The 105285-nt window shown below is 44.5% G+C and overlaps 6 protein-coding genes and 1 long non-coding RNA gene across 7 annotated transcripts in view; 4 read left to right on the forward strand and 3 right to left on the reverse strand.

Annotated features, from left to right (window-relative positions):
* LOC311126682 (axin-1-like) overlaps positions 1-216 on the reverse strand; it is a 15353-nt gene extending 15137 nt beyond the window's left edge. Inside the window, exon 1 of the mRNA XM_084200674.1 lies at positions 61-216. The gene's annotated coding sequence lies outside the window, so the exon portion shown is untranslated. The remainder of the gene's footprint in view (positions 1-60) is intronic.
* A 26234-nt stretch (positions 217-26450) lies between these two features.
* Positions 26451-34633, reverse strand: LOC311126673 (THUMP domain-containing protein 1-like). Its single transcript, XM_084200665.1, has 5 exons — positions 34041-34633; positions 33150-33321; positions 32534-32619; positions 32185-32347; positions 26451-27946 (listed from the first exon to the last, which is right to left on the reverse strand). Exons 1-5 carry the CDS (start codon positions 34242-34244, stop codon positions 27639-27641), a joined length of 933 nt encoding a protein of 310 aa, XP_084056791.1. The 5' UTR covers positions 34245-34633; the 3' UTR covers positions 26451-27638.
* A 13424-nt stretch (positions 34634-48057) lies between these two features.
* LOC311126680 lies at positions 48058-49470 on the forward strand. The gene is made up of 2 exons (XR_014613059.1): positions 48058-48100; positions 48196-49470. It is a non-coding gene; the product is annotated as an uncharacterized lncRNA (long non-coding RNA).
* A 1076-nt stretch (positions 49471-50546) lies between these two features.
* On the reverse strand, positions 50547-58197 carry LOC311126668 (uncharacterized protein; the record flags this gene model as incomplete). Its single annotated transcript, XM_084200660.1, has 8 exons — positions 50547-52484; positions 53436-53524; positions 54523-54604; positions 54700-54800; positions 56243-56396; positions 56659-56786; positions 56926-57006; positions 58179-58197. The coding sequence occupies 8 exons, from the start codon at positions 58195-58197 to the stop codon at positions 50547-50549; spliced, it is 2592 nt and encodes an 863-aa protein (XP_084056786.1).
* LOC311126683 (RNA exonuclease 5-like) lies at positions 57641-71867 on the forward strand. Its single transcript, XM_084200675.1, has 18 exons — positions 57641-57730; positions 58192-58530; positions 58741-58867; positions 59056-59176; positions 59324-59431; positions 59593-59681; positions 59907-60022; positions 60151-60289; positions 60648-60742; positions 60988-61090; positions 63879-63979; positions 64090-64198; positions 65671-65784; positions 66647-66784; positions 68965-69060; positions 69469-70096; positions 70419-70710; positions 71166-71867. The coding sequence occupies exons 2-18, from the start codon at positions 58298-58300 to the stop codon at positions 71266-71268; spliced, it is 2712 nt and encodes a 903-aa protein (XP_084056801.1). The 5' UTR covers positions 57641-57730; positions 58192-58297; the 3' UTR covers positions 71269-71867.
* Positions 71868-74748: 2881 nt separating this feature from the next.
* Positions 74749-90025, forward strand: LOC311126669 (uncharacterized protein; the record flags this gene model as incomplete). Its single annotated transcript, XM_084200661.1, has 2 exons — positions 74749-75075; positions 87973-90025. 2 exons carry the CDS (start codon positions 74749-74751, stop codon positions 89977-89979), a joined length of 2334 nt encoding a protein of 777 aa, XP_084056787.1. The 3' UTR covers positions 89980-90025.
* A 6426-nt stretch (positions 90026-96451) lies between these two features.
* LOC311126670 (uncharacterized protein) lies at positions 96452-100351 on the forward strand (the record flags this gene model as incomplete). Its single annotated transcript, XM_084200662.1, has 3 exons — positions 96452-96784; positions 97035-99139; positions 99671-100351. 3 exons carry the CDS (start codon positions 96452-96454, stop codon positions 99777-99779), a joined length of 2547 nt encoding a protein of 848 aa, XP_084056788.1. The 3' UTR covers positions 99780-100351.
* Positions 100352-105285: the final 4934 nt, after the last annotated feature.

Genomic DNA, 105285 nt, shown 5'->3' on the forward strand with positions numbered 1-105285 from the left:
TAGCTAGCTACCTAAACCCCAAAACATCCCGTATTTAGTGGCTTAAAGTATACAACCTACCGTATCTGAAAGCCCGCACCCCGTTTTCCACCGCATCGGGGATAGTGGCGAGAACAGTAGTGTGTGAAACGCGGCATAACTTGGCAGTATTCAATTGTTAAAGAAAACAACCCTTCTGTCTTGCCCTCTCAACTCCCCAATGGCCATGGTGGTCTCCAATACACTCCAAGCAGAGAGAGAATGCGTGTGTGAGTATGTGACGGTCGGTGTGTGCTAATACAGAGTGTATGTTTAACAGCGCCTCGTCCGTTCTGAACGACACACTACACCCGGAACGAGGAGAATGTTGGAATGTCCCGTGGAGCGAATGTTCAGAACATTGCCAATAAAAAAAACAATAAGAAACCAAATATTATGTAGGTATTGAATTGACTCAATTAAGAAAACATGATGGGTAATGGTACAGAATATTGGTTAAACTGTTTGGTTATTCAGGAAAGATTAAGAAGACAAATTATATCTCAATCATGAAAAATAACGTGTCTGTCCTCGTGCAGGAAAGGGCTATAAGGTACTTTTAAGAAATTATCAATTTGGCTACACAATGAATACATTACATTTACGTCATTTAGCAGACGCTCTTATCCAGAGCGACATTGATGACACCCGTTGCATTACATATGAGATAGAATGGCTAGAAAATAACCAAGCAATTACAAACGACTGATCAATAAGCAGAATCAGAATCAATACTTTTCTTGCAATGTGAACAGAATGGCAAAATAATAGAATGATGTAGCCTAACGTGCAGCTTTGAACGATTATAGGGTCCAACGTCCGCTACAAAAAAAAATAAGAAAAAATCCTAAATGACTGCATGCGCTCAGTAAAAAACAGCCAGGTAGACTAACCTAAAGCAAAATTAGCCTATTGTCTTCGATTCAAAAAAATAAAATAAAGAGAATCCCTAAAATTAAATAGACAAAAGAAAACCAGAAACAACAGCCCAAAACACAGACATTATATAAACGAAGAAATCTGTATCTTTCTACCTTCCTGCTGTTGCTGCTCTGGTCGCCTCGCGCAGAACCCATCTCCAGAGTGACTGACAGCAGGACAGCGCGAGAGCATGCTGCCGACAGCCGAGCTGTCAGTCACGCGCCTGTAGTCAGTAAGTCAGGCATCGACCTGTGGAGAGAAGGGAGGGAGAGGAGGGAGAGAGAGGAGGGAGAGAGAGACCGAAAAGGAAGGAGGGAGACTCAATAGTAAAACCAAGTCATTATACTCATAGTTACTATTCCAGTGCAATCAACCATAGACTATGTATTCAAACATATAAATATAATAGAATTCTAGTTAACTATAGCCTATGTATTCAAAATATAGAAATATCATAGAATTCTAGTTATATGTATTCAAATAGGTCTATGTTTGACAAATTCCTATTATAGCAAAAATGTCAATCATTCTCACCTTGAAACAGCTACACCCAAGTATCCTGTATGATCTGCCACTCCTCTCCAGTGGCTGCTGTTCATCCCATTCCCAGACCTGCAGGTGGACCACCAGGCCAGCAGGGGGGGCGCTGCTCTGTCCATACAGGTAACAGAGGAGGGGTTCCACACCTGGCTGCTGCTAGGTCCTCTCTCCATACCGCCCTGGAGAGAGAAAGATAGTTTATTTCACTTTTGTTTACTATCTACTTCACTTGCTTTGGCAATGTTAACATATGTTTCCCATGCCAATAAAGCCCTTACATTGAATTGAATTGAGAGAGAGAGAGAGAGATAGAGAGAGGGGGGTTCAAACAGGTGTCTCTATTGGGGAGGGAGGAGAGAGAAGGGGGGAGAGAGGAGGGAGGGAGAGAGAGGGGGTAGAGAGAGACAGAGAGAGAGGGCGGTCAAGCAGGTAGCTTAACTATTGGGGAAGGAGATCGATAGGGAGAGAGAATTGGGATTGGAATTTCGTATTGGGGAAGGGAGAGAACAGCGGAGAGAGACCGACAGACTCCAACTTCTGTAGTCCAGACTAGAGTCATATCTCTGTCTAGGTAAAGTCTATATAACTCTACTGTAGTCCAGACTAGAGCCATATCTCTGTCTAGGTAAAGTCTATATAACTCTACTGTAGTCCAGACTAGAGCCATATCTCTGTCTGGGTAAAGTATATATAACTCTACTGTAGTCCAGACTAGAGCCATATCTCTGTCTAGGTAAAGTCTATATAACTCTGCTGTAGTCCAGACTAGAGCCATATCTCTGTCTGGGTAAAGTCTATATAACTCTGCTTTAGTCCAGACTAGAGCCATATCTCTGTCTAGGTAAACTCTATATAACTCTGCTGTAGTCCAGACTAGAGCAATATCTCTGTCTAGGTAAAGTCTATATAACTCTACTGTAGTCCAGACTAGAGCAATATCTCTGTCTAGGTAAAGTCTATATAACTCTACTGTAGTCCAGACTAGAGCCATATCTCTGTCTAGGTAAAGTCTATATAACTCTACTGTAGTCCAGACTAGAGCCATATCTCTGTCTAGGTAAAGTCTATATAACTCTACTGTAGTCCAGACTAGAGCCATATCTCTGTCTAGGTAAAGTCTATATAACTCTGCTGTAGTCCAGACTAGAGCCATATCTCTGTCTAGGTAAAGTCTATATAACTCTACTGTAGTCCAGACTAGAGCCATATCTCTGTCTAGGTAAAGTCTATATAACTCTGCTGTAGTCCAGACTAGAGCCATATCTCTGTCTAGGTAAAGTCTATATAACCCTGCTGTAGTCCAGACTAGAGCCATATCTCTGTCTAGGTAAAGTCTATATAACTCTGCTGTAGTCGAGACTAGAGCCATATCTCTGTCTGGGTAAAGTCTATATAACTCTGCTGTAGTCCAGACTAGAGCCATATCTCTGTCTAGGTAAAGTCTATATAACTCTGCAGTAGTTCAGACTAGAGCCATATCTCTGTCTAGGTAAAGTCTATATAACTCTGCTGTAGTCCAGACTAGAGCCATATCTCTGTCTAGGTAAAGTCTATATAACTCTGCTGTAGTCCAGACCAGAGCCATATCACTGTCTAGGTAAACTCTATATAACTCTGCTGTAGTCAAGACTAGAGCCATATCTCTGTCTGGGTAAAGTCTATATAACTCTGCTGTAGTCCAGACTAGAGCCATATCACTGTCTAGGTAAACTCTATATAACTCTGCTGTAGTCCAGACTAGAGCCATATCTCTGTCTGGGTAAAGTCTATATAACTCTGCTGTAGTCCAGACTAGAGCCATATCTCTGTCTGGGTAACGTCTATATAACTCTGCTGTAGTCCAGACTAGAGCCATATCTCTGTCTAGGTAAAGTCTATATAACTCTGCTGTAGTCCAGACTAGAGCCATATCTCTGTCTAGGTAAAGTCTATATAACTCTGCTGTAGTCCAGACTAGAGCCATATCTCTGTCTGGGTAAAGTCTATATAACTCTTCTGTAGTCCAGACTAGAGCCATATCTCTGTCTGGGTAAAGTCTATATAACTCTGCTGTAGTCCAGACTAGAGCCATATCTCTGTCTGGGTAAAGTCTTTATCACTCTGCTGTAGTACAGACTAGAGACATATCTCAGTCTGGGTAAAGTCTATATAACTCTGCTGTAGTCCAGACTAGACCCATATCTCTGTCTAGGTAAAGTCTATATAACTCTGCTGTAGTCCAGACTAGAGCCATATCTCTGTCTAGGTAAAGTCTATATAACTCTGCTGTAGTCCAGACTAGAGCCATATCTCTGTCTGGGTAAAGTCTATATAACTCTGCTGTAGTCCAGACTAGAGCCATATCTCTGTCTAGGTAAAGTCTATATAACTCTGCTGTAGTCGAGACTAGAGCCATATCTCTGTCTGGGTAAAGTCTATATAACTGTGCTGTATTCCAGACAAGAGCCATATTTCTGTCTAGGTAAAGTCTATATAACTCTGCTGTAGTCCAGACTAGAGCCATATCACTGTCTAGGTAAACTCTATATAACTCTGCTGTAGTCCAGACTAGAGCCATATCTCTGTCTGGGTAAAGTCTATATAACTCTGCTGTAGTCCAGACTAGAGCCATATCTCTGTCTGGGTAAAGTCTATATAACTCTGCTGTAGTCCAGACTAGAGCCATATCTCTGTCTGGGTAAAGTCTATATAACTCTGCTGTAGTCCAGACTAGAGCCATATCTCTGTCTAGGTAAAGTCTATATAACTCTGCTGTAGTCCAGACTAGAGCCATATCTCTGTCTGGGTAAAGTCTATATAACTCTGCTGTAGTCCAGACTAGAGCCATATCTCTGTCAGGGTAAAGTCTATATAACTCCACTGTAGTCGAGACTAGAGCCATATCTCTGTCTGGGTAAAGTCTATATAACTCTGCTGTAGTCCAGACTAGAGCCATATCTCTGTCTGGGTAAAGTCTATATATCTCTGCTGTAGTCCAGACTAGAGCCATATCTCTGTCTGGGTAAAGTCTATATATCTCTGCTGTAGTCCAGACTAGAGCCATATCTCTGTCTAGGTAAAGTCTATAACTCTGCTGTAGTCCAGACTAGAGCCATATCTCTGTCTGGGTAAAGTCTATATAACTCTGCTGTAGTCCAGACTAGAGCCATATCTCTGTCTGGGTAAAGTCTATATAACTCTGCTGTAGTCCAGACTAGAGCCATATCTCTGTCTGGGTAAAGTCTATATAACTCTGCTGTAGTCCAGACTAGAGCCATATCTCTGTCTGGGTAAAGTCTATATAACTCTGCTGTAGTCCAGACTAGAGCCATATCTCTGTCTGGGTAAAGTCTATATAACTCTGCTGTAGTCCAGACTAGAGCCATATCTCTGTCTAGGTAAAGTCTATATAGCTCTGCTGTAGTCCAGACTAGAGCCATATCTCTGTCTAGGTAAAGTCTATATAACTCTACTGTAGTCCAGACTAGAGCCATATCTCTGTCTGGGTAAAGTCTATATAACTCTGCTGTAGTCCAGACTAGAGCCATATCTCTGTCTGGGTAAAGTCTATATAACTCTGCTGTAGTCCAGACTAGAGCCATATCTCTGTCTGGGTAAAGTCTATATAACTCTGCTGTAGTCCAGACTAGAGCCATATCTCTGTCTGGGTAAAGTCTATATAACTCTGCTGTAGTCCAGACTAGAGCCATATCTCTGTCTGGGTAAAGTCTATATAACTCTGCTGTAGCTACTGTCTGCCTGTTGGTGTTGTTCATCCTCCAGGGTCTCCTGTTCTGCCCTTCCTCTCAGGGTAGGAGGCTACATGGCGGGCATGTCAAACCTATCACCATCACCACAGATTTAATGTATCGCTATGCGTACACAATACACACACACACACACACTTTGACGCACACACACACACGCACACTCACACTTGCGCACACACACACACACACACACACACACCACAGTGGAGACAGTAGAGTAGCAGGACATAGGGAGTATATGATCAGTCTGACCTTTTTATCATATCTAGTGGGGATGTTGCTACTTATTAATCAGTAATGACCCCAGTGTGTGTGTGTGTGTGTGTGTGTGTGTGTGTGTGTGTGTGTGTGTGTGTGTGTGTGTGTGTGTGTGTGTGTGTGTGTGTGTGTGTGTGTGTGTGTGTGTGTGTGTGTGTGCGTGCATGCGTGTGTGGGTCTGTGTCCTAAGGGAACTTCGGTTCAGCTAAACAAAAGGTCACCTCACTGGGGAGCCAAAGACACAACTGCCCCCCCCCCCCCCCCCCTTCCCCTGCTCCTTAAGCATGTGTATGTGTATGTGTGTATGTGTTTAATCCCCCTCAACCCTCCCACCACCTACTCTGCTCTGCATGTGACCCACCGACACACACACACACACACTCTCTCTCTCTCTGCCATTGTCTTGTGTAATCTTTAGCCAGCTGAATGCTACTATGTAGTCTACAATGTAATAATGTCTATGGCTGGATTGTTTTAGAGCTGCTGCACATGATCAGGTGGACTCCATGATGGTGATTACGTAAGCATGCAGTAAAATACATTATAGAACACACACCAATGATGCAATAACGATCCAATCAGAACCATTCTAATAACCAAGCCAGATAATCATCGCAATGTAGACGCACATATCCCAGACTGTCTGGCACTAGGTGAGTTTGTCTGTGTGTGTGTGTGTGTGTGTGTTTGTCTGTGTGTGTTTGTCTGTGTGTGTGTGTGTGGGTGTTTGTCTGTGTGTGTGTGGAGTAAAGGTGGTATTGTAAAAACTGACTCAAGGACAGTTTCTTGTCATAAAGCCTGGCTCGGTAACCGTGGCGACTTAGGGACATGTGACGTGGACCCATGGAATGCGGTCGCCATGAGAGATGATGCTGAACAATCTATGAGGTATCGTCTCCTCCTCCAATCAAGACTATTGAGATACACCCTTTATCTGTGGGTCCTAGACCAGGGTCCAATCAAGACTATTGTCAAAACAATGTTTAGCTACCCAGGAAAGGGCTAGGAATAGCCCATATTAATATATGTAGCTTTAGAAACGAGGTTCAATCAATCACTTGCTAACATTGGATAACATTCATATACTGGCCATCTGAAACACATTTAGATAATTCCTTTGATGATACAGCAGCAGCAGCAATACAGGGAAATAACAAGGAATGGTGGAGGTGGAGCTGTTTATATTCCGAGACATATTCCTGTAAAGCTTAGAGAGGATAATAATAATAATAATAATAATAATAATAATAAGCCATTTAGCAGACGCTTTTATCCAAAGCGACTTACAGTCATGTGCGCATACATGTTTACGTATGGGTGGTCCCGGGGATCGAACCCACTACCCTGGTGTTACAAGCGCCGTGCTCTACCAGCTGAGCTACAGAGGACCACACCACCTTATTAATCACAGTATCCTCCCTTGCCAGGTAAGGATCTCATGTCAAATGCTGTTGAAGTAATATGGCTACAGGTTCACCTGCCTCATCTAAAGACTTATTTTGGGGTGCTGCTACTTGCCAAGTGCTAGCAGTCAGTATTTGGATAATATGTGTGCAATGCTTGATAGTGTGTGTGTGTGATGTTAACAGAGAGGTCTTCTTTCTGGGTGACCTGAACAATCAACTGGTTAGCAACTATCTGTCCTGTCAAGAGGACGCTTCTAACTGTGACTAATGCCTGTAATATGACCTAGGTTATCGCTCAGCCAACTAGAGTGCATACCTATAGTGTTGGATCTGTGAGCTTCTAACTGTGACTAATGCCTGTAATATGACCCAGGTTATCGCTCAGCCAACTAGAGTGCATACCTATAGTGTTGGATCTGTGAGCTTCTAACTGTGACTAATGCCTGTAATATGACCTAGGTTATCACTCAGCCAACTAGAGTGCATACCTATAGTGTTGGATCTGTGAGCTTCTAACTGTGACTAATGCCTGTAATATGACCTAGGTTATCACTCAGCCAACTAGAGTGCATACCTATAGTGTTGGATCTGTGAGCTTCTAACTGTGACTAATGCCTGTAATATGACCCAGGTTATCGCTCAGCCAACTAGAGTGCATACCTATAGTGTTGGATCTGTGAGCTTCTAACTGTGACTAATGCCTGTAATATGACCCAGGTTATCGCTCAGCCAACTAGAGTGCATTACCTATAGTGTTGGATCTGTGAGCTTCTAACTGTGACTAATGCCTGTAATATGACCCAGGTTATCGCTCAGCCAACTAGAGTGCATACCTATAGTGTTGGATCTGTGAGCTTCTAACTGTGACTAATGCCTGTAATATGACCCAGGTTATCGCTCAGCCAACTAGAGTGCATACCTATAGTGTTGGATCTGTGAGCTTCTAACTGTGACTAATGCCTGTAATATGACCCAGGTTATCGCTCAGCCAACTAGAGTGCATACCTATAGTGTTGGATCTGTGAGCTTCTAACTGTGACTAATGCCTGTAATATGACCCAGGTTATCGCTCAGCCAACTAGAGTGCATACCTATAGTGTTGGATCTGTGAGCTTCTAACTGTGACTAATGCCTGTAATATGACCCAGGTTATCGCTCAGCCAACTAGAGTGCATTACCTATAGTGTTGGATCTGTGAGCTTCTAACTGTGACTAATGCCTGTAATATGACCCAGGTTATCGCTCAGCCAACTAGAGTGCATACCTATAGTGTTGGATCTGTGAGCTTCTAACTGTGACTAATGCCTGTAATATGACCTAGGTTATCACTCAGCCAACTAGAGTGCATACCTATAGTGTTGGATCTGTGAGCTTCTAACTGTGACTAATGCCTGTAATATGACCTAGGTTATCACTCAGCCAACTAGAGTGCATACCTATAGTGTTGGATCTGTGAGCTTCTAACTGTGACTAATGCCTGTAATATGACCCAGGTTATCGCTCAGCCAACTAGAGTGCATACCTATAGTGTTGGATCTGTGAGCTTCTAACTGTGACTAATGCCTGTAATATGACCCAGGTTATCGCTCAGCCAACTAGAGTGCATTACCTATAGTGTTGGATCTGTGAGCTTCTAACTGTGACTAATGCCTGTAATATGACCCAGGTTATCGCTCAGCCAACTAGAGTGCATACCTATAGTGTTGGATCTGTGAGCTTCTAACTGTGACTAATGCCTGTAATATGACCCAGGTTATCGCTCAGCCAACTAGAGTGCATACCTATAGTGTTGGATCTGTGAGCTTCTAACTGTGACTAATGCCTGTAATATGACCCAGGTTATCGCTCAGCCAACTAGAGTGCATACCTATAGTGTTGGATCTGTGAGCTTCTAACTGTGACTAATGCCTGTAATATGACCCAGGTTATCGCTCAGCCAACTAGAGTGCATACCTATAGTGTTGGATCTGTGAGCTTCTAACTGTGACTAATGCCTGTAATATGACCCAGGTTATCGCTCAGCCAACTAGAGTGCATTACCTATAGTGTTGGATCTGTGAGCTTCTAACTGTGACTAATGCCTGTAATATGACCCAGGTTATCGCTCAGCCAACTAGAGTGCATACCTATAGTGTTGGATCTGTGAGCTTCTAACTGTGACTAATGCCTGTAATATGACCCAGGTTATCGCTCAGCCAACTAGAGTGCATACCTATAGTGTTGGATCTGTGAGCTTCTAACTGTGACTAATGCCTGTAATATGACCCAGGTTATCGCTCAGCCAACTAGAGTGCATACCTATAGTGTTGGATCTGTGAGCTTCTAACTGTGACTAATGCCTGTAATATGACCCAGGTTATCGCTCAGCCAACTAGAGTGCATACCTATAGTGTTGGATCTGTGAGCTTCTAACTGTGACTAATGCCTGTAATATGACCCAGGTTATCGCTCAGCCAACTAGAGTGCATACCTATAGTGTTGGATCTGTGAGCTTCTAACTGTGACTAATGCCTGTAATATGACCTAGGTTATCACTCAGCCAACTAGAGTGCATACCTATAGTGTTGGATCTGTGAGCTTCTAACTGTGACTAATGCCTGTAATATGACCCAGGTTATCGCTCAGCCAACTAGAGTGCATTACCTATAGTGTTGGATCTGTGAGCTTCTAACTGTGACTAATGCCTGTAATATGACCCAGGTTATCGCTCAGCCAACTAGAGTGCATACCTATAGTGTTGGATCTGTGAGCTTCTAACTGTGACTAATGCCTGTAATATGACCCAGGTTATCGCTCAGCCAACTAGAGTGCATACCTATAGTGTTGGATCTGTGAGCTTCTAACTGTGACTAATGCCTGTAATATGACCCAGGTTATCGCTCAGCCAACTAGAGTGCATTACCTATAGTGTTGGATCTGTGAGCTTCTAACTGTGACTAATGCCTGTAATATGACCCAGGTTATCGCTCAGCCAACTAGAGTGCATACCTATAGTGTTGGATCTGTGAGCTTCTAACTGTGACTAATGCCTGTAATATGACCCAGGTTATCGCTCAGCCAACTAGAGTGCATACCTATAGTGTTGGATCTGTGAGCTTCTAACTGTGACTAATGCCTGTAATATGACCCAGGTTATCGCTCAGCCAACTAGAGTGCATACCTATAGTGTTGGATCTGTGAGCTTCTAACTGTGACTAATGCCTGTAATATGACCCAGGTTATCGCTCAGCCAACTAGAGTGCATTACCTATAGTGTTGGATCTGTGAGCTTCTAACTGTGACTAATGCCTGTAATATGACCCAGGTTATCGCTCAGCCAACTAGAGTGCATACCTATAGTGTTGGATCTGTGAGCTTCTAACTGTGACTAATGCCTGTAATATGACCCAGGTTATCGCTCAGCCAACTAGAGTGCATACCTATAGTGTTGGATCTGTGAGCTTCTAACTGTGACTAATGCCTGTAATATGACCCAGGTTATCGCTCAGCCAACTAGAGTGCATTACCTATAGTGTTGGATCTGTGAGCTTCTAACTGTGACTAATGCCTGTAATATGACCCAGGTTATCGCTCAGCCAACTAGAGTGCATACCTATAGTGTTGGATCTGTGAGCTTCTAACTGTGACTAATGCCTGTAATATGACCCAGGTTATCGCTCAGCCAACTAGAGTGCATTACCTATAGTGTTGGATCTGTGAGCTTCTAACTGTGACTAATGCCTGTAATATGACCCAGGTTATCGCTCAGCCAACTAGAGTGCATTACCTATAGTGTTGGATCTGTGAGCTTCTAACTGTGACTAATGCCTGTAATATGACCCAGGTTATCGCTCAGCCAACTAGAGTGCATACCTATAGTGTTGGATCTGTGAGCTTCTAACTGTGACTAATGCCTGTAATATGACCCAGGTTATCGCTCAGCCAACTAGAGTGCATTACCTATAGTGTTGGATCTGTGAGCTTCTAACTGTGACTAATGCCTGTAATATGACCCAGGTTATCGCTCAGCCAACTAGAGTGCATACCTATAGTGTTGGATCTGTGAGCTTCTAACTGTGACTAATGCCTGTAATATGACCCAGGTTATCGCTCAGCCAACTAGAGTGCATTACCTATAGTGTTGGATCTGTGAGCTTCTAACTGTGACTAATGCCTGTAATATGACCCAGGTTATCGCTCAGCCAACTAGAGTGCATACCTATAGTGTTGTATCTGTGAGCTTCTAACTGTGACTAATGCCTGTAATATGACCCAGGTTATCGCTCAGCCAACTAGAGTGCATACCTATAGTGTTGGATCTGTGAGCTTCTAACTGTGACTAATGCCTGTAATATGACCCAGGTTATCGCTCAGCCAACTAGAGTGCATTACCTATAGTGTTGGATCTGTGAGCTTCTAACTGTGACTAATGCCTGTAATATGACCCAGGTTATCGCTCAGCCAACTAGAGTGCATACCTATAGTGTTGGATCTGTGAGCTTCTAACTGTGACTAATGCCTGTAATATGACCCAGGTTATCGCTCAGCCAACTAGAGTGCATACCTATAGTGTTGGATCTGTGAGCTTCTAACTGTGACTAATGCCTGTAATATGACCCAGGTTATCGCTCAGCCAACTAGAGTGCATACCTATAGTGTTGGATCTGTGAGCTTCTAACTGTGACTAATGCCTGTAATATGACCTAGGTTATCGCTCAGCCAACTAGAGTGCATACCTATAGTGTTGGATCTGTGAGCTTCTAACTGTGACTAATGCCTGTAATATGACCCAGGTTATCGCTCAGCCAACTAGAGTGCATTACCTATAGTGTTGGATCTGTGAGCTTCTAACTGTGACTAATGCCTGTAATATGACCCAGGTTATCGCTCAACCAACTAGAGTGCATTACCTATAGTGTTGGATCTGTGAGCTTCTAACTGTGACTAATGCCTGTAATATGACCCAGGTTATCGCTCAGCCAACTAGAGTGCATACCTATAGTGTTGGATCTGTGAGCTTCTAACTGTGACTAATGCCTGTAATATGACCCAGGTTATCGCTCAGCCAACTAGAGTGCATACCTATAGTGTTGGATCTGTGAGCTTCTAACTGTGACTAATGCCTGTAATATGACCCAGGTTATCGCTCAGCCAACTAGAGTGCATACCTATAGTGTTGGATCTGTGAGCTTCTAACTGTGACTAATGCCTGTAATATGACCCAGGTTATCGCTCAGCCAACTAGAGTGCATACCTATAGTGTTGGATCTGTGAGCTTCTAACTGTGACTAATGCCTGTAATATGACCCAGGTTATCGCTCAGCCAACTAGAGTGCATACCTATAGTGTTGGATCTGTGAGCTTCTAACTGTGACTAATGCCTGTAATATGACCCAGGTTATCGCTCAGCCAACTAGAGTGCATACCTATAGTGTTGGATCTGTGAGCTTCTAACTGTGACTAATGCCTGTAATATGACCCAGGTTATCGCTCAGCCAACTAGAGTGCATACCTATAGTGTTGGATCTGTGAGCTTCTAACTGTGACTAATGCCTGTAATATGACCCAGGTTATCGCTCAGCCAACTAGAGTGCATACCTATAGTGTTGGATCTGTGAGCTTCTAACTGTGACTAATGCCTGTAATATGACCCAGGTTATCGCTCAGCCAACTAGAGTGCATACCTATAGTGTTGGATCTGTGACATCCACTTGTATTGATCATATATTCACTAATGCTGGAGAGCTTTGCTCCAACGTAATATCAGTTCCCATTGGCTGCAGTGACCATAACATCGTGGCAATAACAAGGAAAGCCAAAGTGCCAAAGGTTGGGCCTAAAGTAATGTAATAAGAGATCATACAATATGTTTTCTCAGGACTCTTTTGTTGAAGATGTAAAACATTTATGTTGGTCTGATGTGTATGAGGAAGTGAATCCAGACGCAGCACTTGGAAGTATTTGTAAAACTATTCATGCCAGTTGTTGACAAGCGCGTCCCTGTTAATAAACTAACTGTGAGAACTGCAAGAGCCCTCTGGTTTTATGATGAATTGAACAAGTTTATGGTTCGAAGACATGACGCAAAAGAGTCCGGCTGCTCAGCTGATTGGTTGACATACTGTCAATTGACACATTTTGTGAATAAACTTAACAAAAAATAAGAAGAAATTATATTACCAAACCAAAATAAATGACATAAAACACAGTGGGAAAATACGTTGAGTACCTTAAATCTCCATCGTTCATTGAAGTTGATGGGTCATTTATAACAAAACCTTTCCATATTGCCAATCATTTCAAATGACTATTTCAAGTGGGAAAACCCAAGTGAAATGACGATATTGAACAGTGAACCATCATATTTTTGAATAAAAGATCTAATAGTGAAAGAGAAGGATTGCTGTTTTGAATTTGGTCAAGTAAATGTGGGAGAGGTGGACAAACTATTGTTATCCATCAGTAATGATGAGCCACCATGTATAGACAACCTTGATGGCAAACTATTGAGAATGGTAGCAGACTGTACTGCCACCCCTTAGTTTCTATATCTTTAACCAAAGCTTAATGGAGTGTGTGTCCCCAGGCGTGAAAGGAAGCAAGAGTAATTCCACTGCCTGAAAATAGGAAAGCACCCTTTTGCTGGCTCTAACTGCCGCACAATCAGTTTGCTGCCTGTTTCCGACCAAACACAATGCTATTTCTCAGAGAACAAGTCAACTACTGACTTTCAGCGTGCATATAGAGAAAGGGGCACTCGACGTGTACTGCACTGGCTTCAGATGACAGATGATTGGTTAAAATAAATAGGGGATAATAGGATGATATTGGAGCTGTATTGTTAGATCTCAGTGCAGCCTTTGATGTTTTTATTGATCATAAATTGTTATTGAAGAATTGATCATAAATTGTTATTGAAGAAACTCACTTGCTTTGGCTTCACATCACCTGCCATCACATGGTTGGAGAGTTATTTATCCAATAGAACCCAGAGAGTGTTCTTCAATGGGAGCTTCTCTAACATGAGATATGTACAGTGCGGCGTCCCTCAGGGCAGTTGCCTTGGGCCGTTACTCTTCTCTATTTTTACAAATGATTTGCTACTGGTCTTACACGAAGCTAGAATGACTATGTATGCGGATGATTCCACACTCTACATGTCAACACCCAAAGCCAGTGAGCTCACTGATATTCTAAATAAGTAGTTATAGTCAGTATCAGAATGGGTGATTAATAATTAACAGGTCTTAAATATATCTAAAACTAAAAGCATTGTATTTGGTTCAAAACATTCTCTAAGACCTAAACCTCAACTGGAGTTGGGCATGAAGGGTGTGACCATTGAGCAAGTTGAGGAAGCTGAACTCCTAGGAGTAACATTGGATGGTCAGTTATCATGGGATGGTCAAGTCATATTGACAAAGTTGTTGTGAAGATGGGGAGGGGTATGTCTGTTTTAAAAAGATGTTCTGCGTTTTTGACACAAAGATCAACTGTACTAGTTGTTCAGGCTCTGGTCTTGTCCCGTCTTGATTACTGTCTGGTAATATGGTCAAGTGCATCAAAGAAAGACCCAGCAAAGCTGCAGCTGGCTCAAAACAGAGCAGCACGCCTTGACCTTAACTGCACATACAGAACTAACAACAACATGCATGCCAGTCTTTCTTGGTTGAGGGTTGACGAGAGATTAACTGCTTCTCTTCTAGTTTTTATGAGAAAAATTACTGTGATGAAAATTCCAAATTGTCTGCATAATTAAATAACATTCAGCTCAGACACCCATACATACCCCACAAGACATGCCACCAGGGGTCTCTTCCCCAAATCCAAAACGAATTCACGGCAACGCACAGTATTATACAGAGCCATGATCGCATGGAACTCCCTTCCATCTCCAATTACTCAAGCAAACAGCAAAATTACCTTTAAAAAAACGGATTAAACAACATCTCATGGAACGGCAGAGACGGTGAGGGGACACACACACAGACACACACATTCTCTTTTAGTTGTATTGTTTGTATTATTTTTAAGTTGTATTGTTTGTATATGGTTGTATTTTACATTGTGTGACTGTCCTTGTCTATCAGTGTATCAGTGTTTTGTTACTTGCCATGTGTTGTGTTTTTTTGTGGACCCCAGGAAGAGTAGCTGCTGCTTCTGCAAATGGTCATGGGGATCCAAATAAACAAATAGACACACCCTTTGTCTGTTTGTCCTAGACTAGGGGTCCAGTCAAGACTATTGAGATACACCCTTTGTCTGTTTGTCCTAGACTAGGGGTCCAGTCAAGACTATTGAGATACACCCTTTGTCTGTTTGTCCTAGACTAGGGGTCCAGTCAAGACTATTGAGATACACCCTTTGTCTGTTTGTCCTAGACTAGGGGTCCAGTCAAGACTATTGAGATACACCCTTTATCTGTTTGTCCTAGACTAGGGTCCAGTCAAGACTATTGAGATACACCCTTTGTCTGTTTGTCCTAGACTAGGGGTCCAGTCAAGACTATTGAGATACACCCTTTGTCTGTTTGTCCTAGACTAGGGGTCCAGTCAAGACTATTGAGATACACCCTTTGTCTGTTTGTCCTAGACTAGGGGTCCAGTCAAGACTATTGAGATACACCCTTTGTCTGTTTGTCCTAGACTAGGGGTCCAGTCAAGACTATTGAGATACACCCTTTGTCAGTGTGTCCTGGTCTAGGGGTCCAGTCAAGACTATTGAGATACACCCTTTGTCAGTGTGTCCTGGTCTAGGGGTCCTTTGTTGCAGCTGCCAGGGCAGATTTAGGCGTCCGCACGGGCCTGACTGAAACAGGCTTACCTCCTCTCACACAAAGAGACATTTAGACGCTGAAAGGATGAGTGAAATCTTCATTATCTACGTCCCAGAGAAAGAGAGAGGAACCTCGGGGCTGGGCCCAAATGGCACTCTATTCACAATACACTGAGTGGACAAATCATTAGGAACGCCTGCTCTTTCCATGACATAGACTGACCAGGTGAATCCAGGTGAAAGCTATGATCCCTTATTGATGTCACCTGTTAAATCCACTTCAGTCAGTGTAGATGAAGGGGAGGAGACAGGTTAAAGAAGGATTTAAGCCTTGAGACAATTGAGACATGGATTGTGTGTGTGTGTGCCATTCAGAGGGGGTGAATGGGCAAGACAGAATATTTAAGTGCCTTTGAACGGGGTACCGGTTTGAGTGTGTCAAGAACTGCCACGCTGCTGGGTTATTCACGCTCAACAGTTTCCCGTGTGTATCAAGAACGGTCCACCGCCAAAAGGACATCCAGACAACTTGCAAGCGTTGGAGTCAACATGGGCCCAGCATCCCTGTGGAACGCTTTCGACACCTTGTGGAGTCCATGCCCCGACGACTTGAGGCTGTTCCTAATGTTTTGTACACTCAGTGTATAGTGCACTATTTTTGACCAGAGCCAATAGGGTAGTAGTGCACTAATGTAGGGAATAAGGGTCCTATTTGGGCCGAAGCCACGGAGGACGGCTGTTTGGAGAGGGTTGGTTCATAGCTAAAACAGCCCACAATGCGTGTCAAGAGACAAGACGCGTCAAACTGAGGAGATGAGCCACTCCTTATTGGTTTATTGTCTTGAGATTGTAGAATACTAGCTATCACCCGTATCCTGTGGGTTCTATGGTACACAGACAACCCTAACAGCCGATGGGAGAAAGGCTCACATCTCTTCTCAGAGCTCCAAACAGGCTCATTACCCAGTAATAACCAGAAAAAGGAAAAAAAAAAAAAAAAGCAAAGAAACCACAACGTCTGAGAGGTGTATAAACCCATTAATTCATCCCCTGTTCTTTTTCAGCCCGGCTTGGGCCCAGAAAGAGGAGTGTCAGTGTGTCTGCCATGGCTTCCTGCTGATGTGTATTGAGACGATGTGACTATAGAGAGACCAAAATGGCCTCCTCCTCCTCCTGCAAGGCTGGATTAGCCACACTGGATTAAAAGATTTACCTCCTGCTGCTTATTCAAATATTGTTTCACGTATTGTCATCAAGAGTCATAGAGACTCAACCTACTGATCCAGTAGAGAGAAAAAAAAGTACCCTACATGAAACGTATTTTAGAAATCGGGAATATTTCCTCTCTACAAGAATCTACAAAGGCGTTGTATTTGATTGGGGAATGAGAATGTGGAATCGGAACGTTGTGGGTTAGTAAGACAATGGTGGAGAGTTCTGAGGCATTCCGCAGCCAAGGAAGAGCGGATGGGATGGAAGGGGATGGAGGGTAGAGATGGAGAGAGCAGGATGGATGGATGGATGGATGGGGAGAAAAACCCCAGCAAGGCCAAGATGGAAATAAATGGTCATGAAAGCGTGTGGTGATCTTTGCTACGAGGTCTTTTTTTCTGGAGGCTCTCCTGGCAGTCAAACCAATTGATGTGGTTCCTTTGATGTTGATAAAGGCCTGGGCTACTGGTGGGTCATGAGGACCGTGATGAAAGGAGCAATAGAAAGAGAAGGGGAAAAAAAACCTGTTATTAGATTAGAAGAAGAAGAACACGACAACAAACGGGTCGGACGACGACGACGGCGCCGCGGTGGGGCGAGACGCGGCGAGATGTTACGGACAACGGGCTTTGTTGTTGAAGGTTCCGTGGCATACGGAAAAGGTGGGAGGGCGGTGGCAGTAATATGATAAATGGTGATTCTTACCGTGGCGATGATGTGGCGGGGGTCGGTGGTGGTCTTGTCGCGGTGTCAGGCCGGTCGTCGTCCCGTTATAACGGTTGTAACGGACACGGTTCCGGTACTCCGCAGGATGGTCCGTTAATCTGGACTCCCGTTGGCGTCCCGAGGTGGAATCTGTCGCCATCTTTGTGTGGTTGTCTTGGTTATCAGCCCTTCTCTCTCTCTCTCGCCTCCTCTCTACCTCATCCCTCCTCTCTCCTCCAATCACTCCACCCCTCCCTCCCTCTCTTGTTTCCGTGTTGTGATGTCATCACGCTGCAGCAATATCGAGGAGCAACGAAGGCCTTCTCCGTTCTGCAGGGGGCCCCGCCGCCAACACACACACCAGACAGACCCTCAGTAGAAAGGACGTCAGACTGATGGAAGACCCCCTGCTGGGCTTGCCTTGTGCTTGATGTTGTATATAACAGCTTCATTCATATCTCTCTCTCTCTCTCTCGCCCCTTCTCTCTTTCACCCCCCCTCTCGTTCTCTCTCTCTCTCGCCCCCTCTCTCTCTCCCTCTGTCCCTCTCTTTCTCTCTCTCTATGTTCAATACCTTCTCAAATCCTGTTAATGCTGCATGGTGCTGTGTGTGTGTGTGTGTGTGTTGGAGAGCCCTTCTGTCTAGATCATCAACCATGGCAGCTGCTTCTCTTTGAAGTCTTCATATATAATCACTATTCATGTTCCTCCTTTGAACATGTTTTTTTAAAATCCCTATTGAGTTCTGCTGACATGTTACCTGTGTGTGTGTGTGTGTGTGTGTGTGTGTGTGTGTGTGTATTTAATCTATATAGTTTGATGTGCTGCTTTAGCGAGGGTAACTTGGAAAGGGGAAAGCAGAAGATGACGCTGCAGAAAGCAGCCATATTGTAACGTTTGTCTGATCCATTCACTGGAAGCAGACATGATGGGACATATCTCAATACTCTGAAGCAGACAGGATGGGACATATCTCAATACTCTGAAGCAGACAGGATGGGACATATCTCAATACTCTGAAGCAGACATGATGGGACATATCTCAATACTCTGAAGCAGACAGGATGGTACATATCTCAATACTCTGAAGCAGACATATCTCAATACTCTGAAGCAGACATGATGGGACATATCTCAATGATCTGAAGCAGCTTCCTCCCCGCTTCTACATCTCTCTATCTCCACAGTCCACAATAGACTAGCCCATGCCTTCCTCTCTCCTCTCCTCCCCTCTCCTCATAGACATTACCATTTGAATATGTCTGCTGCTGTCGAGCCCACCTGTCCTCCAGAGTCCAGTCAGTCATGTGACCTCTGTAGTGATATGGTAATCAGGCATGTAGAACCACCAACAGCAGAATAACAGTGAACTGCTGTCGGGGTCATGTAGTCCAGACCAGGGTGTGTGTGTGCATGTACAGTGGGGAAAAAAAGTATTTAGTCAACCACCAATTGTGCAAGTTCTCCCACTTAAAAAGATGAGAGAGGCCTGTAATTTTCATCATAGGTACACGTCAACTATGACAGACAAATGGAGAGAAAAAAAATCCAGAAAATCACATTGTAGGATTTTTAATGAATTTATTTGCAAATTATGGTGGAAAATAAGTATTTGGTCACCTACAAACAAGCAAGATTTCTGGCTCTCACAGACCTGTAACTTCTTCTTTAAGAGGCTCCTCTGTCCTCCACTCGTTACCTGTATTAATGGCACCTGTTTGAACTTGTTATCAGTATAAAAGACACCTGTCCACAACCTCAAACAGTCACACTCCAAACTCCACTATGGCCAAGACCAAAGAGCTGTCAAAGGACACCAGAAACAAAATTGTAGACTTGCACCAGGCTGGGAAGACTGAATCTGCAATAGGTAAGCAGCTTGGTTTGAAGAAATCAACTGTGGGAGCAATTATTAGGAAATGGAAGAAATACAAGACCACTGATAATCTCCCTCGATCTGGGGCTCCACGCAAGATCTCACCCCGTGGGGTCAAAATGATCACAAGAACGGTGAGCAAAAATCCCAGAACCACACGGGGGGATCTAGTGAATGACCTGCAGAGAGCTGGGACCAAAGTAACAAAGCCTACCATCAGTAACACACTACGCCGCCAGGGACTCAAATCCTGCAGTTCCAGACGTGTCCCCCTGCTTAAGCCAGTACATGTCCAGGCCCGTCTGAAGTTTGCTAGAGTGCATTTGGATGATCCAGAAGAGGATTGGGAGAATGTCATATGGTCAGATGAAACCAAAATATAACTTTTTGGTAAAAACTCAACTCGTCGTGTTTGGAGGACAAAGAATGCTGAGTTGCATCCAAAGAACATTACATTTACATTACATTTTAGTCATTTAGCAGACGCTCTTATCCAGAGCGACTTACAGGAGCAATTAGGGTTAAGTGCCTTGCTCAAGGGCACATTTACGTCATTTAGCAGACGCTCTTATCCAGAGCGACTTACAAATTGGTGCATTCACCCTATAGCCAGTGGGATAACCACTTTACAATTAGTATATATTTTTTTTTTGTGGGGGGGGGGGGGGGGGGGGTAGAAGGATTACTTTATCCTATCCCAGGTGTTCCTTAAAGAGGTGGGGTTTCAAATGTCTCCGGAAGGTGGTGAGTGACTCCGCTGTCCTGGCGTCGTGAGGGAGCTTGTTCCACCATTGGGGTGCCAGAGCAGCGAACAGTTTTGACTGGGCTGAGCGGGAACTATGCTTCCGCAGAGGAAGGGGAGCCAGCAGGCCAGAGGTGGATGAACGCAATGCCCTCGTTTGGGTGTAGGGACTGATCAGAGCCTGAAGGTACGGAGGTGCCGTTCCCCTCACTGCTCCATAGGCAAGCACCATGGTCTTGTAACGGATGCGAGCTTCAACTGGAAGCCAGTGGAGTGTGCGGAGGAGGGGGGTGACGTGAGAGAACTTGGGAAGGTTGAACACCAGACGGGCTGCGGCATTCTGGATGAGTTGTAGGGGTTTAATGGCACAGGCAGGGAGCCCGGCCAACAGCGAGTTGCAGTAATCCAGACGGGAGATGACAAGTGCCTGGATTAGGACCTGTGCCGCTTCCTGTGTAAGGCAGGGTCGTACTCTCCGAATGTTGTAGAGCATGAACCTGCAGGATCGGGTCACCGCCTTGATGTTAGCGGAGAACGACAGGGTGTTGTCCAACATCATACCTACTGTGAAGCATGGGGGTGGAAACATCATGCTTTGGGGCTGTTTTTCTGCAAAGGGACCAGGACGACTGATCCGTGTAAAGGAAAGAATGAATGGGGCCATGTATCGTGAGATTTTGAGTGAAAACCTCCTTCCATCAGCAAGGGCATTGAAGATGAAACGTGGTTGGGTCTTTCAGCATGACAATGATCCCAAACACACCGCCCGGGCAACGAAGGAGTGGCTTCGTAAGAAGCATTTCAAGGTCCTGGAGTGGCCTAGCCAGTCTCCAGATCTCAACCCCATAGAAAATCTTTGGAGGGAGTTGAAAGTCTGTGTTGCCCAGCGACAGCCCCAAAACATCACTGCTCTAGAGGAGATCTGCATGGAGGAATGGGACAAAATACCAGCAACAGTGTGTGAAAACCTTGTGAAGACTTACAGAAAACGTTTGACCTGTGTCATTGCCAACAAAGGGTATATAACAAAGTATTGAGAAACTTTTGTTATTGACCAAATACTTATTTTCCACCATAATTTGCAAATAAATTCATAAAAAATCCTACAATGTGATTTTCTGATTTTTTTCTCCTCATTTTGTCTGTCATAGTTGACGTGTACCTATGATGAAAATTACAGGCGTCTCTCATCTTTTTAAGTGGGAGAACTTGCACAATTGGTGGCTGACTAAATACTAAATACCAAATGGAACCCTATTCCCTATGGGCCCTGGTCGGAAGTAGTGCACTATATATAGGGGGGATAGGGTGCCATTTGAGGCACAACTTCATAATTCTGATGACTTTACATTCCCACAGAAAGCACTGGGGTTCCGAGGGGACCAACGGATGCTCAGAGTCGATACCGGGCCACTGCTGCGTTGCCATGGTTACAGCTAATAGCAGCCATCTGACAGGCTGCTGAGTGGTGATAAGAGTTTCTCATTATAAGACTCGTTCACACAGTGGGCGACTGTACCCCGTACACACACACACACACACACACACACGCTCGCGCACACACAGACACACACACTGGCACACACACTGGCACACACAGACACACACACTGGCACACACACATAGGGAAGGGTGTTAAGAGTCATTATGGGGTAATCTCACCAGTAAATGGATGTAACTACATCTCCCAACAAGGTGTGTATAACAAGTAGGACTTTATATTACCTGTGGTGAGTGATGCAGAGACGAGTTCAGGAAGTGTGTGTGTCATGTGACTGTGGGAAGTGTGTGTGGCATGAGAATCACAAAACAACAGTCTAGAGAATCACACCCTGAAATATCACTTCTTCAGTCTTCCTGTTCAACTCTTACCTCTGTAGCAGTCTAACTCACGCCCTGTTCAACTCTTACCTCTGTAGCAGTCTAACTCAAGTCCTGTTCAACTCTTATCTCTGTAGCAGTCTAACTCAAGTCCTGTTCAACTCTTACCTCTTACCTCTGTAGCAGTCTAACTCACGCCCTGTTCAACTCTTACCTCTGTAGCAGTCTAACTCAAGTCCTGTTCAACTCTTATTTCTGTAGCAGTCTAACTCACATCCTGTTCAACTCTTACCTCTCTAGCAGTCTAACTCAAGTCCTGTTCAACTCTTACCTCTGTAACAGTCTAACTCACGTCCTGTTCAACTCTTACCTCTTACCGTTGTAACAGTCTAACTCACGTCCTGTTCAACTCTTACCTCTGTAACAGTCTAACTCACATCCTGTTCAACTCTTACCTCTTACCTCTGTAGGAATCTAACTCACATCCTGTTCAACTCTTACCTCTGTAGCAGTCTAACTGACTTCCTGTTCAACCCTTACCTCTGTAGCAGTCTCTCACATCCTGTTCAACTCTTACCTCTGTAGCAGCAGTCTGACGTCCTTTAAATGCTGAATTGAATGGCAGAACTCAATAATTAGCTAGCTAACTCTTCAGCAGAGACCAGTGTGATGCATACATGCACAGTACGTGTGTGTGTATGTGTGTGTATACATACATCTGTGTGTGTGTGTGTGTGTCTGGGCCAGATGTCTGGGAGGAGGCCCAGGAGACAGATAAGTTAGCGTCTCACAGTGAAGGTCAGATATGGCTTGCGTCCCAAATGGCACCCCATTCCCTATGTAGTGCACAACTTTTGAGCAGGGCCCATAGGGCACTATATAGGGAATAGGGTTCCATTTGGAACACGGCCTTGGAGCTACGCTAGTGGATGATAATCCCCATGTCCTAAGGGATAACGTGCACAGGAGTGTGTGTGTGTGTAGCAGTGTGTGTGTGTGTGTCGGAGTGTGTGTGTGTTGTAGTAGTGTGTGTGTGTGTTGTAGGAGTGTGTGTGTGTGTGTGTTGTAGGAGTGTGTGTGTGTTTGTGTGTGTGTGTTGTAGGAGTGTGTGTGTGTGTGTTCCATTGTTTCCGGGGCCTGTGACCTTTACACTCAAACGAGAGGGGTTCGGACAATCCTGAGTGACAGGTGTGTGTGTGTGTGTGGCGGGGCTTAGTCTGTGTGTGTGTGTTTGTGTGATTGTGTGTGTGTGGCAGAGCTTAGTGTGTGTTTATGTGTGGCAGGTCTGAGTGGCAGGGGGCTCAGGTCCCACAGAGAAATTAGACAGGGCCAGAGGGCCAATTAAAACAACAGAGGCAGGAAGAGTGTGTGTGTTGGGGTTGTGTGTGTCTGGGTTCTTAGAGACGACCAAGTACAAAATGCATTCATGGATAATATAGTAGGCCTTAACCGCTTTAAATGGCTACAATGTTTATCCACTGTAGCCTGATGCAGGCGAAACATTGAAATGTTACATAATTAAAATATTATTCTAGCAATACTAAATGATTAATTCATTCCCATTAGGTGTAGGTCAGGTTAGACTGACAGGCAGACCGTATTCTGATGACTCATATTCTTTAAATTGGTCATTATAACATTAGATAACTAATGGGCAAAACTTTAACGGCAGTCGTATTTCTATGCTTTAAAACTCACTCCAATCATCCTTTACTCGGGCAGCGTTGAGATTCTCACCTTGTCTAGTAAAATGTCAAACCGGGGCGCTCGAGACGAACCGGTAGCAGATAATTTTCCAACGAGGAGGAACGGAGTGCACCGGCTGTCGGGACTAACGATCGGCGGGGTCGCTAGGAACACTCGCTGCCCAGGTAATTAGATTTAATAAGGGAGATGTGTGTGTCAGAGAGAGAGAGGACAATATGGCATACAAATGAGAGTGAGGGGAGAGAGAGGGGGAGGGAGAGAGAGAGAGGGGGGAGGGAGAGAGGAGGGGGAGGGAGAGAGAGAGAGGGGGGGAGGGAGGGAGAGAGAGAGAGAGGGGGGAGGGAGGGAGAGAGGAGGGGGAGGGAGAGAGAGAGGAGGGGGAGGGAGAGAGAGAGGGGGAAGGGAGAGAGAGAGGGGGGAGGGAGGGAATGGAGAGAGAGAGGGGGGAGGGAGGGAATGGAGAGAGAGAGGGGGGAGGGGGAGAGTGAGAGAGAGAGAGGGGAGGGAGAGAGAGAGAGGGGGGAGGGAGAGAGAGAGGAGGGGGAGGGAGGGAATGGAGAGAGAGAGGGGGGAGGGGGAGAGTGAGAGAGAGGGGAGGGAGAGAGAGGGGGAGGGAGAGAGAGGGGGAGAGAGAGAGGGGGAGGGAGAGAGAGGGGGGAGGGAGAGAGAGAGGGGAGGGAGAAAGAGGGGGGAGAGAGAGAGAGGGGGGAGGGAGAGAGGGAGAGGGGGGAGGGGGAGAGAGGGGGGAGGGAGAGAGAGAGAGAGGAGGGAGGGAGAGAGAGAGAGGGGAGGGAGAGAGAGGGGGAGGGAGAGAGGGGGGAGGGGGAGAGAGAGAGGGGAGGGGGAGAGAGAGAGGGGAGGGAGAGAGATGGGGGAGGGAGAGAGAGAGAGGGGGGGAGAGAGAGGCAGGGAGAGAGAGAGGGGGAGGGAGAGAGAGGTGTTCTAAATTAGCTCTACAAATGAGTGAGCTGTTCCTAAGTGCAGCTCCTCCTAAATGGAAGACATCATTCAATATGAAAAGATTCTGTTCTTTCTGTTCTTTTCAAATGGAAGCCTCCGTCTCCACATTGACAACGTCTCTCCTGTCTGTCTGTCTGTCTGTCTGTCAATATCACTGGCAGTCTATGAGCCAATTAGTACAACCCATTCCCCCTGTCTGTCTGTCATTTCACTCTGCCTACAGATCTATAATGGATGTCAATGAGTTGTTGCTCAAATTACACTCGGGCCAAGTCCCAAATGTTACCCTATTCCCTATCCTATACACCCAGGTCAAAAGTAGTGCACTATATAGGTACCATTTGGGAAGCATTCTAACTTTAGACTCCTGAGATGGTGAGTGTTCAGACCATGGTCAATGCTTCAATGATCCTAACATGCTCATTAAGGAGAGTTATGAAGAGACTAATGGCTGATGTACTGAACACGGCCATCTTCAGTTTTTGCAGTGAATAGTTACTGCAGTCAATAACAGGTATGAAACAGGGAGGGACTACCTGTACTTGATCAATAACACTTGTTTTCCTTTTTCCATTGCAAAATGTTTCGCTACGGTGTGCCCTAATGAATTCCACCCAGGAGTCGGGGCATGGCCAGAGCTACGGACCAGAAGCAGGGTTTTGTTTCAGCCTTACTGTAACACACCTGGTTTGACTAATCAGCTGATACTCACAACCTTGATTAGCTGAACCAGGTGTGTGGTGTAAAATAGGGCTGGAGCAAAAGCCTGTCAGTAGCTCTCTAGGAAGAGGATTTGGTAACCCCCTGTGCTCCTCAATTCACAGTAGCAACATGGAAGACTTGGGCTAGGTTTACAGTGCAATACAGCGCCACCTTGTGTTACAAAGCGGTAATGACACACGTCAAAATGAAATTGGAATCAGTATCTGTAACAAGGTTTCCATCCAAAAAAATTTTCATCTGAGTAAAGTACATGTCGGGATAAAAAAATGTCATGACAGGCCTGATGGAAACAGAATTTGTTTTCGGTAAACTTTCCAAATGTCGACAAAGCAAAATACTCTATAGACATGGTGTGTTATTTTTGTGTCGGTAAAATTAATTACGCGAGGAATGTCAGTGGAAACGCTTTTATCCGCAAATATTGATATAGTAACCATCATATCTAAGTAAACTTGGAGTCACGCGATGACGTATGATCCTCCCACTACGACTCGTTGGGAAAGCATGCAGATTATTAGGCCACAGATGAAATACATTATGAGGAACTTCACAGGGTGGTGAAAGGGCAAGGTGATGAGCTTGATGCTCCTTTCCAATAAATATCAAGGGTCTTATTCTGGTGACATGATCTTCGATGCTTGGTAAAATATATATATATATATATCTTTGACAAATATTAATTTCTCTATTTTGTACATAATAATCTCAGCATGTAGGGTAAACGTGCCAATACCGGAGTGGCCACACTTGCTATATAACGCAACGTTTTTTGTGAGAAACCCATCAGTAGAGTTGAAAATGCGATAGAAACCCATTTCCTCCGTACGTGGGAATTTAACCCTAAAAGGGATTTTATGTGCACAACATCACGCACAGCCTTTTATCTGTAACAAGTCAATTGGATGGAAACACATCTCTCGTTGGAAAATGTGCATATTGTTTTTAATGCAGATTTTACAATATTCGCATGAAAATCTCCCGCCGATTGGATGGAAACCTAGCAACTGAGTTACTTTGAAAACAAAGTGGAAGGTAAACGAGAATTTAAAACACACCAAAAAAAAATAATCACACTTTATTTCAAGGAGCTGTTTTGGGAAGTTACAAAACAAAACAAAAGGTATATTACAGTATACCTCCATTATCGGACTGTATATGGGTCTAAGTCCTGCACCCAGATCAGACTTACATTCCTGGGGCCATATCCATGTCTCAGAGTAGGGGTGCCAATTTAGGATCAGTTTTGTCTTTAAGATTATAACGAATACAATTATATGGACCGGGAGGGGACCTGATCCCTGACCAGTACTCCAACTCTGAGACGGTTCCTGGACTAAGAAGCCCTTTCAATGGAGATTCTCAATGAAAGTGTTTTTTTTAGCCCATGAGTATGCTTCATCTGGGTCCGACAAACTAGCCCTGTAAGAACTGGGTCAACTTACAAGACTCCAGAGAGATTTCATTCATTTACAGAGGAAAACTTCAGTGAACTTTTAATAAATTCCCTGGTTTTACAGAAATCCCGGTTGTAGGATTCCCCGAATAAGCAGGAAATCCGGAACCCTACAACCAGGATTTCTGGAAAACGAGGGAATTTAAAAAAAATTATGACACCTTTTAAGTAAAAAAATACAAATGCATATTTTTTAACATTTAATGAAATTTAAAATGTACCCATCAGCTTTCAGTGAGGGCTGTGTGATGGTAAGGAGAGGAGACCAATGGACTGTCAGTGATGAAGAGGACATATTGGAATTAATACAAAATGGAGGACCAAGGATTTTGTAGTAGTCAGGGATGGGGTCAATACCATTTCAATTCAGAAAGTAACCCAAATTCCAATTCCAAATGTTCCACATTGAAGAGAAATGGAATTTCAGTTTACTTTCTGAATTGACTGGAATTTAAATGGAATTGACCCCAACCCTGGTAGTAGGTAACTATGGAGGTACAAGAAAGAAATAACACACTGGGATTGTCCCAAATGGAACCCTATTCCCTTTATAGTGCACTACTTTTGTCCAGGGCCCACAGGACTCAGGTCAACATTAGTGCACTATATAGGGATTAGGGTGCCATTTGGAACGCAGAATAGGGATAGGACCTGTTCTACAGTAAAGCTACCTAAAACACATTGACTGCATCACCTGCACTGTGCTGCCAGTTGCCTTTTGAGTTGTTTATCAGTTCTATTTCACTTCCTCCCTCATACTCTCCCTCTTCGCCTCTCCCTCCTGTTACAGGGATCTACTTCTCCTCCTCTGCATCCCCCTCTCCTTCCCCGTCCGTTTTTGGGGCATCCTTTCCCTCTTCCTGCTTTCCATCCTTCTCTCCCTGGTTCGACTTGATCTCTTCCTGGTTTGTGGTGACCACTTCCTGTTTCCCGTCCTTAGGCCCCTCCTCCTTGACGACCTCCTGCAGGTTGTACTTCCTGTATAGAGTGTAGTCCCTGACAACGCTGACGCAGCACACACTCTTGATGACCTCGACGATGATGGTGAGCTCAGGGGTGGTCAGGTCAACCTTGTTCTTAGGATTCATCTTCCCCACCAGGCCTGCAGGGGGAGATACATACAGTTGAAGTCAGAAGTTTACATACACCTTAGCCAAATACATTCAAACTCAGTTTTTCACAATTTCTGACATTTAATCCTAGTAAAAATTCCCTGTCTTAGGTCAGTTACGATCACCACTTTATTTTAAGAATGTGAAAATGTCAGAATAATAGTAGAGAATGATTTATTTAGTGGTTGAAAAAACGAGTTTTAATGACTCCAACCTAAGTGTATGTAAACTTCCGACTTCAACTGTATATAAGCTTTGCCAGGTACAGAGTTGATATGAGCTAACGCAGTATACGCACAAGGGTTGTCCCATGGAGACAGGAGAGGTGTGAGATATGAACACACTAGGAACATACAGAGCCAGTTTAAGACTGTTGGAAAAGGCATTCCAGGTGAAGCTGGTTGAGAGAATGCCAAGAGTGTGCAAAGCTGTCATCAAGGCAAAGGGTGGCTATTTGAAGGGTGGTCCTCATGAGAGCCAGTTTCATCATAGCGCTTGATGGTTTTTGCGACTGCACTTTCTAAAGAAACTTTCAAAGTTCTTGAAATGTTTCGTATTGACTGACCTTCATGTCTTGAAGTAATGATGGGCTGTCGTTTCTCTTTGCTTAATTGAGCTGTTCTTGCCATAATATGGACTTGGTATTTTTACCAAATAGGGCTATCTTCTGTATACCCCCCTACCTTGTCACAACACAACTGATTGGCTCAAACACATTAAGAAGGAAAGAAATTAAAGAAATTAACTTTTAGGAAGGCACACCTGTTAATTGAATTCATTCCAGGTGACTACCTCATGAAGCTGGTTGAGAGAATGCCAAGAGTGTGCAAAGCTGTCATCAAGGCAAATGGTGGCTATTTTAAAGAATCTCAAATATAAAATATATTTTGATTTGTTTAACACTTTTTTTGGTTACTACATGATTCCATATGTGTTATTTCATAGTTTTGATGTCTTCACTATTATTCTACAATGTAGAAAATAGTAAAAAATAAAGAAGAACCCTTGAATGAGTAGGTGTTCTAAAACTTTTGACCGGTAGTGTATAGAGCCAGTTTCCTGGACATGATCTCTATTCAGCATGCTTCTCAGTCCAGGCCTAAGCTTAATCTGTGTCTTGGAAACTGGCCACATGAGATATACAGAGATATCTAGGATGGAGGTGGTCTGAGATATACAGAGATATCTAGGATGGAGGTGGTCTGAGATATACAGAGATATCTAGGATGGAGGTGGTCTGAGATATACAGAGATATCTAGGATGGAGGTGGTCTGAGATATACAGAGATATCTAGGATGGAGGTGGTCTGAGATATACAGAGATATCTAGGATGGAGGTGATCGGCCGAAGCAGACACGAGGCTACAAGTCTGTTTCGCTAGTACAAACTGGGATGTTCCAGGATTCATCCCATAGCATTGAGGAGTTTACCACAACAGTCACGGGCTTCATCAACAAACTGGGATATGTTCCAGGATTCATCCCATAGCATTGAGGAGTTTACCACAGCAGTCAAGGGCTTCATCAACAAGTGTTTTTCAGAGTCAGTAGAAAGGCCTCTTTAGTGTCCTAAGTTTTCATAACTGTGACCTTAATTGCCTACCGTCTGTAAGCTGTCAGTGTCTTAAACGACCGTTCCACAGGTGCATGTTCATTAATTGTTTATGGTTCATTGAACAAGCATGGGAAACAGTGTTTAAACCCTTTACAATGAAGATCTGTGAAGTTATTTGGATTTTTACGAATTATCTTTGAAAGACAGGGTCCTGAAAATGGGACGTTTCTTTTTTTGCTGAGTTTATATATATATACACACACTCTACACTCCCACATAAAACCCTCACATGTTCACACCGACACAACACAAACACACGCACAAACTTTTACACTCATCCACACTGCTGCTACTCTGTTCTTTAATTTACTATTATTATTATCTATCCTGATGCCTCCTTTACCCTGCCTTCATGTACATATCTACCTCAAATACCTTATTATTATCTATCCTGATGCCTAGTCACTTTACCCTGCCTTCATGTACATATCTACCTCAAATACCTTATTATTATCTATCCTAATGCCTAGTCACTTTACCCTGCCTTCATGTACATACAGTGGGGAGAACAAGTATTTGATACACTGCCGATTTTGCAGGTTTTCCTACTTACAAAGCATGTAGAGGTCTGTAATTTTTATCATAGGTACACTTCAACTGTGAGAGACGGAATCTAAAACAAAAATCCAGAAAATCACATTGTATGATTTTTAAGTAATTAATTTGCATTTTATTGCATGACATAAGTATTTGATATATCAGAAAAGCAGAACTTAATATTTGGTACAGAAATCCTTTGTTTGCAATTACAGAGATCATACGTTTCCTGTAGGTCTTGACCAGGTTTGCACAGGGATTTTGGCCCACTCCTCCATACAGACCTTCTCCAGATCCTTCAGGTTTCGGGGCTGTCGCTGGGCAATACGGACTTTCAGCTCCCTCCAAAGATTTTCTATTGGGTTCAGGTCTGGAGACTGGCTAGGCCACTCCAGGACCTTGAGATGCTTCTTACGGAGCCACTCCTTAGTTGCCCTGGCTGTGTGTTTCAGGTCGTTGTCATGCTGGAAGACCCAGCCACGACCCATCTTCGATGCTCTTACTGAGGGAAGGAGGTTGTTGGCCAAGATCTCGCGATACATGGCCCCTTCCATCCTCCCCTCAATAAGGTGCAGTCGTCCTGTCCCCTTTGCAGAAAAGCATCCCCAAATAATGATTTTTCCACCTCCATGCTTCACAGTTGGGATGGTGTTCTTGGGGTTGTACTCATCCTTCTTCTTCCTCCAAACACGGCGAGTGGAGTTTAGACAACAAAGCTCTATTTTTGTCTCATCAGACCACATGACCTTCTCCCATTCCTCCTCTGGATCATCCAGATGGTCATTGGCAAACTTCAGACGGGCCTGGACATGCGCTGGCTTGAGCAGGGGGACCTTGCGTGCGCTGCAGGATTTTAATCCATGACGGCGTAGTGTGTTACTAATGGTTTTCTTTGAGACTGTGGTCCCAGCTCTCTTCAGGTCATTGACCAGGTCCTGCCGTGTAGTTCTGGGCTGATCCCTCACCTTCCTCATGATCATTGATGCCCCACGAGGTGAGATCTTGCATGGAGCCCCAGACCGAGGGTGATTGACCGTCATCTTGAACTTCTTCCATTTTCTAATAATTGCGCCAACAGTTGTTGCCTTCTCACCAAGCTGCTTGCCTATTGTCCTGCAGCCCATCCCAGCCTTGTGCAGGTCTACAATTTTATCCCTGATGTCCTTACACAGCTCTCTGGTCTTGGCCATTGTGGAGAGGTTGGAGTCTGTTTGATTGAGTGTGTGGACATGTGTCTTTTATACAGGTAACGAGTTCAAACAGGTGCAGTTAATACAGGTAATGAGTGGAGAACAGGAGGGCTTCTTAAAGAAAAACTAACAGGTCTGTGAGAGCCGGAATTCTTACTGGTTGGTAGGTGATCAAATACTTATGTCATGCAATAAAATGCAAATGAATTACTTAAAAATCATACAATGTGATTTTCTGGATTTTTGTTTTAGATTCCGTCTCTCACAGTTGAAGTGTACCTATGATAAAAATTACAGACCTCTACATGCTTTGTAAGTAGGAAAACCTGCAAAATCTGCAGTGTATCAAATAATTGTTCTCCCCACTGTATATACCTCAAATACCTTATTATAATCTATCCTAATGCCTAGTCACTTTACCCTGCCTTCATGTACACATCTACCTCAAATACATTGTACCTCTGCACATTGATCTGGTACTGTTACTCCCTGTATATAGCTCCACATTGATCTGGTACTGGTACTCCCTGTATATAGCAGCACATTGATCTGGTACTGGTACTCCTTGTATATAGCTCCACATTGATCTGGTACTGGTACTTCCTGTATATAGCTCCACATTGATCTGGTACTGGTACTTCCTGTATATAGCTCCACATTGATCTGGTACTGGTACTTCCTGTATATAGCTCCATTCTTGTGTGTTTTATTTTATTCCTCGTGTTAGTTACTATTTTATTTTGCATCGTTGGGTAAGGTTCGTAAGCGAGCATTTCAATGTCTACACTAGTTGTATTTGGCGCATGTGATAAATACAATGTAATTCTGGTCTCTGAACATTACTGTATCTAGAGACGTGTTTCCCTACTGTGTCCATGTAGCCTACCTGCCAGGGCCTTGATGATGTCATCCCTCTTGTTGTGGGAGCTGTTCCGGGCCTTGAAGGCGATCTGGTAGCTGCCCTGGTTGGGGGCTTTAAACCACGGCTCTAAGAACACACTCAGGTACTTATCCATGTCCTCCTGGAACGCCTTGCATGTTCCACTCACCTAGAACACACAGAGAACCATCAGAACCATACGGAGAACCCCCCCCCCCACACAAAAAAACACACACATTCTAGAAAAAAGAAATGATTCCTGCTAGTCCCGAGTCTCGCCCTTTCTCTTCTGGTTGTACGGTCAGTAAACCTCCGTGCCATTTGACACTCAGCCCATGCCATTACATGTGCTCACCGGCAGCATTCTGAGGATGACTCGTGACTTGTTCTTCTTGGTGAGGTGGAGGTCTGACAGGATGTGATGCACCAGCTTATCAGGGTCTGGAGAGAGAGTGAGAGAGAGTGTGAGAGAAAGCGAGTGAGTGAAAGAGAGCGAGTGAGTGAGAGAGGATGGGGAGTATAAAAGGACACAAGTTCGTTATAAACAAACAGACTATCTTGAGGACTTCTGAATAGGTGTAACTGTCACAATGTTGGCAGTTCTTTATTGAACTAAGGATAAAACTAGCCTGGTCCCAGATCTGTTTATGCTATCATGTCAACTCCTTGTCATGCCAAGGAGTGGCGTGACGGCACAAACAGACTGGTACCCAGGCTAGGATAAAACTAAGGATGATTGAAATTAGCTAAAGAACTATGATAAAAGTGTCTGCTAAATTAGTCTTCTCAGATAAGTCACACTCTTCTCACTCTCCACTCAGTGCCCTGATCAAAAGTAGTGCACTATATAGGGAATAAGGTGCCTTTTAAGACATGCTCCATCTCCGTCTAAGGAGCTGGGATGCTGTCACTGTGTGTGTGTGTGTGGGGGGGGGGGGGGGAGGGGTGCCGTCTGTCAAACTCTTCCTCACCGAGGTTCTTCGTCTTGATGAAGATGACGTTGTTGGCCCCGCTGTCCATGGCCTGGAAGCGCCGCTCCCGTTTCCCTGACGATGCTTTGAGCTGCGTCACCTCCTTCTTCAGAGCTGCCTCCACATCTTCATCATCCTCTTCCTCACTACCGCTCTCCTCAGGTTCCTTAAACTGGGTTGTCAGGAGTTTAGAGACGTTAGTAAACAAAAAGACAGATTTATAACTATTAACAAAGATCACTACCGATGAAGATGTAGAAATAATATATTTACATTTACATTTACATTACATTTTAGTCATTTAGCAGACGCTCTTATCCAGAGCGACTTACAGTTAGTGAGTGCATACATTATATATAATTTTTTAGAATTGTTTTTTTATTTGTATTTTTTTATACTGGCCCCCCGTGGGAATCGAACCCACAACCCTGGCGTTGCAAACGCCATGCTCTACCAACTGAGCTACCTCCCTGCCAGCCATTCCCTCCCCTACCCTGGACGACGCTGAGCCAATTGTGCGCCGCCCCATGGGTCTCCCGGTCGCGGCCGGCTACGACAGAGCCTGGATTCGAACCAGGATCTCTAGTGGCACAGCTAGCACTGCGATGCAGTGCCTTAGACCACTGCGCCACTCGGGAGACACCGGGAGACAATATATACTAACAATACACACTTCTGGATTTCGTAAAGTTGGCTCGGCTCAGTTACTTTAGAAATGACTCCTTCCTCCTAGCTACATTCAGTTGATCCCTGATTTGAATAACATTATTGGACAGGTATCGGTTCCACTCAACGGCTTTTCACCAGTCCATTTTGGCCAGATCAGTGAAGGAATGAAGGGAAGCACCTCTTAACGTGTTCGTACATGGCCTAGCTAAATGTGCTGCTTACATTCTCAGGTCCGTAGAGTTGGTCGGCGTATTCGTTTAGCAGGTTGAATGCTTCCGCCGTGCATTTCCTCTCGTTCATATTACAGGTCATGAGAATACCTTGCATGCCCACCTCGAGCTCCCGGGAACCCTTGTACTTCTTACTCCGGTGTCCGCCGCCATAGTGTTTCTTGCTGCGCTTTCTCAAGTCTTGTGCTTCAGACATATTTGATCATATACAGGACTGCTGGCTAATAGTTTGTTAACTGTTAGAAAAAATACATTTACCTGGATAATGTTCTCTATCTAGCTAGTTTCTTGTTTAGCAGTAGCAAGGATAGCAGAGTTGGCTAGCTAGCTAACATGCAAGCTAGCACAACAAACGACACGAGCCGGGATTGCTTACGTTAGCTACCAAACCTCAATCAGTGATCGTACACGTTGGATGAAATGCTAACAATATATCGATTAATTTGCTGAAATACTAGTAAACTTTTATCGTACTGTTCTCAAGTTGAGTCTGAAGGTTTTCGTGGGCTCATTCGTTCATTCAAACACGCGAGTGTCGCGAAAAACAAGCGTGAGCAACAATAGTGGAATCGGCGTTTTGCCTTCAAAATAAAAGTCCCCCATTGAAACATGCAAACTGATGAAAATATTGGAATCATGCCACAATTAGACTAGAAATGCTAAACAAGGTTGGAATGTTATATAAATTCAACAAAATACAATTTGACAACAAAAATGTAAAATCCGTTGAAATCGCACTGTGGATGTGTAAACTTCAGAATTGCATTGAGGGCATGCTTATCTTGCAGTGTACATCCATACCCATGTATCTTGGGTCCATGAAATTGGCAGCCTACTCAGTGACACACACAGATTACAATTCTGAAGAGTTTACACAAATATTAGCATCGTAGCTCAAGGGGTGCCAATAATTAGGGACGTGACTGAGTCATTGTTTGACACTTTCCTACTATTGTATGGGAAACCTTTATTTTGAAATTTCCCCAATTCGGTGACCCGGATTTGACTTGTTAGTGCTACTAGCTAACAAAACTCGAAATGCAACATCTCAAGAAAAAGGGTAACTAAATTAGTAGCTAACTGTCGTTGCAGTGTGGTAGCATCTGCCGAGAAATGTTCCTAAAGTTTTTCACTCGTTGGCCTCTGTCTCATAGCTAACTAACTAGCCTCTAGCTATTTATTTAAGTTGCCATAAAGTGATAGCTAGGCTAGCGAACTATATAAACTAGCCTGTATTCGGCAGAAAAACGTTTATCTTGTCATTTGCCGTGGTAGCCTAACGTTGTATCAAGAACAGTAGTGATACTTAGAACAGTGAATAAGTATTTTTGCGGGTCAATAGAACACAATTCTCACCAATTGCTTAAGTAAAAGTCTGAAGAATAACTACAACGTCTGAAGAATACAAGAAAAGGTACATAATTTGGTGAATGCACTCTTTTGAAGCTGATATGATGCATTCATATAAATCACATCCACAACCATTATGGATGTGATGGATATAATAACGCTGAAAATGGATACTGACAGCGAAAAGAGAAATCAATTATAGATCATATAACCTTAAGGAAAGTTAGTTTTGCAGAGAAAGTTAGGTGTAGGGCGTTCAAGTCACTGCTGTAGTCTAGAATGTAGAGAAAAACAGGGCAATTCAAGATGATGCTACGAAATTAATGTCAAAACGTCGTTTTCTTTGCCCTATGTCATTAGACATTATATAAATGTATCATTAGATTGTTCTCAACAATATTATAACCTTCATGTACTTGACAGTGTTGATTAAATAAAAACGTTAATTTGCTGTGACCGTTGCTAGTTTAAACGGCACCGCTCTTGCTTGTATCTCTTTCATATTTGGTGTTTCCGCTGGTTGGACCAATCAAAATCAACTTGATACCATCGTCATTTTCACCTTCAGATACTTCGCTTTATTGCCTATAACCGCGGTCAATCTACGTTGAGAGGGGCCATCGCTATGGCGATTTAAAGGGAAAGACACGATACACAATGAAAACAGGAACAGCTCGTCTTCGCGGAGGGTGGATATTGAAATTCAGTCTGTTAGCTTTGTAAATACATAATAATATAATAAATTATATTATTATTATAAATACATATATATTTAGTCCCCATTTTTAGTTTTGTATTCAGCGGATTTCATTTAGAAAAATACCATGTTTTCACTCAGGAACCTGCAGCCGCTAGCTAGCTAGCTTGTCAGTTGACGTTCGAAGTTAGCGCCGTTCTGCCGCGGAGCAGCGTCATAGAGTTCTATTGAGCAGCGACCTCTTTTTCATCGTGCCTGTGATGACATTCCATTCACTCTAAACCTGCTAAATTCTCAGAGTAAATCGTCGGTAACGTTTGAACCATATATGGTAGAGACATGTGGTTTGGACTATTGTTTTTCTGACTGAATTGAATGGACATATTTGTATACACCTTGAATGAAATAATCATTTTATGGGTAAACACCCTATAAGGTGCATGTTTTACAAGAATGTTACATTGCCTGTCCCAGTCACCCTCTACCATTACAAGGCTATAAAAGTCGCAAATAAAACTCAAGACTTCAATTTGATCTATTGCTTCATTAACATGTGAACTTCATAACAAACACTGTGGGGCAGCTCTGTGAGCCTGTTACAAAAGCCACGAAATATGACTGTCTGAAATGCCTGATTTAAGACGTGCAAATTCATGCAATTTCTTACATACACTGGTAAAATACAGTCTACACTCCAACATATAGATCTCAGGGATAATTAGCAACATGGTGTCATTTGGAAATTACTAACTTTATTTCTGTACGCTCGGGTTGACTTCCCCAGGGACTTGGCCACAGACGACGTCTCCTTTTCTGAATTTGGTCCCGTTTGGTCCCGTTCTTCCCCCAGCGCCTCTGCGTCTTTTGGTTCCTCCACTGCGGCTGGGGTCTGCAGCTCTATGGCAGGTTGTTCAGCGGAGAGACGTCATGAACTACGGCTTGGTGGAGGAGTTTGTCACCACCACCTGTTGTGTTGGACATAGTCCCAGATCTGATGAGTTACAGAGAGAAAGTCCAACTCATCATGGGTCTGAGAGCACAGGTGAGAGATGGGGGCTGATGGGAGGAGAGTGTAGAGGAGGGAGGAGACTCAGGAGAACCCCTTGTTTCAACACCGGGGGTGAGGTAACTTCATTAGATGCATGTAGTTGTTTGGTTATAATCTGGGTAATTCTATATGAAATAATTAGCCTGTGAACTAGGCTGTACCACATTGTATTGCTATAGAAATTGGTATAGTCCCATTTAAAAAGTATTCTCCCACTTGCACAGTTTTCATATTTTCTGAAACATGATGCATCCACCACCATGCTTGAAATGGCTCCATAGGAAAAGGCTAATCTCAGCTGCAGTCAATACGCTGGTTTTGTTTGCTGGCGCACCCACCAGTATAATTTGATTGAATTCTTTTTTAAAAATCAAACTTTTAATCCATCAGCTGGTTCTGGAGTTCTGTCGCTCAGAACACCTAGCCGACTCTGATACCATCCAGCCACGCTCAGAACACCTAGCCGACTCTGATACCATCCAGCCACGCTCAGAACACCTAGCCGACTCTGATACCATCCAGCCACGCTCAGAACACCTAGCCGACTCTGATACCATCCAGCCACACCTGAACAGGATGAGGACCTGTATCATCACTCGTAGAGACAACAAGGTGAGTGCCGCTCAGTGACATTGTAACTCTGCTGGTATTATTTGTAGTGGTTGATAGAGATAGAAAGACTGCTCGTCTTTGCATCTGTGCCATGATGGCTTCTGTGACAGCATGGGCAGCGCCATTGAGGGCTATCTCCATTTTAAAGTAGTCCATTTTCTTCTTAGTACAAAGCTAATATTGGTGATTTACCTCCTCCTGCAGTGCTGGAGTCCTGAACCAAATTGTGTGTCAGAGTGCCCACAAGATGGCAGTGATATATGCTTAAGCCATTGACAAACCATAGGCAACCCATTTAGAAGAAGAAGACAACGCTCTGATCATCGGCTGATGGCTCCCAACCCATAGGAATCCCCACCCAGTGGACAACTTTATAATGGTGGAAGCTCTCAATGGTATTTATCCATGATGAAAATGGGTTAGTCCCGTGTAGCTCAGTTGGTAGAGCATGGCGGTTGCAACGCCAGGGTTGTGGGTTCGATTCCCACGGGGGATTAGTATGAAAATGTATGCACTCACTTAACTGTAAGTCGCTCTGGATAAGAGCGTCTGCTAAACGACTGAAATGTTATATCCATCCAGAGCCTTCTTTTTACCTCTATGGTTTTCAAATCATTACAGCAGTCTCAACCCCTCGGGGGAAAAAAGGTTTGTGATAACCAGTGATGTAGTGGTAAAAATAAATAGGTGGGGAAACGCTGATCCCCGTTCAGTGAGTAAGGTAACTACACTTTCAATGCATTTTCCGACAAAAGTTGGGTAAACGCTGGCGCAAAATAAGAAAGGTACGTCAATGGCGTTCACACAGCTTGCGTTGTCACGTGCTCTGGTTAACCAGGCAAGGTGTTATAGATGCTGGCTCTTTTGATTTATTCACTGTGCTATCCTCCATACTTGCTGTAGATTTCTGATCCTGAGGTGGAGGCATCAGAATCCCAACTTCCTGAAGCTGATTCAAACACGGCTGGAAGACCCAGTTGAGAGAGAGAGAGAAGGCTTCTTTCAGGTCAGTGACTAAGTAGCTGCTGGTGACGAGGAGGTGGTGAACAAGAGGAGGATAATAACTCCAAGGGGTTGAATGCTTTGACAAGGTAGTGTTCAATGTTTACATTCAACAGACCTATTCTCTACTTGTTGTTTCTTAGAAGGTTTTTCCGGAGGAATTCGGCCCAAAGGATCACTCCGCACTGCAGACTCTGGGGTGGGAGTTCCTCTCCAGGCTGGAGAAGCTGCTTCCAACACCAACCCTTCAACAGGTACCACCATAACGTCTTACTACCATCATCAAATCAATTCGAATTTTATTTGTCACCTGCGCCGAATACAACAGGTGTAGACCTTACCGTGAAATGCTTACTTACAAGCCCTAAACCAACAATGCAGTTTTAAGAAAATAGAGTTAAGAAAATATTTACTAAATAAACAAAAGTCTTTTTTTTTTAATTACACAATAAAATAACAATACGTTTTGGAGGCAATATTGCCAGCAATGGTTGCTGCAAAACCTTTCCATTGAAAATGAGCAATTTTTTATAATCTGGGAAATCTGGCCAATTTCTAGGAATCCTCCATTCAGAGCGCAGGTATTGGTCATGTGATCAGTCTGACGTTGTAAAATATTTTGGAAAGCATGGCGGAGGTTTTTGAGCTGAAGTGAGAGAAAAACAACTCCCATTTTGGAGTGAAATGTTGACTATTCACGTCTCAAATGTTTCCTCACTACACTATTTGATCATGATACGTTAATACATATATAGTGTTTTCAGTTTGTCATGTTTAACTGACAAAAATGTCCACGCTGGGGCGAATGCTAATCGATTAGGATGCTAATTGAATCCCATGTATAGTCAATGGTACAAACTGGCTCAATTAGCCTGCTAACTAGCCACATAGATTGTTAGCTAGCTATAGCCATTTACATTTAGTTTTAGTGTACACTACCAGTCAAAAGTTTGGACACACCTACTCATTCAAGGGTTTCTTCTTTATTTTTACTATTTTCTACATTGTAGAATAATAGTGAAGAGATCAAACTATGAAATAACACATGGAATTATGTATTAACCAAAAAAGTGTTAAACAAATCAAAATATATTTTATATTTGAGATTCTTCAAAGTAGCCACCCTTTGCCTTGATGACAGCTTTGCACACTCTTGGCAAAAACGTTTAATAGTTTAAAAAGTTGTATATAAGCACACTATTCCAGACCAGTCTACATGTTTTAAAGTTTGAATGGCCTTTCTAGCTTAAACGGTGTAAGAGGAGTAGTGATCCAAATAATAATTACAAGGCAGAAATAAGTTGCACATTATTTAAAGTGTGGCTGCTGAAGCAAGACACATTAATACAACCGTGTTTCTCCAGGACGCTGACAATGTGCCTGAACAGTATAAAACGCATAATGGTATAGAATAAAATGTCTTTATGCATCTATTCATCCAATGAATGGACATTTTGCATATCCTACAATGTAAAAAAAAATAGTAAAAATAAAGAATGAGTAGGTGTGTCCAAACTTTTGACTGGTAGTGTACACTAAAACAAAATGTAAATGGATATAGCTAGCTAACAATCTATAGGGCTAGTTAGCTGGCTAATTGAGCCAGTTTGTACCATTGACTATACATGGGATTCGATTAGCTTGCTAATCGATTAGCATTCGCCCCAGCGTGGACATTTTTGTCAGTTAAATATGACAAACTGAAAACAGTATATATGTGTTAACGTATCATGATCAAATATTGTAGTGAGGAAACATTTGAGACGTGAATAGTCAACATTTCACTCCAAAATGGGAGTAGTTTTTCTCTCACTTCAGCTCAAAAACCTCCGCCATGTTTTCCAAAATATTTTACAACGTCAGGCTGATCACATGACCAATATCTGTGCTCTGATTGGAGGATTCCTAGAAATTGGCCAGATTCCCCAGATTATAAAAAGTTGCTCATTTTCAATGGAAAGGTTTTGCAGCAACCATTGCTGGCAATATTGCCTCCAAAAATTGCTAGTGTATCATCAGCTAAATCTTCTCTGCTATTTAAATTTGAAATCGGAACACAAATAACTTCTACCAATCAAGAGGTACTGCTGTTTTAGTAACTGCATCAACTACATTTCCTCTGACGGCCTCCCGAGTGGCGCAGCGGTCTAAGGTACTGCGCTGCAGTGTTGCGGCGTCACTTCAGCCTGGGTTCGATCCCAGGCTGTGTCACAACCGACCGTGACCGGGAGTCCCATAGGGCGTCGTCCAGGTTAGGGAAGGGTTTGGCCGGGGGGGGGGGGCTTTACTTGGCTCATCGCGCTCTAGCGACTCCTTGTGGCGGGCCGGGCGCCTGCAGGCTGACTTCGGTCGTCAGTTGAACAGTGTTTCCTCCGACACATTGATGCGGCTGGCTTCTGGGTTAAGAGAGCGGGTGTTAAGATGCGCAGCTTGGCGGGTCGTTTTTCGGAGGACACATTACTCGACCTTCGCCTCTCCCGAGCCCGTTGGGGAGTTGCAGCGATGTGACAAGATTGTAATAACGAAATTGGGGAGAAAAAGGGGGTAAAAATTACACACAAAAAATAAAAATACATAACTGAAATGTTTACCACTTTCTCAACAAGTTAGAAAAAAACTTAGAGGGTATGAAATAGTGGTGTACTTCTCTGCCATTCAAGTCTGAAATCAGAACAGAAATATCTACTACCAATCAAGTCTCTCCTCACCCTTTCATCCCTTCATCCATTAGGCAGGCATCTATCCATTTACTTATCCATTCTATTTATTTATCTAGCTTCCAGTCATAACTTTAATAACCTGTCTATCCCCTAGCATATGTCATATAATACTACTGCTACTTTCTTTTGTTCTTTATTTCTGTCTTTCGTTTATCCAATAATATATATTTATTTATTTATAATCTGCTAAAATCTGTCTAACCCTGCATCTTTATTAGGCCATCTTTTCTGACAACATTGAATTATCAAGAGCCAGATGCACCATCAATCATGTTTTTCTCCCTAAATAATAGTTTAACTTTAAAACGTGTAGACTGGTCTGGAATAGTTTGATAACATTTATACTTTTGGAACTATTAAACCTTTTGTCCTTAAAAAAACCTCATCCACTTTAATGGGATTTCTTCAACATTCTAATGTAAATGTCTCATTGTTGAAAACTCCCAGACTTCCAACATTCTATTCACTGTAAACAATGTAACTTTTGCCACTAATCAGCTACTTTCACCACTTTCCCAACAAGTTAGCCAAAAACTTAGAGCGTACAACATCTTAGGGCTGGTTTATACTTGGTCTAACAACGTGTTTGTAGACAATTAGAATTCGACAAGTGTCGTTGGTCAAAACAACATTTAATTTATACTCCAGTGGAATGTCTGTAGACAGTCGCAGCGAAAATTGAACTTTCACCCTGTTTCAGCGTCTTTTGTCATGGTTACCAGAAACGAGAGTGCACACGTTCTAAAAATCTCTGTTAGAATGCCCTGCTTTTATTTCGTCACATTATTTTGATCTTGTTGTAATTTATCTTCCTGTAATAATGAATACAAATTAGCTAAGGTTAAGACGTTGTCAGCTATGCTCTGGTCATTCTTTTAACTGGGTAGTCAGCTAGCTAACAAGCTAGAAACAAGCCAAAACATTGCTTTTAGTTGCCTGGCTTGCTAGATTGACATACAGTGGGGGAAAAAAGTATTTTGTCAGCCACCAATTGTGCAAGTTCTCCCACTTAAAAAGATGAGAGAGGCCTGTAATTTTCATCATAAGTACACGTCAACTATGACAGACAAATTGAGAAAAGAAAATCCAGAAAATCACATTGTAGGATTTTTAATGAATTTATTTGCAAATTATGGTGGAAAATAAGTATTTGGTCACCTACAAACAAGCAATATTTCTGGCTCTCACAGACCTGTAACTTCTTCTTTAAGAGGCTCCTCTGTCCTCCACTCGTTACCTGTATTAATGGCACCTGTTTGAACTTGTTATCAGTATAAAAGACACCTGTCCACAACCTCAAACAGTCACACTCCAAACTCCACTATGGCCAAGACCAAAGAGCTGTCAAAGGACACCAGAAACTAAATTGTAGACCTGCACCAGGCTGGGAAGACTGAATCTGCAATAGGTAAGCTGCTTGGTTTGAAGAAATCAACTGTGGGAGCAATTATTAGGAAATGAAAGACATACAAGACCACTGATAATCTCCCTCGATCTGGGGCTCCACGCAAGATCTCACCCGTGGGGTCAAAATGATCACAAGAACGGTGAGCAAAAATCCCAGAACCACACGGGGGACCTAGTGAATGACCTGCAGAGAGCTGGGACCAAAGTAACAAAGCCTACCATCAGTAACACACTACGCCGCCAGGGACTCAAATCCTGCAGTGCCAGACGTGTCCCCCTGCTTAAGCCAGTACATGTCCAGGCCCGTCTGAAGTTTGCTAGAGTGCATTTGGATGATCCAGAAGAGGATTGGGAGAATGTCATATGATCAGATGAAACCAAAATAGAACTTTTTGGTAAAAACTCAACTCGTCGTGTTTGGAGGACAAAGAATGCTGAGTTGCATCCAAAGAACACCATACCTACTGTGAAGCATGGGGGTGGAAACATCATGCTTTGGGGCTGTTTTTCTGCAAAGGGACCAGGACGACTGATCCGTGTAAAGGAAAGAATGAATGGGGCCATGTATCGTGAGATTTTGAGTGAAAACCTCCCATCAGCAAGGGCATTGAAGATGAAACGTGGCTGGGTCTTTCAGCATGACAATGATCCCAAACACACCGCCCGGGCAACGAAGGAGTGGCTTCGTAAGAAGCATTTCAAGGTCCTGGAGTGGCCTAGCCAGTCTCCAGATCTCAACCCCATAGAAAATCTTTGGAGGGAGTTGAAAGTCTGTGTTGCCCAGCGACAGCCCCAAAACATCACTGCTCTATAGGAGATCTGCATGGAGGAATGGGCCAAAATACCAGCAACAGTGTGTGAAAACCTTGTGAAGACTTACAGAAAACGTTTGACCTGTGTCATTGCCAACAAAGGGTATATAACAAAGTATTGAGAAACTTTTGTTATTGACCAAATACTTATTTTCCACCATAATTTGCAAATCAATTCATTAAAAATCCTACAATGGGATTTTCTGGAATTTTTTTCAAATTTTGTCTGTCATAGTTGACGTGTACCTATGATGAAAATTACAGGCCTCTCTCATCTTTTTAAGTGGGAGAACTTGCACAATTGGTGGCTGACTAAATACTTTTTTCCCCCACTGTAATAAAGATCCAATGCAGCTGTTTTTATCTCAATAATCAAATCATTTCTGGTTAACAAATAAGTACCTTACTGTGATTGTTTTCAATTCAAATGGTCAAAAAGAAACAAATTGCTTCTCAGCAAAGAGCAATTTCTCAAGCTAGAATTTTGCTAGGACTGTCTGGGAGTGGTCTAAGTGGGGAGGGGAAAACTGAAAACTAGCTGTTATTGGCAGAGAAGTTTGGAACTCTTTCTTATTGGTCTATTAACTAACGTACCTTCTGGTGATGTCACCAGGCAGGGCAAAACTCCATCCCACCAAAACAGAGATTTCAGGCGGTCTTTTCAAACAGCTCTAACACTTAAAGGTATTATCATAATTTTCACAATTTCACAGTATTATTCCAACCTCATAGTGTGGAAATATATATAAAACACAGGACAATCACATGAAACCCCATTTACTATATTGCAGATTGCACCTTTAATAAGATACTTTGGTGAAGATAGATATGATGGGGTAGAAGCTCTCAAAAGTTCTGTTTTGCTGTCCTCTTGTTTAGGTTCAGAACCAGAAGCTTTTTATGCACTTATTTTCATTTGTCAAAATGTCCGTTTCTGGTCACATGGTTCTCTTCTTCTCCGCTGTCATTGGGTTAATCTACAGTAGCTTGGTTCCTAGTTCTGCTTTAACTACTAGAGGGTTTTTAAAACTGACCAGACTTACATTAGCCTTGGACATGGTGTGGCCAAAGCCACGTTTCATTCTTCATGAGTAACTGTAACTATAGAAAACCAAAAGAAGGCAAGCTATTCAAACCATGCAGGAGCTTCTCAACTAATCCATATTGCACACTAGAAATGCAACGATTGACCAACGTGCAGACATTTGAAAACAGTTACATTTTCAATTTGGCTAACACAACAAAAATGTTGTCTGCTGGTTGTTCTTGCATGGGGCATGTAGTGTCGGAGAGCCATTGTCTTTACACCACTCAGAGGGGAGTCAATTCCTTTTCAATTCAGTCAATTCATGAAGCCCCTCAATATTTATTGGAAAGGAGCATCAAGATCACTGTGCACTTTCACTACCGTGTGAAGTTCATCATCATTTATTTAATCTAGTCTAATAAACTGCATGCTTTACCGACCAATCGTATTGGTAGGACCACGCAACACGTCATCGCGTGACTCCAAGTTTACTTCGATATGATGGTTATTATATCAATATTTGCGCATAAAAGCAATTCCACCGACATTTCTCGCATAATTCATTTTGCCAACAAAAAAAAGATCCCACCTTGTCTAGAGTATTTTGTTTTGTCAACATTTGGAAAGTTTACGGACACATTTTCTGTTGCCATCAGGCCTGTCCATTTTTTGGTAGCACTTCATTTTAAGGGGTGCTTATTACAGCGTAACTACATGTGTAATTACACTGTAACAAGTATTGTAGTTAACCTCTTAAGGATCAGACCCTTTTTTTAAATGTTCGCCTAAAATGACATACCCAAATCTAACTGCCTGTAGCTCAGGACCTGAAGCAATGATATGCATATATTCTTGATACCACTTTAAAGGAAACACTTTGAAGTTTGTGGAAATTTGAAATTAATGTAGGAGAATAACCCATTAGATCTGGTAAAAGATAACAAAAAAAATGTGTTTTCTATTTATTTATTTTTTCAACATCTTTGAAATGCAAGAGAAAGGCCACAATATAATATTGCAGTTTAGGCGCAATTTAGATTTTGGCCACTAGATGGAAGCAGTGTGCGCGCAAAGTTTCAGATTGATCCAGGGAAGCATTGCAATACTGGACTATTTTGTATCAAGTCTGCCCAAATGTTCCGCATTGGTCAATTGATACATTTTCAAGTACATAACTATAGAGAACATACAAAAATGATATGGTAATACAAAATGTAAGTTTACACACTCCCAGGAATGTCATACATGATGGATCATTAGCTTATACACTAACTTTCACACATCTAGATGGCCGAGTGGGGTGGTTGTGGAGCCAGAGACAGCAAGGGTTCAAACTGTAGAACCCAGTTCCTATATTTGAATATAAAAATGGATTTTATCTCTGGGACCCTCAGGATGACAAATCAGAGCAAGATTACTGAATGTACATTATTTACCTTCAGAGGCGACTATCAAACCGGTTGCCGTGATACGTTTTGTGTTGTTGTGCGCTCTCCTCAAACAATAGCATGGTATTTTTTCACTGTAATAGCTACTGTAAATTGGACAGTGCAGTTAGATTAACAAGAATTTAAGCTTTCTGCCCATATAAGACATGTCTATGTCCTGGAAAGTTTGCTGTTACTTACAACAGTCATGCTAATCACATTAGCGCACATTAGCTCAACCGTCCCGTATACGAGACACCGATCCCGTAGAGGTTAACAGTAACAACCAATAGTTAGTGTAATATCAACATGTACCTGGTGGTAATTGCGGTCTGTAATTACAAAGGTGTAACAACGAATGCTTGTTACAAATGGGTTTCCACTAAATTCACCAACTTTGTTTTTGTTTGTTCTCAGCTGATTCAGTAACAACTGTCACAAAGGTCGTGACCCCTCGTGGACGCTCTTGGTGTCCGAGAGATTTTGTTCAATGGGCTCTAATTACTTACCCATGAAATGTGCACTGTTGAAAATATATATCTCCACTCAATGTTAATGCTAGCACTCGCCACCAAAATAAAGTAACCATCTGGGTTAACTTGGTCATCCCAGATCAGGAAAAACACACTGTTTCAAAGCATAGTACATTTACATTTTAGTCATTTAGCAGACGCTCTTATCCAGAGCGACTTACAGGAGCAATTAGGGTTAAGTGCCTTGCTCAAGGGCACATCGACAGATTTTTCACCTAGTCGGTGACGCTACAGACGTTTTTGTGAGAAGACAGATTTTCGGGATGTCTCATGGTCTGACAAACACCTCTGTAGCTCAGCCACCTTCCACCACAGATGCGGAAGGCCAACATAGGCTGTTGCGGTGGATTGAGACGCAGCCCATGCAGATATCTGTAGCTTAAACTGACAGATTTTTATGGGAATTGTTTTATTATGTAACTTAGATCAGGGTTTTCCAAACTTGGTCCTCATCATCAAGCTTTGATGATTATTTGAATCAGCTGTGTAGTGCTAGGGCAAAAACCAAAACATGCACCTGGGTAGAATTTTGTTTTTGTTTTGAATAAAGATGTGCTAAAGTGCCAAAATTCAGCATTTTGACCCTCCGTGCACCCTCTGTGACTGATTTTAACCCACACGTCTCCAAGTTTTTACCATCATTGTAAAACCCTAGTTATTTTGTTGTTTTGAATTTCTGAAGATTAATATTTATTTAATGTGATTAGTGATTCATTTTAAGGTAAAAAAAAAAAAAAAAAAGGTCCCTTGTGCTAAGGTCAACCCTGTTACGTGAACTGAACTCTCGTCTTAATATGGTGAAACTATTCCTTGAAAAAAAATAATTCAAAATAAGCATTTAACATTATGTAATAGTCAAATCATAGTGTAAAAGCAGGTGAGCTGGTTCTACACTTTTTTGGCATTTTCTGGTGTTTAGTGGTGGAAAACTGAGTGGGTTGAGCATAACACTTCAACCCTGTTACTCATAGATAGACAGGCTAGAAATGTTTTAATTAAAATAAAATAAAAACAGGGAGGGGCTTGCATTCAATTGCCCCTCCCTGTTTAACACAACAAGCTTCCATTACCCCTGTCAGGAGGGGATTTATGGCTGATTTAAGATGAAATCATTAACCCTGTTACTTTATTTGGCACTTATTTTTTTATTTAACCTCTTGAGATGGGAAAACGTGTTTTTTATTAAGTTGAACATGTGCTCTTTATGACTAAATGTTAAAATTAGGTGAAATCTAGTTTTTTCCCCACATCTCAAAAGGCACCGAATTGGTGGAACGACCCTTATGAGTTTATTTCAGAAATGTTTCAGGACCTCTGTGACACGAGATGGCGACACGGACCTAAAATAACTTTCGCATTGCATATAGATGGACTATCGAAGAAGAAGCAACGCGGAGTCCGGAACGGGACAGCTAAGGTAGCATGCATTTACAGGCATCTAAATTTCACATTCCTCTATACCTACCGATTGAATACATTATAAAGTCAGGTTATTGTATTGTTCCCAAACAGATCGTTGAAACATGGTGTTGAAGCGTCTTCTATCCGCTATGCTCAACAAAGCGCAAGTGGTGGAAAAACTGGCCGAGTTGCGACCTATACGACGGGCCGCACAGCTCACCGTTTATGCCTTGATGAAGGCAAAAATTGCCGGAAAAGATGCGACAACCAAACTGCTGAAGTTCAAAACAGTTCGCCAGATACAACATGAGGCGTCGGGACTGCCTAAAAACGTCGGGGAGATGGGGAGAAAAGCCGGAAGACTCCGGGATTCTTTAGTAAAGGATGTGAAAGACGGCATAAGGGACGCTTCGAAACAAGTTAAAGACAAGGACAAATGATGCTGTGTTAAAGAACTGAAACCAAATAGCCTACAATTAGGCCTTAAAATATACTGTCATTCCGGTCTCCTTTAGCTCTCAAAAACGCCATTCTGACTAGTATTCTGCCAGAAGCAGAAACGATGACGTCACGTGCGTATGGTAATAGCGAACCTTCAAAATAAAAGCCCGGAATTTCAAAACATTGCAACTGGGATAATTAATTAAAAAATATATTACAAGATATTACATTATAATCAATGTCCATTTTTGTGATTATAAGTAAATACAAGGAGTACTTTATGGAAACAATTACAAACATGCTTCAAAAACATTTAAGACCACTATCGAAAAATACAATGTCCAGATTGGTATATTCACAATATTGGGCTGTAGAGAAAAAATGATTCTGTGTTGAAGTTAAAGGGGATTGGGATTACTCAATAGGGTCTGTAGAATCTATATATGGTGTTATTTCTTGGGGGACTGGGGTCTAAATACCCAGCAGCACTTTCTACTCCACCCACTTGGTTCCAATGCAGGCCTAGACCATATATCATATACATTTGTCATTTAGCAGTTGCTCTTATCCAGAGAGACTTACAGTAGTGAGTGCATACGTTTCCATAGGCTACATGTGGGAATCGAACCCACAACCCTGGCGTTGCAAGCGCCATGCTCTACCAACTGAGCCACACGTATTAGATTCTACAGACCCTACTAAGTGATTCCAACCGCACTTTTGACTTCGGCACATGGAATATTTTTTTCCCTCTAGAAGCCAATATGTAGTTTCTAGTCCTAATAGTCTATTAAATTGGGACCAATGGAGCAGAAAGGGCTTCTGGGTATTTAGTCCTCAGTCCCCCATGAAGTAACGCCATATATACCAGTGGGGTGCGAAATTATTGACACCCTTGTTAAAGATGAGCAATGATGACTGTATAAAATAAATAATTCAAATACTGAGCTGTATTGTATGCTTAAAACATTTGGGAAATGATATTATGTTATACTAATACAATTGCTCAGGAGAAAGAGATTTTCATTTAACAAGTAATCATTAAAAAAAAAATTTGGACACCCCTAAAGATTCTTATAAAGTAGTCAAAAGTTTAGTATTTGGTCCCATATTCCTAGCGCGCAATGACTACATCAAGCGTGTGACTCTACAAACTTGTTGGGATGCATTTGCAGTTCGTTTTGGTTGTGTTTGAGATGATGTTGTGCCCAATAGAAATGAATGGTAAATAAGTGTCATTTTGGAGTAACAAAAACAAAAAAATCCTAAACACTTTCACATGAATGTGGACGCTACCATGATTACGGATAATCCTGAATGAATTATGAGAGTCAAAGATCATACCCCCAAAACATGGTTACCTCTCACCATTACCAAAAACAGGAGGTTAGCATGTCTTGGGGGTATGATCTTTGACCCACTAACTTTCTCACTCATTATTCACAGTTCATTTTGAAGGAGAACCGCCGATTCCACTATTGTTGCGCATGCAAATGTTGGCGGCTCTAGTACAGGGCGCCAAGAGGGACAATTTGCAATATGTGCAATTCCGTCCTTATGTTAGAACATAAAACATTTATAATTTCCATTTTTGGTCCGACTCCAACTGTTACTATTTACAACAATAGAACCCATGTAATAAAATTCATCACATCTTTAATTGTAACTGCTGACCTAAAAAGTATTTTACATTTCATCATGACATCTCACATTATGAGGATCAATTCTATTTAGAAACCGTATAGGGGATTGGTCAATGAATGCACCAGATTTAGTATGTGGACATAATAAATCATATACTCAAATAACACGCATCATACATATTCATAAAGTACAGTTTCAATATGACACCTTTGTTAGGAGAATCTAGAGGAGAATCTCAATTGTATTTCCTAGATTCCTCGTGTCCGCTCTCCTCGCCACCTCAAAACCCATTGGATGAGAAGTCCAATGGGTCCTGAGGAATGAAGTCCAATGGGAACTGAGGAATGAAGGAAACGCTATTGAGATTCTCCAGCTAACTAATAGCTCGTTCTAGATGATGACAGGGGACGAACAACACTGGAGTTGAGACCAAAACACAGAGCGATGGAGGCGGCAGCGGAGGCTGGTGACTTAGCCTGGAGGAGAGCAGACTCCCACTTAAAGAACTCACATCCCTTCCTGGTCCCCCCGGGGCCGGGTTTACGCACCGCACAGCAGTAGAACGCTCGGCCGTGGTTCGGACCGCCGTTACACACCGTTAGACGCTTGGCTCGCCGCCCGCAGTCGCACAGCGGGGCCGTGATCTTGGTGCTGCGGGTCAGCGGGAACGAGGACCGGTTAACGGACGAGGAGAGGATGGAGAACGATCCACCGACAGAAGGACGAGAGACGGAGGAGGAGAGGCAAGAGGAGGCCTTGTGGATCGTGAAAGATGCGTTTGGCGTCTCTGTGTGCAGCCTTGAACGTGAGGTCGATGGGTTAGGGTTATGGACGACAGGTCTGGGCCTGGCAAAGGAAGGATTGGATGCAGAGCCGTTTGGTGTCTGCGTGTGTGAAGCAGAGAGGTTAGAGTCACTGCTGGTGGTAACTGGTTTGGGTCTAGTGAAGGAAGGATTGGGAAGGGTTGTAGTAGAGGACTTGGATGTGAAGGCGTCAGCAGGGTTTTTTGTTGTGAGCGGTCTTGACCGTGTAGCATGGAGGTTGGAGTTCTGGATGACTGTTCTGGGTTTGGCAAAGGAAGGATGGGATGCTGTTGAGGTATTGGATGTGATATAAATGCTGGATGTAGAAGAGGTATTTGAGGCTCTTGGCTTGTCCTTGTAGATCACAAAGGAGTTGTTTGATGTTGCCTTTTGCAGTCTTGACCGTGTATCTGAGCGGTTGGAATCATGGGTAACAGGTCTGGGTTTGTTAAAGGAGGAACTGCATGAACTATTGGACCCAGAGGAGTTGTAGATCCTTGTCGTCTCCGTTTTTGCAGAACTGGAGGATGTTCTTGATTCGTCCTTGTAGATCACAAAGGACTTTTTTGACGTTTCCGTATTCAGTCTTGACCGCGTATCTGAGAGGTTTGAGCCATGGGTAACCGGTCTGGGTTTGGCAAAAGAAAAACTGGACAAACTATTGGGTGCAGAGGTGTTGTGGGTCCTCGTTGTCTTAGCTTTCAAAGACACCGAGCTACTGGAGGATGTTGTGGTATCGGTGTTGTGTACCAGGCTGGTCAGATGTTGGCAGGGTGTGTTGGTGGTCTTGGAACTAGGCCCACTGTTGGTTGGACCTCCACCAGGATTTGAATGTACTGGGCCCGGACACAGCAAGGTCCTCCCATAGACCGAGGTATCGTCCACCTCAAACCTCTCGTTCTCTGTGTACACGTCAGCAACAGAAGCCTCGTCACCAACCATGACATCCCAGTCCTCCTCCAACGCCACGTCGTCATACGAACTGCACGACTCCGTTTCCACCAAGATGGGCACTTCCTCCTCCATGCTTCCTGTTTCCGGGTCAAGGGTCGGGTCTGGCTGGGGTAGATATGTATTGCAATTCACAGTGGTGGAGACCAGAACGAGGCTGTTGATGTTGTGGTGAGGAGAGGGGATATTGAAAGTCATAGGAGAGGAGACGGACCGTATCGTTCCTATTCGAACTGTTCTGCTGCTACTACCACACATTGGAGTGGTCAGGCCATTTAGAAGGGTCTTTGGTGAAACAATACTCTGATACTGAACAGGTTCAGCGGTTAAGTTGGAATTCACCTCTGTGTTGGGAACCATGTTGTCTGAAGGCTTGGGTCGTGTTTCAACAACGTCTGTGTTGCTAACTGGCTTGCTGTTGGGATGATTTTCCAGATGGCCGCCGATCTCTGTCGTCTTGGAGGGGTTTTTGACAGAGGTGTTGTTATCCCTCTTGTTGCCAGGACAACCATTCCCTGGCGCGTTCCCATTTCCAAACAGGGGTTTGGTTTTCAAAGGCGCCTAAGAGGTAAACAAATAAAATAAATCAATACATTTTTGTTGTTGTATTTTTTTGTATTTGAACCCCTTTTTCGATCTTATCTCATCGCTGCAACTCCCCAACGGGCTCGGGAGGTTGAGACATGAGTCCTCCGAAACATGACCCGCCAAACTGCGCTTCTTAACACCCGCCTGGTTAACCCGGAAGCCAGCCGCACCAATGTGTCGGAGGAAACACTGTTCAACTGATGACCAAGGTCAGCCTGCAGGCGCCCGGCCCGCCACAAGGAGTCGCTAGAGCGCAATGAGCCAAGGAAAGCCCCCCCGGCCGAACCCTGCCCTAACCCGGACAACGCTGGGCCAAACCCTCCCCTAACCCGGACAACGCTGGGCCAAACCCTCCCCTAACACGGACGACCCTGGGCCAAACCCTCCCCTAACCCGGACGACCCTGGGCCAATTGTGCCCTGCCTTATGGGACTCCCGATCACGGCTGGTTGTGATACAGCCTGGGATCGAACCCAAGTCTGTAGTGACGCCTCTAGCACTGCGATGCAGTGCCTTAGACCGCTGCGCCACTCGGGAAGCCCAAGTCAAAACATTTTGGACAAACTTTATTGATAGTCAGTCTAGTAAACAGAGGAGACGAGTCATATTCACTAGAAACCAATTGGAAGAAAACTGACCCGAAACAAGGAGTGACTTCCTGAACTCCAATAAGAAACGAATGTTCATTGCAAAACCTTTTACATTTTCACTAATGAATACGACCCAGGTGTGTATGGAACGGGGGAGAGTCACCTGCATGAGTCTTTACGGGAGGAGGAGTGGGTATTCTGGGGCGTTGACAGAAATCCAAGGGTTCGATGTAGGTCGCCCCTGTGTTAGTCTTTAGGGGCGTAGTACAGTAGGCCGGGGGTCGTCAGCACGGTGGGGTCGTTAGAACTGGGGGTTGGTCAGGAAGCCACTCACCCGCTCCAGACGGCGCGTAATCTTCATCACACAGCCATCCCTCATCATTCTCCAGGCCAGGTGGGCCGTGTTGCGGGCGTCGTCCAGACCTGCAAATAACATTCAACAACTATTTCTGTGCCAAGATTTTCAAAAATGCTGAAGAGAAATATGAATGTTGTTTTATATTAATGTTATTCATTGTAACTGTGTTATGGTCGTCGTCCAGACCTTCAAACAATATTATTTTATTATTCACAGTAACTGACAAGGATGACTGGAGTCTTGTGTGTATGTTTTGATCATAATGTTATTAAATGACTAGTGCTAAGCGATTAGTGCTTTTTGAGGATGGTTCGGTTTCGGTTCGATTATTAAAAAATAATCACGGTTTTCGATTATTTGGGTTGAATGCTGTAACAACACAGAATAAAACTATTAATAAAAGTCCCATGATGGTAGTGACTGCCCATTACTGCTTATCACTTATTAACCATTTATTCACATTACTTTAATAAAATATTCCAGTTGTTGTGTATATTACATTTGTTTTATTTGATGACTCATTTCATTCCAAGTCATCATCTCATCTCTATAGAGCTGCTGTCTGACAAAATCACTATTTTAGTAGTTCTTCAAATTAAATAAGGCAGACTTTTATGACTGCTGAACACCGACTATCAATCACTTAGATCATGTATTTTCAGGTAGAGAAACCTCACGAAGCAACAGCTGTGCTCTTCTGCCTCTTCCGTAGCAGGGCATAAAATAAACACAGACTGGACAAGTAGATGAGCAATGGACTATGGTTATTGTAGTTAATTACCATATTTTATGTGCTAAACTATGTAGATTACTGGCCTGTTGGAAACTACAATTCCCTACTACATTGCACAGTTTAGGCTGGATCCGATTTATTGCATTTGAACTGCAACGTGCGCATTGAGCTCACAGAAGGGAAAAAACGAACTAAATGGAATTCTAATAATTGAACCGACGTTGGTCAATTAGTTGCTTAAAAACAGCAAAATAACCAACATTTCTGTTAATCGCTCAGCACTATAAATGCAATTAGAGATATGCCTTTGGTTTGTGTGTGTGTTTGTACCTGAGTGCTCCCGTCCAGAGAACTGAATCCCCAGATCCTGTAAAGCTCCATTCAGTCCCTTGGGTTTTCTGTTGTAGAACAGCTGAGACAGACACATGAGTTAGACTGGGATACCATTAACACACACACACACACACACCCAACACCAACACACAACACCAACACACCAACACCTACCCTGTACGTAGCTCTCAGGTCTATCCAGCTGTTCAGAACATCAGGTTTGTGGAGCTGCTTCCGTTTACACTCATACAGCAGACACACCCCCAGGTCCCAGTCTGGAACAATAGAACACAGATAATCCATCCATCAGTCATACAGCAGACACACCCCCAGGTCCCAGTCTGGAACAATAGAACACAGATAATCCATCCATCAGTCATACAGCAGACACACCCCCAGGTCCCAGTCTGGAACAATAGAACACAGATAATCCATCCATCAATCATACAGCAGACACACCCCCAGGTCCCAGTCTGGAACAATAGAACACAGATAATCCATCCATCAGTCATACAGCAGACACACCCCCAGGTCCCAGTCTGGAACAATAGAACACAGATAATCCATCCATCAGTCATACAGCAGACACACCCCCAGGTCCCAGTCTGGAACAATAGAACACAGATAATCCATCCATCAGTCATACAGCAGACACACCGCCAGGTCCCAGTCTGGAACAATAGAACACAGATAATCCATCCATCAATCATACAGCAGACACACCCCCAGGTCCCAGTCTGGAACAATAGAACACAGATAATCCATCCATCAATCATACAGCAGACACACCCCCAGGTCCCAGTCTGGAACAATAGAACACAGATAATCCATCCATCAGTCATACAGCAGACACACCCCCAGGTCCCAGTCTGGAACAATAGAACACAGATAATCCATCAGTCATACAGCAGACACACCGCCAGGTCCCAGTCTGGAACAATAGAACACAGATAATCCATCAGTCATACAGCAGACACACCCCCAGGTCCCAGTCTGGAACAATAGAACACAGATAATCCATCCATCAATCATACAGCAGACACACCGCCAGGTCCCAGTCTGGAACAATAGAACACAGATAATCCATCAGTCATACAGCAGACACACCGCCAGGTCCCAGTCTGGAACAATAGAACACAGATAATCCATCCATCAGTCATACAGCAGACACACCCCCAGGTCCCAGTCTGGAACAATAGAACACAGATAATCCATCCATCAGTCATACAGCAGACACACCGCCAGGTCCCAGTCTGGAACAATACAAGACAGAATCAACCAACCAATCCAGTTGAACATGGTTATCCCCATTAAATGTTTGAGACTGTACTAAAGTGTGAACATTTCCTTATTCTATCTCAATTTTAACAAAGAATACACTGGAAAGGCAACAATATTCTACTGTATCTTAGTCCATGCGGCTCTGTCATTGCTCGTCCATATATGTATATATTCTTAAATTCCTTACTAGATTTGTGTGTATTGGGTATATGTTGTGAAATTGTTAGATATTACTACACTGTCGGAGCTAGAAGCACAAGCATTTCGCTACACCCGCAATAACATCTGCTAAACACGTGTATGTGACAAATAAAATGTGATTGTTTTTTTTGGTCAGGTATGAGTACTGGGCCTACAGAGGAAAATAAGAATTTCTAAACGTTTCCTCCTATTTGAAGGTGACCCGGGTAACCTTTCCTATCCTAAGCTACTATACCTGACCAGGTGACGAAGGCACAGGGGCGCCGCTCCACGGCTGGAGCCCTCTGGTCCCTGGGGAAGACCACACCCCTCTGGTGCTCCAGAGTCGACAGCCACCGGGAGAACCGGGACAGACAGATGTGGAGGGGAACCCCGGCCTCCACCTGTTGCTGGAAACAAAATGAATAACAAACATTAGTGTGTGTGAGAAGTGGGACAGATGTGGAGTGGCCTGTAGAAGAGAAACATGGATGTTTTCTAACACTAAAAATACTGTTGTTGTCATGTTTAAACCAGAAGAAAAACACACACACGGATGTTTGCTAATGCTTAAAATATTCTGACTGTACCATCCTGTTGAACTGGCCACAGGGGAGAAGGGCATATATGTCTGCATGGAGAGGGTGCATCTGTGTGTGTGTGTGTGTATACCTGTGTGATTCCAGTGAGCTCGGTGCAGAAGTCAGACAGTATGGGGTGCTCCTGCGGCTGAACGTACGTATGGAACTCTGACTCCACCTCACCTGTAGAGGTGTTCAGGAGAACAGCAGGAAACTCAACTAGATGGGGGAGGGGATTTGGGGAGGGGAGATGGAGAGAGGTAGGAGGGGGAGAGAGGGGACAAAAAAAAGGAGTGATGTTTCAGTATGTAGGTATGATATTACCACAAATATTGTCATCAAAGTACTGTATACTTACTAATCTCCTGCCCATAGCTGTTCCTCGCTCTCCAACATGTGGATTCGAAGTCAATGACAATCAGATATGGGAATATTTGATCTGGAAAGTAGAAAGTCAAAAGTGATGGAAGTTGAATGAGATGCCATTGATTCAAGCAGAAATCAAAAAATGTAGGGCGTTTTAAAAGACTCTTACTAGATGTTAGTAGTTTCTTCTGTCCAGTTGATGACTGGCTGCGTTTCCTCACGAACCCTAGTTGTCTGTTTTGTTATGGAAGACATCATCCCATCAGTTTTGTCACCCCCTGCTACTGTGAATATTAATCTTTGTACTTTCATGTTCATGGAAGCGCTAAAAACTATATTTTCATGAGAATCATGGCAAGTCGGCATTTGAATTACATTGTTTCTCGGCTAGCATGCCTGGCTGTCTGGATATCTTTTAGCTACAAAGCTAGCTAACGTTACTTACTTCGCCAGTTTCTTTGTAGACATGTCGTTTTCTTCAGGCCACGGACACAACTTCGTTACGAATAGTGTACATTAAATGTTAACAATGTAACAACCAAAGTATGACTTCAAATATAAAGTATCAAGTTAAAATATCGCATAAAACTTCATAACAAAGCAGTGTTGGATTCGCGGTTAACTTTTTGAATCCTCGGCTCGTCACATCTGTTACTCTGCTGCGCTCGACTGGTTTGGGCTGAAAGGAAAAATAATCGTTTTCGAGCAGGACGCGATGATCGACCAGCAGCATGGAAACCTTGAAACGTGTGAGGCGAAGCCGGAAAACTTCACGACACAGATTGACCCACTACGAGGTATTGATCTTTATTTGCACTAGTCACACTGTAACTTGTTAGTGGACTTCGGACATGCTACTTTATTTACTTATTGTTCGCGTTATGTATGATTGTTGTGGTTGTGTAAATAAACAAGTCACGATCACTTCAACGTGATGTCGAGATGCAGTAGTGTGTACACATCTGGAGTTCGATCAGTATCAACGACATAACACATAATTAATCAATTAGGAAATAACATTTAACTGAATTTTGTCACAGTTGGGACTGTTGCTAGGATATGATCTAGCTAGCTAGATTTCTCTTCTGAAAACTCCTTTGGGTGATCCAGGGTCTGTTCCATAAAACCAGGATTAATAAATTAGCCAGCTAAACTAACTGTCCTAAATATTCTAATATAACGTAATATTTTCGAGAAATATTGACTTGAAGCTAGGATGGCATAATTGACTCAACAATAATTTACTTTCTTCACTCAGATCCATGTCCAGTTTGAGTCACTACAACTAGCCAACCAACACAGTTCATGAGGACTTGATCTCGGAGCAACAACCTTCCTTCATCAAACCTGGGACTCCCCTAAGCATGGCGTCACCAGTCTGTCTCAAGAGAAAGAGGGAACCTTCCCCAACACCAGAGAGCAGTAAACGAGTGAAAGAGATAGACCGTAACGGAGTTCCAGAGTCTGAGCACCGTTCCCGTCCCCCACGGCTCACGCTGCCGTTTGACCGTCTCCAGGAACCGGTCACGTTGAAAGATCTGACGGAACTGCTTCAGTTTGCTGCTCTGGGGAAAACCGGTGGGCTGAAACAACCCAGGTATGTTAGCTAGCTACTACAACAACAAAAAAAGACATAAAAACGTATCTTAGATCAGAGTCTAGACTCTCAAGGCAACAACACTACTCCATAGGGATGGACATCACGACAGGAACGGAAGCAAACATTCTGCCACAACAATAACATGATAGATAGGTATGTATGTTGATTGATAAGTGCTAACATGTTATTGTCTTGTACCCGTCTCAGTTGGTGTCACCTCCACCACCAGAGAAAGGTATCAGGGGTGAGCGTGGTGGTTCTAGAAGGACTGAGCCAGGCCCACTTCTACAGACACTACCTGTACTTCAAACACCTCCGCACCAAGTACACCTCTGTAAGTCTATGCCCAAATGGCACCCTATTCCCTATATAGTGCACTACTTTTGAACAGAACCGTATAGGTCAAAAGTAGTGCACTATATAGGGAATAGGGTGACATTTGGGACACACCCTGTCAGTCATATTGCATAAGATTCCGCCATTGATATGAATCCTGACTCCATCAATGTCCTCTGACCTCAGAGACACAGTTACACTCCATCGCCTGGCAACGTGATTTCTGGAATATTCAGCAGTGAAGTTGTTGGCAACAGTAGTCCCGCTGGTGCGCTAGGAGACCAGACGAGTGCTCAGCCAGAGGGAGGTGTGTATGAGTAGCCCTGCCTGCCACTTAATATCGGTCACCCTCGGCCCAAGGGGGAATTTCCTCTTGGTCTAATGGTTAAGATGTTGATTTCCGGAGTGGGAGACAGGGTTTCAGATCCCACCCATGACGTGTGTGTGTGTGTAGGTCTGCGGTGGCACCCAGTGATCAGGAAGTTTGGTCAGGAGAGCAGAGGGCTGACTGGATACCTCCTCACCCAGGAGGAGATGATCAAGAAACACTTCCCTGTCCACGGTGAGACACACACACTGGACACACACACACACACACACACACACACACACACACACACACACACACACACACACACACACACACACACACACACACACACACACACACACACACACTCACAGGTCCCACTCTCTCTCTGATGTCTGTCTTGTGTTTTCCAGGTATGCCTGGCAGTGAGGGCTTTGTGTGTACAGACAGTGATGACTGTGTGACTGACAGTAGTCCTCTCTATGGGCTGGACTGTGAGATGGTGAGAACATGTCTGTATCCCAAATGGCACCCTATTCCGGCCCCATAGGGCCCTGGTTAAAAGTAGTGCACTATATAGGGAATAGGGTGCCATTTGGGACACATCCCATATTCATGTCATATCATTCATAGATTTTATTAACAGAAGATGAAACCTCCATTTTGTTCTCTAGTTATTGTTATTTGTTCTCTAGTGTCTAACGTGTGTGTGGTTCGGTGTGTGTAGTGTCTGACAGAGCGGGGCAACGAGCTGACGCGTATCTCTCTAGTAGACAGCAGAGGGAGCTGTGTTCTGGACGAGCTGGTCAAACCTCCCAACCGCATCTTAAACTACCTTACACAGTAAGCTGAGTGTGTGTGTTTACGTGTGTCTCTGAGTGTGTGTGTGTGTGTGTCTCTGTGTGTTTACGTGTGTGTGGTGTGTGTCTGCTTCTCCATATCTGTACATAACATCTCCTCTCCCCTGATAGGTTCTCTGGTATCACCTGTGCAATGTTGCAGCCAATCACCACCACCCTAAGGGAAGTCCAATCAAAGCTCAAGAAGGTGTTGCCGCGGGACGCGGTCCTGGTTGGCCACTCCCTTGACAACGACCTCAGGGCCCTGAATGTGAGTCGCCGTGGTTTACCAATGTAGCCATGACGATAGTGGTTGCAATTGCGGCTAGCAGCAATGCCCGAGGCCTGTTCAGGAGAATATAATAGAAATGTATGGTGTAGAACAGATATGATAGAGAATCATGTCAGCTCTATTCATTTCTATCTTCAACGCTCAGACAGTTTCACTTTCCTGAAGACACACCTGGGTCGTATTCACAAGGAACCAAACGGGCCAAAACGGGGAGGGACCTTGTTTTTTGTTTTCCATTGCAAAACATTTTCGACCCCGTCTCCTCTCAGCTGACCCCTGACCTGTTGTGTTGTCTCCTCCCAGCTGACCCCTGACCTGTTGTGTTGTCTCCTCCCAGCTGATCCACCCCCATGTGATTGACACCTCCCTGTTGTACAGGAGAGAGTTTGGACAGAGGTTTAAACTCAAGGTGCTGGCTGAGACCGTGCTCAAGTGAGTTCACACTCACAACACACACAGACACACACACACACACTGCTGCGCTCTATAATAGGTAGGAATTGCAGCACGCTTGTGTGTATTTCTGCTCTGGAGTGAAGTGTCCCCAGGTACAGATCTAGGATCAGCTTCTTCGCCCCCAATCCTAACCTGAACCATTAAGTGGGGAAAAAGCTAAACTGACCCAAGATCAATGTCTAGGGGCAACTTCACCCTACTCATATGTTTGTGCCCCACAGGAAGCAGATCCAGACAGAGGAGAGGAGGGGTCATGACCCCACAGAGGACGCCCAGGCTGCCCTGGAACTGGCCCAGTACTTCATACACACTGGACCACGACAGGTACACACACTGGACCACCACAGGTACACACACTGGACCACCACAGGTACACACACTGGACCACGACAGGTACACACACTGGACCACGACAGGTACACACACTGGACCACGACAGGTACACACACTGGACCACGACAGGTACACACACTGGACCACGACAGGTACACACACTGGACCACGACAGGTACACACACTGGACCACGACAGGTACACACACTGGACCACCACAGGTACACACACTGGACCACGACAGGTACACACACTGGACCACCACAGGTACACACACTGGACCACGACAGGTACACACACTGGACCACCACAGGTACACACACTGGACCACCACAGGTACACACACTGGACCACCACAGGTACACACACTGGACCACCACAGGTACACACACTGGACCACCACAGGTACACACACTGGACCACCACAGGTACACACAGACTCCCAGGCTGTATAACCAGGCTGTGTAGCCAGACTCCCAGGCTGTATAACCAGACTGTATAACCAGACTCCCAGGCTGTATAACCAGACTCCCAGACTGTATAACCAGACTCCCAGGCTGTATAACCAGGCTGTATAACCAGACTCCCAGGCTGTATAACCAGACTGTATAACCAGACTCCCAGGCTGTATTACCAGGCTGTATAACCAGACTCCCAGGCTGTATAACCAGACTCCCAGGCTGTATAACCAGACTCCCAGGCTGTATAACCAGGCTGTATAACCAGACTCCCAGGCTGTATAACCAGGCTGTATAACCAGACTCCCAGGCTGTATAACCAGACTGTATAACCAGACTCCCAGGCTGTATAACCAGGCTGTATAACCAGACTCCCAGGCTGTATAACCAGACTCCCAGGCTGTATAACCAGACTGTATAACCAGACTCCCAGGCTGTATAACCAGACTCCCCGGCTGTATAACCAGGCTGTATAACCAGACTCCCAGGCTGTATAACCAGACTCCCAGACTGTATAACCAGACTGTATAACCAGACTCCCAGGCTGTATAACCAGACTCCCAGGCTGTATAACCAGACTCCCAGGCTGTATAACCAGACTGTATAACCAGACTCCCAGGCTGTATAACCAGACTCCCAGGCTGTATAACCAGGCTGTATAACCAGACTCCCAGGCTGTATAACCAGACTCCCAGGCTGTATAACCAGGCTGTATAACCAGACTCCCAGGCTGTATAACCAGGCTGTATAACCAGACTCCCAGGCTGTATAACCAGACTCCCAGGCTGTATAACCAGACTCCCAGGCTGTATAACCAGACTCCCAGGCTGTATAACCAGACTGTATAACCAGACTCCCAGGCTGTATAACCAGACTCCCAGGCTGTATAACCAGGCTGTATAACCAGACTCCCAGGCTGTATAACCAGACTCCCAGGCTGTATAACCAGACTGTATAACCAGACTCCCAGGCTGTATAACCAGACTCCCAGGCTGTATAACCAGACTCCCAGGCTGTATAACCAGACTCCCAGGCTGTATAACCAGACTCCCAGGCTGTATAACCAGGCTGTATAACCAGACTCCCAGGCTGTATAACCAGACTCCCAGGCTGTATAACCAGACTGTATAACCAGACTCCCAGGCTGTATAACCAGACTCCCAGGCTGTATAACCAGACTCCCAGGCTGTATAACCAGACTCCCAGGCTGTATAACCAGACTCCCAGGCTGTATAACCAGACTCCCAGGCTGTATAACCAGACTGTATAACCAGACTCCCAGACTGTATAACCAGACTCCCAGGCTGTATAACCAGACTCCCAGGCTGTATAACCAGACTCCCAGGCTGTATAACCAGACTGTATAACCAGACTCCCAGGCTGTATAACCAGACTCCCAGGCTGTATAACCAGGCTGTATAACCAGACTCCCAGGCTGTATAACCAGACTCCCAGGCTGTATAACCAGACTCCCAGGCTGTATAACCAGGCTGTATAACCAGACTCCCAGGCTGTATAACCAGGCTGTATAACCAGACTCCCAGGCTGTATAACCAGACTCCCAGGCTGTATAACCAGACTCCCAGGCTGTATAACCAGACTCCCAGGCTGTATAACCAGACTGTATAACCAGACTCCCAGGCTGTATAACCAGACTCCCAGGCTGTATAACCAGGCTGTATAACCAGACTCCCAGGCTGTATAACCAGACTCCCAGGCTGTATAACCAGACTGTATAACCAGACTCCCAGGCTGTATAACCAGACTCCCAGGCTGTATAACCAGACTCCCAGGCTGTATAACCAGACTCCCAGGCTGTATAACCAGACTCCCAGGCTGTATAACCAGACTCCCAGGCTGTATAACCAGGCTGTATAACCAGACTCCCAGGCTGTATAACCAGACTCCCAGGCTGTATAACCAGACTCCCAGGCTGTATAACCAGGCTGTATAACCAGACTCCCAGGCTGTATAACCAGGCTGTATAACCAGACTCCCAGGCTGTATAACCAGACTCCCAGGCTGTATAACCAGACTGTATAACCAGACTCCCAGGCTGTATAACCAGACTCCCAGGCTGTATAACCAGACTCCCAGGCTGTATAACCAGGCTGTATAACCAGACTCCCAGGCTGTATAACCAGACTCCCAGGCTGTATAACCAGACTGTATAACCAGACTCCCAGGCTGTATAACCAGACTCCCAGGCTGTATAACCAGACTCCCAGGCTGTATAACCAGACTCCCAGGCTGTATAACCAGACTCCCAGGCTGTATAACCAGACTCCCAGGCTGTATAACCAGACTGTGTTCTCTATCAGATAGTGGAGCTGTATTGTGAAGAGCTGTGGGGTGGGAGTCCTGCTATGTACCAGCCTCCTGTCAACAGATCAACATCTACACACAAACACAACAACAACAGGTGTGACCAACAAACCCTTCCTCTCTCTCCCATATCTGGTTCCTCTTGTATTAGCAACACTACTGCGTCTGTATTATCTGCACCGAATCTCCTCTCCCCCTCGCTCTCAGGTTTGCCGAGGCCCTGAAGAGTTCTGGCCAATCAGCCCTGTTTATAGGGAAGCGTGCTGAAATCACCCTGGCTCTATCCAATCAGCAGTGGCACAGCTCAGACAGAGAGGTGAGAAGTGTAATGGGTCACTTGTAGGTTGTGGGTTCGATTCCCATGGGGGACCAGTACGAAAAAGTACTCTACCTCTGTCCTTCCACCCTACTTCCCTCCTAACCTCTAACCCTCCCTCCTTCCCACCCTCCTAACCTCTATCCCTCCCTCTATCCTTCCACCCTACCTCCCTCCTAACCTCTATCCCTCCCTCTATCCTTCCACCCTACCTCCCTCCTAACCTCTATCCCTCCCTCTATCCTTCCACCCTACCTCCCTCCTAACCTCTAACCCTCCCTCTATCCTTCCACCCTACCTCCCTCCTAACCTCTATCCTTCCACTCTACCTCCCTCCTAACCTCTATCCCTCCCTCTATCCTTCCACCCTACCTCCCTCCTAACCTCTATCCCTCCCTCTATCCTTCCACTCTACCTCCTAACCTCTATCCCTCCCTCTATCCTTTCACTCTACCTCCTAACCTCTATCCCTCCCTCTATCCTTTCACTCTACCTCCTAACCTCTATCCCTCCCTCTAGCCTTCCACCCTACCTCCTAACCTCTATCCCTCCCTCTATCCTTTCACTCTACCTCCTAACCTCTATCCTTCCACCCTACCTCCCTCCTAACCTCTATCCCTCCCTCTATCCTTTCACTCTACCTCCTAACCTCTATCCCTCCCTCTATCCTTCCACCCTACCTCCCTCCTAACCTCTATCCCTCCCTCTATCCTTCCACCCTACCTCCCTCCTAACCCTCCCTCTATCCTTTCACTCTACCTCCTAACCTCTATCCCTCCCTCTATCCTTTCACTCTACCTCCCTCCTAACCCTCCCTCTATCCTTCCACTCTACCTCCCTCCTAACCTCTATCCCTCCCTCTATCCTTCCACCCTACCTCCCTCCTAACCTCTATCCCTCCCTCTATCCTTCCACCCTACCTCCCTCCTAACCTCTATCCCTCCCTCTATCCTTCCACCCTACCTCCCTCCTAACCTCTATCCTTTCACTCTACCTCCTAACCTCTATCCCTCCCTCTATCCTTTCACTCTACCTCCTAACCTCTATCCCTCCCTCTATCCTTTCACTCTACCTCCTAACCTCTATCCCTCCCTCTATCCTTTCACTCTACCTCCTAACCTCTATCCCTCCCTCTATCTTTTCACTCTACCTCCTAACCTCTATCCCTCCCTCTATCCTTTCACTCTACCTCCTAACCTCTATCCCTCCCTCTATCCTTTCACTCTACCTCCTAACCTCTATCCCTCCCTCTATCCTTTCACTCTACCTCCTAACCTCTATCCCTCCCTCTATCCTTCCACCCTACCTCCCTCCTAACCTCTATCCCTCCCTCTATCCTCCCACTCTACCTCCCTCCTAACCTCTATCCCTCCCTCTATCCTCCCACTCTACCTCCCTCCTAACCTCTATCCCTCCCTCTATCCTTCCACTCTACCTCCCTCCTAACCTCTATCCCTCCTTCTCTCCTCCAGGTCCTGTCTTCCTTTAAAAGAGGACTAGAGTCTCACTCGTTCAGCGTTGTCCAGTTGTCTTCCTTCTCTGACCATCTGAAGTCTATGATCTCTACTGACCAGCACTACCACACGGTATCTATCTCTCGCTCTCTCATATCTATCACTACCACACGGTATCTCTCTCCCTCTCATATCTATCACTACCACACGGTATCTCTCTCCCTCTCATATCTATCACTACCACACGGTATCTATCTCTCTCTCATATCTATCACTACCACACGGTATCTATCTCTCTCTCATATCTATCACTACCACACGGTATCTATCTCTCTCTCATATCTATCACTACCACACGGTATCTATCTCTCTCTCATATCTATCACTACCACACGGTATCTATCTCTCTCTCATATCTATCACTACCACACGGTATCTCTCTCTCTCATATCTATCACTACCACACGGTATCTCTCTCATATCTATCACTACCACATGGTATGGACATCACTATATATATATTTTGTGTGCAAGTATTTGATGATTAGTGTAAGCACATATGGGCTGGGCACCAAATGGTGTATGTCATTAAAATAATATCAATCAATCGGATAAATAATAATCATATAGTACTACTGAATTAGTACTGCTGACAGATGTAATGACTTTATATTCCAATAGGGGGGGCTAACTGTATACTGAACTAGTACTGCTATCACTGTCAGATGTAATGACTTTATATTCCAATAGGGGGGGCTAACTGTATACTGAACTAGTACTGCTATCACTGTCAGATGTAATGACTTTATATTCCAATAGGGGGGGCTAACTGTATACTGAACTAGTACTGCTATCACTGTCAGATGTAATGACTTTATATTCCAATAGGGGGGGCTAACTGTATACGCGTTGATTTCATATCTGTCTAAATTAACTTCGTGTGTGTCGTGCGTGGTGTGTGTGGTGTGTGTGGCGTGCGTGGTGTGTGTTCCAGATGTCTCAGCGCCTGAGAGAGATGTGTGTGGTGTTCGCAGGGCCGTTGCCTAGCGACTACACAGAGAGGGATGTGAGGAGGCTGTTCAGCAGCTGCGGAACCGTACGAGCTGTCAGGCTGCTGAACGCTACACAGCGGGTACGTGACCTGAAAATAAGATCGCTAGTCCAGGGCCCGTATCCATAAAGCGTCTCACAGTAGTGCTGATCTAGGATCAGGCCCCCCCCCCCCCCCCGTCCATTCATTACAATCTAAAAGGCTAAACTGATCCTAGATCCGCACTCCTACTCCGAGAGGCTTTATGAGTACTGGCCCAGGGATCTCCAATGGGTGCAGGCTTTTGTTCCATACAAATCATATTTTATTTGTCACATGCTTCGTAAACAACAGGTGTAGACTGACAGTGAAACACTTACTTATGGGTCCTTTTACAACAATGCAGAGTTAAATATATATATATATAAAAATGTGTATATATATAGGAAGTGACACAAGGAATAAATACACAGTGAATAACGAATAACATAGCATGGCTATATATAGGGAGTACCAGTACTGAGTCGATGTACAGGGTTACGAGGTAATTGAGGTAGATATGTACATATAGTAGGGGTAAAGTGACTAGGCAACAGGATATATAAAACAGTAGCAGCAGCGTGTGTGAAAAGTGTGTGTGTGTGGCATCAGCATGCGTGTGTGTGTGTGGGCGTATGTAGTGTGTGTGCTAGGGTGTAAGTATGTGTGAGTGTGTAGGTAGAGTTCAGTGTGTAGGTAGAGTTCAGTGTGTAGGTAGAGTTCAGTGTGTGTGCATAGAGTCAGTGCAAGAGAGTTAATGCGGGTAGCAATTTGATTAGCTATTTAGCAGTCTTATGGCTTGGGGGTAGACGCTGTTCAGGGACCTGTTGGTTCCAGACTTGGTGCATCGGTATCGCCTGCTGTGCGGTAGCAGAGAGAACAGTCTATGGCATGTGTGGCCTGGGAGTCTTCCTCTGACACCGCCTGGTGTAAAAGGTCCTGGATGGAAGGGAGCTCGGCCCTATGATGTACTGGGCCCGTACTCACCACCCTCTGTAGTGCCTTGCAGTCGGGTGCCTTGCAGTTGCCGTACCAAGCGGTGATGCAGCCAGTCAAGATGCTCTCGATGGTGCAGCTTTAGAACTTTGAGGATCTGAGGCCAAATCTTTTTTGCCTCCTGAGGGGGAAAGAGGCGCTGTCGTGCCCTCGTCACAACTGTGTGGGTGTGTGTGGACCATGTTAATTCCTTAGTAATGTGGACACAGAGGAACTTGAAGTTCTCGACCTGCTCCACTACAGCCCCGTGGATGGGGGTGTGTTCACCCCTCCGTTTCCTGTAGTTCACGATCAGCTCTTTGGTCTTGCTGACGTTGAGGGCGAGGTTGTTGTCCTGTCACCACACTGCCAGGCCTCTGACCTCCTCCCTATAGGCTGCTTCAGCGTCGTTGGTGATCAGCTCTACCCCTGTCGTGTCGTCAACAAACTTGATGATGGTGTTGGAGTAGAGCGCGGCCACGCAGTCGTGGGTGAACAGGGAGTACAGGGGGGAACTAAGCACACACCCCTGAGGGACCCCTGTGTTGATGGTCAGCGTGGCGGATGTGTTGTTGCCTACCCTCACCGCCTGGAGCCGGCCCGTCAACCTGCTTGAAACAAGTTGGTATTACAGACCGGCTTAGGTTGAAAATGTCAGTGAAGACACTTGGCTGCCGGTCAGCACAGTCAATTTAGCTCGTTTGGTAAGTTTGTGTTGCTGGGTAGCTCGTGGCTGGATTTGGCTTTGTAGTCTGTGATAGTTTTGCAAGCCCTGCCACATCCCTCAAGCATCAGAGTCGGCGTAGTAGGATTCGATCTTAGTCCTGTATTGATGGCTAGTCGGAGCTCGTAGCGCCATTTCTTATAAGCCTCCGGATTAATGTCCCGCTCATTGAAAGCGGCAGCTCTAGCCTTTAGCTCAATGCGGATGTTGCCTGTAATCCATGGTTTCTGGTTGGAGTATGTACGTACGTACGGTCACTGTGGGGACGACGTCGTCGATGCACTTATTAATGAAGCCAGTGACTGATGTGCTAAACTCCTCAATGTTATCATATGAATCCTGGAACAGATTCCAGTCTGTGCTTAGTGAAACAGTAGCTTAGCATCCGCTTCATCGGACCAGCACGAACACCTGATTCCACTCATCAAAGTCTTGATGAGGACCAGAGTTGTCGACCAGTGATCAAAATTACTTTCCTATGAGTATAAGTGCCTCATAAATTCGAGTTTGACCTTTCACCTGTGACCCTGTGATGCCTTTTCAGATGCATGCAGAGGTAGAGTTTGAGCTGCTGGAGGGAGCTGTGCTGGCTGTAGAGATGCTCAACGGAACACTGCTACACAACGGACACATCATCAAGGTCTGGATCGATACCGCTCTCTCTCTCGTTTTCTGTTTATCTGACTCTCTTACTCTGTCTCTCTGTCTATGTTTCTCTCTCGTAACCCCTTCAATATGCATCTCTGTCTGGTTTATCTGACTGTCTCTCTGTCTACGTCTCTCTCTCGTAACCCCTTCAATATGCATCTCTGTCTGGTTTAACTGACTCTTTCTTCGCTTTGTCTCTCTCAATCGCTATCGCTTTCTACCCTGCCTCTCTGTCTGTGTCTCTTTCCCCACTCTCTCTCCCTTTCCTTATATACTCGTTCTAATTTCTCCCTCTTCGACCTCTGACCTTTGCTCCCAGTAATTCACCCTTCTGTCTTGTTGCTCATGCTCTTTCTGAATGTAAATCTAATGTGTGTTATATCTCTCTCCTGCCTGTTAGGTCCAAAGACCTGTAAAGGAGTCCACGCTGGATCTGGACGTCTTTCTGAGTTGCCTGCAGGACGACCCGCTAAATGATAACGTCATCTACGCCGCAGGGCTAAAGGCTAACGCTAAAACAGCACGGCTTGCAGCCAAAGTCAATGGGACTGGGCTAAATGCTGACGCAGCAGCTAAAGTCAATGAGACTTGGCTAAATGCTAACGCAGCAGCTAAATTCAATGGCACTGGGCTAAATGCTAACGTAGCAGCACTCCCAGATAAGGTCAATAGAGCTAGGCTACACGCTAAAGCGAACCATTCAGGGCTCTTAGAGAAAGTCAATGGAACTTTGCTAAATGCTAAAGCTAAGCTAGCAGAAGCGAATGGACCCGGGCTACATGCTAAAGCAAAATTTGCTAAGCTAGCAGAGCTCTCAGCTGAAGTCAATGGAACTCTGCTCAAAGCGAAAGCTATGCTAGCAGAGATAGCAGCCGAAGCCAAGGTTGGAGCGAGGCTACAGGCTAAGACTGCCGGACTCTGTGAAGAGGACCTCCGTGAGGCCTTCGGACGGTACGGAGCGGTCAAGGGCGTAATTCTTCCTGCAAAGCACTCTGGGAAACAGAAACGTAGGAGACATGCTTTCTTAAGTGAGTCAATGCTTCACATGTACCAATATCATTTATTTTTTACATTTTAGTCATTTAGCAGACGCTCTTATCCAGAGCAACTTACAGGAGCAATTAGGGTTAAGTGCCTTGCTCAAGGGCACAGACAGAGCCTTGTCGGCTCGGGGGATTCGAACCAGCAACCTTTTAGTCACTGGCCCAACGCTCTAACCGCTAGGCTACTTGCCGCCCATCATCAATGACCTGTGTGTAATTTTAGCTGTTGAATTTTAGTTGTATGATTTCCAAACACGATATGCAATTTGTTAATAATCATATTAAAGTGTATGTGTATATTTTTCAGAGTATGATAGTCCTGACACAGTGGACGCGGTCCTTAGCTCACCTGTGGAACTCTGGGACAGGAAGGTGAGCACCCGCAGAGCCCTGACTCCGCCCCACCTGTGCTCCTGGGTTACTATGATGACGACGACTGGGTCCGACAGAGAGACGCCGGACGAGTCCTCACAGGAAACTGGAAGAGAGGAACAGGAAGTGGCGTGTGTGATGAGGAAGTTGGACCGGCGCGTGGGGAAGCTGTTCAGATCTCTACCTGACAACACCCTCAGCATCGTACTGCTGCCTGGGCACAACAGGTGAGGAAAGACACTGACCCAATCCCAAATCATCACCTACGCACTTATGGAGATCTGAGAGGCTTGAATTGGTATGAGCAATATGGTGATATCACCTAGCCTATCAGAGGTCAATGTGGAGCCATTACCAGATCTCTTACACCTGTCAACTCATCTCAGATCTCCACAAGTGCTTAGGGGTTGATTTGGGATTGGGCCAAAGTCATGTTAGACACACCAGAAGTGTATGTATCCATTAGTGCACACCGTAGCAAAACGTTTTGCTAAAACAAAAATGAGTATCCTTTTGGACGATGTTTAGTTACGGTAGTCCCTCCCTGTTTTGTCCCTTTGCTTCCACTGGGTTCCTAGTGAATACACACCCCTGATGAGGAAAGGGGTTTTCACAGGATGGGCTGTTGTTTTTCTAAACGGAGAGGGGTGGATTCTAATACGCTGTCGGTTTGCTTTTTCAGTTCCCATGGTGATGGTCTGTGTTTCCTGGAGGTCAAACAGGGGTCAGCAGCACTCAGTGACCACGCTCACAATCTGAACACGGACCAATTCCCTGACACGTGAACACGCTGCCGTGCTTCTACCTGCATAGGATTGCAAAAATACGGCAACTTCCCAAGATTCCCAGAAATCCTGGTTGGAGGATTCTGGATTTCCTGCTTATTCCCTCCTGATTTCGTGAATCTTCCAACTGAGATTTCTGGGAAACCGGGACATTTTGGGTTAACAGTTAATATATTTTTGCAACCCTGCGATACCGTGTTTTACCATCTTTGTGTGCTGTAGCCCAGGAGTGATGCAACTTGTGTAACAAAGACAGCTATAGGCTACGAGAATATGAAGTTATTTTTAAATATAGAGATGAGTCTACTTGCGAGTGCTCGATATGTTTTGTTCAGTACAGGCTGGACAGGAGTTTTGTACAGAGGCAAGGAACTGAAGGAAAAACACAGGAGGTGTCTGAAACGGCACCCTATTCCCTATGTAGTGTGCACTATGGGCACCCTATGGGTCCTGGCAAAACACTATATAGGGATTATTAGGGTGCCATTTCGGACATAAACTCACTGTGTTTGACCTGTATTTTATGCTTCTGATCTGAATCACGTGATGCCTTGTATTGTCTTTGTCACGTCCATCTAATAAACGGGTGATTGTTGTTTAATGGGGAGCTTCCTTCTACTGTCTGCTACATGTATAACTCATCCTATCATCGAGTAGAACGTAGAACTCATTCTAGTCTTATTTTGAAGGCTTCCTCGGAAGGAAGATGGCGGAAACGGATGTTCTGTTTGAAACTGATGGTGTGTCAGGTGAAAACGAGTGGGTCACAGTGGAAGGATCGAGTGGCGTTGAAGACGCGATGGTAGTAGAGCCTGCACCAGATAATGTTTCTCGGTAACCAAGGGATCCTGATATATTGCATGTTAAAAAGGTGGACTTTGTATCATTTATTGCAATGGTCATAAACTGCACATCACAAATGGAGAAGAAATCAGAGAAAATTGGCATCATTGTAAGTGCAGCTGAACGCTCTTTGGGACTCAGTGATTTTACAGCCGAGGCCTTGCAAGGAATCATGTTGAAGAATGTTCCGCCCTGGACTATGACTGGATGTTTTTTTTTAATGTGTCTGTTTTTGTATAGTGCCCTCAAACTCAACTCTGGACCTTGAAGAGAGATCCACTGCATTTTTTCATTGTTCCCCTCTAATCAGGGACTGATTTAGACCTGGGACACCAGGTGTGTGCAATTAATTATCAGGTGGAACAAAAACCCAGCAGGCTCCGGACCTCGTAGGCTAAGAGTTGAGTACCCCTGGCATAGCGTATGATATCGTTTCCTCCATCCCCTCTCCAATAGATTTTTTTCATATCGTTCACTACCCTGTACAGTAGGTGGCGGCAATACACATTAAAGTCGAGCAATAAACCTAAAAAAAGAAGGCTTCCTTCTTGCCATACCGGAAATGACGGTATCAAGCTGCTGCCAGCAAAACAGTGGTCAAAACAGACAAGAGTTGAACGCAAGACTGTATCTAAACCATCTTTAGTCAAAAGGTAAACATGAGAACACATCGGAGGGAAAAAATAAATAAAAATCACACAGACGATATGATTAAAGTTGATTAAAAACAACCAGGTAGATCATAAATGCGCATCTAGACAAATTATAATCGCTTTGTAGCTAGGTCCACATGGATCGCTAGCTGATATGTCGTTAACTAGTTAACTTCAAACGTTAGTTGGTTTAGCTATATCAGAACGGTTTATATAGACATTTAAAAAGGCCAAATCATACGCTAAGTATTTCTTTAAGCACGTGAATGAGCGTGCTCACGCTGGAAATATAATGCTTAATGAGAGAAGACGGGCTGCGAGCGTCAGATTGTATTTTTCTCGCATCTATGCGGAGCAATGCTGGTAAAATTAGCGGTTAAATTGCCAGAAAATACTATTTGTGCATTATGTCTGGAATTGTGACATGTATAGTTAGTGTCCATTTAGTGTTGATAAGTTTAGCTACGGTATAGTAATGCATGAATGCAACATTATACATTTATCAACTGGATTGTGTTTCGGAATTATATTACGGGTTGTCAATGTCATTTCTTGACAGTAGGCTATCACTGTGGTAGATTAGACGATTTGATTGATAAAGTTCAAACAAAGTGCATGTTAAAGTGTAGCTTTGGGACACAGCATCGGGAGTCTGTATTGGACTGCCTGAGTTGTGCATAGTTCTGGTGGCTGGCGACGGAAAATAACCCTACCACAATAAATAGATCTCAGGCAGCTGCATAGCCATAGCAGGAGATTTGTCCACCAACCTTTTCTTGGCGATACTTTCTTCGTTCTCGATGATGAGAGGCACAATTGTCTTAAACTTATGTGTCCAGTTGCAGGGGGAACGATTGAATATATAAACTGCTCCGTTATTAAATACATGTTTTGCTCCATTAAGTAATCTAACAATGTGTACACTGCCATCTTGTCTATTTCTCCTCTCTCATTGATCGAGCGAGGTGAGTGCCATTCAAAGTGACGCTTGATTGGTGGATTCATTGACGAGCCAGGTTGGTTTCCACCAATCAAGCCTACACTCACCTGACTCCAATCAATGAGAGAGGAGAAATAGACAAGATGGCGACGTTTAAATTGTTAGATTATTCCATGGAGCAAAACCATTGATTTAATTTAATAACAAATAATTTTCTAAATTCAAACATTCCCCCTGCAACTGTACACTTAAGTTTATATGACAACAGTGCCTCTCCTAATAGAGAACAAAGAAATTATGCCCTAAAAGGTTGGTGGAAAAATCTGCCATGGCTATAGAGCTGCCTAATATCAAGGGTTATCACAGCTAATGAGTATAAACCGTTTGATTCCATTAGCTAGGTTAGTGAGTGCCTTGGATCAAATTAATCACATCTGGTCTAGAGATTGAGTAGGTCCTTTGTAGATTAAGGAGTTAGAGGAATTGTTATGATTTCGATCATAAGAATGACTGGAAGTCTACAGGAACAGTTTGGAAGTCTATGGAAACAGCTAACATGCTGTAGATGTCATCATTGCGCTAACGCTAGTTAGCATTGGCACGCAAAACTAACTCTAACTTCCTTCATACTGGACACAGAGACATAAAAATGGTATCCACAAGTTCATCTAATTCTAGGGAATTATATCAAATCATTGCCAAGATCCTGAACTATCCCTTTAAATATTAGCTAATAATGACATGAAATTACAGATCCGAGTGTTTTGACATATACATCTTTTTTTTTACAGGTACTCTAAAGTCCTGCTATTGACAGCATTGTTGTTGCCACACAAGCAGGACAATATGAATCCACTCAGTTCAGAGAAGGAAACGTTGATTGATGAAATCGAACAGAGTTTATTTACTTTAACCGTGGACAATTTACGTTACCTGTGTGAACGTCATAGACAAGATGGCAAAGATGGATCTGAAAATAAAGGGATGAATCATCGCTTATTAAGGCGTAAAATCATGGAGGAAATGTGGGACAATACGGATTCAATGAAATCAGAGGAGCAGGGAATGTCTTGGTTACTCCAACTGAAAGAGGACATCAGGAGGATACTGGAGGATGCTAGCGGTGCCCCCATGAGTCCCAGCCAGTCCGATGATGCTGAAGACTGTGACGAAGAATGCGAAGAGGAGGACAGTGATTGGTTGCCTAGCAATGGACTGAAGGTGGAGCACTTGAGTTCCAGCCAATCCGATGATGATGCTGCAGACTGCGACGAAGAATGGGACGTGGAGGACAAGGATTGGTTGGCTAGCGATGGGCTGGGGGCGGAGTTGAATCCAGAGAGGCACACACAAGAGCGGAGTGTGAGAGGCGTGAGTATTTCTTTTTCCAGTCATAAAGTGTGTTTCTCAGTATTTCCTTGATAAATCTCATCCTTGATTCCTTGACCTCAAATCAGTTTGTTGGTGGCATATACAAATATGCAGATGTTATCGCAGGTGCAGCTAAATACTTATTGTTCCAACAGTAATATCTAAAAACAATACACAACAATACACACATAATAAAAAAGAAATAAATTAAGAAATATCAGAATGCGCAATGTCAGGAATATATAATACATACATAATAATAATAATAATAATATGCCATTTAGCAGACGCTTTTATCCAAAGCGACTTACAGTCATGCGTGCATACATTTTTTTGTGTATGGGTGGTCCCGAGGATCGAACCCACCACCTTGGCGTTACAAGCGCCGTGCTCTACCAGCTGAGCTACAGAGGACTGTACATACATACAGTTATAGTCAAAAGTTTGGACACCTACTCATTCAAGGGTTTTTCTTAATTTTTACTATTTTCTACATTGTAGAATAATAGTGAATACATCACAACTATGAAATAACATATATGGAATCATGTAGTAACCAAAAAAGTGTTAAACAAATCAAAATATATTTTATATTCTTCAAATTAGCCACCCTTTGCCTTGATGACAGCTTTGCACACTCTTGGCATTCTCTCAACCAGCTTCACCTGGAATGCTTTTCCAACAGTCTTGAAGGAGTTCCTACATATGCTGAGCACTTGTTGGCTGCTTTTCCTTCACTTTGCGGTCCAACTCATCCCAAACCATCTCAATTGGATTGAGGTCGGGTGATTGTGGAGGCCAGGTCATCTGATGCAGCTCTCCTTCTTGGTCAAATAGCCCTTACACAGCCTGGAGGTGTGTTGGGTCATTATCCTGTTGAAAAACAAATTATAGTCCCACTAAGCGCAAACCAGATGGGATGGCGTATTGCTGCAGAATGCTGTGGTAGCCATGCTGGTTAAGTGTGCCTTGAATTCTAAATAAATCACAGACAGTGTCACCAGCAAAGCACCATCACACCTCCTCCATGCTTCACCGTGGGAACCACACATGCGGAGATCATCCGTTCATCTACTCTGCATCTCACAAAGACACAGCGGTTGGAACCAAAAATCTCAAATTTGGACTCATCAGACCAAAGGACAGATTTCCACCGGTCTAATGTCCATTGCTCGTGTTTCTTGGCCCAAGCAGGTCTCTTCTTCTTTTTGGTGTCCTTTAGTAATGGCTTCTTTGCAGCAATTAGACCATGAAGGCCTGATTCACGCAGTCTCCCCTGAACAGTTGATGTTAAGATGTGTCTGTTACTTGAACTCTGAAGCATTTATTTGGGCTGCAATCTGAGGTGCAGTTAACTCTAATGAACGTATCCTCTGCAGCAGAGGTAACTCTGGGTCTTCCTTTCCTGTGGTGGTCCTCATGAGAGCCAGTTTCATCATAGCGCTTGATGGTTTTTGCGACTGCACTTGAAGAAACTTTAAAAGTTCTTCAAATGTTCCGTATTGACTGACCTTCATGTCTTAAAGTAATGATGGACTGTTGTTTCTCTTTGCTTATTTGAGCTGTTCTTGCATAATATGGACTTGGTCTTTTACCAAATAGGGCTATCTTCTGTATACCCCCCTACCTTGTCACGACACAACTGATTGGCTCAAACGCATTAAGAAGGAAAGAAATTCCACAAATTAACTTTTAAGAAGGCACACCTGTTAATTGAAATGCATTCCAGGTGACTACCTCATGAAGCTGGTTGAGAGAATGCCAAGTGTGTGCAAAGCTGTCAAAGGCAAAGGGTGGCTACTTTGAAGAATCTCAAATATAAAATATATTTTGATTTGTTTACTACATGATTCCATTTGTGTTATTTCATAGTTTTGATGTCTTCACTATTATTCTACAATGTAGAAAATAGTCAAAATGAAGAAAAACCCTGGAATGAGTAGGTGTGTCCAAACTTTTGACTGGTACTGTACATACATAAACTCATACACTGAGTATACAACATATTAAGAACACCTGCTCTTTCCATGACAGACTGACCAGGTGAATCCAGGTGAAAGCTATGATCACTTGTTAAATCCACTTCAGTCAGTGTAGATGAAGGGGAGGAGACAGGTTAAAGAATGATTTTTAAGCCTTGAGACAAAGCTGAAATGTCTTGAGTCAATACGTATTCAAACATTTTTTTTTATGGCAAGCCTAAATACGTTCAGCAGTAAAAATGTGCTTAACAAATCACATAAGTTACATGGACTCATTCTGTTTTCAAGAATAGTGTTTAACATGATTTTTGAATGACTACCTCATCTCTGTAGACCACACATACAATTATCTATAAGGTCCTTCAGTCGAGCAGTGAATTTCAAACACAGATTGAACCACAAAGACCAGGTAGGTTGTCCAATGCCTTGCAAAGAAGGGTACTCATTGGTAGATGGGTAAAAATAAAAGAGCAGACGTTGAATATCCCTTTGAGCATGGGGAAGTTATTAATTACACTTTGGATGGTGTATCAATACATCCAGTCACTACAAAGATACACGCGTCCTTCCTAACTCGGTTGCAGAAGAGGAAGGAAACCGCTCAGGGATTTCACCATGAGGACAATGGGGACTTTAAAACAGTTCCAGAGTCTAATGGCTGTGATAGGAGAGAACTGTATGTATGGACTGTATGGTGGTATACAGTATCAATATTTGGCATGTCATTAAGTGAACCATCAATCCTGTCTAACAGAATATCGAATAAAGCCAAAGTGACAATATTGCAATTTATTTGTTATTAATAATGTAAAGATTCCATCAGTCTTCTAAAACACCAGAGCTGGAAAAAATAGAACAACAAACGGGGAGAAGTGTTAAGGGTAAATTGGAATGGATACAGTGTAGCTCAGTTGGTAGAGCATGGCGCTTGCAACACCAGGGTTGTGGGTTCGTTTCCCACGGGGGGCCAGTATGATAATTTTTTTTATTTTTATGTATGCACTCACTAACTGTAAGTCGCTCTGGATAAGCGCGTCTGCTAAATGACTAAAATGTAAATGTAACTGAGGATGGATCAACAACATTGTAGTTACTCCACAATACTCATCTAAATGACAGAGTGAAAAGAAGGAAGCCTGTACAGAATACAAATATTCCAAAACATCCATGTCTATATCCTGGTTACCCACGTCTATATCCTGGTTACCCACGTCTATATCCTGGTTACCCACGTCTATATCCTGGTTACCCACGTCTATATCCTGGTTACCCACGTCTATATCCTGGTTACCCACGTCTATATCCTGGTTACCCACGTCTATATCCTGGTTACCCACGTCTATATCTTACAACAAGGTGTTTAAGTAATAGTGCGAAGAAATGTAGTTTTTGTCCTGAACACAAAGTGTTATGTTTGGGGCAAATCCAACACATCACTAATTACCACTCTTCACATTTTCAAGCATGGTGGTGGCTGCATCATGTTATGGGTATGCTTGTCATCGGCAAGGACTAGGGAGTTTTTTTTTTTTGGATAAAAATAAACGGAATAGAGCTAAGCACAGGCAAATCCTAGAGGAAAACCTGGTTCAGTCTGCTTTCCAACAGACACTGGGAGATGAATTCACCTTTCAGCAGGACAATAACCTAAAACACAAGGCCAAATCTACACGAGTTGCTAACAACATTGAATGTTCCTGAGTGGCCTAGTTACAGTTTTGACTGAAATCAGCTTGAAAATCTATGGCAAGACTGAAAATGTCTGTCTACCAGTGGAGGCTGCTGAAGGGAGGACGGCTCATAATAATGGCTGGAATGGAGTGAATGGAATGGCATCATACACCTGGAAACCATGTGTTTGTATTTGATACCATTCCACTGATTCCGTTCCAGCCATTACCACGAGCCGTTCTCCCCAATTAAGGTGCCACCGGCCTCCTGTGCTGTCTAGCTATGATCAACAATCAACTTGACAGAGCTTGAATTATTGTAAAAATAATAAATGGGCAAATATTGTACAATCCAGGTGTGCAAAGTTCTTCGACTTACCCAAAAAAGACTAACAGCCAGTGCTTAATTTGAGCCGGATCGCACCTCTCAGATTTTACTTTGTTTTCCGGCACCTATTTGACCAGATCCGGTACCTCTCGCAGCATGATTTATTAATTGTTTCACTGTTCGCATTGTAAACATTCTAATTAAACTTATCATCATTAAATCAAGTTGCCTCCTCATTATCCCCCCCCCCCCAGAAAGCCCACCATGTAAAAGCGCGGTGATCCTTCTATGTAATCATCCTATCCTGCCACACTGATTACAGACCTGCTCTCTTATTTGTACATAGAGGTTATGGGGAGGGCCAGTGGGGTATGTAACTGATCTTGAGTGCATCCACCGACGAAGTGCTCGGAGCCCTCAAAAAAAAGTTTTTGAACATGCCTGAACCAAGGCGCATTTGGTGGCAGCAAGCCTTGTAGACAAGGCTAAAGAAGACACCCAGGTTAACACTCCAAATTAAAAATGAAAAATAGACTCTACAGCCAGAGTCTTCAGAACAGCCTTAGGAGGCTACACATCACAGCCACAGGCCCTCTCATGGCTTGGAGCAAGAAGTTGACTCTCAGGAGTTAAATGGACTTGACATGGGGAGAGTCATTGTGGGAGGTTTTGAAAACTAAGGTAGGAAAAAAAAAAAAATCCTTTACCTTCACAGCACAGAACAAGTTTAATCTGAATATGTGCTTCATAATATTACATAGGCAGGAGGCCTATATATTCTCATATGTGTGTTCTGCTGTAGCCTACATTGATTTATTTTATTTGAAGTTATATTCCGATATTTGTTCTACTGCTACATTGATTTCTTGTAAGCCCCACAGCTGAGTATGTGTGCATATGGTGCAATGTCTAAAAATGTTGCTGTACATTGATGTCTAGAAAATTAGGCTATAAGAAATTCGGACTTGTAAGCCCCGCAGCTATACTCAAGTACGTGGCCAAACTGCAGTGACGTCTAAAATGCTTTGAATTAATCAGCACCTTGGAGAGTGCTGTCCGTTTCACCACCATAGATAGTAGGCTACTTGGCTGCTACGTTGGGTCAGTCAATGTAAATAGTCCGGGTGGCCATTTGATTAATTGTTCAGCAGTCTTATGGCTTGGGGATAGAAGCTGTTAAGGAGACTTTTGGTCCTAGACTTGGCGCTCCAGTACCGCTTGCATTGTGGTAGCAGAGAGAACAGTCTATGACTTGGGTGACTGGAGTCTTTGACAATTTTTTGGGCTTTCCTCTGACACCGCCTAGTATATAGGTCCTGGATGGCAGGAAGCAGTGATGTACTGGGCCGTACACACTACCCTCTGTTGCGCCTTACGGTCAGATGCTGAGCAGTTGCCATACCAGGCGGTGATGCCAACCGGTCAGGATGCTCTCGATGGTGCAGCTGTATAACTTTGTGAGGATCTGGGGACCCATGCATTTTCAGTCTCCTGAGGGGGAAAGGTGTTGTCGTGCCCTCTTCACGACTGTCTTGGTGTGTTTGGACCATGATAGTTCGTTGGTGATGTGGACACCAAGGAACTTAATTCTCGACCCGCTCCACTACAGCCCTGTCGATGTTAATGGGGGCCTGTTTGGCCCGCCTTTTCCTGTAGTCCACGATCAGCTCCTATGTCTTGCTCACATTGAGGGAGAGGTTGTTGTCCTGGCACCACCCTGCCAGGTCTCTGACCTCCTCCCTATAGGCTGTCCCATCGTTGTCGGTGATCATGCCTACCACTGTTGTGTTGTCAGCAAACTTAATGATGGTGTTGGAGTTGTTTGGCCATGCAGTCATAGGTGAACTGGGAGTACAGGAGGGGACTAAGCATTCACCCCTGAGGGGACCCAGTGTTGAGAATCAGCGTGGCAGATGTGTTGTTGCCTACCCTTACCACCTGGGGGCGGCCCGTCAGGAAGTCCAGGATCCAGTTGCAAAGGGAGGTGTTTAGTCCCAGGGGTCCTCACCTTAGTGATGAGCTTTGTGGTCACTATGGTGTTGAACGCTGAGCTGTAGTCAATGAACAGCATTCTCACATAGGTGTTCCTTTTGTCCAGGTGGGAAAGGGCAGTGTGGAGCGCAATAGAGATTGCATCATCTGTGGATCTGTTGGGGCGGTATGCGAATTGGAGTGGGTCTAGGGTATCCGGGATGATGCTGTTGATGTGAGCCATGACCAGCCTTTCAAAGCACTTCATGGCTACCGACGTGAGTGCTGTGGGGCGGTAATCATTTAGGCAGGTTACCTTCACTTCCTTGGGCACAGGGACTATGGTGGTCTGCTTGAAACATGTAGGTATTACAGACTCGGTCAGGGAGAGGTTGAAAATGTCAGTGGAGAGACTTGCCAGTGGTGTAAAGCCCCGCAGCTATACTCCAGTATGTGGGAATACTGCGGTGACGTCTAAAATGCTGCGTGCTCTATCTCTGTCTTTCTATCTAAACAATCAGGGTTTCCGTTAGCCGGTCATAGCCGGCTTTTGGCCGTTTTTATTTATTTTATTTTTAAGCTGATAACTGTCAGGGAGGAAAAAAAGAAACATTTATTGCGAAATAAATAAATAAATAATGCTTTTCATTGGTTGAAATACCAGTTGATGGAAATACATTTGACCGGTCATGCTTATCGGTCTATAGGGTAATTTAGTGGAATTAAATTGGTGCTTGTGTATATTCGTTATGTATCCTATTTATCACACGCACACAGCATACAGAGCGGAAAATCTGTCACAGTGATTTTATAAGCCCAATCATTGCGCAACAATTCTAAATGCAATCGTGTGTTAAAAGTTTTTGGGCCACGATTTAATTATTATTATATATATATTTTTTTTCTCAACTGGTAATTGATGCACGCTTCCCATTCGCCATTAAAATGCATAGGCAATGGAAGGGCAGGCTTCATCCGCTCGTCACACACCACTTTACAATGAGCTGGAGGCAGTACTATGCATTTTGAAAAACGTATAGCTACTTAATTGTTTGAAACCTGAACGTTTTAGTACATATTATGAGGCATGTTTTACCTTCAAAGTAGGCGAGCCTAGGCTAAATCCAACCATATCCGTGGAGGCAATTATCTTAGAAAGACTTCCATATGCCATTGGAACCAGTAGCCTATTTCTCTCATGTTCTATTGTTTTTTTTAACTGTCTTTAATTGTTTAGTAGCCAAATGCACATTCATGCGTAGCCTGCTGCCTTGTTCACATAGCTGCACTAAACAATGTTATGAAATAATAGTTTATCAACATTTTAAGCTAAACGTTACAACCTGTTGCATCAGATTTAATTGCTTTTTAAAAAATGTTTTATGTAGACTAGGCCTACTGGTTGTATGAATTTGGGATCTATCGTCCCACAACTGTCCCAGAGTCAGTTTGGGCTATTTCTTTCTCGACAAGCTGACCATTAGAATAGGTCAACTTTTCTACTATGGGGGATAGTAGATTGACATAGGCTCATAAGCAGCGCGTCAATAAGGCTCGGGGAAGCTAAGCTTTCCTTAAGTAAATTCAATTAAAAAGCCAAAATGATTATAGCCTAATTAAGGGTAGGCATTGTCAAAGAGGCGGGGCTTCAGGAGTGACTGAAAGATAGTGATGGACTCCCGAGTCACGAATGGCTGGAGGGAGTTCCAGAGCCCAGGAGCAACCCTGGAGAAGGCCCTGTGGGAGTTCCAGAGCCCAGGAGCAACCCTGGAGAAGGCCCTGTGGGAGTTCCAGAGCCCAGGAGCAACCCTGGAGAAGGCCCTGTGGGAGTTCCAGAGCCTTGGAGCAACCCTGGAGAAGGCCCTGTGGGAGTTCCAGAGCCTTGGAGCAACCCTGGAGAAGGCCCTGTGGGAGTTCCAGAGCCCAGGAGCAACCCTGGAGAAGGCCCTGTGGGAGTTCCAGAGCCTTGGAGCAACCCTGGAGAAGGCCCTGAGGGAGTTCCAGAGCCCAGGAGCAACCCTGGAGAAGGCCCTGTGGGAGTTCCAGAGCCCAGGAGCAACCCTGGAAAAGGCCCTGAGGGAGTTCCAGAGCCTTGGAGCAACCCTGGAGAAGGCCCTGTGGGAGTTCCAGAGCCCAGGAGCAACCCTGGAGAAGGCCCTGTGGGAGTTCCAGAGCCCAGGAGCAACCCTGGAGAAGGCCCTGTGGGAGTTCCAGAGCCCAGGAGCAACCCTGGAGAAGGCCCTGTGGGAGTTCCAGAGCCCAGGAGCAACCCTGGAGAAGGCCCTGTGGGAGTTCCAGAGCCCAGGAGCAACCCTGGAGAAGGCCCTGTGGAAGTTCCAGAGCCCAGGAGCAACCCTGGAGAAGGCCCTGTGGGAGTTCCAGAGCCCTGGAGCAACCCTGGAGAAGGCCCTGAGGGAGTTCCAGAGCCCTGGGGCAACCCTGGAGAAGGCCCTGTGGGAGTTCCAGAGCCCTGGAGCAACCCTGGAGAAGGCCCTGTGGGAGTTCCAGAGCCCTGGAGCAACCCTGGAGAAGGCCCTGTGGGAGTTCCAGAGCCCAGGAGCAACCCTGGAGAAGGCCCTGTGGGAGTTCCAGAGCCCAGGAGCAACCCTGGAGAAGGCCCTGTGGGAGTTCCAGAGCCCAGGAGCAACCCTGGAGAAGGCCCTGAGGGAGTTCCAGAGCCTTGGAGCAACCCTGGAGAAGGCCCTGTGGGAGTTCCAGAGCCCTGGAGCAACCCTGGAGAAGGCCCTGTGGGAGTTCCAGAGCCCAGGAGCAACCCTGGAGAAGGCCCCGTGGGAGTTCCAGAGCCTTGGAGCAACCCTGGAGAAGGCCCTGTGGGAGTTCCAGAGCCTTGGAGCAACCCTGGAGAAGGCCCTGTGGGAGTTCCAGAGCCTTGGAGCAACCCTGGAGAAGGCCCTGTGGGAGTTCCAGAGCCCAGGAGCAACCCTGGAGAAGGCCCCGAGGGAGTTCCAGAGCCTAGAAGCAACCCTGGAGAAGGCCCTGTGGGAGTTCCAGAGCCCAGGAGCAACCCTGGAGAAGGCCCTGTGGGAGTTCCAGAGCCCAGGAGCAACCCTGGAGAAGGCCCTGTGGGAGTTCCAGAGCCCAGGAGCAACCCTGGAGAAGGCCCTGTGGGAGTTCCAGAGCCCAGGAGCAACCCTGGAGAAGGCCCTGTGGGAGTTCCAGAGCCTTGGAGCAACCCTGGAGAAGGCCCTGTGGGAGTTCCAGAGCCCAGGAGCAACCCTGGAGAAGGCCCTGAGGGAGTTCCAGGGCCTAGAAGCAACCCTGGAGAAGGCCCTGTGGGAGTTCCAGAGCCTTGGAGCAACCCTGGAGAAGGCCCTGTGGGAGTTCCAGAGCCCAGGAGCAACCCTGGAGAAGGCCCTGTGGGAGTTCCAGAGCCCAGGAGCAACCCTGGAGAAGGCCCTGTGGGAGTTCCAGAGCCCAGGAGCAACCCTGGAGAAGGCCCTGTGGGGGTTCCAGAGCCCAGGAGCAACCCTGGAGAAGGCCCTGTGGGAGTTCCAGAGCCCAGGAGCAACCCTGGAGAAGGCCCTGTGGGAGTTCCAGAGCCCAGGAGCAACCCTGGAGAAGGCCCTGTGGGAGTTCCAGAGCCCAGGAGCAACCCTGGAGAAGGCCCTGTGGGAGTTCCAGAGCCTTGGAGCAACCCTGGAGAAGGCCCTGTGGGAGTTCCAGAGCCCAGGAGCAACACTGGAGAAGGCCCTGTGGGAGTTCCAGAGCCCAGGAGCAACCCTGGAGAAGGCCCTGTGGGAGTTCCAGAGCCCAGGAGCAACACTGGAGAAGGCCCTGTGGGAGTTCCAGAGCCCAGGAGCAACCCTGGAGAAGGCCCTGTGGGAGTTCCAGAGCCCAGGAGCAACCCTGGAGAAGGCCCTGAGGGAGTTCCAGAGCCCAGGAGCAACCCTGGAGAAGGCCCTGTGGGAGTTCCAGAGCCTTGGAGCAACCCTGGAGAAGGCCCTGTGGCCAAAGCTCTGGAGCTCGGACCTGGGGATGACAAGGTGGTCTGCTGTGGTGGAACGGAGTGCGCCTGTGGGTTGGTAGGGGAGAAGAAGGTCTGAGAGGTAAGGGGAGGCAAGGTGGTGACGGGCTTTGTTGGTCAGAAGGAGAATCTTGTAATCAATGCGTTGGGAGACAGTGGAGTTCACGGAGGAATGGGGTGATGTGCTGCCACGACTTAGTGTGGGTGAGTCGGGCTGCAGAGTGTTTTAACCATTTGGAGCTTACAGAGGGAGCTTGAATTGATGCCGTAAGAGTAGTGAGTTGCAGTAGCCAAGACGGGAGGAGATGAATGCATGTATAAGGGTTTCAGCGGTAGGACGGGAGAGGGAGGACCTGACTTTGGCAATGTTGCGGAGGTGGAAGAATGAGAATTTGACCGTCTGTCCCTTCTAGATGTGTGGGTCCCTCCTCTCCACTGCGGCCCCGTCGTGTGCTCTCTGTGTCCTGTAGTCTACGATCAGCTCCTTTGTTTTGTTTAGGGAGAGGTTATTTTCCTGGCACCACTCCGCCAGGGCTCTCACCTCCTCCCTGTAGGCTGTCTCGTCATTGTTTGTAATCAGGCCTACCACTGCTGTGTCGTCAGAAAACTTAATGATGGTGTTGGAGACGTGCGTGGCCGCGCAGTCATGGGTGAACAGGTAGTACAGGAGGGGGCTGAGCACACACCCCTGTGGGGCCCCAGTGTTGAGGATCAGCGTGGCGGAGGTGTTGTTGCCTACCCACTTGGGATCGGCCCGTCAAGAAGTCCAGTACCCAGTTGCACAGAGAGGAGTTCAGACCCAGGGCCCTGAGCTTAGTGATGAGCTTGGAGGGCACTAGGGTGTTGAAGGCTGAGCTGTAGTCGATGAACAGCATTATTACATAGGAATTTATCTTGTCCATGTGGGATAGGGCAGTGTCCATGGATCTGTTGGGCGGTATGCGAATTGTAGTGGGTCTAGGTTGTCGTGTAAGGTGGAGGTGATATGATCCTTGACTAGCCTCTCAAAGCACTTAATGATAACAGAAGTGAGTGCTTCGGGGCGATAGTTATTTTGTTCAGTGACCTTCGTTTTCTTGGGTACAGGAACAATGGTGGACATCTTGAAGCAAGTGGCGACAACAGACTGGGATATGGAGAGATTGAATATGTCCGTAAACACTCCAGCCAGCTGGTCTGCTCTGAGGACGCGGCTTGGGATGCCGTCTGGGCCGGCAGCCTTGTGAGAGTTAACATGCTTACATGACTTACTCACGTCGGCCATGGAGAATGAGAGCACACAGTCCTCGTGAGCGGAGGGGGCCTCGTCGGCGGCTCTATTTTCCTCAAAGTGGGAGAAAAAGGTGTTTAGCTTATCCGGGAGCGAGGCGTCGGTGTCCACGACGTGGCTGGCTTTCCCTTTATAGTCTGTGATTGTCTGGAGTCCCTGCCACATACATCTTGTGTCTGAGCCATTGAATTGTGACTTCACTTTGTCCCTGTACTGTCGTTTTGCCTGTTTGATTGCCTAACGAAGGTCATAGCTGGTCATAGCTGTTTGTACATGTCCATGTTCCCAGTCACCTTGCCATAGTTAAATGCGGTGGTTCGCACTTTCAGTTTTGCGTGAATATTGCCATCTATCCACGGTTTTTGGTTTGGATATGTTCTAATCGTCACAGTGGGAACAACATCCTCTATGCACTTCCTGATGAACCCAGTCACCGAGTCAGTGTATACGTCGATACTATTCTGAGGCGACCCGGAACATTTCCCAGTCCGCGTGATCAAAACAATCTTGAAGCATATATTCCGATTGGTCAGGCCAACCTTGACCAGTACTTACCACGATAGCTTCCTGTTTTAAGTTTCTTCCTATAGGTGGGGAGGCGCAGAATGGAGGCGTGATCTGATTTGCTGAAGGGAGGGCAGTGTAGGGCCTTGTAGCCATCCCAGAAGGGAGAGTAGCAAGCATCCAGGGTACGTGATGCGCCTGTAGTACAGGAGATGTTTTGATAAGAATTTCAGTAGCATTTTTCTCAGATTTCCTTTATTGAAGTCCCCAGCTACAATAAATGCAGCCTCAGGATATGCGGTTTCCAGTTTACACATAGTCGCGGTGTCGGCTTGGGGGGAATATACACGGCAGTGACGATGACCGAAGAAAAGTCTCTTGGGAGGTCATGCGGCTGGCGTTTGGTGAGGTATTCCAGATGGGGAGCACAAAAGGACTTGACTTCCTGTTCCTGTTCCACAATCACACCATGAGTTGTTAATCTTGAAACAAATCCTTCCGCCTTTCTTTTTCCCTGAGAGTGCTTTCTTCCTGTCCACGTGATGGTCGAAGAATCCCGCTGGCTGAATGGACGGGGACAATATATCCGGAGAGAGCCATGATTCCGTACAACAGAGTATGTTACAGTCCCTGATGTCTCTTTTGGAAGGAGATTCTCGCCCTGAGCTTGTCTACTTTATTGTCCAGGGACTGAACATTAGCGAGTAGTATACTCAGAAGCGGTGGATGGTATGAACGCCTCATGAGTCGGACTAGGACCCCACTTCTTCTTCCTCTTCTCTGGCGTCAGTGTTTTGGTACAGCCCCCCGGGATGAATAGAGCTGCCTTGGGAAGTTCAAACAAAAGATCCAGGTCAGGAAGTCGAATTTCTGCTCGAATTTCTGGTGAGTGACTGCCGATCAAGTGTCAAAGGTTATTTTCAGCTGTAGGTAATCATACAAGAAACGTTCTGAGCAAATAATGTCAGAAATACACTCCCCCAAAAAAGTTGGCTAGTAGCTAGAAACAAGGCGACCGTGTCTGTCGGCGCCATATTGTTATCCTCCTTCTATAAATGTAGATTCAAGGTTTCTCCTCTTGGACTTTATCCTCCTATGTTTTTAATCAAGAATGAGCGGAGTCAAGGAAAGACTTTTGAGAGTGTTTCCCATCATGATTTATTCTGTCTCTGTTTTATGATTTCCAGAACAAGCTTCCCACGTCCCCCTCTGCCCTACCGAAGTCCCCAGGTCCTGCCTCTCCCGGTAATGCATTACTGCTGGGTCTGAAGAGGGTGTCTGTGCAGCTGGACGACTGCAGGAAAACACAGGGGCAGAGTGGCCATATAATACACAAGACAACACAGACAGGAGAGAAACCCCACAGCTCGTCTAATGCTGAACAACACAATACCCTTTCAGGAGACAGGCCTAGCTCCCATATCTGTGATCACTGTGGGAAGAATTTTGTCACAGCAAGAAGTCTAAAACTACACTTACAGTACCTGAAGAGATACAGAGATAACTTGACTGGAGAGAAACCACACGTGTGCTCTACATGCGGAAAGGGATTCAGTGAGGCTGGCAGTCTTAAGAGACACCTGAGAACTCATACTGGGGAGAAACCGTACGTCTGCCCTCGTTGTGGGAAGGCTTGGAGTGATTCTGGAAACTTAAGGAGACACATGAGAAAAACTCACCCAGGAGAGAAGTTTGTTGTGAAGAGCATCCTTACAGGAGAGAAACCTTACCATTGCTCCTCTGACGACTGTGGGATGAGCTTCGGTACGTCACGCGAACGCAGAGTACACCAGAGAAAACACACAAGAGAGAAGCTTCGCAGCACGCCTAATGCTAAACAACGTAAGGAACCCCTCTCAGGAGATGGCTCCCATATCTGTGATCACTGTGGGAAGTGTTTTATAACAGCAAGGAGTCTAAAACGACACTTACAGTACCTGAAGAGATACAGAGATAACTTGACTGGAGAGAAACCACACGTGTGCTCTACATGCGGAAAGCGATTCAGTGAGGCTGGCAGTCTTAAGAGACACCTGAGAACTCATACTGGGGAGAAACCGTACGTCTGCCATCATTGTGGGAAGAACTACAATGATTCTGGAAACTTAAGGAGACACATCAGAACTCACACAGGTGAGAAACCTTACCACTGCTCGGAATGTGGTAAGAATTTTAGTGAAAAAATAAGCCTTGAACATCACCGGGAAGTGGTTCACACAGAACACCCTCACCGCTGTGCTCACTGTATGAAGAGCTTCGTAAGTGCATCTAAACTGGAATCACACATACAAAACCGACATCCACCAAATGATCCTCTGAAAAACCCACACGTGTGCTCTGAATGTGGAAGGGGATTCAGTGAGGCCGGTAGTCTTAAAAGACACCTGAGAATCCATACTGGGGAGAAACCATACGTCTGCCCTCGTTGCGGTAAGGATTTTACTCAATCTGGACTCTTACAGAGACACATGAGAACTCACACGGGAGAGACACCTTACCACTGCTTGGTGTGCGGGATTAAGTTTCGTCATACAATCTCGTTAAAGCAGCACCACCTGAAGAACCACAAGGGGGAGACACTGGGTCCCGTCCGTATGCACCAAGGCCCTCTTCCATGCCCCCACTGCGGGGAGAAGTTCTCTACCAAGGCTCTTCTAAAGGATCACCTGCAGAAGACCCACAAAAGTAGAGTCCACTGCCTACAGTGCAGCAAGACCTTCTCCACTAAAGGTAGTTTACTAGTCCACCAGAGGAAACACACTGGAGAGAGGCCTTACCTTTGCCCTCAGTGTGGGAAGTGTTTCTCTCTGGCAGGGAGTTTAAAACTTCATCTCCGGATTCATGCGGGTGAGAAACCTTACTGCTGTACTTACTGTGACAAGAGATTCACAAGTAAGAGCCACTGCAATCTACACCTGCGAATCCACACCGGAGAGAAGCCATACCAATGCCCTGACTGCGGGAGGAGGTTTCGTGATGGGAATGTCCTGAAAAACCACCGGCGGACCCACACAGGAGAGAAACCGTTCCAGTGCCACCTGTGTGATAAAGCCTTTGCCCAGTGGAGCAGTCTGAAGAAACATCAGGAGACACATAGGCTAACTCAGCCTGTCTCTGTCCCAAGACTCCCTAATCCCTATCTACCACACAATCAGCATGTACCTTATCCCTACCCACCACAGACTCAATGGTAACTTTATCACCTGTCCAATCCCTTATAGCGTGATTCCTCGTGATACCCAGACCAAAAAATACCATGATTTGGGGGATTTTCACAAAATGTAATCTATAGAATAGTACAAAACATTTTCACCTTCCTAATATTGAGTTGCACCCCATTTTGCCCTAGAACAGCCTCAATTTGTTGGGGCTTGGAGTCTACAAGGTGTCGAAAGCATTACACAGGGATGCTTGCCCATATTGACTCCAATGCTTCCCAGTTGTGTCAAGTTGGTTGGATGTCCTTTGGGTGGTGGACCATTCTTGATACACACAGGAAACTGTTGAGCATGAAAAACCCAGCAGCATTGCAGTTCTTGACACAAACCGGTGTGCCTGGCACCTACTACCATACCCTGTTCAAAGGCACTTAAATATTATGTCTGGCCCATTCACCTTCTGAATGTCACACATACCACACATACATACAATCCATGTCTCAATTGTCTCAAGGCTTTAACAAGTGACATCAACAAGGGATCAACAATGGATCATAGCATGCTTGAGAAATAATTGATCAACTATGCTTTTATTTATGACATTTTGGCCTTACCCAGGCCTCCTTTAAAACTCCATCATGTTTCCTCTGTAGGCTCATGAAAGCAAAAAATGGTTTCATACCTAGCTTTACCGCTTGATCTGTAATGAGTAGTATTTTGATTTCAATAAAAACAATTTTTACATAAATGTTTGAATATTGAAAAAATAAACATGAATGTTGAAAATATACCTTTTTTTTTTTGACTAACTTTTTAATATTTTAAGCACAATATACTCAATGGGCATATCAAAGTTCGAGAGTGGGATCTCTGCTACTTTTAGATTTATGATCCCATTTGTAAGCATTACCTTCAGAGTAAATGTGAAAACTGATTCAAAATGGTCGCCCTCTGCTGGTGATTTGCAGGGTGTGCAATGACAAGGAAAAGGAGTGCTGTGATTGGTTACATTGCCTACTATGCCAATTTCTCTTTATGAAATAGGCCATAACTTTAACACTAGCAGAGATTCCACACTGGAACGTTGATATGCCTATAGAGTATATTATGTTCAACAATATATATTTTAAAAACTGCCAAATCAAAAATGGTATATTTTCAATATTCATGTTTATTTTTCAATATTAAGAAATTAATACCTTTTTTAAAATTGAAATAAATAATAGTACTAATTTAACAGAGCCAGCGGTAAAGCTTCATATGACACACATTTTTGCTTTGTAGCACCTACAGATGAAACATGGAGTTTTAAGTTAGGCCACATCTAATAACTTTGAGGGGGGGGGGGGGGGGAGCAGGTGGGTCTGGGCAGGTGTGATGTCATTGATGTTTGTGCATCTGCATGCTGTCATATGTATGTGTATGTTTTATTGTTTGACAAAAAAAAAAAAATAGTTTGATAAAAAAAAAATACCTTTGCTTAAATGGTTGTTAACTGTTTCTCTTTGGCAACTTCCTACATAGTAGATGTTAGGTTGGATACTGGAGCTCCGAAGCATGCGTCGAAATTGCTAGGCAACTAACTTGGAAGCAGTGTGCCAAAGCGGGTATCATCAATGACGTCTGAACCTTCCTTTGATTCATGTGCTTTTTCAAACTGTGTTGCAAAATGCGAGATCCTACAGATTTCACTTTGGTTCAGGTGATTTCTTCGATTAAGCTGCTTTCAAACACCGACCTCTACTGGATACCATACTTATAAATATAGTTAGGATTATGTACATGTAATTTCACCTGACTGGTAGTTTAGCAGGTGGAGTAGGGAACATTGAGGGTATGAGGTCGAATCCTGTTGGAGTCAGACTATTTAGAAAATTGTTTTATGTGAAACCACACTTTCTGCACTATTGTTAAAATAATTAGTTTTACTTAGTATAGTATAAGCTTCTGTGTTCACTTTTAGAACAATAGTAAACTTGAAGGTAAAAAAAGGAAGCAAGACGTAAGATGCGAACCTGGTAATCCAACTGATTGTAGGCTATTAAAGCCGATGATTTAATGCTGCACCGCGGAGTTTTGATAAAATCAGTGGAGAGAAAGAAAACTATCTGATAATCACCTTATTGCTATTTATTGCCAACCAGCAGATGTCATTAATGTGCAGTGTGAACAGATAATGAAGCTCCGAGTAGTGAACCTACAGTATTTTGGACACAATTGGCTGGAAAGCCTGAATGCTTCAGGAAGCTTTGTTTACCCATCACTACTACACAGGCTTCCAACACCTGTTTTCAATTATTTATACCGCCATCTTCTTCTTTCCTATCATGTCATTCGCACAATTTGTTTGTGCGTGCTGCCACCGACTGTGCGGGAGTGTGTGGTCGATCACGATACATTTTGTGGTACAATTTTTTTTTCAAATGCACCACCAACTATCCCTACACCATACCACTACTTCATAAAAACAATGTCTAATCAAATACACTGTAGCTCCTCCAGTGACAGGCATGAGGCAAGAGGTCTTGATTTGAATACAGGGCTTTAATGCTGGTCAACCCGTGAGAACTGGTTTAAAGAAAGAAAAAATACATTAACAAAATAATGCCATATGCATGTCTCACACATCTGGCGTTATAATCAAGCTCATACAGCTAGACACTTTATGTATATTTTACACCAAAAAATGACGCACGTAAACACAAACACCCTCATAGCAAAATAAATAGTCAACAAACCTCATTGCTGCTTATCACACAGAGGTGCTAAACATCCTTTTAAATGTCCTTTATCTTCTTCTGTATACTTTCTTTGTAAGTATGCACTTAAACACGATAACAGTGGAAAAATAATTCGCTTTTGGCGGTAAAGTTTCCTCGGTGCGTCGCTAAAGGCGCTCGGGTGACAACACTCGGGCGGAACCAATAATTAGTTCCGTCTTGCTGTAAACGTACAATTCAGAAGAAATTAAATAATAAAAAGTGCAAATACATGAAATAAACTAAAGTGCTAATACATGAAATAAACTGGCGACAGAGGCAGTTACATACACCACCCCATTCAACTACTCTGACCCTACCTGATCCTACACGGGACTCTTTCCTTCAACACACCCTGTAACTCTTCAGCAGTAAAACCTCGTACGTCCAAGTACTTCTCTGCAGCTGCCACCACAACATCTATTTTCTGTGATTTGATGTTCCATTTCTGCGGTACAGTTGGTAACCATGGCAATGAATGCTATGAAGAAGCCAACCTTACTGAAGCACAAATTGGTATCACTCTGTATTGGCCTAGACCTACTACTCCCCCTTGACTCATCATCCTCTGCTCTCTTCACTGCCTCAGCATAAGACACTTGTTCTACTCTGATTCTGGCCACCTCAACCTGTCTCTCTCGCTCTGGACTCTTCTGATCTCCAGCAACATTGGCACCCCCACAATTGACATGCACAGTTTTTTTTCCACCGATACTTCACATTCCTTTGTCCCTCCTGCACACTTCTCACTTCTCAAATCTCGGGATCTCCTTCCTACACACTGCTGCAACATGACCATGAGCTTGGCATCTGAAACACATTAACGGGTTCGGCACAAAAGGTCTCACGGGATAACTGGAATGTCCTCACATGACTGTCAGGTAAAGACCGCTTCAAAACTCAAAAGGGCAGACAGTGTCTTCTCAGTTTCACCATGCTCGCCACCGGGGTCTGTGTCACACCAAATGATGGGCGTCACAGACACAGGGAAGCTTTCATTTCAGTTGCTCCACCTCAACACTTAACGCCACCCCCAGTAATCACTCCTTTCAAAGATGCCCTGCTCCAGAGAGCAAAGTAAGTCACAGGTCTTTCTCCCGAGCGCGTGACGCAGAGCACCCTTTCCTTCTGGGCAGAAGAAACACAGAAAATCATCATCAACTTCTAGCTGCCCTCATCGATTTTAACCCAAATTATTGTAATGCGTTTTGCGTGTTTTGCACCCCTCCCCCATTGTCGATGATGTCATCATTTCTCAATGATGCCTATTGAATATCATTTTAGAATAAATGCATCCTCCAACGTCTGCCAATGCTCACACACGAAATTATCTCAAGAAACACCAAATTAGAGCTACCTCATTTCAAAACAGGCCGTCGTCACTGATGTCAATCGGGAATGATCATTCTTCACATTTTACCGGTAAAACATCTTCAGGCCAATCCGTTTCGTGGGAATATGGATTTATATCTTCTTGTATTGTGTAGATCTACAGTCTTAACTATTGTTTTCGTGAGCGAATTAGAGCAGATACCCACTGCGCACACACAAGGTTGAATCAACGTTGTTTCCACTTAATTTCAATGAAATGACTTTGAACCAATGTGGAATAGACGTTGAATTGACGTCTGTGCCCAGTGGGTAGTGCCTGCCTGTATTTTTTATTTTAATCAAAGCACATCTCGCTCTCCCCTTGATCAGGCCTACAGTTTGAAATATTGTGCAATCAGAAAGCATTTCACAGAGGAGAGAGCGAGAGAGAGAGAAACTGCACTGCTTCAAAGACCTCTACTGAACCATCTTTGTGTGCTATTACCGGGGGTGAATGAAACTTGAATGAAAAAGGCTATATAAAGTTATTTAAAATTACAAACTGGGTATTTCGGGTCCTAGATGCTGATTGGCTGAAAGGCGTGGTATATCAGACCATATACCACGGTATATGACAAAAAAAAAAGACTTTTTACTGTTCTAATTATCTTGGTAACCAGTTTATAATATCAATAAGGCTTGTCGATAAGGGTTTGTGGTATATGGCCAATATACCACGGCTAATGGGTTTGCACAGAGGGAAGGAATTAAGAATGAAAACACAAAATGGCACCCTATTTCCTATGTAAGGCACTGCTTTTGACCAGAGACCTATGAGCCCTGGCCACCATATAGGGATTAGGTCGCCATTTCGTACAGACTCCCATATTGTATATTAATTGTTTTACTGGTGTTGACTTGAATCACATGATGCCTTGTATTGTCTTTGTCACGTCCACCTAATAAACAGGTGATTGTTGTTAACATGGTTCTGTCATTTAATGGGGAGCTACCTTCTACATGTATAACTCATCCTATCATTCCTCGGAAGAGAGAGATGGGTGGAGCTGGTGGAATTTCAAGTCTTGGAATAAAGGGGCTGTGGTAACCCTTTTATTTTTAAGGTGTTCTTATTGCTATAATGTTAGTGACGTCATCGACTGTGTTGCGTGGGCGTGTCCCGTCCTCCCAGGCCGTTGGCATGGTGCCGGAGCAGATAGGGTCAAAGTAGTGGAATGGGGGTAGTGGGTTTTTAATTTTTACTCTTATCCAGAGCGACTTACATGAGCAATTAGGGTTAAGTGCCTTGCTTAAGGGCACATCGACAGATTTTTCACCTAGTCGGCTCGTGGATTAGAACCAGCGACCTTTCGGTTACTGGCACAACGCTCTTACCCACTAAGCTACCTGCCGCCCTTAATGAGTGTAGGGTTACTCGGAAGGGTGTTTAAAAAAAATATATTATTATTATTATTATTTAATTTTTCCTTTTCCCCTTTTGAATCACAAAGTTTTATGGATTTATATTAGAGTCCCGTTGGGGTCGGTAATGCAACATTGGATGCCAACCGCCGTTAAACCCCAAAGAAGAAGAAGAAGAAGACGAATACGACGTCATCGATCTGATGCCAGTACAACCGTGGTCAAAATGTAAACATCAGAACACATCGGAAGGAAAATCAGACTATATGGTCAGAGTTATTAAAAGCAGCCAGGTATATTGTAAATGCATATCTAGACAATTTATAGTCGCTTTCTAGATCGGCATAGTCAGAGCCATATAGTTGCAGCTTGGTCCACATGGATAGCTAGGTAAGCACATGCTGATCTTGCTACGCTAACGTTTAGCTGCTTTGTACACCGCTATCGAGATATATCTGTTGTAGTGTTTATTTTATACTGTAAAATAGGGTTTATAATCCCAACTTTCTACACGTTCAAACTGTGAATGTGTATTTCCAGGATCTGTAAATCGATTGAATTGATTTGGGTCCCCTACACAACGTGAATAGAATAGCTAGCTAAGCTAAGTAGCCAGCTAACTAGCTAGACAGCTAACAGATGCGATGGCCACGTTCCAGGCTACTTTGTAGACGGCTGCCAGATCTTACAATACCTGGTGACGTGTTTTAAATATCAGCTAATAATTACATGAAATTACAGATGCGAGTGTTTTGACATGGTACTCTAAAGTCCTGCCATTGACTGCATTGTTGTTGTTGCCACACAAGCAGGAAAATATGAATCCACTCAGTTCAGAGAAGGAAACGTTGATTGATGAAATCGAACAGAGTTTATTTACTCTAACCGTGGACAATTTACGTTACCTGTGTGAACGTCATAGACAAGATGGCAAAGATGGATCTGAAAATAAAGGGATGAATCATCGCTTATTAAGGCGTAAAATCATGGAGGAAATGTGGGACAATACGGATTCAATGAAATCGGAGGAGCAGGGAATGTCTTGGTTAGTCCAACTGAAAGAGGACATCAGGAGGATACTAAAGGATGCTAGCGGTGCCCCCATGAGTCCCAGCCAAGCCGATGATGATGATGCTGTAGACTGTGACGAAGAATGCGAAGAGGAGGACAGTGATTGGTTGCCTAGTAATGGACTGAAGGTGGAACACTTGAGTTACAGCCAATCCGATGATGACGCTGCACACTGCGACAAAGACTGGGATGTGGAGGAAAAGGATTGGTTGGCTAGCGATGGCCTGGGGGCGGAGTCAGCTCCAGAGAGGTGCACACCAGAGCAGAAAGTGAGAGGCGTGAGTATTTATTTTCCCAGTCAGAAAATGATTTCTTGACCTCCTTCTATAAATGCATTGGAGAAGATTCAAGGTTCTTCCTCTTGGAATTTCTCCTCCAATGTATTTTAAAAAGGAGTCAAAGTAATCAAGAATGAGAGGAATCAAGGAAAGACTTTTGAGATCACATTTTGAGACTTCAAACGTCCTTGACAGGTAGGAGAGTATTTCCCAGTCTGATTCATTCTGTCTCTATTTCTGTAATGTCCAGGACAAGCCTCCTCCACCCCCCTCCAGCCTCCCAGAGTCCCCGGGTCCTGCCTCTCCCGGTAGTGCTTTACTGTGGGGTCTGAAGACAGTGTCTGTGCGGCTGGTCGACTGCAGGAAAACACCGGGGCAGAGTGGCCATATAATACACAAGACAACACAGACAGGAGAGAAACCCCACAGCTCGTCTAATGCTGGACAACACAAAACCCTCTCAGGAGACAGGCCTAGCTCCCATATCTGTGATCACTGTGGGAAGAATTTTACCACAGCAAGACGTCTACAACTACACATACAGTACCTGAAGAGATCCAGTGATACCATCACTGCAGAGAAACCACACGTGTGCTCTGAATGCGGAAAGGGATTCTCTCAGGCCTACAGTCTTAAGATACATTGGAGAACTCATACTGGGGAGAAACCGTACGTTTGTCATCAGTGTGGGAAGGGTTTCACTGAATCTGGAACCTTAAAGAGACACATCAGAACTCACACAGGTGAGAAACCGTTCCACTGCCCTCGTTGTGGGAAGGACTTTATTGAATCTGGGGGCTTGAAGAAACACATCAAAAGAGCTCACCCAGGAGAGGAGGTTGTTGTGAAGAGCCTGGTCCCTCAGAAGAGCGTCCATACCGGAGAGAAACCTTACGATTTCTCCTCTGACGACTGTGGGATGAGCTTCGCTACCTCACGCGAACAGAGACTACATCAGAGAAAACACACAAGAGTGAAGCTTCGCAGCACGCCTAATGCTAAGCAACACAAGGAACAGCTCTCAGGAGATGGTTCCCATATCTGTGATCACTGTGGGAAGAATTTTACCACAGCAAGAAGTCTAAAACTACACTTACAGTACCTGAAGAGATACAGAGCTAACTTGACTGGAGAGAAACCACACGTGTGCTCTACGTGCGGAAAGGGATTCAGTGAGGCTGGCAGTCTTAAGAGACACCTGAGAACTCATACTGGGGAGAAACCCTACGTCTGCCATCATTGTGGGAAGGACTACAATGATTCTGGAAACTTACAGAAACACATCAGAACCCATACAGGTGAGAAACCTTACCACTGCTCGGATTGTGGGAAGAATTTCCGTGTAAAAATAAGCCTTAAACATCACCAGGAAATTGTTCACACAGAACACCCTCACCGCTGTGGTCAATGTAAGAAGAGCTTCATAACTGCAGAAAGACTGGAATCACACATAAAAACACGACACCCGCCAAATGATCCTCTGAAGAACCCACATGTGTGCTCTGAATGTGGAAGGGGATTCAGATATGCCGACAATCTTAAAATACACCTGAGAATCCATACTGGGGAGAAACCGTACGTCTGCCCTCGTTGTGGGAAGGATTTTACTCAATCTGGACTCTTAAAGAGACACATGAGAACTCACACTGGAGAGAAACCCTACCACTGCTCGGTGTGCGGGATGAAGTTTCGTCACACAATCTCGCTAAAGCAGCACCACCTGAAGAACCACAAGGGGGAGACACTGGGTCCCATCCGTATGCACCAAGGCCCTCTTCCATGCCTCCACTGCGGGGAGAAGTTCTCTACCAAGGCTCTTCTAAAGGATCACCTGCAGAAGACCCACAACAGTCGTGTCCACTGCCTACAGTGCAACAAGACCTTCTCCACTAAACGTAACTTACTAGTCCACCAGAGGAAACACACTGGAGAGAGGCCTTACCTTTGCCCTCAGTGTGGGAAGAGTTTCTCTCTGACAGGGAGTTTAAAACTTCATCTCCGGATTCATGCTGGTGAAAAGCCTTACCGCTGTACTTACTGTGACAAGAGATTCACAAGTAAGAGCCACTGCAATCTACACCTGCGAATCCACACTGGAGAGAAGCCGTACCAATGCCCTGACTGCGGGAGGAGGTTTCGTGACGGGAATGTCCTGAAAAACCACCGGCGGACCCACACAGGAGAGAAACCGTTCCAGTGCCGCATGTGCGATAAAGCCTTTGCCCAGTTGAGCAGTCTGAAGAAACATCAGGACACACACAGGCTAACTCAGCCTGTCTCTGTCCCAAGACTCCCTAATCCCTACCCACCACACAATCAGCATGTACCTTATCCCTACCCACCACAGACTCAATGGTAACCAGGTTTACACCTGTCCAATTCCTTATAGATCTGTTTACTACTTCAAGGAAAGAAGATGGGAAGGATGTGTTTTTTTAGGGGGGTATAATTGATGTTTTTGTTGTTTTTAATTGAGACAGGTTAGAAGTAGAGGGGGAGGCAGATGAGGAGGGGAGACAGATGAGGAGGGGAGGCAGATGAGGAGGGGAGACAGATGAGGAGGGGAGACAGATGAGGAGGGGAGACAGATGAGGAGGGGAGGCAGATGAGGAGGGGAGACAGATGAGGAGGGGAGACAGATGAGGAGGGGAGACAGATGAGGAGGGAAGAGAGATGAGGAGGGGAGACTGATGAGGAGGGAAGAGAGATGAGGAGGGGAGACTGATGAGGAGGGAAGACAGATGAGGAGGGAAGACAGATGAGGAGGGGAGACAGATGAGGAGGGGAGACAGATGAGGAGGGGAGACAGATGAGGAGGGAAGACAGATGAGGAGGGGAGACAGATGAGGAGGGAAGACAGTGTATATCATTATCACATCAATTCAGGGTCATTTATCTGGATATGGAGTTTTGTGACCATATCGCCCAGCTCTACTTTGCATCTCTAAAGTATTGGAACAGAACCCTGGAACAGAACCCTGGAAAAGAACCCTAGATTCCCCCCATCCAAACCCACTATCTACCACGCCCCCTTGGCCCTCACCTTTCCATGTTCACAGATCTAGGGAGGGATTTGGGACCAGATTGACTGACGGTGAAAAAGACAAACAGATGGAAATAGAACTCTACAACTGAAAAAAAAAAAAAAGGAAATGCAATTGAGATTCTCCCAGAGTGCAAAGTGCACACTTCGGGAGAAGGGTGGCGAATCGGGACACAGCCTATGAAGTAGAACTCGATACAACTGACTTCCTCTCACTGGACCATTGGACAAAGTATTGGATCAGGTGTGTCCTGATTTCTGGTTTTGAAAGGCTTGTCAGCAAACATTCTAAATGACTCATGTGGGTAGAATTCCATGGTGTTGTTTCCTGTATATATAACCTGGAAAGGTATTGCACTTTGTCTGTCTCAAACATCAATTATTATACTCTGCTCACATTCTAGCCTAGGAGTTTTTGTAATAACAGTTGATAATTAAATCAAATCAAATTGTATATGTCACAAACCCAGTTTACAGCGGGTATAAAAGATGCAGTGAGGTGAATGCTCCATCTCCCTCAACACTGCAGTACATATTAACAATAAGAGTCAAGTCATCAATAACATAAACTCAACAACAAAAATAAATGTCCTCTCACTGTCAACTGCGTTTATTTCCAGCAAACTTAACATGTGTAAATATTTGTATGAACAAAAGATTCAACAACTGAGACATAAACTGAACAAGTTCCACAGACATGTGACTAACAGAAATTGAAAAATGTGTCCCTGAACAAAGGGGGGAGGGGGGGGTCAAAATCAAAAGTAACAGTCAGTATCTGGTGTGGCCACCAGCTGCATTAAGTACTGCAGTGCATCTCCTCCTCATGGACTGCACCAGATTAGCCAGTTCTTGCTGTGAGATGTTACACCACTCTTCCACCAAGGCACCAGCAAGTTCCTGGACATTTCTGGGGGAATGGCCCTAGCCTTCACCCTCCATTCCAACAGGTCCCAGACGTGCTCAATGGGATTGAGATCCGGGCTCTTCGCTGGCCATGGCAGAACACTGACATTCAAGTCTTGCAGGAAATCACGCACAGAACGAGCAGTATGGCTGGTGGCATTGTCATGCTGGAAGGTCATGTCAGGATGAGCCTGCAGGAAGGGTACCACATGAGGGAGGAGGATGTCTTCCCTGTAACGCACAGCGTTGAGATTGCCTGCAATGACAACAAACTCAGTCCGATGATGCTGTGACACACCGCCCCAGACCATGACGGAATCTCCACCTCCAAATCGATCCCGCTCCAGAGTACAGGCCTCGGTGTAACGCTCATTCCTTCGACGATAAACGTGAATCTAACCATCACCCCTGGTGAGACAAAACCGCGACTCATCAGTGAAGAGCACTTTTTGCCAGTCCTGTCTGGTCCAGCGACAGTGGGTTTGTGCCCATATGCGACGTTGTTGCCGGTGATGTCTGGTGAGGACCTGCCTTACAACAGGCCTACAAGCCCTCAGTCCAGCCTCTCTCAGCCTATTGCGGACAGTCTGAGCACTGATGGAGGGATTGTGCGTTCCTGGTGTAACTCGGGCAGTTGTTGTTGCCATCCTGTACCTGTCCCGCAGGTGTGATGTTCGGATGTACCGATCCTGTGCAGGTGTTGTTACACGTGGTCTGCCACTGCGAGGATGATCAGCTGTCCGTCCTGTCTCCCTGTAGCGCTGTCTTAGGCGTCTCACAGTATGGACATTGCAATTTATTGCCCTGGCCACATCTGCAGTCCTCATACCTCCTTGCAGCATGCCTAAGGCACGTTCACGCAGATGAGCAGGGACCCTAGGCATCTTTCTTTTGGTGTTTTTCAGAGTCAGTAGAAAGGCCTCTTTAGTGTCCTAAGTATTCATAACTGTGACCTTAATTGCATACCGTCTGTAAGCTGTCAGTGTCTTAAATGACCGTTCCACAGGTGCATGTTCATTAATTGTTTATGGTTCATTGAACAAGCATGGGGAAACAGTGTTTAAACCCTTCACAATGAAGATCTGTGAAGTTATTTGGATTTTTTACGAATTATCTTTGAAAGACAGTGTCCTGAAAAGGGGGGAGTTTAGTAGAAGACTAAGTAGTAATAATGGACTGGATTTATAAAGTGGATCTAAAGATATGTTGTCCATTTTAAAGGGTGGTTTACATTTATAGTCGAACCTCAACTGGAGTTAATAAAATGGTGAATAATGTTGTTGAAGTCATTCATTATGAACAAAAGACAATATATCAGGATACAAAGTAGCCTACTGACACTGTTTCTTAAATCACATGTTTTATAGACAAGAGGAATAAACCGATAAGATGTTCATCCCCAATGCTAATTTATTTCATCATGACATGCTTATGATCAGTGAGTAATATTTCACTAGTGGTCTGTGAGTCACTGTGGATTTCTTGGCACCATAAGTAACATCAATTAAGTGAAATAATATACAGACAATTAAAAAATGGTGTCAAGTAAAGAATGTGTTGTTTGACTAATTAGTTATGACCAACAGAAGCTTTGTGCAGAAGGGCCCTAGTTTTGTTCTTACAAAATATATCAGGAACAAAACACGTAACAGACAGACAAACAAGTGGAGAAAAGAACATGTCTGAAGAAGATGACTTCTACTGGTAGTCATTATTTATTTGGTTAGAATAAAACATAACAAAATGTGACAGATACATATAAAGAGTCAGGTAGTCATGATTCATTTGGTAGGGACAGATACATGTGAAGAGTCATGTAGTCATGATTCATTTGGTAGGGACAGATACATATGAAGAGTCAGGTAGTCATGATTCATTTGGTAGGGACAGATACATGTGAAGAGTCATGTAGTCATGATTCATTTGGTAGGGACAGATACATGTGAAGAGTCAGGTAGTCATGATTCATTTGGTAGGGACAGATACATATGAAGAGTCAGGTAGTCATGATTCATTTGGTAGGGACAGATACATGTGAAGAGTCAGGGAGTTATGATTCATTTGGTAGGGACAGATACATGTGAAGAGTCAGGTAGTCATGATTCATTTAGTAGGGACAGATACATGTGAAGAGTCAGGTAGTCATGATTCATTTGGTAGGGACAGATACATATGAAGAGTCAGGTAGTCATGATTCATTTGGTAGGGACAGATACATAAAAAGAGTCAGGTAGTCATGATTCATTTGGTAGGGACAGATACAGTGCATTCGGAAAGTATTCAGACCTCCCTTTTCCAAATGTTGTACCTTTACAGCCTGATTCTAAAATGGATAAAATAAAAATATTAAAAGGTCTCCAGAGATGTTCGATCGGGTTCAAGTCCTGGCTCTGGCTGGGCCACTCATGGACATTCAGAGACTTGTCCCGAAGCCACTCCTGCGTTGTCTTGGCTGTGTGCTTAGGGTTGTTGTCCTGTTGGAAGGTGAACCTTCACCCCAGTCTGAGGTCCTGAGCACTCTGGAGCAGGTTTTCATCAAGGATCTCTCTGTACTTTGCTCCGTTCATCTTTCCCTCAATCCTGACTAGTCTCCCAGTCCCTGCTGCTGAAAAACATCCCCACAGCATGATGCTGCCACCACCATGCTTCACCGTAGGAATGGTGCCAGGTTTCCTCCAGACATGACGCTTGGCATTCAGGCCAAAGAGTTCAATCTTGGTTTCATCAGACCAGAGAATCTTGTTTCTCATGGTCTGAGAGTCTTTAGGTGCCTTTTGGCAAACTCCAAGCGGGATTTCATGTGCCTTTTACTGAGGAGTGGCTTCCGTCTGGCCACTCTACCATAAAGGCCTGATTGGTGGAGTGCTGCAGAGATGGTTGTCCTTCTGGAAGGTTCTCCCATCTCCACAGAGGAACTCTGGAGCTCTGTCAGAGTGACCATCAAGTTCTTGGTCACCTCCCTGACCAAGGCCCTTCTCCTCCGATTGCTCAGATTGGCCGGGCGGCCAGCTCTAGGAAGAGTCTTGGTGGTTCCAAACTTCTTCCATTAAAGAATGATGGAGGCCACTGTGTTCTTGGGGACCTTCAATGCTGCAGACATGTTTTGGTACCCTTTCCCAGATCTGTGCCTCGACACAATCCTGTCTCGCAGTTCTAAGGACAATTCCTTCGACCTCATGGCTTGGTTTTTGCTCTGACATGCACTGTCAACTGTGGGACCTTATATAGACAGGTGTGTGCCTTTCCAAATCATGTCCAATCAATTGAATTTACCACAGGTGGACTCCAATCAAGTTGTAGAAACATCTCAAGGATGATAAATGAAAACAGGATGCATCTGTTCCCACGGGGGGCCAGTATAAAAAAATATATGTATTCACTAACTGTAAGTCGCTCTGGATAAGAGCGTCTGCTAAATGACTAAAATGTAAATGTAAATGTAAATCTGAGCTCAATTTCGAGTCTCATAGCAAAGGGTCTGAATACTTATGTAAATAAGGTATTTCATTTTTTATTTGTAATAAATATGCAAACAAATCTAAAAACCTGTTTTAGCTTTGTCGTTATGGGGTATTGTGTGTAGATTGAGGATTAAAAAATATATATAATCCATTTCAGAATAAGGCTGTAACGTAACAAAAAGTGGAAAAAGTCAAGGGGTCTGAATACTTTCCGAATGCACTGTACATATGAAGTCAGGTGCATCGCAGCGTTCTATTTAGCTCACTCTAATTTACAGCGTCAGTAGTTATTTGTTTGGGCTTTTACAGATGCATTCCTTTATATTCCATTGTTTATGTCCTTTAATGGATCATGGGAAATGTAGTAAACCATTTATGCATGTGTAATGAATAACTTCCCCATGCTCAAAGGGATATTCAATGTCTGCTTTTTTATTTTATTTTTTACTCATCTACCAATAGGTGCCCTTCTTTACAAGGCATTGGAAAACCTACCTGGTCTTTGTGGTTCAATCTGTGTTTGAAATTCACTGCTTGATTGAAGGACCTTAAAGATAATTGTATGTGTGGGGACAGAGATGAGGTAGTCATTCAAAAATTATGTTAAACACTATTATTGCACACAGAGTAAGTCCATGCAATTTATGTGACTTGTTAAGCACATTTTTACTCCTTTACTTATTTAGGCTTGCTATAACAAAGGGGTTGAATACTTATTGACTCAAGACTTTTAAGCTTTTCATTTTTAATTAATTTGTAAAAATGTCTAAAAACATAATTCCACTTTGACATTATGGGGTATTGTGTGTAGGCCAGTGACAGACAATATCAATTTAATCAATAAAAAATTCATGCTGTAACACAACAAAATGTGGAAAAAGTAAAGGTGTGAGAATACTTTCTGAAGGTACTGTAGCTCGAACCCGTCATGACTATGAATGGCTAAATTACTTTTGAACACTAATAACTGATTTATGCTTGATCCGGCAGTGCTGTCCGGAGACTCCATATGGAGGGAGTGACGCAATTGCAGAGCCTCCGGAGGCGAGATCGAGCTCCGCTCCTCATCGCTGTGTGCCTCCCAAATGTTG

The sequence above is a fragment of the Coregonus lavaretus genome (assembly GCF_964263955.1).
Source record: "Coregonus lavaretus genome assembly, contig: HAP1_SCAFFOLD_514, whole genome shotgun sequence".
Lineage (NCBI taxonomy): Eukaryota > Metazoa > Chordata > Actinopteri > Salmoniformes > Salmonidae > Coregonus > Coregonus lavaretus.

Excerpts from the sequence above, each read along its gene's own strand:
- LOC311126673 (XM_084200665.1), bottom strand. The coding sequence starts at position 34,244 with ATGTCTGAAGCACAAGACTTGAGAAAGCGCAGCAAGAAACACTATGGC. Across the intron at positions 32,620-33,149 it reads CATCAAGACGAAGAACCTCG|ACCCTGATAAGCTGGTGCAT; the intron begins GTGAGGAAGAGT and ends CTCTCTCTCCAG. Across the intron at positions 32,348-32,533 it reads TCATCCTCAGAATGCTGCCG|GTGAGTGGAACATGCAAGGC; the intron begins GTGAGCACATGT and ends TGTGTGTTCTAG.
- LOC311126683 (XM_084200675.1), top strand. The coding sequence starts at position 58,298 with ATGGCGTCACCAGTCTGTCTCAAGAGAAAGAGGGAACCTTCCCCAACA. Across the intron at positions 58,531-58,740 it reads GGTGGGCTGAAACAACCCAG|TTGGTGTCACCTCCACCACC; the intron begins GTATGTTAGCTA and ends TACCCGTCTCAG. Across the intron at positions 59,682-59,906 it reads ATGGGCTGGACTGTGAGATG|TGTCTGACAGAGCGGGGCAA; the intron begins GTGAGAACATGT and ends CGGTGTGTGTAG.